The 124,687-nt window shown below is 53.3% G+C and overlaps 6 protein-coding genes across 19 annotated transcripts in view; 2 read left to right on the top strand and 4 right to left on the bottom strand.

The window, feature by feature from the left end:
• Window positions 1-3,689: 3,689 nt before the first annotated feature.
• LOC135298270 (techylectin-5B-like) lies at window positions 3,690-15,002 on the top strand. The gene is made up of 7 exons (XM_064415877.1): window positions 3,690-3,698; window positions 4,260-4,652; window positions 7,581-7,803; window positions 10,022-10,159; window positions 11,111-11,327; window positions 13,211-13,406; window positions 14,856-15,002. Exons 1-7 carry the CDS (start codon window positions 3,690-3,692, stop codon window positions 15,000-15,002), a joined length of 1,323 nt encoding a protein of 440 aa, XP_064271947.1.
• A 3,808-nt stretch (window positions 15,003-18,810) lies between these two features.
• STMN4 (stathmin 4) lies at window positions 18,811-29,773 on the bottom strand. 3 transcript variants are annotated; one of them, XM_064411521.1, is made up of 6 exons: window positions 29,284-29,359; window positions 25,560-25,616; window positions 23,815-23,910; window positions 22,482-22,687; window positions 21,323-21,514; window positions 18,811-20,206 (listed from the first exon to the last, which is right to left on the bottom strand). In XM_064411521.1, exons 1-6 carry the CDS (start codon window positions 29,348-29,350, stop codon window positions 20,147-20,149), a joined length of 678 nt encoding a protein of 225 aa, XP_064267591.1. In that variant the 5' UTR covers window positions 29,351-29,359; the 3' UTR covers window positions 18,811-20,146. The 3 variants fall into 3 exon arrangements, with proteins under 3 accessions (XP_064267591.1, XP_064267590.1, XP_064267589.1); XM_064411520.1 differs by lacking the exons at window positions 18,811-20,206; window positions 29,284-29,359 and adding exons at window positions 20,213-20,644; window positions 29,651-29,773; XM_064411519.1 differs by lacking the exon at window positions 18,811-20,206 and adding an exon at window positions 20,213-20,644 and having other exon boundaries at window positions 29,284-29,360.
• A 6,230-nt stretch (window positions 29,774-36,003) lies between these two features.
• TRIM35 (tripartite motif containing 35) lies at window positions 36,004-45,355 on the bottom strand. Its single transcript, XM_064411518.1, has 7 exons — window positions 44,932-45,355; window positions 42,910-43,351; window positions 41,066-41,161; window positions 39,407-39,637; window positions 39,241-39,263; window positions 38,831-38,952; window positions 36,004-36,715 (listed from the first exon to the last, which is right to left on the bottom strand). Exons 1-7 carry the CDS (start codon window positions 45,009-45,011, stop codon window positions 36,156-36,158), a joined length of 1,554 nt encoding a protein of 517 aa, XP_064267588.1. The 5' UTR covers window positions 45,012-45,355; the 3' UTR covers window positions 36,004-36,155.
• Window positions 45,356-47,151: 1,796 nt separating this feature from the next.
• Window positions 47,152-64,717, bottom strand: DRC1 (dynein regulatory complex subunit 1). Its single transcript, XM_064411517.1, has 16 exons — window positions 64,292-64,717; window positions 61,234-61,327; window positions 59,914-60,026; window positions 57,787-57,970; window positions 56,773-56,910; window positions 56,471-56,557; window positions 53,969-54,091; window positions 51,818-51,957; window positions 51,593-51,727; window positions 51,276-51,505; window positions 50,868-51,040; window positions 50,655-50,744; window positions 49,542-49,628; window positions 49,229-49,401; window positions 47,512-47,652; window positions 47,152-47,415 (listed from the first exon to the last, which is right to left on the bottom strand). The coding sequence occupies exons 1-16, from the start codon at window positions 64,675-64,677 to the stop codon at window positions 47,301-47,303; spliced, it is 2,409 nt and encodes an 802-aa protein (XP_064267587.1). The 5' UTR covers window positions 64,678-64,717; the 3' UTR covers window positions 47,152-47,300.
• Window positions 64,718-66,788: 2,071 nt separating this feature from the next.
• PTK2B (protein tyrosine kinase 2 beta) overlaps window positions 66,789-124,687 on the top strand; it is a 58,270-nt gene continuing 371 nt past the window's right edge. The window contains exons 1-31 of one of the 6 annotated variants that reach the window (XM_064411507.1): window positions 66,789-66,922; window positions 86,052-86,329; window positions 87,239-87,417; window positions 89,263-89,350; window positions 90,638-90,717; window positions 91,767-91,829; window positions 92,795-92,849; window positions 95,625-95,765; window positions 98,134-98,208; window positions 98,304-98,405; window positions 98,835-98,952; window positions 99,494-99,533; window positions 99,607-99,653; window positions 99,879-99,932; window positions 101,241-101,338; window positions 101,439-101,523; window positions 102,634-102,734; window positions 102,818-102,933; window positions 104,592-104,692; window positions 104,788-104,877; window positions 106,519-106,723; window positions 109,166-109,274; window positions 109,369-109,434; window positions 111,291-111,416; window positions 118,484-118,630; window positions 120,602-120,637; window positions 120,910-120,937; window positions 121,201-121,247; window positions 122,487-122,630; window positions 123,947-124,027; window positions 124,143-124,687. The exon at window positions 124,143-124,687 is cut by the window's right edge and continues 371 nt beyond it. In XM_064411507.1, the coding sequence (XP_064267577.1) occupies window positions 86,093-86,329; window positions 87,239-87,417; window positions 89,263-89,350; window positions 90,638-90,717; window positions 91,767-91,829; window positions 92,795-92,849; window positions 95,625-95,765; window positions 98,134-98,208; window positions 98,304-98,405; window positions 98,835-98,952; window positions 99,494-99,533; window positions 99,607-99,653; window positions 99,879-99,932; window positions 101,241-101,338; window positions 101,439-101,523; window positions 102,634-102,734; window positions 102,818-102,933; window positions 104,592-104,692; window positions 104,788-104,877; window positions 106,519-106,723; window positions 109,166-109,274; window positions 109,369-109,434; window positions 111,291-111,416; window positions 118,484-118,630; window positions 120,602-120,637; window positions 120,910-120,937; window positions 121,201-121,247; window positions 122,487-122,630; window positions 123,947-124,027; window positions 124,143-124,358 (3,075 nt within the window). In that variant the 5' untranslated portion in view covers window positions 66,789-66,922; window positions 86,052-86,092 and the 3' untranslated portion in view covers window positions 124,359-124,687. Of the gene's footprint in view, window positions 66,923-67,094; window positions 67,242-78,952; window positions 79,365-86,051; window positions 86,330-87,238; window positions 87,418-89,262; window positions 89,351-90,637; window positions 90,718-90,832; window positions 90,858-90,968; window positions 90,989-91,766; window positions 91,830-92,794; window positions 92,850-95,624; window positions 95,766-98,133; window positions 98,209-98,303; window positions 98,406-98,834; window positions 98,953-99,493; window positions 99,534-99,606; window positions 99,654-99,878; window positions 99,933-101,240; window positions 101,339-101,438; window positions 101,524-102,633; window positions 102,735-102,817; window positions 102,934-104,591; window positions 104,693-104,787; window positions 104,878-106,518; window positions 106,724-109,165; window positions 109,275-109,368; window positions 109,435-111,290; window positions 111,417-118,483; window positions 118,631-120,601; window positions 120,638-120,909; window positions 120,938-121,200; window positions 121,248-122,486; window positions 122,631-123,946; window positions 124,028-124,142 lie in introns of those variants that run through there. The other 5 variants (XM_064411506.1, XM_064411504.1, XM_064411505.1 and 2 more) reach the window with 5 other exon arrangements.
• The window catches only part of EFR3B (EFR3 homolog B), a 316,353-nt gene continuing 260,431 nt past the window's right edge, over window positions 68,766-124,687 (bottom strand). For all 7 annotated transcript variants that reach the window (XM_064411514.1, XM_064411510.1, XM_064411515.1 and 4 more), the window contains one exon: window positions 68,766-68,867. In XM_064411514.1, the coding sequence (XP_064267584.1) occupies window positions 68,781-68,867 (87 nt within the window). In that variant the 3' untranslated portion in view covers window positions 68,766-68,780. The remainder of the gene's footprint in view (window positions 68,868-124,687) is intronic.

The following is a 124,687-nucleotide window of genomic DNA, read 5'->3' as shown; positions in this document are numbered from 1 at the left end:
TGCCGAAGGAATCCGGCAGCGGCTCCCGAGGGTTTCGTTAAAATCCGGGGAGCTGAAGAGATTCCATCAGAGTTACCCTGGAAAACCCCATGGAATCATGGAATTGTTTAGGTGGGAGAAGAGCTCCGAGAGCACCGAGTGCACCAGGAGTTTGTTCCTCTCCCCTTTTCCCGGGAATGTGGATCCTCGAGAGGACAACTCCATCCTGGAGGGCCAAAAGCTGGGAACAGAGCTGGGATTTGAAAATTTCAGGGAATCCTGGAATGGGTTGGGTGGGAAGGGACCTTCAACCACATCCCAATGTGACCCCGATGTTTCCACCATCCCCGGGTGCTCCAACTTTTCCATGGACACTCGTCGGGATTCCCTGGGAATTCCGGCCCAGCCCCTCCCCGCCCTCCCAGCCAGGAATTCCCTTCCCCAAATCCCAAATTTCCCTTTAAAAACGCTTCCTTCCCATGATTTCCCCCCACAATCCCGGCTTCCATCCCGGCATTCCAGCCTCGCCCTTTTCCCGGGATCCCAAATCCCAGCCGGGCAGGGAATCCTGGAATGCCGGGACACCGGGAATGGCCCCCCCGTGCCAGCGGGCGGGATTTGGGGCAGGAATTCCTCCCTCGGGAGCTCCCGGGGATGCGATTCCCGAGCTCTTGGTGCCCTCTAAAGGACGGCATTGGGAGGAGCTGCGATCCCGGGAGCGGGAAAAATCCATGGAAAAGGCGGAAAATTCCTCCCTTGGAGCCTCGGGTTTGAACTGGGAGCGGGTCCGGACCCAAAGGAGGATTTGGGATCGCCCATTCCAGGTGGGAACATCCCTGAAGCCGGAGAGGAACTCCGGGATCAGACCCTGGTCCAGGGGGGCCCCGAGATTCCACCCTTCCCACTAAAGATCCCAAAGAATTCTCGGATCCATCCTGGGTTTTCCGTCATTTTCCTCCTCTTCCCTGGATTTCCCCCAGTTTTTCTTCTTATTTTTAATTTTTTGTGGGGTTTTTTTGTTTTGTTTTTTTTGGGGTTTTTTGTTTGTTTGTTTGTTTCTTGGGGGTTTTTTGGTGTTTATTTTGGTTTTGGTTTTGGGATTTTTTTGGTTTTGGGTTTTTTTTTAGTTGTTTGTTTTTCCGATTTTGTTGCCTTCGTTTCCACCTTTCCATTTTTTCCCTCCTTTTCCTGCTTTCTTCCTTTTCTTTCCTTCCTTTTCTTCCTCGGTTCTTCCGCGACATTTCTGGGATTTTTTTGGGAAGGGCGGAGCCTGCGGATCCCGTGGAGCTCTGCCTCAGTTTCCCCACTTCCAAATTCCTGCAGCTGGGAAGGGAAAAGGGGAAAAAGGAAAAAAAGGGAAAAAGGGGGAAGGGGGAAAAGGGGGGAAAGGGGGGAAAATGGGAAAAAAGATGGAAAAATGAAAAGGGGGAAAGGGGAAAAAGGGGAAAAGGGAAAATGGGAAAAGAAGAGGAAAAAGGGTAAAAGGAGAAAAGGGGGAAAAAGGAAAAGGGGAAAAAGAGGGGAAAATGAAAGGGGGGGAAAGGGGGAAGGGGGGGAAAAATGGGAAAGGAGCAAAGGGGGGAAAGGGGAAAAGGGGGGAAAAGGGGGAAAAGAGGAAAAGGTGAAGAGGAGAAAAAGGGAAAAGGGGGGAAAGAGTAAAAGGGAAAAAAAGGGGAAAAGGGAAAAAAGGGAAAAAAAGGGGGAAAAGGGAAAAAGGGGAAAAGGGAAAAAAGGGAGACAAAATGGGGGAAGGGTGGAAAAGGGGAAAAAAGGGGGGAAGGGAGGAAAAAGGGGGAGAAAAGGGAGAGGAAGGGAGAAAAAGGGAGAAGGAAGGAAAGGAAAGGGAGAGGAAAGGAAAGGAAAGGAAAGGAAAGGAAAGGAAAGGAAAGGAAAGGAAAGGAAAGGAAAGGAAAGGAAAGGAAAGGAAAGGAAAGGAAAGGAAAGGAAAGGAAAGGAAAGGAAAGGAAAGGAAGGAAAGGAAAGGAAAGGAAAGGAAAGGAAAGGAAAGGAAAGGAAAGGAAAGGAAAGGAAAGGAAAGGAAAGGAAAGGAAAGGAAAAGGAAAGGAGAAAGGAAAGAAAGGAAAGGAAAGGAAAGGAAAGGAAAGGAAGGAAAGGAAAGGAAAGGAAAGGAAAGGAAAGGAAAGGAAAGGAAAGGAAAGGAAAGGAAAGGAAAGGAAAGGAAAGGAAAGGAAAGGAAAGGAAAGGAAGGAAAGGAAAGGAAAGGAAAGGAAAGGAAAGGAAAGGAAAGGAAAGGAAAGGAAAGGAAAAGGAAAGGAAAGGAAAGGAAAGGAAAGGAAAGAAGGAAAGGAAAGAAAGGAAAGGAAAGGAAAGGAAAGGAAAGGAAAGGAAAGGAAAGGAAAGGAAAGGAAAGGAAAGGAAAGGAAAGGAAAGGAAAGGGGAGAGGGAGCGGAGAGGGAAAAGAGGAGGAGGAGGGAAGGAAGGGGAGGAAGGAGGGCTGAATAATTCAGCGCCGGGAGCGGGGCCAGCTCCCGCACCGGCTCGAGCGGAGCCCGCGGCTCTCCCGCTATCCCGGAATAATCCCGGGCGGGCTGAGAAGGTCAGGCCGGGGCTCCCGGGGATCCTCCTTCCCGCCGGCGGATCACCCCTCCCTATTTTTAGAGCCCTGAGAGGATCAGCGGGAATCAAGGGTCGGGCGGCCGGACGGAGCCGGCGCCGGCCGCTCCCGGAGGGTCCGGCCTGGACGCTCCCAGGTGAGCCGGGAATTTCGGGGGGATCTGGGGGGTCCCCCGGAGCTTCTTACCAAGAAAAGTTGGGAAGAGACGCAGGGAATTGTTTCGGGGGGTGGAACACGTTAGGGTTTTTTGCTGGGAGTGGCTGGAGTGGGATAGGGAATTTTGGGTGTGTGGGGGGGTTAATCCATTTTTTTTTCTTCCTGGGAATGGCTGGAGTGGGATAAGGAATTTTGGGTGTGTGTGGGGGTTAATCCATGGGTTTTTTCCTTCCTGGGAATGGCTGGAATGGGACAGGGAATTTTGAGGGAGGGAGGGGGGTTGTCTAATCCGTGGATGTCCTTGGGAAGGGCTGGAACGGGATAGGGAATGTTGGAGGGGTCGAATCACTGTCCTGAATCCTTGGGAATAGGAGGAATGGGTTTGGGAATTTGCAGGGGTCTGATCCATTAATCCTGAATCCTTGGGAATGGATGGAGTGGGATTGGGAATGTTGGGAGTCCTAATCTATGTCCTTTTTTTTCTGGGAATGGCTGGAGTGGGATAGGGAATGTTGGGAGGGGTCTGATCCATGTCCTGAATCCTTGGGAATGGCTGGAACGGGATTGGGAATTTTGAGTGGGGGGGGATTGAGTCTAATCCATGTCCTAAACCTTGGGAATGTCTGGAATGGGATAAGGAATGTTGGGAGGGGTCTGATCCATGAATCCTGAATCCTTGGGAATGTCTGGAATGGGACAGGGAACGTTGGGATGAGTCTAATCATGGTTTTTTTTTTTTTTCTGGGAAGGGCTGGAGTGGGATAAGGAATTTTGAGGGGGGGGTCTAGTCCAGGGATTGCACTGGGAATGGGAAAGGGAATTTTGGAGGGGTCTAATCCATGGGATGAATCCTTGGGAATGGCTGGAATGAGACAGGGAATGTTGGGAGGGGTCTAATCCATGAATTCCAAATCCTTGGGAATGGCTGGAACGGGATTGGGAATGTTGGGAGGGCTCTGATCCATGAATGTCCTTGGGAATGGCTGGAGTGGGATTGGGAATTTTGAAGGGAGGGGCTAATCCATGTCCTTTTTTTTTCTGGGAATGGCTGGAATGGGACAGGGAATGTTGGGAGGGGTCTGATCCCATATCCTGAATCCTTGGGAATGGCTGGAATGGATAGGGAAGTTTAGTGGGATCTAATCCATGCCACGTTTCCTTGGAATTCCTGGAAGGATCCTGGAATTTGGCAGCACCTCTGGATGCTGCTCCCAAAAAATTTTCCATCATCCATCTCCTTGCTCTGATTCCCATTCCCAGGAAGCTCCAGAATACCGGGATACCCAGTCTGGGGGAGCCATCTCTTTCCCACGCCTGATCCCAAGCAGCCAGAATTCCAAAATTCCGGAATTCCCAAGAATTTGGTCACTTCATCCCGACTTCCACGCCCTCCAACCCGTTCCGGAGGGAGGGAATTGCAGACCAAGGAGTTGGAAGAGAGCGGAGGATCCCAGCTGATCCCAGCTTGGAATTTCACGGGATTAGATCCTCAACGGAGCTCCGTGATCCCAAAAATTTCCCAGGATAGTGGGAATTATTCCCGGTTCAGCGCCGACGCCTTCCCTCATGGAACTCCACCCGGGGAAAAGCGGGATTGCTCTCCCTCCTCCTCGTGGCCGCGCTGAGCCGCCAGTCCCTGGAGAAATCCCTTCCCGCCGGCTACCGGGAGCACGAGGATCCCCGGGAATCTCCGGGGCTGATCCGGTGCGGCGAGTACAGCAACCAGGTGCTGCCGGACGGGCGGTGCCGGATCGTGGCCACGCTGCCGCAGGGCGACGAGCAGCGCTGCCCGGACCTGTTCCGCTGCACCGACGAGGTCTCCTACTGGCTGCACGAGAACGAGGAGCGCAAGCAGCAGATCCTGGAGCTCCGCGAGCTCATCGCCGAGCTCCAGGAGGAGCTGCGCAACCACCGGCACCGCCTCAAGGCCCTGGAGATACAGGTGAGGGGTGCCCGTGGGGGTTATTCCGTAGGCGCTTCTGGCTTCTGGAATGTGGTAGGGTTGGAACTTAGATACCAGGGTTAATTTCCTCAAAATCAGTCCCAAATCCTTCAGTTTTATCCATGGCATCTCCTCCACCTTTGGAAGGGTTTCAGATCCATCCCATTCCCAAAGCGCTGGAGATACAGGTGAAGGTGTCCGTGGAATGTTTTCCATTGGTGATTCCAGCTCCTGGAATTTGGTTGGGTTGGAACTTGCACTCCAGGGTTAATTTCCTCAAAAACAATCTCAAATCCTTGAGTTTTACCCATTGAATCTCCTCCACTTTTAGAAGGGCTGTGGCTCCCTCCCACTCCCAAAGCCCTGCAGATACAGGTGAAGGGGTGCCAGTGGGATTTTTTTCCATTGGCGCTTCCAGCTTCTGGAATTTGGTAGGGTTGGAACTTAGACACTGGAGTTAATTTCCTCAAAATCAAACCCAAATCCTTGAGTTTTATCTGTGGCATCTCCTCCACCTTTGGAAGGGTTTCAGATCCATCCCATTCCCAAAGCCCTGCAGATACAGGTGAAGGGGTGCCAGTGGAATTTTTTCTGTTGGCGCTTCCACCTCCTGGAATTTGGCAGGGTCAGAATTAGGATCAGGAACAATCCAGGGATGATTTCCTAAAAATCAATCCAAAATCTTTGAGTTTTATCCATGGAATCTCCTCCTCCTTTGGTAGGGTTTCAGATCCATCCCATTCCCAAAGCCCTGGAGATACAGGTGAAAGGGTGTCCATGGGATTTTTTCCATTGGTGATTCCAGCTCCTGGAATTTGGTTGGGTTGGAACTTAGATACCAGGGTTAATTTCCTCAAATTCAGTCCCAAATCCTTGAGTTTTATCCATGGAACCTCCTCCTTTAATCCTTCTCAGCTGTGGATCCATCCCATTCCCCAAACCCTGAAGATCCATGTAAAAGTGTCCATGGGATATATTCCATGGGCACTTCCAGCTCCTGGAATTTGGCAGGGTTGGAACTTGCATTCCAGGGATAATTTCCTCAAAACCAACCCTTGAGTTTTATCCATGGAATCTCCTCCACCTTTTGGTGGGTTGCGGATCTATCCCATTCCCAAAACCTTGGAGATCCCAAGAAAAAGTGTTAATGGAGTTTTTTCCATTGGTACTTCCAGCTCCTGGAATTTGGCAGGGTTGGAACTGGGAACAGGAGCATTCCAGGGATAACATCCCCAACATGAATCCTAAATCCTTGAGTTTTATCCACGGAATCTCCTCCAACTTTGGAAGGGTTGCAGATCCACCCCATTCCCAAAGCCCTGGATATCCCAATTAAAAGTGTCCATGGGATTTATTCCATGGGTGCTTCCAGTTCCTGGAATTTGGCAGGATTGGAACTTGGATCAGGAGCATTCCAGGGATAATTTCCCCAACATAAACCCCAAATTCTTGAGTTTCACCCATGGAATCTCCTCCACCTTTTGGAGGGTTGCAGATCCATCCCATTCCCAAAGCCCTGGAGATCCCAAGAAAAAGTGTCCACAGAATTTTTTCCGTGGGCACTTCCAGCTCCTGGAATTTGGCCAGTTGAGAACTGGAATCAGGAGATTTCCAGGGATAATTTCGTCAGCATCAACCCCAAATCCTTGAGTTTTATCCATGGAATCTCCTTCACCTTTGGAAGGGCTGTGGATCCATTGCCAGACCCACGGCAGGAATTGGGAAGTGGAAGGGAATTCCCAGGCTGCTGCAAGATTTGGGAATTTCTGGATAGAGCCTGATCTGCCAACTATTGGGAACAAGGAGAGAGCGGCTCATTCCAGGTGGGATCGGGGTGTTCATCCCCCGGAATCCGCTCTGGGAATCTCCTGCCAGCCTCACCCTGGATTTTACACGGGATCAGAGTCTGATTTTCCTGGAAAAAAGGAGGGAAAGGAATGTGAATGTTCCTTTAGGGGCATCCAGGGCTGGAATTCTCTGGATGAGGAGAGGGTGGAGAGCTGGGAATGGGCAGCTGGATCAGGGAAGGATCCAGGGAATCCCTCAAGGGGCTCCAGGAGAGCTGGGATTTGGGCAAGGGCTGGAGGGCCAGGAGGCAGGGAATGGCTTCCAGTGGGAAAGGGGAGCTTGGGATGGTGGGATCTTGGGAAGGAATTCCCGGCTGGGCTGGAATTCCCAGAGAATCCCTGGCAGTGTCCAAGGAAAGGCTGGAGCACCTCAGGATCATGGGATTGAAGGTCCATGGATCCCGTCCAAACCATTCCGGGATTCTGGGATCAAGGACATTCAGGATCCATCCCAAGGGATTTTTATGGAATTCAGGGATGGAAAAGGGAAGGGAGACCCTTCCAGGAGACCCCAATTCCCAGTGAAGCCCCTGGATCCCAAAATTCCTTCTCAAGGAGGAGTCGGGATGGGGCTGGATCCAGTGCCAGGCTGGGAGAGCTGGGAATGTGCAGCTGGATCAGGGAAGGATCCAGGGAATGCTTGGAGCCTTTTCCAGAGGCTCCAGGAGAGCTGGGATTTGGGCAAGGGCTGGAGGGCCAGGAGGCAGGGAATGGCTTCCAGTGGGAAAGGGGAGCTTGGGATGGTGGGATCTTGGGAAGGAATTCCCGGCTGGGCTGGAATTCCCAGAGAATCCCTGGATCCCTGGCAGTGCCCAAGGAAAGGTTGGATTACCTTGGGACAGTGGGAGTTTCCCTGCCCAGGGAATGGGACAAACTGGAATATCCCGATGAAAAAAATGTTTGGACAGCATTCCCACATTCCCAACCTGCTCTTCCCTCCCCTCACAGAATCCTGGAAACACCAATCTGAGTGGGAACCATGGGAATTCCAACCCCACTCCTTGGGATCTTTGATCCACGAACCCACCAGCTTGCCGTCATTCCCAATCCCATTTTTCCCCTTTTTTTTTCCTCCCCGCAGCAGGAGGAGGCGGCGGGGCGGAACCAGAGCCTGATCCAGAGGCTGCATGACCTGGAGCAGCATTCCCGGGAATCCAGCACGCTGCAGCACATCCAGGCCACGCTGCTCTACGACATCCAGGCGCAGATCAACAACATCTCCGCCCTGGCCGACTGGGCCTGGCGCAACCCCAGCTGCCTCAGCCCCGCCGACCTCCGCCTCCAGGAGGAGATGCGGCACCCAGGTGGCGGGAATGGGGCCGGGAATGGGGCCGGGAATGGGGCCGGGAATGGGGCCGGGAATGGGGCCGGGAATGGGATCAAGAACGGCGGTGGGATCCCGCTCCATCCCACTTCCATGGGGGCTTCTGTAACTTTTCCAGCTACGTGGGTGTGGGATGTTCTCAGGATCACACCTGGAGTTTGCGCAAATTCTGGGAATGTTTTCCATCCAGAAAAACCCCACCAAAAATTCCCAGAAATTTGGAGTTTTTATCATAAATATTCCTTTTTTTTTTTATTCGAAAACCCAACAATTTTTTTGAAATTTCTCTGGTTTTAGTGCATTTTTTTGTTTGTTTGTTTTTTGGGCAAGTTTTTGATTCTTTTCCAGAAGGAGATGCAGCATCCAGGTGGTGGGAATGGGATCAGGAATGGGATCAGGAATGGGATCAGGAATGGGGCCGGGAATAGGACCAGGAACAGGGCCAGGAATGGGATCCGGAATGCGGCTGGGAATGGGATTGGGAATAGGACTGAGATCCTGCTCCATCCCACTTCCATGGGGGATTCCGTAGCTTTTCCAGCTCCATGGGTGTGGGATGTGCTCAGGATCACACCTGGAGTTTGCACAATTCCAGGGAATCTTGCCATCCAAAAAAACCACCAAAAAATTCCTGGAAATTTGGAGTTTTTACCATCAAAAATTCATTTTTTCCATTTGAAACTCCAACAAATTTTTGTAATTTCTCTGGCTTTAGTGAATTTGTTTTGTTTTGTTTTTTGGGTAGGTTTTTGCTTCTTTTCCAGGAGATGCAGCATCCAGGTGTCAGGAATGGGATTGGGAATGGGATCTGGAAATGGAATCAGGAATGGGATCAGCAATGGGGCTGGGAAAGGGGTCAGGAATGGGATCAGGAATGGGGTGAGGAATTGGATTGGGAATGAGATTGGGAATGGCAGTGGGATCCTGCTCCATCCCACTTCCATGGGGGCTTCCGTAACTTTTCCAGCTCCGTGGGTGTAGGATGTTCTCAGGATCACACCTGGAGTTTGCACAGATTCTGGGAATGTTTTCCATCCAAAAAAACCCCACCAAAAATTCCTGGAAATCTGGAGCTTTTCCCATGAAACATTCTTTTTTTTCCACTCAAAAACCCAACAAATTTTGGAAATTTCTCTGTTTTTTTAGTGACTTTTTTTTTTTTGTGGTGGGGGGGCAGGTTTTTGGTTCTTTTCCAGGAGGAGATGTGGCATCCAGGTGGTGGGAATGGGGCCGGGAATGGGATTGGGAATGGTGTCGGGAATGGGATCAGGAATGGTGGCGGGATCCAGCTCCATCCCAGTTCTGTAGCTTTTCCAGCTCCGTGGGCGTGGGATGCACTCAGGATCACACCTGGAGTTTGCACAAGTCCAAGGAGTGTTTTCCATCCAAAAACCCACAAAAATTCCTGGAAATTTGGAGGTTTTACCATCAAAAGTTCATTTTTTCCACTTAAAAACCCAACAAATTTTTGTAATTTCTTTGGGTTTAGTGATTTTTTTTTTCCCTGGGTATTTGGTTCTTTTCCCTGGAATAATTTGGGATTTTCCCTGGAATAATTTGTGATTCTCACTGGAATAATTTCAACTTTTCCCTGGAATAATTTGTGATTCTCACTGGAACAATTCCAAATTTTCGCTGGAATAATTTGAGATTCTCCCCAGAATAATTTCATATTTTCCCTAGATTAATTTGTGATTCTCCCTGGAATAATTTGGGATTCTCCCTGGAATAATTTGGGATTTTCCCTGGAATAATTTGTGATTCTCCCTGGAATAATTTGGGATTTTCCCTGGAACAATTCCAAATTTTTCCTGGAATAATTTGGGATTCTCTCTGGAACAATTCCAAATTTTCCTTGGAATAACTTGGTATTCTCTCTGGAACAATTCCAAATTTTCCCCGGAATAATTTAGGATTCTCCCTGGAACAATTTGTGATTCTTCCCAGAATAATTTTGGATTTTCCCTGGAATAATTTGTGATTCTCCCTGGAATAATTTCAGATTTCCCATGTAATAATCCCCTTTAGGCTCTGTAAAACCCTTGAAAAATCCCCAGCGGCCACTGGAACCTGGACCCTCACTCCTAAAACTTCACCCCTGAACCTCCAAATCCAGGATTTTTTTTTTTTCCCCAGCTCTTTCAGATTTATGGGAAAAGCTGTAAAAACCGCGTGTTTCTCCCCGTTCCCATTCCCAGAAATCAAACACGGCCGGAATTGTCCCATCGACTGCGCTTCCGTCTACTACAACGGGCTCCGGAGATCCGGGATTTACAGCATCCTGCCCTCGGTCCGCGGAATTCCCATCGAGGTCCTCTGCGAGATGGACACGGAAGGTCCGGAATTCCTGAGGGATCTGTTGGATCCCGGCCATTCCAAGGCTGGGGTGGTTCCCAAGGGAATGGGGGCATTCACAAAGCTGCCGGAGATCCCGGAGGGTTTGGGAAATGCTCGGGTGGGAATTTTGGGGTGTGCAGGTGTTGGAGGGGTGATCCTGGTGGGTCTCATCCGGATATTCCGTGGTTTGGGTTCAAAGCAGGCATAGGGAAGGAGAAATCCTGGAATGGTTTGGGTGGGAAAGGGCCTCAAATCCCATCCCGTCCCAACCCCGACACCTCCCACCATCCCAGGGTGATCCAACCTTTCCTTGGACACTGCCAGGGATCCAGAGATTCTCTGGGAATTCCAGCCCAGCCAAAAATTCCTTCCCAAGATCCCAAAATTCCAAAATCTGACCCTCTGGCCATGGTGGGAGCCATTCCCTGTCCTGCCATTCCAGGCCCTTTTCCCAAATCCCTCTCCAGCTCTCCTGGGTTGGATCCATCCCCATCCTGATTCCTCCTTGAGAAGGAATTTTGGGATCCAGGGGCTTCAGTGGGAATTGAGGACTCCAGGAAGGGTCTCCCTTCCCTTTTCCATCCCTGAATCCCATAAAAATCCCTCAGGACGGATCCTTGATCCCAGAATCCTGGAATGGTTTGGGATGGGATCCATGGACCTTCAATCCCATGATCCTGAGGTGCTCCAGCCTTTCCTTGGACACTGCCAGAGATTCTCTGGGAATTCCAGCCCAGCCGGGAATTCCTTCCCAAGATCCCACCATCCCAAGCTCCCCTTTCCCACTGGAAGCCATTCCCTGCCTCCTGGCCCTCCATCCTTTATCCCAAATCCCTCTCCAGCTCTCCTGAACAATCCCTGGAATTCGAATTCTGCTTTTTCCAATGGATCTCTCTGGGACTCTCCGGATTTTCCCTGGATTTTTCCCGTTTCACGTCCTCTCCCGGCAGGGGGTGGCTGGACCGTCATCCAGAGGCGCCAGGACGGATCCGTGGATTTCAACCGGACCTGGAACGAGTACAAAGAAGGATTTGGGGACCTCAATGGGGAATTCTGGCTGGGCAACGACAACATCCACAGGATGACCAGCCAGGGGGATTATTCCCTACGGATCGACCTGGAAGACTGGAATAACAAACACAAACACGCCTTCTACCAGGTCTTCAGGTAAAATCTGGGATAATTCCCGGGATTTCAAACCCCGGGAGACCCTCAGGCAACGGGAATTCTGTCCAGGGAGGTTTCGGGGCTGAGCCCGGTCTCTCCTTCCCTTCCCACCTGGATTTCATCACAAATTTGGGATGAAAGTTGGGATAAAGTTGGATGTGAGTTAGGGAATGTGTGATGTCATCCAGCCATGCCAGAATTCCAAATCCAAGGGAGAAAGGAGGTGTAGGATCCCATGGATAATCCCTGGCTTCTCCCGGTTGTTTTTTGACCCCAATTATTGGGCTCTGTGTCCAAAATCTGAGGATTTTGAGGAATTTGCCCCAAAATTCCGCAAATGGACTCAAATTTTTTCCTAGTTTGGAATTTTGTCATCTCCACTCATTTATTTCCTGGAATCCTTTGGAATCTCCAGCCCTTCCCCTCTTCCTGTGTTTTATTTTTCCAACCTCATCAGCCACGTCCTGGATTATTCTGGACTGACCCGGAGTGACTGGATTGCCCTAGAGGATCCCATTCCCTGTTTTGCCTGGAAATGCGCGTGGCTCCTAAAATTCTCGAATGTTTTGAGTAGGAAGGGACATTTCCAACCTCATCCCATTCCATGGGCAAGGACACCTACCACGATCCAGTGGTTCTCCAGCCTTTCCTTGGACACTGCCAGGGATCCAGGGATTCTCTGGGAATTCCAGCCCAGCCGGGAATTCCTTCCCAAGATCCCACCATCCCAAGCTCCCCTTTCCCACTGGAAGCCATTCCCTGCCTCCTGCCCCTCCAGCCCTTGCCCAAATCCCAGCTCTCCTGGAGCCTCTGCAAAAGGCTCCAAGCATTCCCTGGATCCTTCCCTGATCCAGCTGCACATTCCCAGCTCTCCCAGCCTGGCACTGGATCCATCCCCATCGCGACTCCTGCTTGAGAAGGAATTTCAGGATCCGGGGGCTTCACTGGGGATCTCAGGAGTCCAGGAAGGGTCTCCCTTCCCTTTTCTATCCCCATATTCCATAAAAATTCCCCTAAATAGATTTGGAATGTCTGTGATCCCAGAATCCCAGAATGGTTTGGGTGGGAAGGGGCCTCAAATCCCATCCCATGGACACCTCCCACTAACCCAGGCTGCTCCAAAACTTCTTGGGACACTCGCAGGGATCCTCTGGGAATTCCAGCCCAGCCGGGAATTCCTTCCCAAGATCCCACCATCCCAAGCTCCCCTTTCCCACTGGAAGCCATTCCCTGCCTCCTGGCCCTCCAGCCCTTGCCCAAATTCCAGCTCTCCAGGAGCCCCTTGAGGCTCGGAAAGCAGCTCCAAGGATTCCCTGGATCCTTTTTTTTCCCCCTTGGAGCTGCATCCCAAATTATTTCTCTTCTGGGACAGAATTCCAGCCTGGAGCCACCCTGGCAGCTCCAGAGGATCCTGGAATGGTTTGGGTGGGAAGGGACCTCCAATCCATCCCATTCCATGCCCTGCCATATTTTTGGAGCAGCCTGGGATAGCGGGAAGTGTCAGGGTTGGAATGGGATGGGCTTTAATGTCCCTTCCCACCCAAACCATTCCATAATTCCATTATTCCAGTAATTAATAATTTCAGGGATGCTGCTTAAGTGTAGAGTGGTGGATAAATAAAGGGAATTTTCCCAAGGCTCCCACATTCCTTTGTCATGGTTTCCCAGTCTCGCTCCGCCCGTTTCATCCTGAAATTCCCAAATTCCCGACCATGCCCATCCCACAGAAGGGAAAATCCCTCCTCATCCTTGACTTTTTGAGGAGATAAATCCCAACAGGGATTCAGCCAGAGCCGCCACACCTCAAGAATGCCAAATCCCAGCCGGAAAATGAAAATTCCAACAATCCCAAGGAAAAAATTCCTTTTCTCCCCACCCCTCAGCATCGAGGACGAGGAAAACTTCTACCGGCTGCACGTGGACGGGTTCAGCGGCACCGTGGAGGATTCCTTCGCCTGGTACCACGACAAGAGGAGCTTCAGCACTCCGGATTCCGGGAATATCTGTGCCGAGATTTCCCACGGGGGCTGGTGGTACCACCAGTGCTTCTTCTCCAACCTCAACGGCGTCTACTACAAGGTGAAGGCTGGGAGGGATTTGGGAATTTTTGGACATTAATTTTCCTCCTCAAAATCAGCGGGATGGACGTGAAGGAAAGGCGGGGTGGAGAGGGTGGGATGTGAAGAGCGAGGGTGGAACAATTCCTCTTGGATTTGTGGAATTGTTGAGGTTGGAGAAGTTCTCCGGGGCTGAACCCAAACATTCCCAACATTTCTGATCCTGCCACTGATCCGTGTCCTCCCAAATCCATCCAGGAATGGGAAATCAGCCCCAGCTCAGGCCTGGAAAACCCTTTCCAGGCAGGAATTATTCCCAATATCCCATAAACCTTCTCTGGCACAGCTGGATCCCATCCCTCATTTTCTGGGAGATCATTCTGGAATAGTTGAGGTTGGAGAAGTTTTCCAGGGATGAATTCAAGCATTCCCACATTTCCAATCCTGCCACTGATCCGTGTCCTCCCAAATCCATCCAGGAATGGGAAATCTGCCCCAGCCCAGGCCTGGAAAACCCTTTCCAGGCAGGAATTATTCCCAAAATCCAAATAAACCTCCCCTGGCACAGCTGGATCCCATTCCTCATTCGCTGAGAGATCATTCTGGAATTGTTGAGGTTGGAAAAGTTCTCCGGGGCTCAATCCAAACATTCCCAGCATTCCCAATCCTGCTCCCGTATTTCCAAGAGGTCGTTTTTTCCATGATCCCATCCCAAAGGCGCTTCCAAGCATTTCCCACTTGTAGTGGGTTTGGTTCATTAATTTAATTAACTTTAATTCATTTAATTTTGTTAAGAATTTTGTTAATTTAATTTCGTAATTTTGTTTAGTAACAGTAATTTAATTAATTCATTTAAATATTTAATTTTTTTTTTAATTTTGAGATTTCTTATTTAATGTGTTGATGTGTATGGTGGGTTTGGTTTTGGTTAATTATTATAATTATTATTGCTGCATTATTAATATAAGTGTTTATTATAACAATATTATTATAATAACATTAATATAATCATATTAATAATATTATAAATCAAAATATACTACGAATAATATACTAATAATAGTATATTTATAATATTAAAATACTAACATTCTATATTGTAATAATAAAGTATTATACTGTAATATTATATATTATTATATATTATTGCAGTGTACAACAATTATGAGGAATATTATCTTTAGTGTATTTATTATTATTATTATTATTATCATCATCATCATCATCGTTATTAATGTATTTAATTTTTGTTGTGAGGTTGGAATAGTAGAAAGGTAAAGTCAATTTCAAACTTTAAAAGTGTATAAAGAACATTTTATTAAAAGCAATTAAAATTTTAAAAAGTAGTAACAATCAAAAGAAATTAATTTATTTTTTACTGATTTTGATGTTTTTATGGGGTTTTAAAAAATGTTTTTGCTGTATTTTTGTTGTTTTTTGCCACTCCTGAGCTCCTTCCTCTGCTCCCCAGGGCGGCCGATATTCCATCAAGAACCGGAAGATGCTGGGCCCGGACGGGATCGTGTGGTATTCCTGGAAGGACACGGACTACTATTCCCTGCGGAAGGTGGTGATGATGATCCGGCCGCGCGCCTTCCGGCCCCACCTCTCCCCGTGACCGTCCCGGGCCCTTCCCCGCTGCGCATCCCACGGAACGCCGGGAATGGCGGGCGGGAATGGCGCCGGGAAACGGATTCTGCATGGACCAAAGAGGAGCTCTTGGGGTTTGTGGGAATGATCTGGATCCAACCGGGATCCAATGGGGAATTGATCTGAGTGCTCCAATGCAGGAGATCTCCTGGGAATGTGGAAGTGATTCCTGGGAAGGGAATGGATCCAACTGGGAATCGATAAAAGTCCTCCACTGTGGGAGACCTCCTGGGAATGTGGAAGGGAATGGATCCAACCAGGATCCAGATCTCCTGGGAATTTGGTGGAGGTGATTCCTGGGAAGGGAATGGATCCAACGGGGATTTGATCCACATGCTCCAACGTGGGAGATCTCCTGGGAATGTAGAGGGGATTTCTGGGAAGGGAATGGATCCAACCGGGATCCAACACGAGATCAATCAGAGTGCTCCAATGTGGGAGATCTCCTGGGAGTGTGGACAGGAATGGATCCAACCAGGATCCAAATCTCCTGGGAATGTGGAGTTGATTCCTGGGAAGGGAATGGATCCAGCCAGGATCCAACAGGGAATCGATCCAAGTGCTCCAATGTGGGAGATCTCCTGGGAGTGTGGAAGGGAATGGATCCAACTGGGATCCAAATCTCCTGGGAATGTGGAAGTGATTCCTGGGAAAGGAATGGATCCAGCTGGGATCCAATGAGGAATTGATCCAAGTGCTCCAATGCAGGAGATCTCCTGGGAACGTGGAGGGGAATGGATCCAACCGGAATCCAAATCTCCTGGGAATGTGGAGGCGATTCCTGGGAAGGGAATGGATCCAACTGGGAATCGATCCCCGTCCTCCAATGTAGATCTCCTGGGAATGTCGAGGTGATTCCAGGGAAGGGAATGGATCCAACCGGGATCCAACATGGAATTGATCCGAGTGCTCCAATGTGGGAGATCTCCTGGTAGTGTGGAAAGGAATGGATCCAACCAGGATCCAAATCTCCTGGGAATGTGGAGGTTATTCCTGGGAAAGGAATTGATCCAACGGGGAATTGATCCCAGTCCTCCAATGTAGGAGATCTCCTGGGAATGTGGAGGTGATTCCTGGGAAGAGAATGGATCCAATGGGGATCCAACATGGAATTGATCAGAGTGCTCCAACGTGGGAGATCTCCTAGGAATGTGGAGGTGATTCCTGGGAAGGGAATGGATCCAACCAGGATCCAGATCTCCTGGGAATTTGGTGGAGGTGATTCCTGGGAAGAGAATGGATCCAGCCAGGATCCAAATCTCCTGGGAATGTGGATGTGATTCCTGGAAAGAGAATGGATCCAGCTTGGATTCGATCTGGGTGCTCCAACGTGGGAGATCTCCTGGGAATTCCTGGGAAGGGAATGGATCCAACTGGGATCCAAATCTCCTGGGGACGTGGAGGTGATTCCTGGGAAGGGCATTCCCAAGACTGAATCCAGATGTTCGAGGGTGGGAATCAACTCCAGGCTGATCCATGTGGAGTTCCATGACCGCCAACCCACTGGAATTTCCCAAGGGAAGCAATGAAGGCATTCCTGGGGGAATTTTCCACCTGGGATTTGATGGAGCAGATTTTATTCCCGAGGATTTGCATCCTGTTTCCAAAGATCCCGAAGATCCACAACCATATGGATGCAGGGAATCGGCTCTGAGGGAAGCCAGGAGATCCAGTGTGCATTCCCAGGGATGGAATCGCAGGAAAACGAGACAGGATTGTGTTCCACAGCCTTGGGAATAAAAATATTCCAAACAAAAGGATTCCAAAGGAAAAAAAATGGGGAAGATTTTCCATTTTTCCATTTCTCCTTCCTTTTTCACCTCCCCACCCTTTCTCTGGCAAAGAATTCCACATGAATTTTCCATCCATCCTAAAAGGATCAGGAACGATCAGGTGGGATTTAAAACACACTTTTTTCACTGCCTTACTCTGGATAATTAGAATTGATTTAGCTAATTTGAATAATTCATTTGGATAATTAATTTTAATTTTCCATGGGTAGTTTCAGCCGGAAACCCTCTTTTTCCCTGGCTTTGCCTTTTACCTGGATCTGGATTTGGAAGCTGGGACTTGGCTCCACCCTCCCTATGTTTGGTGATGAATATTTAATTTAATTTAATTTAATTTAATTTAATTTAATTTAATTTAATTTAATTAATATTTAATTAACTAACCTTTTTTCCTATTCCATGTTTTCTGAAGAGGGAAAATCAGATTTTTCCCTTCCAACCACTCCACTCTTGGTGCTCTCCTGGTGGATTATTTCTGATATTCCAGACTCTCTTTTTCCCTGGAATGTCGGTTTTTTTAATGGATAAATCCATGGACAAGTTGCCTTCCAAGAATCCCAGAAATAAATATTTCCAAGAGAATGAACCATTGTTTTTTGGCTCTTGATTTTCCTTGGAAGTTTTCCAAGGGCGCGAGGTATTCCCAAGACTCTCCCAGATGTGTCTTGGATCTGACATTCCTGTTGGATCATGGGCCAAAATACCATGATCCTTCCTGGATAATCAATACACTGCTAAGGGATTAATTAATCACTTAATAAGCAGCAGATTAATTGATTAAATAATTATCCTCTTACTGTTATTAATCTACCATCTGATTTCCCACATTATTAAACTCGGCAATTCCCAAAATTGGGAATCCCACACGGCTGATCCAGAGTGAATCCTTCCATCCTTCCTTTCCCACAGCGTTTATCCCTGGTGCAAATTCCTCCCTTTTATCCAAGTCTGGGATTCCAGAAGATTCCAGGAAATCCTTGGAGCTGCTTCCCAAGCCTCAAGGGGCTCCTGGAGAGCTGGAATTTGGGCAAGGGCTGGAGGGCCAGGAGGCAGGGAATGGCTTCCAGTGGGAAAGGGGAGCTTGGGATGGTGGGATCTTGGGAAGGAATTCCTGGTTGAGCTGGATTTCCCAGAGAATCCCTGGATCCCTGGGAATGTTCCCTGGGATAGGGGAAGGCATGAAGGGAGAAAAATGATTCCTCAAATCCTCATTCCTCAGGATTCCTCGGGCCATGGAGCGGAGTGATCCTGGAATCCTGGAATGGTTGGGTGGGATGGGAACTCAAAGCTCTTCCCATTCCATGGGCGGGGACACCTCCCACCACCCCAGTTTTTTCAGGAAGTGTGTATGGATCCATGCCTTCTTTTCCTGGCCCCTTCCTGTCCCACCTGGACACCATGGGAATCCCAGCTGCATCCACAGGGAAGCCCAAACCCCTTTCCCTGGGTTTGTCTGATCCCACACCTGTGGGAATCACCCATCCTCAAAAATTCCCAGGATCTGGGATCTCTTTATCCCAGAGGATTGGATCTGGAGGAACGGACACTTTGGACCCTCTGGAATGCTGCTCCCAAATTTTGGTTCCATTTTCCGGTGGAACAAAGATGGGAGAGGAACCTTCCTATTCCTTCCTCCTTGGAGACGGAGCAGGAATTCCCAGGATTTCCTCCTGGCCCTGAGGAATGGATGGTTTCTCCCTGTTTCATGGATATTCCATCATGATCCCACCTCACCCAGCTCCTTCCCAGTTTCCTCCTCTCCCAGCACACGGAGGGAATTGGGATCCAACTCCCAGCTCCAGGTCTGGGATGGGAAAACTTCAAGGGATGAGTTTGGAACTCCCAAATCTTCCAATCCCACCAGCTTTTTGAGGAATGGGGTGGAAAACAACCCAGACTCCCACCCTAATTCCCTCCTTTCTTTCTTTTCCCAACTCCGGGATGCCCCAATCCTGGAAAAAAACCACACGGGAAGCACCGCAGGGATCATGGAAACCAAAGGAAAGGCCAAGGCAGTTTTATTTACATCCGTTGTGTACAAAAAAAAAAGGACAGCTCGTGCCACAATCTGTCCCCAATCCCTTTTTTCCCCTTTCCCAGGATTCTCCCCGGGGCTCCGGGATCAGGGTGGGCTTCTCCCGGCACCGGGAAAGAGCCGTGATTCCCTCCGGAGCTTGGAATGCCTTATCCACACATAGCGGAGACCCAAACCCTTCGTTCACATCCGGGTTGGAATTTTGGGGTGCCGCAGCACTGGGAACGCTTCCAGCTGGCAGCTGGGAATGCAGGGAATTCCCACCCCCCTGGAAAATCCAATCTTCCTTCTCCCCGCCCTTCCTGGAGGCGAAGATCCCCCAGGAATGGCATGGCAGCTCCCAAAAAAGCATCTCCTGGAATATTGGGAGGGTTTTCCACCCTCCCTGGTGTCACCAGGGGTTCCCACGGATATTTTTCCCTGCTCGCCACAGGGCTCCATCCCACCTCCACCTTTTTCCTGAATTTTCCCTCATTCCCTTCCATCATGGTCTCCACAGCCCCGCCCTGGCTTCTCCTGCTGCTCCATCTCTGGGAGCCGATGGTTTTTCCAGCTGGAAAGGGGGATTTCATCCAAGAATTCCCGCCGGGATTGTTTTTTGGGAGGTTCTTACAAAAAGCTTCTTTGGGAATTCATGGGGCTTTGCAATGTCACCCTTGGGAAGGATCATGGGCGTCTCCAACAGCAGGGAAAAGACCTTTGGAGCAAGGGAATTTCACTCCCAGACCACCTCCAACAGTGGTAGTGGGCAAAAAAACTTCTCCCCCTTCCCAAAACAGTGCTGGAAGGGCAAAAAAACCCGCCAGATCTGGGAAGAGATCCCAAATCCAGGCGGGAACAAGGGAGGGAGGGACACCAAGAGATTCCGCAGCCCACGGATGGGATGGGATTGGATGCAGAAGACTCCGGAGGGATTCCCGCCCGCCCCGCCTGCCCAGCACCAAATTAAAGTCACACACGACGCACATTTCCCACAATTCCCTCCCCACCCGCTCCGGATTCCCGGGATTTCTCCCGGGGATCACCTCCTCAGCCCTGGGCTGTCCCCTCCGGACCTGGCTGGCGGGCGGGACCCACCCGGGTGGGCATCCCAAAATCCCGCCCTCATCCCTTCCCTCCCCACCCTCCCCGGAACGACGACGACGACTCCGATGGCTTCACCCCTCAACTCGTCACATCCACGAACAAAGAAAGCAGAGGAACGTCCACCATTCCCACACCATTCCGACCTGGAGCTGCGGAAGCCTCCGGCACCTCCCCGGAGCTGTCAGTCCGAGCAGAGCCTCTTTACCTGGAGGCTTCTTCCTTGAGCTCCTTGTTTTTCCTCACTTCTTCCGCGTGTTTGTCCTGTGGGATCGGGAAGGAGGAGGGGAAGGAGGAGGAGGAGGAGGAGGAGGAGGAGGAGGGGAACACGCGTTAGCCGGGTTCCAGGATTCCGGGATCCCCACGGACAGCGGCTCCGGAGGGGTTGAAGGCACGAGGTTCATCCCGAGGGACGCCACGGATGGGTCACCAGCGTCCTCTCCTCCCCTGGGGTCACTTTAAGGGCTGCTGGTGGCACTTGGGGACACTTTGTCCTCGCCCTCTGGCTACGAGGGAGACGTCAACCGTCCCGGGAAGCCCCATGGAGCTGGGATTAGCTGGGATTTTCCGGCATTATCTGGCGCTCTCCGCCTCTGCCCCAGCGGAGGCGTTCGGAGAAGGGCCCTGGGCGGGCTCCGGATGTTTTGGAGGGAGCTGGAGGTGGTGAGGGTGGGATTTTCCGTGCGGAGGTTGGGAACAGACCTGATTCGGGAGAGAGAAGAGGGCTGGAAGGGTGGGAATGGCTCCCAGCACGGAGCTGGGGAGCTGCCGGATCCGTGGGAAGGGACCAGGGGGAGATCCGCTAGCCCGGAGGTGGGAAAAGTGCAAGGGGAGCGGCAGGGATGGAATTCCCAGAGAAGCTGTGGCTGCCCCTGGATCTCTGGAGGTGTCCAAGGAAAGGTTGGACGGGGCTTGGAGAAACATGGGATAGTCCAAGGAAAGGCTGGACAGGGTTTGGAGAAATCTGGGATAATCCAAGGAAAGGCTGGACAGGGTTTGGAGAAATCTGGGATAATCCAAGGAAAGCTTGGACGGGGCTTGGAGAAATCTTGGATAGTGGAAGGTGCCAGGGGTGGAACTGGATGATCCTAAATGTCCCTTCCAACCCAACCATCCCAAGATTCTACAATTCCTGGGATTCTGAGTCCCACCTTGGTGGGACACGGGGAAAGGAAGGGCTTTGCTTGTCCATGGACAAGATCCCAACTCTCCGACCTCTCCCAAGCCTATGGATCCACCCGGGCAGGATCCCCCAATCCCAGTGGGACGCTGCGCTTGGGTGGGAAGGGAAGCGGGACCCCCTCTTTGGTGGTGCCACCCCAAGATCCGCCAGTATCCCGAATATCGCGACTCATCCCAATCCCTTTTCCAGGTGCCCACCTTCTCCTGGAGGCGCTCCAACATGGCGGCCAGGTGGGCCTCGCGATTCTCCTTGTTGGATTCCATCTTCTGCGCCAGCTTCTCCTTGGCCATCTTGATGAAGTTGTTGTTCTCCTCGATGGCCTTCTGCATCACCTCCCGCTCGTGCTCCCGCTTCTCCGCCAGGTGCTTCAGCAGCTCCGCCTCCTGGTACTGGGGACACCACGGGGACATTCCCGGGATAAAGCCACCTCTTCCCAACCCAAAAACGGGGGGGAATTCCCAACCCAAAAATGGGGGAGGAATTCCCAACCCAAAAACGGGGAACCCAAAACCTGGGGGAGAATTCCCAACCCAAAAGTGGGGAACCCAAAACTGGGGGGGAATTCCCAACCCAAAAATAGGGAACCCAAAACCTGGGGGAGAATTCCCATCCCAAAAATGGGGAACCCAAAAACGAGTGGGGGGAATTCCCAGTGCAATAACAGGGAACTCAAAAATGGCGGGGGGAGAATTCCCAACTCAAAAATGTGGAACCCAAAAACGGAAGGGGAATTCCCAACCCAAAACCAGGGAACCCAAAAATGGGGGCGGTGTGGGGAATTCCCAACCCAAAAATAGGGAACACAAAACCAGCGGGAGAATTCCCAACCCAAAAATGGGGAACCCAAAAACGGGATTGGGGGGATGGGAATTCCCAACCCAAAAATAGGGAACCCAAAAACGGCGGGGGGGGGGAATTCCCAACCCAAAAACAGGGAAACCAAAAATGGGGGCAGGGGAATTTCCAACCCAAAACCAGAAAACCCAAAAATATGGGTAGGAATTCCCAACCCAAAAATGGGGAACTCAAAAATGGGGGGGAATTCCCAACTCAAAAATGTGGAACCCAAAACCAGGGGGAGAATTCCCAACCCAAAAATGGGGAACCCAAAAACGGGGGGGGAATTCCCAACCCAAAACCAGGGAACCCAAAACCTGGGGGAGAATTCCCATCCCAAAAATGGGGAACCCAAAAACGGGGGTTGGGGGGAGAATTCCCAGTGCAACAGCAGGGAACCCAAAAATGGCGGGGGGAGAATTCCCAGCTCAAAAATGTGGAACCCAAAAGCAAAAAGGGAATTCCCAACCCAAAAGTGGGGAACCCAAAAACGGGGGGGGGGGGGGGGAATTCACCCACCTTTCTCCTCTCCTCCGCCGCTTCCAGCTTCTTCTGGATCTCCTCCAGGGAAGGGTCGCGGCGCCGGGGCAGGGAGGCGTTGAATTCCGGAATTCCGTCGAAGGATGGCGGCTTCAGGATGACCTCGAAGGATTGGCCCGAGGTACGCTTGTTGAGCTCGATCACTTCCATGTCGGAGATGACGCACCAGGTCAGATCCACCGTGTCTGGGTGGGGAAAAAGGGCGTGGAATGAGCGCCAGGAATTCCCATTCCGGGATTTCCGCACCCCTGGAAGCTGATTCTGCCATCCCTGGTATCCATGAGTTTCATCCAGATTTAGCCCAAAAAGCATCCCTGGGGTTCAGGGATGTGGGAAGTGGAGTACAAATTCCAGGATTCACACGGATGGGGCTGAGCTGGGGATATTTGGGAAAGCTGAGGTTTGGGAATGTCCCTGTCTCTCCATCTCTCCCTGATTTGGGAATTGGGATCATGATCCCATTCCCTGGATAACCTGGAGGAGCCCCCCAAGGCTCTTCCATGGCCTCTGGACATGGATTGGGATGAATCACCTGGAGATGAAAAATATGGATCTTATGTTCTGGGATGAAGGAAAGAAGCCCTGCTGGATCCCAACCAATCCATGGGGTTGGGTTGGGGACATCTGGGAGAACTGAGGGTTAGGAATGTCCCTGCCTCTCCATCTCTCCCTGATTTGGGAATTGGGAATGGGATCATGATCCCATTCCCTGGATAACCTGGAGAAGTCCCCCAAGGCTCTTCCATGGCCTATGGACGTGGATTGGGATGAATCACTCAGAGCTGAAAAATATAGATACAGGATGAGTGAATGAGGAGCTCTCAGAGCTCCTCTGGATCCCAATCCATCCATGGGGTTGGGTTGGGGATATTTGGGAGAGCTGAGGGTTGGGAATGTCCCTGTCTCTCCATCTCTCCCTGCTTTGGCAAGTGGGAATGGGATCATGATCCCTTTTCCAGTGTGGATCCCCCTGGATAACCTGGAGGAGCCCCCCAAGGGTCTTCCAGGGCCTCTGGACATGGATTGGAGATGAAAAATAGGGATACGGGATGAGGGAACGAGGAGCTCCCAGAGCTCCTCTGGATCCCAATCCATCCATGGGATCTGGTTTGGAATACCTGTGAGAGCCGAGGGAGATGGGTCAGCCCAAATCCCTCCAGATCCCAACCCAGCCTTGTGCTGAATTCCGAGAAAATTCCAGAGCCACCATGCTCAGTTCAAGGGTGACCCCGCTCATGCCGAGGAGGGGTTGAAGCCCCCCAGAGATCCCGGAATTCCGGGGGCTGCGGTGGGATTGGGAAGGGGGTCCCACCTTCGTAGGCGTAGGTCGGCTTGTTGAGGGGATCCGACAGGAAACAGGAGCAGAAGAGGGAGACGAGCGGCAGCTCCTTCATCTTCTCCTTGTAGGCTGGGAAGAGACATCGGGATCGGGATCAGAGGGGCTCCGTGGGCCAGGGATGGGATTGGGATGGGGGAAAAGTGATGGAGGGAATTCACAGGGTTGGGGAAGGGGTGGGATTGGGATCAGAAGGGCTCTGTGGGCCAGGGATGGGGGAAAAGGGATGGAGGGAATTCCAAGTGAGATCAGAGGGATGGAAGGGCTCCATGGGCCAGGGAAAAGGTTGGGATGGGGGAAAAAAGAGATAGAGAGAATCCCAAGGGTCAGGGAAGGGGCGGGATTGGGATCAGAGGGGCTCCGTGGGCCAGAGAAGGTTTGGGATGGGGGAAAAAGGGATGGAGGGAATTCCAAGTGAGATCAGAGGGATGGAAGGGCTCCATGGGCCTGGGAAAGGTTGGGATGGGGGAAAAAGGGATGGAGGGAATTCCAAGGGTCAGGGAAGGGGTGGGATCGGGATCAGAGGGATGAGCAAGCTCCATGGGCCAGGGAAGGGTTGGGATGGGGGAAAAAAGGGATGGAGGGAATTCCAAGTGAGGTCAGAGGGATGGAAGGGCTCCATGGGCCTGGGAAAGGGTTGGGATGGGGAGGAAAAGGGATGGAGGGAATTCCAATGGTCAGGGAAGGGGTGGGATCGGATCAGAGGGGTTGGGGGACTTCCATGTGCCAGGAGAAGGGCGGGATTGGGATCAGAGGGGTGGAGGAGCTGCCACATATCAGGAAAGGTTTGGGATTGGGGTCAGAGGGATGAGGGGGCTCCACGTGCCAGGCAAGGTTTGGGATTGGGGTCAGAGGGATGAGGGGGCTCCTTGTGCCAGGAAAAGATGGGGATTGGGGAAAAAGGGATGGAGGGAATTCCAAGGGTCAGGGAAGGGATGGGATTGGGATCAGAGGGGCTGGGGGATGTCCATGTGCCAGGAGAGGGGTGGGATTGGGATCAGAGGGATGGGGAATTTCCAAATTCCAGAAAAGGGATGGGCTTGGGATCAGAGGGATTGGGGAATTCCCAGGGAAGGGATGGGATTGGGATCAGAGAGATGGGGGGGAAATTCCACATTTCAGGAAAGGGATGGAATCAGGATCAGAGGGATGGGGAAATTCCATGTCCCAGGGAAAGGGAGGGGATCGGGATCAGAGGGACCCTGGGATGGGATTGGGATCAGAGGGATGGGAGGAATCCCACACCCCAGGGAAGGGATGGGATCAGGATCAGAGGGATTGGGAATTCCCAGGGAAGGGATGGGATTGGGATCAGAGGGATGGGGGGAATTCCAAATTCCAGAAAAGGGATGGAATTGGGATCAGAGGGAAGGGGGAATCCCACACCCCGGGGAAGGGATGGGATCAGGATCAGAGGGAAGGGGGAATTCCACATTTCAGGAAAGGGATGGGATTGGGATCAGAGGGATTGGGAATTCCACATCCCTGGGAAAGGATGGGATCGGGATGGTGGCCAGCCCCAGATGTTCCAAGCAGGATGAGCTGAGGATCCAAACATGCAAAGGGAAAACTTGGGAAGGACTCAGGATTGTTTCGGGCTGTCGATCCCGGTTTGTCACCACCGGGATGCCGGGAGCATTCCAGGGCCGGGATGAGCCCGGGACACCCCGGGATGGGTTTGGGGTGCCGGGGAGGGGGTGGGAGGGGTTGGGGTGGCGTACCGGCCAGAGTCATGGCGAGGAAATCCTTGGAATTCTGTAGGAAGAGCGATCCTGGGCCTGCGGAGAGAAGGAAGGGATGGGGTCAGTGGTGGGGTCCTGGGAATGGGATGATGGGAACTCAGTGGGATGGACCGATGGGATAATGGGATATTGGGATAATGGGATGGGATGGGATCAATGGGATGGGATAATGGGATGGGATAATGGGATGGGATGGGATAAAGGGATGGGATGGGATGGGATGGGATGGGATGGGATGGGATGGGATGGGATGGGATGGGATGGGATGGGATGGGATGGGATGATGGGACAGGAACACCCTGGAGTGATGGGATGGGCACACACCAGGATGATGAACACATCCCGTGGGATGTTCCTGGCACATGCAGCCATTCCCAGCTCCACATTCCCAAATCACACGTGTGAGGACATGTGCCAGGAGCCACACCTGAACACACCCGGACACACCTGGACACACCTGGACCTCTCCCAAATTCCCCCTCGAATTTCCCCCGCTCGTGTCCTGACATTCCCCATCCTCAGCTCCCCCCTTCCCAATGCTCCAGGATCCTCTCCTGAATCTTCTGGGATCATTCCCGGGGTCTCCAAGACCCCCACCCACCCCCAGGACTTGGGATGGGAACTGGGAATCGTGAAAACCGGGATAATCCGGGCTGTTCCCCATTCCCACGTTTTTTTGGGTGTGGAAATGCAGAAATGCTCTTCCCAGCTGCACCAAAGCATGGAACGAGGTGGGATTTGGGGATTTTCCCGGATTTTGATCCCCAAATCCCTCCTGTAAAACAGGGATCCTTAAATCCCTGCAGCTCCCGGGGGAATGAGCATTCCAGGGCTGCGCCACGCCCCACCCATCCCGACAAATCCCAGCCCTCATTCCCCAAATCCTGCTGGGATCTGCCCTGGGAATCCCAAAAATAACCCGGCCGCAGCTTCCAGAGGCTGCTGGGGGGTGGGAACAGGGATAAAATCTGGGAATTCCAACTGGGATCGCCGTCCACTTTTCCAGGTGGGGCTGGTGGGGATGGGGTGGGGATGCTCCGATGGATTCCTGGATTCCGGTTATCCATGGATAACCCGGCTGCCGGAATTCCCATCCCAAATCTGGCTTTTCCCTGGGATCCGCTGGCATTCCGTGCCCGCTCCCTCACGTGGCGTTCCCACGGGATGAAACGTGGGGATCGCCCACCAGAGCCGGAACGGGAGGAAAACGGGATCCATCCCTATGGATACGGCTGGATGGGAGGGAGGGGAGTGGTCCAGCCCCGCTCCTGCCTGGACGGAGGCGATTTTCCAGGGGTTTGGAGGAGGGAATTCCTTCCCGGCCCCATTCCCAGTGGGAGTGGGATGTGGTAGGGGACCTGCTGCTGTCACCCCAAAATCCCAGCGAGGGTGGGATGATCCCAATCCCGACCAGGAGATCCCAATCCCAACCAGGCGATCCCATTCCTGAACATGTGATCCCATTCCTGACCATGTGATCCCATTCCCAGAGAGGTGATCCTATTCCTGACCATGCCATCCTATTCCTGGCTGCACAATCCCATTCCCGACCATGCGACCCCATTCCCAACCACGTAATCCCATCCCTGACCACATGATCCCATTCCTGGCCACGCGATCCCATTCCCAACCACTCAATTCCATTCCCGACCACGTGATCCCCTTCCAAACTACGCCATCCTATTCCTGGCTGCACAATCCCATTCCCAGCCCGGTGTTCCCATTCCTGACTACTCGACCCTATTCCCACCCACAGAATCCCATTCCTGACCACATGATCCCATTCCCGACCACGCCATCCTATTCCTGGCTGCACAATCCCATTCCCAGCCTGGTGATCCCATTCCCAACCACTTGACCCCATTCCCAACCATGGGATCCCATTCCTGATCACAGGATCCCATTCCCAGCCACTCAATCCCATTCCCAGCCTGCTGTTCCCATTCCTGACTACTCGACCCCATTCCCAACCACATGATCCCATTCCCGACCACGCCATCCTATTCCTGGCTGCACAGTCCCATTCCCAGGCAGGAGATCCCATTCCCAGCCTGGTGATCCCATTCCTGACCACTGGATCCCATTCCCAACCATGTGATCCCATTCCCGACCACGCCATCCTATTCCCAACCATGTAATCCCACTCCCAGCCACACAATCCCATTCCCAAGCATGTGATCCCATTCCTGACCAGTCGATCCTATTCCTGGCCACGCAATCCCATTCCCAACCACTCAATTCCATTCCCGACCACGTGATCCCATTCCAAACCACGCCATCCTATTCCTGGCTGCACAATCCCATTCCCAGCCTGGTGATCCCATTCCCAACCATGTGATCCTATTCCCGGCCAGGTGATCCCATTCCTGACCACACGATCCCATTCCAAACCACACCATCCTATTCCCGGCCACCCAATCCCATTCCCAACCACGCCACCCCATTCCCAGCCACGCAATCCCATTCCCAGCCTGGTGATCCCATTCCCAACCACACCACCCCATTCCCAACCACACGATCCCATTCCCAGCCAAGCCATCCCATTCCCAGCCAGGTGACCCCATTCCCAGCCAGCCGCACGTGGCAGGGCGAGGAATCCCGCGGGATCCACCCCCTGCAGGGCTGCAATCCCTTTTCCCACCCTGAATTCCAAGGGAAGGACCCTCCCATCTCCCATCTTTTTCCCTGGAAAAAGCATCCAGCCATGGATGGAGGAATGGGAAGGGATTTGGGGGGCGGGGGGGCTCCTCATTCCCTGCCTGGAAGCTTGGGAATCTCCAGAGGGGGAAAAATGGGATGGCAGCGCTTTCTTTTCCCTCCCTCCCCATCCCTTTTTCCATTCCCCCGGAATAAAAATTCCACCGGCAGGAATTCCAATTTTGGGGGGCTCTGGGTGGGGCCGGCGCAGCCCCCGAGGGGTCCCTGGGGGGCGCGGGGGGGACACAAAATCCCGGGAATGCTGAAGAGGATTCTCCCAGGGTAACAGGGTGAGGGTCTCCCAAAAAATTCAGGGCGGGGATCCCAGGAATGGGGAGGGAGCGGGGTCCGCCCCGGGAATTTGGGACTCTGAGGGTGCTGGAGGGGCGAAATCCCGGGATTTTGAGGGGGGGTCGGGGTCCCCCAGGATTTTGAGGGTGCAGAATCCCGGGATTTTGGGGGGTTCGGGTCCCCCAGGAATGCTGGAATGGGGGTCCCCCCTCAGAAATGGGGGTCCCCGAGGATCCCGGGAAAGCGGGGGGTGGGTTATGGATTCTGGGGGTGGGGGGATTCTGCGGATCCTCGGAAAATTCTGGGAATTCTGGGAATGCTGGGGGTGCAGAATCCCTCGGGAATTCTGGGGGTGCGGAGCCCCAAAACCCAAATTAGGGGCGGCAGCCGAGGATGAGGATGAGGATGAAGATGAGGATGAGGGGGAAATCACCAAAAGGAACGGGATAAGGAATTCCAGACGGCTGGAAAACGCCCCGGGAAGAGCGGGACCAGCACCCCAAAAGGGATGGGGACACCAGGGGAGACAAAATGGGGACCCCACCGCGACAGCCAGAGCCAAACCCCCCCAAAAAACCTGCTGTACATCAACGCCCCCCCACACACCCCCAAATCCATCCGAACTCTCGCGCCCTGAATGGAACCGGCCAAAATTCCCTAAAAATGCCCCAAAAATTCCCCAAAAAATTCCCCTAAAAATTCCTAAAATTTTTACCCCACGGCGGTGGTCGCGCTGCTCCTCTCCTCAAATCCTTTACGCCCCCCCAAAAAATGCCGTACATCAACGCCCCCCCACACACCCCCAAATCCATCCGAACCCTCCTGCCCTGAACGGAACCGACCAAAATTCCAAAAAAAAATTCCCAAAAAATTCCCAAAAATTCCGCGGGAGGCGGCCGGACTCACCCCACGGCGGTGGTCGCGCTGATCCTCTCCCCAAATCCTTTACGCCCCCCCCAAAAAAATGCCATACATCAACCCCCCCACGCCCCCAAATCCATCCGAACCCTCCCGCCCTGAACGGAACCGGCCAAAATTCCCAAAAAATTCCCAAAAATTCCGCGGGAGGCTGCCGGACTCACCCCACGGCGGTGGTCGCGCTGCTCCCGGCGCTCTCCCGGCTCCTTTAACGCGGCTTTGGAGGATCCCGGGCGGGGGGTCCCCAGCGCCCCCCATGACATCATCGCCCGGCCCTCTGATTGGTCGGGAGCCCGCGCGAATGAGGGCCCCGCCCGGTGACGTCACAGCCCGCAGCTATTTTGGGGAAGGGAAGAAAAAAAAATGGGGAAAAAAAAGGGATGGATGGGAAAATTAAGGGATAAAAAAAAAAGGGATTTGGGGTGAAAAAAGGGGATTTTGGGGGGTTTGGGTTGGAGGGAGGGGTGCGGAGAGGGGAGGGGCTCGGGGACAAAGTGACAAAGGGACGCGGAGGGGTTCGGGGCGCCGCAAGGGGGGCGAAGTGTCCCCGGTCCCCTCTTGTCACAGCGCGGGGACATTGGGGTGTCCCCCGAATTTGGGGGACAATGGGGTGACATCGATATGGGGACAATGGGGTGACATCGATATGGGGGGACAATGGGGTGACATCGATATGGGGGGGCAATGGGGTGACATCGATATGGGGACAATGGGGTGACATCGATATGGGGGACAATGGGGTGACATCGATATGGGGGGGACAGTGGGGGGACATCGATATGGGGACAATGGGGTGACATCGATATGGGGGACAATGAGGGGACATCAATATGGAGGGGGACAAGGAGGTGACATCAATATGGGGACAACGGGGTGACACCGATATCGGGGGGGAACAGTGGGGTGACATAAATATGGGGAGACAATGAGGTTTCCTTTCCATCCTGGGGGACAATGGGGTGATATCTGCAAGATTTGGGGACAATGGGATGTCCCCTCCATCCCGGGGGACATTGGGGTGTCCCCTCCAATACAATGGGGTGACTTTTCCAAGATTTGGGGACAATGGGATGACCTCTCCAAGATTTGAGGACAATGGGGTGATATCTGCAAGATTTGGGGACAATGGGATGTCCCCTCCATCCCGGGGGACATTGGGGTGTCCCCTCCAATACAATGGGGTGACTTTTCCAAGATTTGGGGACAATGGGATGACCTCTCCAAGATTTGAGGACAATGGGGTGACATTCCCAAGATCTGGAGACAGTGGGGTGTCCCCTCCATCCCAGGGGACATTGGGGTGTCCCCTCCAAGAAAATGGGGTGACTTTTCCAAGATTTGAGGACAACGGGGTGACATCTCCCAGATTTGGGGACAATGGGGTCTCCTGTCCATCCCAGGGGACATTGGGGTGTCACCGCCAAGATAATGGGGTGACTTTCCAAGATTTGGGGACAATGGGGTGATATCACCAAGGTTTGAGGACAATGGGGTGACATCCCCACGATCTGGGGACAGTGGGGTGTCCCCTCCATGCCAGGGGACAATGTGGTATCACCGCCAAGATAATGGGGAGACTTTTCCAAAATTTGGGGACAATGGTGTGTCCTGTCCACCCCGGGGGACACTGGGGTGTCCCCTCCACCCTCCCACCCCCAGGACATGTCCCATTCCCATTCCCATTCCCAATCCCAATCCCACCCTGACCCATCATTCCCAGCCCCAAATTCCCGCCCGGACTCGTCCTCCTCCGTCCCCAATCCGGGCCACGGGAACCCCGAGAGGCCGAGTCCCAGATCCCAAAACTATTTTGGGGCGAGCGGAGGCTCCAGGGAATCCCTGCGGAACAAGGGCACCTCCGGAGTGCCGAGTCCTTCCCAAATTCCGGCTCTCCTTCCCCGAATCCGCCCGATCCCGGCCTATTTTCCGCCGGCCGTGTGCCCGGCACCCCTGGGAATCATCCCGGTATTTTTAGGTTCTGGATTTCTCTGTCACGCACGGAGCGCCGGGAGGGTTTTGGGAACGCGGATGGTTCTGGAAAAGGGATTTAGGGTGGCTTTGGGGGGCAGGATGTCGGGAAGGACGGGATGGCCCCGTTGGAATTTGGGGGTGAATTGGGAATTCCGGCTCTGGAACGTTCGATTCCAGGTTGGAGAAATCTGGGATAGGGGAAGGCGTCCTTGGGGTGGGATTGAAGGACCATTCCCATCCAAAACGTTCCATGATCTAATAATTCCCGGCAAGGACATCCCACTGAAATTCCTGAACTTCCAGTTGTTTACTATGAGGGAAGGATTTGGGATTCCCGTGGGAATTGGACTGGAGCACATTCCAGAGGGACAAAGGCCGGGAAAGGGTCAAATCCCGGTGGCCAAGCTGGGGACAAAGAGCCCTTCAGTGGCTCCGGGGACGTCCCGGCTGTGCCTGGCACCGGCGGCTCCTTTGAGATTCCCGGGATCCAGGCCCTTCCCAGGATCCCAGCTCCGGGCACCACCCCCTCCCTGGTGGCCTTGGTGGCCTTGGATCACCTGGAGCCTGGAATGGCTCTGGGAGCACTGGGAGGGCCACACCTGGAGGTGGCTCCAGGATTTCAGGAATGGCTTTTTTTAGGGATGTAGTTTGGGATCAAATCCTGGAACTGGGAATGGCTTTTTAAGGGATGGAATTGGGGATCAAATCCCAGAGCTGGGAATGGCGCTGGGAGCACTGGGAGGGGCACACCTGGAGGTGGCTCCAGGATTTCAGGAGTGACTTTTTCCTGGATGGATTTTGGGATCAAATCCTGGAGCCTGGAATGGCTCTGGGAGGGTCACACCTGGAGGTGGCTCCAGGATTTCAGGAGCGGCTTTTTTAGGGATGCAGTTTGGGATCAAATCCTGGAGCTGGGAATGGCTTTTTAAGGGATGGAATTGGGGATCAAATCCTGGAGCGGGGAATGGTGCTGGGTGCACTGGGAGGGGCACACCAGGAGGTGGCTTCCTGATTTCAGGAGTGGCTTTTTAGGGATGGATTTTGGGATTGAATCCCAGAGCTGGAAATGATGCTGGGAGCACTGGGAGGGTCACATGTCCCCAATTTCAGGAGTGGCTTTTTTAGGGATGGAGTTTGGGATCAAATCCTGGAGCCGGGAATGGCTCTGGGAGGGTCACACCTGGAGGTGGCTCCTCTCCCCCATTTCAGAGTGGCCTTTTTGGGCTGGGCTGGAATTCCCAGAGAATCCCTGGGAATGTCCAAGGAAAGGCTGGATGAGGCTTGGATCTGCCTGGGATGGTGGGAGGTGTTGGGGATTCTGGGATCAAGGACACTCAGGATCCATCCCGAGGGATTTTTATGGAATTGGGGGATGGAAAAGGGAAAGGAGACCCTCCCTGGAGTCCCAAATTCCCAGAGAAGACCCTGGATCCCGAAATTCCTCCTCAAGGAGGAGTCGGGATGGGGATGGATCCAGTGCCAGGCTGGGAGAGCTGGGAATGTGCAGCTGGATCAGGGAAGGATCCAGGGAATCCCTCAAGGGGCTCCAGGAGAGCTGGGATTTGGGCAAGGGCTGGAGGGCCAGGAGGCAGGGAATGGCTTCCAGTGGGAAAGGGGAGCTTGGGATGGTGGGATCTTGGGAAGGAATTCCCGGCTGGGCTGGAATTCCCAGAGGATCCCTGGGAGTGTCCCAGGAAAGGTGGGATCACCCTGGGATGCGGGAGGTGCCGGGGTTGGAATGGGGCGGGATTTGAGCTCCTTCCCACCCAAACCATTCCCTTTCCATGATTCCCTTCCCTGGGAATGCCGGCGGCTCCCAGGATTCCCGGAGAACCTCCCCGGGAGGCTCCCGCAGCCTCCAAAAATCCCCCAAATCCCCCAAATCCCCCCAAAATCCCCCAAATCCTCGGGATGCTCCGGGTACCAGGAGGGAGGGGCGGGGCGGGGCAAAGGCGCGGTGTCGGGCGTTGATTGGTCAGAAATGACATCATCGATTTGACACAACCAATGGGAACCCGCCGGCTGTGGAGGCCACGCCCCGAATCCTGGGAGGGTCCAGGGGGTATCCCGGGAGTGGGGCGGGAATTGTGGGAAAAATGGGAAAAAAGGTGATGGGATTTCTGTTGGAAATTGGGATAAAAATGGGAAAATGGGATGGGGGAAATGTGGGGAAAATACGGGGAAAAATAGTGAAAATAAATGTGAATTAAATTTTTGAATAAATGCCAAAAATAGAAAATAAATTGCAAAATAATACAAAAATAAATATAGAATAAATTTTAAATAAATGAAAAAATATATATGAAATAAATTTAAAATATATAGAATGATTATAAAATAAATATAAATATAAATCCCAAAAAATATTATATAAAACAAATATAAAAATAAATACAACACCCCCAAAATACAAAATAAATTCAAAATAAATAAAAAATATGAGAAATATATAGTTATGATTGAATAGATATAAAATATTTATACAAAATATAAAATGCCCAGTCATATATAAAATAAATATAAAACCAGAAGTAAATAATTTATTTAAAAACAATTAATTAAAATTTTTAAATTAAGGTAAACCCCAAAAAAATAATGAAGGTAAATGTAAAAATAGGAATAAACAACAATAAACTAAAAGCTGAAATGAAAGCTTAAAAATAAAAAATAAAAAGGGAAAAACAGTTTAAAAAATGAAAAGAACAGTTAATAAAGATAGAAATTAATTTTACTACTTTAGAAATATAATAGTTTTATTGTTAAAGTTGAAATAAAAGCCTAGAGAAGAAAAATAAAAATTAATTAATTTTTTTAAACAACCCACTATCAGACAAAATTAATTTAAAAATTAGAAATGAAAACCTAAAACCAAAATAAATTAAAACCTATAAAATAAAAACAAATTTTAAAAAAGAAAATAAAAATAAAAATAAAAATAAAAATAAAAATAAAAATAAAAATAAAAATAAAAATAATAAAAATAAAAATAAAAATAAAAATAAAAATAAAAATAAAAATAAAAATAATTGAGACCCTTCCAAGCAAGAATCCACATTTCTCCTGGTGCAATTCCAGGTTTTGGGATGGAAAGGTGCAGAGGAACCCCTTGATCCCCTCCAGTGTTTCCCCCACCTTTATCCTCCAAAATTCCCAGAAAAAAAAAGGGAAAAATCCCAGGCCTCACATTCCCAAACCTGAATTGCTGTTGGGATAGTCAGAATTCTGGGAAGTGCTGGGATTTTGGGGTGATGGGAAATGTTGGGATATGGGACAGGGAAGGGGATCGGGATGGGCCGGAGGGAGGGGATAATGGGATAGTGGGATAATGGGATAAAGGGATAATGGGATTGGGATTGGGATTGGGATTGCGGTTGGGGTGGGATGGAATTTGGATTGGGGTTGGGGTGGGATTGGAATTGGGATGGGAGAGGATTGAGATTGGGACTGGGATTTGGATTGGGATGGGATGCAATTGGGATAGGATTGGGATTGGGATGGGATGAGATTCGGATTGGGATTGGGATCAGAATTGGAATTGGGATGGGATAGGGATAGGATTGGAATTGGGATGAGATTGGGATTGGAATTGGAATTGGGATGGGGTTTGAATTGGGATTTGGATTGGGATTGGAGATGGGATGGGAATTGGGATAGGACTGGCATTGGGAAGGGATTGAGGTGGGATGAGATTGGGATTAGGATTGAAATTTGAAATAGGATGGGATTGGGATGGGATGGGATGGGATGGGATGGGATGGGATGGGATGGGATGGGATGGGATGGGATGGGATGGAGGAACGGATGTAGATGGGATGCAGGGATTTGGGATGCTGCAAATCCCTTTTTTCCTGCTTTGCCGTATCCAGGGATACGCTGTGGGAGGATCCCGGGGTCGCCCCCAGCTCCAGCGTCTCCCTTTTGTCTTCCCTCCTCCGGCTCCTGTTCCCGAGGAGCTTCCCGAGCAAATGGTGGGAAACCATGGAAACCACCCCCTCCCGTCAGAATCCGGGCAGGAAAAAAGCAGGAAAAAGGCAGGAAAAGGTCGGGAAGGGCCACCCAGACCCCTTCCCTTTCCCCATGGAATCACCTGAAATCCCAAGGACTCACCTGGATTTGGGAAAAAAAAGTTTAATTCCGGGTAAAAACTCTGAACTTCCTCATTTTCCCAACACCAAAGATGCATCTTCACTGGATTCCCAGAGCTGGGAATTCCGGGGAAAACCCCTTGGAGGGATAAAGCCGTGGGGAAAAGGGTGGAGGAGGTGGGATCCTGCTCCCAGGGATGTTCCCATGGATGGTTTTCCATGTGTCAAATCCCGTGGGATTTTCCCATTCCAAGAGCCGGGATCAGGACCACCGTTCACAGCAGGGATTCCTGGATCCCTGAAAACTCCGGGAAAAGCCCCTAAATCCTTTAATTCCTTATTTGATCCTCATTTGTCAGGGAAATCCCTTCCAACCAAAGCATTCCCAGCTTGGATCCACGACAGAGAGTGCCAGGAAAATTCGGGATTTGGGCACAGAACCACACAGGGAGATACGTCGATAATATTTCTAATATTTATTAAAGTTTATTAACGATAAAAACCTGAGGCGTTACAAACAAAAATTCTTTTTGTCCCTGCTTATTCTCGTTTTTTTCCACCCGGAAAAGCTGGAAAAGCACCCGGAGAACCCGGCCAGGAGGCGGGAGACGCCCTAGGTGGGGACATCCTCAAGGACACGGACCCGGAGCGGGCAAATCCGGAGCGTGTTGGTGTTGGCGTCCCCCTGGGAGCTGCCCACGTAGAAATAGGGGTAGACCACGCCGCCGAACTTCTCGTGGAAGGTGTAGATGTGGCTCTGGAGGTCGGCGTCGTAGAAGGACAATTCCCCCTCGGTGCAGTCCAGCTCCACCCGGACCCGCCGGATGTTCCCCAGCGCCGTCTGCGAGCGCACGGCGTTGGACGCCCGGCACTCGTCCTTGCTGTGGAGGTGGTAGATGTACCAGAAGCCCGAGCGGGAATCGTGGTGGAAACTCCAGTGGGATCCTTTGTGGGGCCGGGAGACGCCCACCCTCCAGTTGGTCAGCCCGCCCAGGTCCACCTCCCAGGTGTGGAAGCCTTCGGAGAAGCCGCGGGATCCCAGGATGCAGGGGGCGGAGGTGAAGCGCTCCGGGTTTTCCACGGAGCCTTTGTAGCCGCAGCTGGAGACGCTGGAGAGGTCCTCGGACACGGAGAGCCAGCAGGCGGCGGAGTTGGGATCCAGGCTGAAGGGGTCTGGCCGGGAAGGGAATGTTTAATGGGAAGTTTGCAGCTCGGTAGGGATCCATCTGTCCCTCCGTGGAGCCCTCCAGGGATCCACCCATGGGTTCATCCCTCCATCCATCCATGGATCTTTCCATGGATTCATCCATGGATCCCTCCATCCCTCCATCCATGGATCCTTCCATGGATTCATCCATCCCTCCATGGATCCTTCCATGGATTCATTCATCCCTCCATCCCTCCATCCATCCATGGATCCATCCATCCATTCATCTATCCATCCCTATCCATGATTCCATCCATCGATGGATGCTTCCATGGATCCATCCATGGATCCTTCCATATATTCATCTGTCCATCCATTCATGGATCCATCCATGGATCCATTCATCCATCCATCCATCATCCATCCATCCATCCATCCATCCATCCATCCATCATCCATCCATCCATCCATCCATCCATCCATCATCCATCCATCCATCCATCCATCATCCATCCATCCATCCATCCATCCATCATCCATCCATCCATCCATCCATCCATCCATCATCCATCCATCCATCCATCATCCATCCATCCATCCATCCATCATCCATCCATCATCCATCCATCCATCCATCCATCCATCCATCCATCCATCCATCATCCATCCATCCATCCATCATTCATCCATCCATCCATCCATCCATCCATCATCCATCCATCCATCCATCCATCCATCCATCCATCATCCATCCATCATCCATCCATCCATCCATCCATCCATCCATCATCCATCCATCCATCATCCATCCATCCATCCATCCATCCATCATCCATCCATCCATCCATCCATCCATCATCCATCCATCCATCCATCCATCATTCATCCATCCATCCATCCATCCATCCATCCATCATCCATCCATCCATCCATCCATCCATCCATCCATCCATCATCCATCCATCCATCCATCCATCCATCCATCATTCATCCATCCATCCATCCATATATCCATCATCCATCCATCCATCCATCCATCCATCCATCATCCATCCATCATCCATCCATCATCCATCCATCCATCCATCATTCATCCATCCATCCATCCATCCATCCATCCATCCATCCATCATCCATCATCCATCCATCCATCCATCCATCCATCCATCATCCATCCATCCATCCATCCATCCATCATCCATCCATCCATCCATCCATCCATCCATCCATCCATCATCCATCCATCCATCATCCATCCATCCATCCATCATCCATCCATCCATCCATCCATCATTCATCCATCCATCCATCCATCCAGCCATCATCCATCCATCCATCCATCCATCCATCCATCCATCATCCATCCATCCATCATCCATCCATCCATCCATCCATCCATCCATCATCCATCCATCATCCATCCATCCATCCATCCATCCATCCATCCATCCATCCATCATCCATCCATCCATCCATCCATCCATCCATCCATCCATCCATCCATCATCCATCCATCCATCATCCATCCATCATCCATCCATCCATCCATCATCCATCCATCCATCCATCCATCCATCCATCCATCCATCCATCATCCATCCATCATCCATCCATCATCCATCCATCCATCCATCCATCATCCATCCATCCATCATCCATCCATCCATCCATCCATCCATCATCCATCCATCCATCCATCCATCATCCATCCATCCATCCATCATTCATCCATCCATCCATCCATCCATCATCCATCCATCCATCCATCCATCCATCCATCATCCATCCATCCATCCATCCATCCATCCATCCATCCATCATCCATCCATCCATCCATCCATCCATCATCCATCCATCCATCCATCCATCCATCCATCCATCATCCATCCATCCATCCATCCATGGATCCATCCATCCATCCATCCCTCTCCATGGATTTGTCCCCGTCAAACGCACATTCCCGAGTTCCCTTTTTGAGGAAAAAGCCCCTCCCTTCACTTCCCCAATCCCCAATCCCAGCTCCACGTTTCCCATCTTTCCCGACCCCACAACCCCAATTTTTAGGGAAGAATCCATCTCCACATTTCCCATCTTCCCAGACCCCCCGGAAAACCCCGTTCCCGACATTCCCGGCTCCTCACAGGCGCTGATGGTGTCCAGCATCTTCTTCCACACGTTGTACTGGAGCGATCCCAGGTACTTGGCCACGTCCAGGAGCATTCCCGAGGGAACAGCTTCCGGCTCCTCGGCCGTGCAGGCGATCCTAGGGCAGGGATTGACCGCGGAGAAAGGATTGGGATGAGGCACCCGGCATCTCCCAAGCTTGTTCTCCCTCAATTCCCACAAAATCTGGGATTTAACGCTTCCCGCAAACCCTGAAATTCCGCTTTGTGTCCCCACCATCCCGCCCGGAGCACCCAGGGGATATCCAGCACCTCGGAGGGGACGCTGGAATTTTCTTGGAGCAGGGACCTCAGGAGACCCCATCCAGCCACCGGGAAGGGCTCAGACATTCCCAAATTCCCATGGACACGACGGGATCAGGACATACCTCCGCTTGCGGTTCTTGTGGGTCTGGAAAACAAAAGAGGGAGACATTGGGAATCAGATCCCGCCGCCACCGGAATTCCAACAGCTGATGGATGACACAGGGGAGGCGGGATCTGGGCCGGGAGCGGGATCCCGCTGGGAATGAGCATCGGGAATGTGGGAATTACCATCAGGAATGTGTAGTCGTCCTGCTTGAGATCGGCGTGGAGCCGCGCGGCCTCGTTGAGCAGGGCCTGGCTGGCCTCGGCCAGCTGCTCCATCTTTCCCTGGATCAGATCCTGCTTCCGCCCCGTCTCCTCCCGGAGCTGCGCCAGCACCGCCTGCTCCTCGTCCCACAGGAACTTGTGCAGCTTCTCGAATTCCCACTTCACCTGCCGCTCCAGACGCTCCGATTCCGCCTGGGAATGTCAGCACCTTGCTCCAGGAGGGGACGGCAGCAGCGCCCCGATTCCCTGGGATCCCCTTCCAGGCAGCTCCAGAACTCAGGGACTCCCTGGGATCACGCTGCGCTTCCCAATTTCCATCCCCACTTCCCAAATCCCCACTGCTCTCCTTTTCCAGAATGGGATCAGGGCTTCATTCCAGCTGGATTCTCAATCAGGAAAGGGATCAATCCCACCTCTGGAGCATCCAAATTCCCTGGTTTCTCCCTTCCAGAGCTCAGGGATTCCCTGGGATTCCCTGGGATCACGCTGTCCTCCCTGAATTCCCATCCCCACTTCCCAAATCCCTACCACTTTCCTTTACCAGAATGGGATCAGGGCTTTACTCCACCTGCATTCCCAATCAGGATCAGGATCAATCCCATCTCTGGAGCACCCAAATTCCCTGGTTTCTCCCTTCCCAGAGCTCAGGGATTCCCTGGGATTCAATAGGATCAGGCTGCCCCTCCCAAATTCCTTTCCCTGCTTCCCAAATCGCCACTGCTCTCATTTCCCAGATGGGACCAGTGCTCCACCCCTGGCTGCATGTTCAGGACTGGGATCAGGATCGGGATCAATCCCACCTTTAGAGCACCCAAATTCCCTGGATTCCCACTTCACAGAGCTCAGGGATTCCCTGGGATCACTGAGATCACGCTGCTCTTCCCAAATTCCCTTCCCTGCTTCCCAAATCCCCACCGCTCTCCTTTTCCCAGATGGAATCAGTGCTCCAACCCCGGCTGCATATGTAGGATTGGGATTGGGATCAATCCCACCTCCGGAGCACCTGAATTTCCTGGATTCCCCCTTCCCAGAGCTCAGGGTTCCCCTGGGATCTTTGGGATCATGCTGCCCATCCCAAATTCCCCTCTCCACTTCCCAAATCCTCACCACTCTCCTCTCTCAGGATGGAATCAATGCTCCACTCCAGTGCATGTGCAGGATCGGGATTGGGATCAATCCCACCACTGGAGTACCCGAATTCCCTGGATTCTCCTTTCCCAAAGATCAGGAATTAACTGGATCATGCTGCCCTACCTAAATTCCCTTCCCGGCTACCCAAATCCCCACCGCTCTTCTCTCCCAGATGGAATCAGTGCTCTCCCTCAGATGCATCTGCAGGATTGGGATTGGGATTAATCCCACCTCTGGAGCACCCAAATTCCCTGGATTCCCCCTTCCCAGAGCTCAGGGAGTCCCTGGGATTTAACAGGATCACACTACCCATCCCAAATTCCCTTCCCTGCTTCCGAAATCCCCATCACTCTCCTTTCCTGGATGGGACCGGTGCTCCACCCCAGTGAACATGCAGGATTGGGATCAGGATCGGGGTCGGGATCAGGATTGGGATCGGGATCAGGATCGGGATTGGGATCGATCCCAGCTCCGGGAGGGAACACGCACCTCGTTGTGCCGGGAGATGGATTCGTAGGATCGCCGCACGGCCCCAAAATCCTTGGCTTTATCCCGCAGAGAAGACTCCATGTTCGCCAGCTTGGCCTGTGGGGAGGAGACGCCCTCAGGACTCCCCCATTCCCGGGATTTTCCGGGATTTTTCCAGGATAAACACCCCTGGAGACGGATCCTTGCTCCATCCAACCTTTCACCTCAGGCAGGCAGGAGGAAGAGGAGCTTTGCTCCATAGGAAATAATCCTCCCTGTTTTTGGGGATATCCCATCCCAGTGCTGCGGCAGCCCCATTCCCATTTCCATTCCCATTCCCATTCCCATTCCCATTCCCACTCCCACTCCCACTCCCATTCCTATTCCCGTTCCCATTCCCAGGAACACAGGCCAAGCTTTTCCCGCCACGTTTGAAATCCAGCGGGATGAGTCAGGGCGGCGCCGGCTGTTTTCCAGCGTGTCCTGGCAGCATTCCCAGCTCCTGGCTGCATCCCATCCTCCTCCTCCTGCCCCTCAGGCAGCCACAGCCCGCGCCTCCTCTCTGCTGGAATTGTGCAACTCCCAAATCCCAGCCCCGCTCCCAAACCCTGGAATAACCAGCGAGGCCGGATCCAGGCTGGGATCAAGGGAATCACCAAACCTCCGGGAATAATCACCCCGCTCCCCTTTCCCGCAGGATTATTATCCGGGATGGCGCCGGATAATTAAACGGCAGGAGAGCATCCAGCAGCCGCCACATGCCCGCGGGTAAGCGTGGCTGCCTCATCCCAAATCCTGGCAAATTTGGGGCACCGCCAGGTTTTAGGGATGCCTCTTGCATCCATGGATCCATCCCTCCATCCATCTGTGTTCATCCATGGATCTATCCATCCATGGATCCATTGATCCCTGTTCATCCATGGATCCATCGCTCCCTCCCTCCATCCTTCCATGGATCCATCCCTCCATCCACGGATCCATCTATGGATCCATCCCTCCATCCATCCATCCATAGATCCATCCATGGATCCATCTCTCCATCCATCCATAGATGCATACCTCCATCCATCCATGGATCCATCCATCCCTCCACCCATGCACGGATCCATGAATCCATCCATCCATGAATCCATCCATCTATGGATCCATCTATGGACTTATCTATGCATCCATCAATGGATCCATCATCCATCCATCCATTCATGGATCCATCCATCCATCCATCATCCATCCATCCATTCATGGATCCATCCATCCATCCATGGATCCATCATCCATCCATCCATCCATTCATGGATCCATCCATCCATCCATCCATCATCCATCCATTCATGGATCCATCCATTCATGGATCCATCCATCATCCATCCATCCATCATCCATCCATCCATCCATCCATCCATCCATCCATCCATCATCCATCCATCCATCCATCATCCATCCATCCATCATCCATCCATCCATCCATCCATCCATCCATCCATCCATCCATCCATCATCCATCCATCATCCATCATCCATCCATCATCCATCCATCATCCATCATCCATCCATCCACCATCCATCCATCCATCCATCATCCATCCATCCATCCATCCATCCATCCATCCATCCATCCATCCATCCATCATCCATCATCCATCCATCATCCATCCATCCATCATCCATCCATCATCCATCCATCATCCATCCATCCATCCATCCATCCATCCATCCATCATCCATCCATCATCCATCCATCCATCCATCCATCCATCCATTCATCCATCCATCCATCATCCATCCATCCATCATCCATCCATCCATCCATCATCCATCCATCCATCATCCATCATCCATCCATCCATCCACCCCCATTCCCTCACCCTAAAATCCGCCGCCGCCTCCTGCACCGGCCTCATCTTGTGCCCCTGGTGCTGCTCGGAGCTCTGGCAGGCGAAGCACGCCAGCTCCTTGTCCTCCAGGCAGAAGAACTTGCGCTCCTCCTGGTGCAGCGGGCAGAGCGCCGCGCCGCGCCCCTGCCGCTGCCCTTCCTCCCTCATCACCAGCTCCACCAGGTTCTTGAGCGTGTGGTTGACGCGGAGATCGCCCAGCGAGGAGCTCTCCTTGCACAGCGGGCACGCGTGACGCTGGTTCTCCCACGAGCGGCTGATGCAGCCCCGGCAGAAGTTGTGGCCGCACGGCAGGGTCACGGCCTCGCGGAACGGCTCGTAGCAGATGGGGCACTGCAGCTCCTCCTTCAAGCCCGGCGCGCTGCTCGATGGAGCTGCCGAGCCGCTGGAGCAGGGCTCGTCTCTTTTCTCCATGCTGCGGGGAGGGATTTTGGGGCAATGGGGTTTTTTTTACCAACTGCCCCGACCGGACGGACGGCTCCGCTTCTGATGCAACCGCTGGGTTTCCTGCCGGTGACTCAGCCGCGCTCGCTCCCGCACGCTGACACCGCCCCGGGGCCGCTGCCGGGGGGGTTCCGGCCCGCGGGGACGGCGGCGGGAGCGGCCGGGACCCCCCCCCGATGCGGGGTCGGACCGAGACCCGAGACCCGGACACGCCCGGGGCAGCCCCGGTGCCGGTTCTGGGTGCCCAGGTCCCGGTTCTCCCCCAAACTCGGGGCAGCCCCAGTGCCCGGTTCTGGGTCCCCAGGTCCCGGTTCTCCCCCAAAATCGGGGCTCCCCCGGTGCCCGGATCCGGCTTCCCCGCCCTCTCCCGGGGCAGCTCCGGTGCCCGGTTCCCCCCTTTTTCTCCGCCGGGACAGCCCCGGTGACCGGAGCTGGTTTCTCTCTCCCGGACCCGTATTTGGACCCTCACCCCGGGGCAGCCCCGGTTCCCCAAACTCGGCACCGGACCGGTGTCCCCGCAACCCGGGGCAGCCCCGGGTGTCCAGACCTCCAATCCCGGGGCTGCTCCTGTGCCGGGACCCCCTCCTTTCCCGGGACCCCCAATCCCGGGGCCGCTCCGGTGCCGGGTCCCGCTCCCCCACCCCCGGAACACCCCCTGTCCCCCATCCCGGGACCACTCCGGTGCCCCGTACCCCAATCCCGGTGCCCGGTCCCGCTCCCCCACTCCCTGTGCCCCACCCCGGGACCGCTCCGGTGCCGGGTCCCGGTTCCCAACCCCCGGTCCAGCCCCGGTCCCCCACCCCGGGGCCACTCCGGTGTCCCGTACCCCAATCCCGGGGCCGGTCCCGGTCCCCTAACCCCGGAACACCCCCTGTCCCCCTTCCCGGGGCCATTCCGGTGCCCCGTACCCCAATCCCGGTGCCGGGTCCCGGTTCCCCCACCCCCGGTCCCCCGCCCCGGTGCAGTTCCGATGCCCCGTACCCCAATCCCGGTGCCCGGTCCCGCTCCCCCACTCCCTGTGCCCCACCCCGGGACCGCTCCGGTGCCGGGTTCCGCTCCCCCACCCCCGGTTCCCCACCCCGGGGCCGCTCCGGTGCCCGGGTCCCGGTTCCCAACCCCCGGTCCAGCCCCGGTCCCCCTTCCCGGGACCACTCCGGTGCCCCGTACCCCAATCCCGGCGCCCGGTCCCGCTCCCCACTCCCTGTGCCCCACCCCGGGACCGCTCCGGTGCCGGGTCCCGGTTCCCAACCCCCGGTCCAGCCCCGGTCCCCCACCCCGGGTTCACTCCGGTGCCCCGTACCCCAATCCCGGTGCCCGGTCCCGGTTCCCAACCCCCTGTCCCCCACCCCGGGGCCACTCCGGTGTCCCGTACCACAATCCCGGTGCCCGGTCCTGCTCCCCCACCCCCGGTCCCCCACCCCGGGACCATTCCGGTGCCCGGTCCCGGTTCCCAACCCCCGCTCCCGCTCCACGTGGCATCCCGGTCCCTCCGGGCCCTTCCCGGTGCCGGTGCCGGTTCCGGGGCGGCGTGCCCGGTACCGGGGGTCTCACCTGGCCGAGCGGCACCGTTTGCACCGCGACCTCCTCCGCTGCAGGCGGCGCGGGGGGCCCCGTTCGGCCTCCTGCGACATCCCGGTGTTCCTGATATTCCCGGTGCCCCCGGAGGGCGGAGCGGGATGGGAGGACAGGGATGTGGCTCCGGGGGCGGCTCCCGGTGCTGGCCCGGCCTCTCCCGGCTCGGAGCCGCCCCCCGGTCGGACCGAGACCCCCCCCCCCCCCCAACACCGGGAATTTTGGGATCTCAGAAATCCCGGTTTCCAGTTCTGCCTCTGACCCCGTTTCCCTCGGGAATGGGGGGCCGAGGAATCCCGCCGGGATTTTCCAGGCGCGGCGCCCGCCTGGGCGTTGTGCCCGTTCCTGGTTTTCCCTTTTCCCTGTTTTCCACCCGCTCCAGAATTTCCTGGGGTTTTTTTGTTTGTTTTTTTTGTTTTAGTTTTTTTTCCCCCACGTTTCTAAGCCGGGAGTCGCGTGGTGCTCCCCAAAATCCTCCCATTTCACTCAAAAAATTTTTTTAAAAATAAATCCTGCAGTGGGAAGCGGGAGGAATCCAAAAATTATCCAAGGAAAGCCAAACAACAGAGGTAAAAAAGGGGGGGGGAAAAAAGAAAAAAAAAAGAAAAAAAAAGTGGGGGAAAATAAAAAAAAGGGGAAAAACAATAAAAAATGAAAAAAGAAAAAAGAAAAAGAAAGAAAGAAAAAAGAAAAAAGAAAAAGTGAGGGAAAAAAGAAAAAAGGGGGGAAAAAAGAAAAAAAGAAAAAATAAGAAGGAAGAAGAAAAAAGAAAAAAGGGGGGGGAAACAATTAAAAAAAGAGAGAGAGAAAAAAAAGAGAAAAAAAGAGAAAAAATAGGAAAAAAAAAGAAAAATAATTTTTTTTTTTTTCCCAGACCTTCAGAGCAGTGTTTTCCAAAGGCTCGGAGTCCAAGGTCAAAGATAAAACCGGCTGGGAATCCACACCGGGAATGTGGGAACGAGATTTGGCTGGTGGGAAGAGGGGGGTGGAGGTTGGCAGGGACGGGAAAAATCCCTGCTGGAAAAATCCCTGCTGGAAAAATCCCGGCCCCTGGAGCCATCCCAGCCTGGAATTTGTGGGAATTAGGGACAGGGAAAGGTGACTGGGGTGGGTTTTTGGGATCATGGAATTATTTAGGGTGGAAAACCCACAGGAGTCAGCGAATTCCAGGATTCCTGTCGCCCCCCAAATCCACAGGGATTTGAAATCCCGCCAGGAATAGGGACTGGAGACCCTTTCCAGGCTGGAATTCTTTCCAGGTCCTTTTCCCCACCAGGCAGAATTCCAGCCTTGGGCATTCCATGGAGTTCTCAGGACTTGGGGATCCTTGGAGCTGTCAGGGATATTTGGGATTTTTGGGAAGGAATTCTTTTCGGGGAGGGGCTGGGCTGGAATTCCTAGAGAATTCCCAGATGGAAGTGCCCAAGGAAAGGTTGGAGCATCCTGGGATTGTGGAATTCCCAGAATTGGATGATTCCGTGCCCCAGATCCCACAGTTTTGTGGCACTTCCCAAAATTCTAGGAATTCCCTGGATTGTGGAAGGTGTCAGGCTTGGATTTGGGATGGGATTTAAGCTTCCATCCCAGAATTCCACGCCTCAGATCCCACAGTTTTGTGGCACTTTCCACAATTCCAAGAATTTTCTGGATCCAGGAATTCCCTGGGTATTGGAAGGTGTCGGGGTTGGAATGGGATGGGATTTACGCTTCCATCCTGGAATTTGATGATTCCACACCTCAGATCTGACAGTTTTGTGGCACTTCCCACAATTCCAGGAATTCCCTGGATTGTGGAAGATGTCAGGCTTGGATTTGGGATGGGATTTAAGCTTCCATCCTGGAATTTCGCAATTCCATGCCCCAGATCCCATGGTTTTGTGGCACTTCCCACAATTCCAGGAATTCCCTGGATATTAGAAGGTGTCGGGCTTGGAATGGGATGGGATTTAAGCTTCCATCCTGGAATTCGAGGATTCCACGTCTCAGATCCCACAGCTTTGTGGCACTTCCCAAAATTCCAGGAATTCCCTGGATATTGGAAGGTGTCGGGCTTGGAATGGGATGGGATTTAAGCTTCCATCCTGGAATTCCAGGCCACAGATCCCATGGTTTTGTGGCACTTCCCACAATTCCAAGAATTCCCTGGATATTAAGGGACACGTGGATGTACTCCCATTCCCGAGCTGCTCCACAGACAGATCCAGGTTTGGGAATGATTTATTAACCCCTGCCAGGAATTCCTGGCTCAGATCCAGGGAAATCCGCACCCGGCACCGGCGATTCCCGGCTTTAGCTCGATCCCGGTGGGATCTGTGCCCGGAATATCCCCGGGAATGGGAAGGCTGAGCTCACTGGCCTTGCGTGGATCCCAAATATTCCTCCAGCAGCATTCCCAGCTCCGAGTTCTGCCGCTGCAGGGTGGTGGCCTCGGAAAAGAGCTCGGATCTCCGGGTCAGCACTTTGCTGGGAAAGGGACACCGGGATAACGTGGAAAATCCATGGGAATGCATGGAAAATCCCTGGAATTGTCCCAGTCCTGCCACCCCCCCAGGCACTCACTGATATTCCAAGAGTGCGGCTCCAAGCGCGTCCCAAAGTTTGAGTTTCCGCTCGGGAATGACGTGGGTCAGGGCTTCCCAGTATTCCCCGTCCTTGGAATTGTCCCGGAGGTCCTGGATTTCCCTGGGGGGTCCTTCGTCCCTGCGGGTGGAAAACGAAGCTTTGGGATGGAGATGGGAAGATTGGGATGGAGAAGAAACCCTTGGGATGGAGAATGAATCCTTAGGAATAGTGAACAAATCTTTGGGATGGAGAGCAAATCCTTGGGATGGAGAACAAATCTTTGGGATGGAGAGCAAATCCATGGCAACTGGGAATTCAAAATTGGGAAAAAAATCCTTGGGAAGGAGAACAAACCTTTGGGATGGAGAACAAATCCATGGCAACTGGGAATTCAAAATTGGGAAAAAAATCCTTGGGAAGGAGAACAAATCTTTGGGATGGAGAACAAATCCTTGGGATGGAGAACAAACCGTTGGGATGGAGGACAAATCCTTGGGAAGGAAAACAAAACTTTGGGATGGAGGACAAATCCTTGGGATAGAGGAAAAACCCTTGGGAGAGAGAACAAATCTTTGGGATGAAGAACAAGTCTTTGGGATAGAGAAAAAATCTGTGGCGATTGGGAATTCAAAATTGGGAAACAAATCCTTGGGAAGGAGAGCAAATCTTAGGGATAGAGAAAAAAAAAACAACTTGGGAATAGAGAACAAATTTTTGGGATGGAGAACAAATCCTTGGGAAGGAAAATAAAACTTTAGGATGGAGAAGACATTTTTGGCGTGGAATAGAAACTCTTGGAATGGACAACAAATTCCTGGGATGGAGAACAAATCTTAGGGATAGAGAAAAAAAGCCTTGGGATGGAAAACAAATCCTTGGGATAGAGAAAAAATTTTTGGGATGAAGAACAAGTCTTTGGCATGGAACAAATCCATGGCAATTGGGAATTCAGAACTGGGAAACATAACCTTGGGAAGGAAAAGAAAACTTTGGGATGGAGAGCAAATATTTGGGATGGAGAGAAAACTCTTGGAATGGACAACAAGTTCCTGGGATGGAGAAAAAATCTTTGGGATGAAGAGCAAGTCTTTGGGATAGAGAACAAAATTTTGACATGGAAAAAAACCTCTTGGAATGGACAACAAATCCTTGGTGTGCAGAACAAATCCTTGGGATGGAGAGCAAATCTTTGGGATGGAGAAGAAACTCTTGGAATGGACAACAAATTCCTGGGATGGAGAACAAATCTTAGGGATAGAGAAAAAAAACTTGGAATGGAGGAAAAAAACCTTGGAATGGAGAAAAAAAACTTTGGGATGGACAGAAAATCCTTGGGATGGACAAAAAATTCCTGGGATGGAGAACAAATTTTTGGCATGGAGAACAAATTCTTGGGATAGAGAATAAATCTTTGGGATGGAGAAAAAGTCCTTGCGACAGAGACCAAATCCTTGGGATGGAGAGCAAGTACTTGGGAATAGGAAAAAACCCTTGGGGTGGAGAACAAATTTTTAGGAAGAAGAACAAACTCTGCCTTTCCCTCCCTTCCCAAATCCTGGATCATCTCCTGCCTGGTTACTCCCAGCCTTGGGAATCTCCTGATCCCTTAGGGAAGGTTGGGAATCTCTTTCTCCAAGCAGAACAACCCAGGAAATCCCAGGACATTCCCTGGATCCCAGTTTGGCTCCAATCCGGGTGCCGTCCCTATTCCCACCTGAGCTTGACAAATTCCTGCAGGAATTCCCTCAGGATTTTCAGGACATGGTCCACTTGGATGGACGGGATGTGAGGGGCGGTCCCGGGGGACTGGCGCTGATCCTGCTGGGAATGGGATCCGCTCTTCCCTCGCTCCTCAGCCGGATCCGCGGGACCTTCTACCTGGCTGACCTGGAGGGAGAAAAGCCGGGTGTGGAATTTTTTGGAATGAACACACCCATCCTTCTTCCTGGAATTCTTGGGAAGCTGGGATCTGCTGGGGAATCTGCTGGAATCCTGGGATCTGCTGGGCTCTCCCGTGGTGATCCCACCTGGATCTTGGGCGCGTGGTGGGATTCGTAGTCCAGGAAGAAATCCACGAGGTCGCGCAGTTCATCCTCGTCCTCGATCCGGAGGGCCTGGAAAAGCGGGAATTCCGTCAGGGATGGGCAGGGGAAGGGACGGGAATTTTCCAGGAGCAGAGGGAATGCCGGAATTCCAGCAAACGCCAGCTGAGGAAGGAATGGTGGGAAGAGGTTGATGTGGGATAGCCAGGAATATCCGTGGATGGGAAAGTGTGGGAACAGGCTGGAGGAGCCATGGAGGTGTTTAAATCATCGGGATGGGCTGGAGCTGGGAATCTGGGAATCTTGGAATGTTTCGGGTGGGAAGGGATCTCACAGCTCATCGCATTCCATGAGTGAGCACTTCTATGATCCCAAACCTTGGACATTCCCAGGGGTCCAGGAGCAACCACGGCTTCTCTGGGAATTCCAGCCCAGCCGGGAATTCCTTCCCAAGATCCCACCATCCCAAGCTCCCCTTTCCCACTGGAAGCCATTCCCTGCCTCCTGGCCCTCCAGCCCTTGCCCAAATCCCAGCTCTCCTGGAGCCTCTGCAAAAGGCTCCAAGCATTCCCTGGATCCTTCCCTGATCCAGCTGCACATTCCCAGCTCTCCCAGCCTGGCACTGGATCCAGCCCCATCCCGACTCCTCCTTGAGAAGGAATTTTGGGATTGAGGGGCTTCACTGGGAACTGGGGACTCCAGGAAGGGTCTCCCTTCCCTTTTCCATCCCCGAATTCCATAAAAATCCCTGGGGATGGATCCTGAGTGTCCTTGATCCCAGAATCCCCAACACCTCCCACTACCCCAGGCTGTTCCAAGCCCATCCAGCCTTTCCTTGGACACTGCCAGGGATTCTCTGGGAATTCCAGCCCAGCCGGGAATTCCTTCCCAAGATCCCACAATCCCAAGCTCCCCTTTCCCACTGGAAGCCATTCCCTGCCTCCTGGCCCTCCAGCCCTTGCCCAAATTCCAGCTCTCCTGGAGCCCCTTGAGGGATTCCCTGGATCCTTCCCTGATCCAGGTGAGCATTCCCAGCTCCACATCCTCCTGGTGCTGAGCATTCCAAGCCCAATCCCGGGAGATCCCATCCCAGCTCACCTCGAAGATGGATCGGATATGCTGGACGTCATTCCTGGGTCCCACCACCTCCCGCAGCGGCTTTAGGAGTTTGTTTTCCAGCAGGAATTCCTTGGGAAAAAGGCCGGGAAAGAGACACGGTGAGCGTTCCCAGCCCTCATTCCAAAGGGATCCACCAAAAAAATCCCCTGGATCTCGGGCTGCTCCCGGATCCCGAGCTCCAGCACCGCTCACCGACTCCTCGCTCACGACCTCCAGGATTTTCCGGAGGGTTTTCCTGGGAATGCCTGGCCGGGATGTGATTCTTTCCTCGATCCTTTCCTGGTTTTCTTTCCCTCCCTCTGCGCTCCGGGATCCTTTCTTCTTACTCCTCCTCCCTTCCTGCTCCGGTTTTCCAGACTTCATCCCTGAAAATCAGAGAGGGAAGTGGGAGCGAGATCCCAAAATGTGGGAATCCCTGGAAAACAAAGCTCCTGGGATGACAGCTGCTTCTTGGAATTGGGAAAAAAACCAAAACCCAGTGGGAATATCCCTCGGAATGAGCCAGCTCAGGGTTGGCGCCTCCCGGAAAATCCCATCTGGAAACTCCAAGGATCAGCGGGACACGGGAGCAAGATTCCCAAGGAATTTTACGGATCCCACCTTCCAGAAGCTTCGTGGCCAGCTGCATGGCATCCCCCTTTTCCTGGGAGCGTCCCAGGGGCCCCACGTTATCCATGAACCAGAAGTGAGGCTCTTCCCACGGCATTCCCAGCTGTTGGACGTGGATGATCCGATCGGCGTCCAGCGCTTCCCGGATCAACGCTTTGGCCTCTTCCTCGTTCACGATCCAAACCTGACGGAATTTCTCGGCGCTGCTGCGCATCAGCTGCCTGCGGGAAAGGATCCCAAAGGGATCGGATACCGCTGCGGTGTTCCCGAGGCTCCCCAGTTGGGGTGGAATTCCAAGCGCTTCCCACCTCATGCGGTTCCGCGTCTCCTGGTACTGCCCCGTGACCCGCTCCAGCTCCGACTCCAGGCTCTGCTTTTCCTCTTGGAATTTCAGCTCCTGCTGGGCCATTTTGGCCTGCAGCAGTTCCAGGGATGTCCGGAATCTGGGAAGGGACGAAGAGGGCGGGTTTGGGAATGCTCCAGACGTGGGAAAAGCTTTGGAATGCGAGGGGGTTTCTTGGGATGGAATTTACTGGTTGATTTTCCTTTTCTGCAGGGATCGGAGGGTGGAATTTTCCACATCCAGCTGCCGGAGCACGTCCAGGTTGTATTCCAGCTTCACCTGGTTCAGGTGGTAAATCCCCTTCATCTGCCGGAGCTTCCTCTCCAGGTGCTGGGATTCCATGTGGGAAGAAAAAAAGAAAATCACAAAGAATTCCATGGAAATTCCATGGAATTCCATGGGGGGGGGGGGGGGAAAACCCATAAAGAATTCAATGGAAATTGCACGGAATTCCATGGGGAAAAAAAAAAACCCCACAAAGAATTCCATGGAAATTGCGTGGAATTCCATGGGAAAAAAACAAAAAAAACCCCAAAACTACAAAGAATTAAACGGAAATTGCGTGGAATTCCATGGGAAAAAAACCCCAAAAAACAAAACCACAAATAATTCCATGGAAATTGCATGGAATTCCATGGGGGAAAAAAAAATTCACAAAGAATTCCATGGAAATTGTGTGGAATTCCATGTGAAAAAACCCACAAAGACAAGACTCAGGCAAAACCCAGGGAAACTCCCAGAAAGGTTTGGATTCCCCAGGAATAAAAAAAAAAGCTGGAATTAAATCCCAGCAGGGCCAAGAGTTTTTTCCCTGTCCAGAGGAAAGCCATGATCCAGGGGTTAATTCCCAAAAATCCCACATCCAAAGGCAAACCCTAAACAACCATCAGGGAAGTTCTTCCCAATCCCACACTCTCCCAGCTTGGAATTCCCTCCCTAAATCCCAGTCCCAGCTTCAATTTTTGCGTCCAGGTTTTTTTTTTCCACTTGCAGTGTGCACAGAGAATTCCCGCTCCTCCTCCTTAGGCAATTCTGCGTTTTTAGGGATTAATAATTGGATATTTTACACCTATTTGAGGAAGAAAATATTCCTAATACCCTGCGTAAAACTTCCCCTGGAACAGCCTGAGGGATTTCTCTGTTATTTTCCCTGTTCCCAAGGCTGCTCCCAAACCAGGAAAAGGCCTTGGAACACAAGGAGGGAAAATTATCTCCGGAGCCTCCCCCAGCCACAGCTCAAGGTCGTTTTTCCAACGTTTTTTCCCGTCTTTCCAACGGCCCCACGGCATTATCTGGGAATGCTGAGCTCCGGCACGGAGCTGTTTCCATCCCAAAACACCTGGGAACATCCCACACTTCCAAGTTATCGGGAGCTGAGGGCGAGGAGATGCTGGAGCCAGGCCAGGGAATGCCGAGGAGCTGCTCCAGGGCTGGGAGAGCTGGGAATGTGCAGCAGGATCAGGGAAGGATCCAGGGAATCCTTGGAGCCTTTTGCAGAGGGAATTTCCAGAGAGAGCTGGAATTTGGGCAAGGGCTGGAGGGCCAGGAGGCAGGGAATGGCTTCCAGTGGGAAAGGGGAGCTTGGGATGGTGGGATCTTGGGAAGGAATTCCCGGCTGGGCTGGAATTCCCAGAGAATCCCTGGATCCCTGGCAGTGTCCAAGGGTGGATTTGGATCATCCTGGGATCGTGGGAAGTGTCCCTGGGATGGGATTGAAGGTCCCTGGATCCCATCCCAAACCATTCCAGGATTCTGGGATCAAGGACACTCAGGATCCATCCTGAGGGATTTTTACAGAATTTAGGAATGGAAAAGGAAGGGAGCCCATTCCTGGAGTCTCCAATTCCCAGGGAAGCCCCTGGATCCCAAAATTCCTTCTCAGGGATGAGTTGGGATGGATCCAGTGCCAGTCTGGGAGAGCTGGGAATGTTCACTGGGATCAGGGAAGGATCCAGGGAATGATTGGAGCCTTTTCCAGAGGCTCCAGCAGAGCTGGGAATGTGCAGCTGGATCAGGGAAGGATCCAGGGAATCCTTGGAGCCTTTTCCAGAGGCTGCAGGAGAGCTGGGATTTGGGCAAGGGCTGGAGGGCTAGGAGGCAGGGAATGGCTTCCAGTGGGAAAGCGGAGCTTGGGATTGTAGCATCTTGGGAAGGAATTCTTGGATAGCCTGGAATTCCCAGAAAATCCCTGGATCCCTGGCACTGTCCAAGGCCAGGTTGGATCACCTTGGGATCGTGGAGGTGTTGGGGTTGGAATGGGAATGGATTTGAGGTCCCTTCCCACCGAAACCATTCCAGGATTCCCAGAGGTGATTCCGTGATCCAGGGCCTTTCCCAGTACCTGCACGTCCTGTTCCAGCTGGAATTTCATGCTGCTGTAGGTTTCCAGGCTCTCATCCTGCAGCTCGTTCAGCTGCTGCTCGAAATCCCGCGCCTTGTCCATCTGCTTCCGCAGGAATTCCAGCTGTGGGAACAAGGAGAACCTCATCCCACCTCATCCAACCTCATCCCACCCCATCCAACCTCATCCCACCTCATCCAACCTTATCCCATGTCATCCCACCTCATACAATGTCATCCAACCTCATCCAACACTCTCCAACCTCCTCCCACTTCATCCATCCTCCTCCAAACTCTTCCAAACTCCTCAAACCTCATCCAACCCTATCCATCCCAATCCATTCTCATCCAATCTCATCTCATCCAGCCTCACCCAACCCTTTCCCACCTCATCCAACCTCATCATCCAATCTCCTCAAATCTCATCCAACCTCATCCCACCTCATCCAACATCCCCCAACCTCCTCCAACCTCTTCCAACCTCATCCAACCTCATCCAAACCCATCCAAGCCCATCCAACCTTATCTAACCTCCTCCAACCTCATCCCACCTCATGCAACCCCATCCAGTCTCATCCAACCTCATCCAATCTCATCTAACCCCATCCACCACAATCCATTCTCATCCCACCTCCTCCCACCTTATCCCACGTCATCCAACTTCATCCCACCTCATCCCTCCTCTTCCAACCCCATCACACCTCATCCCACCTCATCCAATCCCATCCCACCTCATCCAGCTTCATCCAACCTCACCCAACCTCCTCAAACCTCATCCAACCCCATCCATCCAAAGCCATTCTCATCCAACCTCATCTGATCCAGGCTCATACAATCCCATCCCAGCTCATCCAACCCCATCCCACCTTATCCCACTTCATCCAACCCCATCCTACCTCATCCAATCCCATCCCACCCCATCCAACCCCATCCCACCTTATCCCACTTCATCCAACCTCCTCAAACCTCATCCCACCTGATCCCACTTCATCCAACCTCATCCAACACCATTCAATCTCATCCAGCCCCATTCAATCTCATCCAAGCCCATCCATCCCAATCCATTCTCATCCCACCTCCTCCCATCTTACCCTATGTCATCCAACTTCGTCCAACCCCATCCAAGCCCATCCAACCTTATCCAACCTCCTCCAATCTCCTTCTGCCTCCTCCTACCTCCTCCAACCTCATCCATCCCAATCCATTCTCATCCAATCTCATCTCATCCAGCCTCATCCAACCCCACCCCACCTCATCCAACCTCATCATCCAATCTCATCCACTCTCATCCAACCTCATTCCAGGTCATACGGGCTCATCCAACCTCCTCCTACTCCTCCCATCTCAACCAATCTCCTCTAACTCCATCCAGCCTCATCCAATATCATCCAAACCCACCCATCCCAATACATTCTCATCCCACCTTACTCCACCTCATCCCACCCCATCCAACCTCCTCCCACCTCCTCTAATCTCCTCCAACCTCATCCAACCTTATCCCATGTCATCCCACCTCATCCAATGTTCTCCAGCCTCATCCAACATCCTCCAACCTCATTCCACCTCACCCAACTTCATCCAACCTCATCCAATCCCATCCAACCTAATCCAACCCCATCCAACCTCCTCCAACCTCATCCAACCTCCTCCAATCCCATCCAACCTAATCCAACATCCTTCAACCCCATCCAACCTCATCCAATCCCATCCAACCCCATCCAAAGTCATCCAATCCCATCCAACATCCTCCAACCCCATCCAACATCCTCCAACCTCATCCAACCTCATCCAATCCCATCCAACCTAATCCAACATCCTCCAACCTCATCCAACCCTGTCCAGCCTCATCCAACATCCTCCAACCCATCCAACGTCCTCCAACCCCATCCAACGTCCTCCAACCCCATCCAAACTCATCCAATCCCATCCAACGTCATCCAACCCCATCCAACGTCCTCCAATCCCATCCAACCTCCTCCATCCCGATCCCAGCCTGTTCCCACCCCAATCCCAATCCCAAAAAACCCAGCTCCTCCACGCTGCCTTCCAGGGCAGAGCTGATCCCGGCATTCCAAGCAGGACCTGGAGCGTGTCCAGGGAAGGGAATTCATTGGGAATGGGGCTGGAGCACCGGGAGCAGCTGAGGGAGCTGGGAAAAAATGTCTGGAGAAAAGGAGGCTCCAGAGGGAACTTTCCCACTCTGGAATTCCCAGAAAGCCTGGAGCCAGGTGGGATCAGCCTCCACTCCCACAGGATAAGAGGGGAAGTGCCAGGGGAGGTTTAGCTGGATATTGGGAACAATTCCCACCTGGAAAGGGTTTTCCAGCCCTGGAAGAGCTGCCCAGGGCAGGGTGGAGTCCCCATTCCCGGTGGGATTGAAATCCATGTGGATTTGGCCCTTTTGGGGCCTGGATCAGCACTGGGAATGGTTGGGTTCAGTGATCCCAGAGGACTTTTCCACCCTCAGCGATTCCCATGATCCCAAATCTCCCACGGGATTCACCTCCTGCTCGTTGTGGGCCTGGATGGCCTCATTCCACCTCTTCCGGTTGCTGACCAGCATTTCCTGACGCTCCTCCTCGAACATTTTCTGCGGAAAAAACGGGAATTCCACACCAGGATCTCAGGAAATGGCAACAGCTGGGCAGCAACACTTCGGGATCGCTCCCAAAATCATTCCCAATCCCTCAGAGCTCCGGATTCCGGCCTCACCCTCCCAGATTTCATCATCAAATCCGAGGGATTTTTTCCCAAAATATACGGAGAAGCAAAGCGTTTTTCCCGCTTTTCCCGGGATTTGGGTACCTCGATCTGCCGGAGGTGGTGCCGGTAGGCTTTGAGCATATTCCTGGTTTGTTCTTCCATCCTTTCCAGGAGCACCCGGATCGCATCCGCCTGCTCCTTCAGGGCCTGCTCGTACTGCTCATCCCTGGCCTTCAGCTCCTGGAAAAACCAGGGAAGGGAGGCCGGAATCAGCAGGAATCCAGCGGGAATCCTCAGGGAAAGGGCAGGACACGGAATTATTGTGGACTGGGTGAGAAGGGACTTTAAGGATCATCCAATTCCAACCCAACAATCCCAAGGTGCTCCAGCCTTTCCTTGGATACTCCCAGGGATTCTCTGGGAATTCCAGCCCAGCCGGGAATTCCTTCCCAAGACCCCACAATCCCAAGCTCCCGTTTCCACTGGAAGCCATTCCCTGCCTCCTGCCCCTCCAGCCCTTGCCCAAATCCCAGCTCTCCTGGAGCCTCTGCAAAAGGCTCCAAGCATTCCCTGGATCCTTCCCTGATCCAGCTGCACATTCCCAGCTCTCCCAGCCTGGCACTGGATCCAGCCCCATCCCGATTACTCCTTGAGAAGGAATTTCGGGATCCAGGGGCTTCACTGGGAATTGGGGACTCCAGGAAGGGTCTCCCTTCCCTTTTTCCATCCCTGAATCCCATAAAAATCCCTCAGGATGGATCCTGAGTGTCCTTGATCCCAGAATCCCAGAATGGTTTGGGTGGGATCCATGCTCCATGCACCTTCAATCCCATCCCAGGGACACTTCCCACGATCCCAGGGTGCTCCAACCTTTCCTTGGACACTCCCAGGGATTCTCTGGGAATTCCAGCCCAGCCAGGAATTCCTTCCCAAGATCCCACCATCCCAAGCTCCCCTTTCCCACTGGAAGCCATTCCCTGCCTCCTGGTCCTCCAGCCCTTTCCCAAATTCCAGCTCTCTTGGAACCCCTTTGGGATCAGGAAGTGGCTCAAAGGATTCCCTGGATCATTCCCAGCTCTCCCAGTCCTGGGAGCAGCTCCGAGAATTCCCAAATACCTCCTGGAGCTCTCGGATGAGCCGGTTCTTCCCGGCCAGGAGCTCCTCGCACTGCTCCCGCTGCTGCTCCAGCAGCTCCCACAATTCCTGCGGGATCCTCACGTCCCCCACCAGGGCCCACTTGGAGTTGATCTCCTCCAACTTTTCCGTGCCGTGCCTGGCTTCTGCCTCCAGCTTTTCCAGCCTGCGGGAAGACGGGGAAGCAGGGAGCTGGGATGGGGCTGGAGTTGCTCCAGACCTGGGGTTCTTCCCATTCCCTAAAACTCTTCCCTGAATTACTTTCCTTCCCTAAATCCCTTCCCTAAATCTGTTTCCTAAATCCCTTTCCTTCCCTAAATGTCTTTCCTGAATCCCTTTTCTAAATCCCTTCCATGAATCCCTTTCCTTCCCCAAATCCCTTCCCTAAATCCCTAAATCCCTTCCATAAAATCCCTTTCCTTCCATAAAATCCCTTTCCTACCCTAAATCCCTTTCCTTCCCTGAATTCCTTTCCTTCCCTGAATCCCTTCCTACATCCCTTCCATGAGTCCCTTCCATGAATCCATTTCCTTCCCTAAATCCCTAAATCCCTTCCGTAAATCCCTTTCCTTCCCTAAATCCCTTCCCTAAATCCCTTCCATTAATCCCTTCCCTAAATTCCTTCCCTAATTCCATTCTCTAAATCCCTTTCCTGAATCCCTTTCCTTCCCTAAATTCCTTTCCTAAACCCCTTTCCTAAATCCCTGTCCTAAATCCCATCCATGAATTCATTCCCTAAATCCATTCCCTGAATTCCTTCCTTAAATCCCTTCCCTGAATCCCTTTCCTTCCCTAAATCCTTTCCCTGAATCCCTTCTCTAAATCCTTTCCCTAAATCCCTTCCCTAAATCATTCCCTGAATCCCTTCCCTAAATCTCTTTCCTTCCCTAAATCCCTTCTCTAAATATCTTTCCTAAAATCCCTTTCCTTCCCTAAATCATTTCCCTGAATCTCTTTCCTAAATCCCTTCCCTAAATTCCCTCCATGAATCCCTTCCCTAAATCCCTTCCAGGAATCCATTCCCTAAATCCCTTCCCTAAACCCATTCCCTGAATCCCTTTCCTTCCCTAAATCCCTTCCATCAATCCCTTCCCAAAATCCCGCGAGCACGGGTTTGGTGTTTCCTGGAATTTCTGGGAATGGGGCTGATGGAAAAGCAGGATAGGACCAGCCAGGAATGCTCCTGGTGGGGGGATCAGGGAATGCCAGAGGCTGGAAAAACCTTTGGAAAATCCTGGTAGGAAAAATTCCACTGCCAGAGCAGGATGGGCAGGGCCTTCCCGGGAATGTGCTGAGGAATTCCAAGCGGGAATTCCAAGATGGTTTGGATGGGATTTGTGGACCTTCAATCCCATCCCACCATCCCAGGGTGATCCAGCCTTTCCTTGGATACTCCCAGGGATTCTCTGGGAATTCCTTCCCAAGATCCCACCATCCCAAGCTCCCCTTTCCCACTGGAAGCCATTCCCTGCCTCCTGGCCCTCCAGCCCTTGCCCAAATCCCAGCTCTCCTGCAGCCTCTGGAAAAGGCTCCAAGGATTCCCTGGATCCTTCCCTGATCCCAGTGAACATTCCCAGCTCTCCCAGCCTGGCACTGGATCCAGCCCCATCCCGACTCCTCCTTGAGAAGGAATTTTGAGATCCTGGGAATTGGGGACTCCAGGAAGGGTCTCACTTCCCTTTTCCATCCCCAAATTCCATAAAAATCCCTCGGGATGGATCCTAAGTGTCCTTGATCCCAGAATCCCAGAATGATTTGGGATGGGATCCATGGACCTTCAATCCCATCCCATTCCTACCCCACAATCCCAGGGTGCTCCAAGCCCCATCCAACCTTTCCTTGGACACTGCCAGGGATCCAGGGATTCTCTGGGAATTCCAGCCCAGCTGGGAATTCCTGCCACCCTCCCGCAATCCCAAGCTCCCCTTTCCCACTGGGAAGCCATTCCTTGTCTCCCATCCCTCCAGCCCATTCCCAAATCCATCTCCATCCCTCCTGAAAACCTCTGGAAAACTCCCTCAAACCACCTGGGCCAGGTGGGATTTGGGACCTCATCGCGGGCTGGAATATTCCGTCGGAATCCAGCGGCATTCCCAAATCCCCGCTCACCTCCTCAGCTTCTCCTGCCCCTCCTTTTCCCGCCGCCGCGATTCCCGCAGGTCGGATTCCACCTGGACATTCGTCAGCAGCTGCGTCCCGTGGAAGAGCAGCTTGGCCAGGGCCTGCCGGGGAAGGGACACGCCGGGAATTCCGGCTTGGAATGCGCCGATCTCGGATCCTTCCCTCCCGTGTGCTGGTTGGGAATCCAGTTCCAAGGATCCCGGTCAAGTTCCAGTTCCTAAAGGATCCTGAAATCCCTTTCTATCCCTAAATCCCTTCCCTGAATCCCATCCCATCCCATAATCCCATCCCATAATCTCATCCTGGAATCCCATCCCATAATCCCATCCCATGATCCCATCCCATAATCCCATCCCATAATCTCATCCTGGAATCCCATCCCATAATCCCATCCCATGATCCCATCCCATAATCCCATCCTGGAATCCCGTTCCATAATCCCATCCCATGATCCCATCCTGAAATCCCATCCAATTCCAGAATCCCCATTTATGGTTGGAAAAGCCCGCGGAATCCAACCATTCCCAGCACCAAGGATCCCACTCAAATCCCGGTGCCAGGGAGTTTCTTTCACGGTTTTTGGCCCAAAACGGAGGAAAACAAGGGATAAGAAGGGATCCAAGAGGAGATTCCTATCGGATCCCAAATACCACTCCTGGGGAATTTCTCTCCCAATTTTTTGTCCCACGAAGGGAACATCAAGGAGGAAAACATGGGATAAGGAGGGATCCAAGAGGAAATTCCCATTGGATCTTGATGATCCAGCCCAAATCCCAGTCCTGGGGAGTTTCTCTGGGTTTTTAGTCCAAAAAGGAGGAAAACCAGGGATAAGAAAGGATCCAAGAGGAGATTCCCATTGGATCCCAAATCCTGGACCTGGGGAATTTCTTTCCTGGATTTTTGTCCCACCAAAGGGACACCAAGGATCAAAACAAGGGATAAGGGTGGATCCACAAGATTCCCATTGGATCCCAAGGATCTAGCCCCAATCCCAGTCCTGTGGAGTTTCTTTCCCATTTTTTGGCCCAAAAAGGAGGAAAATAAGGGATAAGGATGGATCCAAGAGGAGATTTCCATTGGATTTCAAGGATCTGGCCCAAATTCCCACTCTGGCGTTTCTCTCACGGTTTTTGGTCCATAAAAGATCAAAACCAGGGATGAGGATGGATCCAAGAGGAGATTTCCATTGGATTTCAAGGATCTGGCTCAAATTTCCACTCTGGCGTTTCTCCCATGGTTTTTGGTCCATAAAAGATCAAAACCAGGGATAAGGATGGATCCAGGAGGAGATTCCCAATCCTTCCTCACCCTCTCGGTCTCCTCGACCAGCTTCAGGCTCTTCCTCTTCTCTTCCTCCTCTTCCTCCTCCTCTTCCTGCTCCACCTTCTCTCCAAGGGCTTCCCTGGGAGGAAAACAGGGAAAAAACGGGGAAAAGTTGGGAATATTTAATAATATTAATAATAACATTATTATTATTATTATTATTATAGATACCAATATAAATTCAATCTTTATATAAATTTTAATATATAATATATAAATATAATATATTATATATATTATATAAATATTAATATAAATTAAATAATAACAATATAAATTTAATTTAACTAATATAAATGTATTTCTAAATTTACATATAATATAATATAATATTATAAAATATATAATATTATATATTATAATATATAATAATTATTCTATAATATATAATATATATTATATTCTATAATATATAATATAATATATTATAATATATTACAATATAATATAATATAATGTAATATTATATTATATTATATTAATTATATTATATTACATTAATTATATTATATTATATTATATTATATTATATTATATTATATTATGTAGTATTAGTACGGATTTGATTAATATACATTTTTATGTATTTATATATAAATTTATAATATTTATTAATATAATATCCACCCCAACCTCTTCCCGATGTTTGGAAATTTGGAAAGGGCCGGGATCCAGTCCCAGCATGGCACATGGGAATCAGGAACCTGGGAACAGCATTCCCAAGGGAAAAGGGGATCCAGGGTTCCCCCTCTGGAGCTGGGAATGTGCCCAGGAATGCGGGATCAGTTCCGTGGGATTGGGAAAGGATTTGGGATGATCCCAGTGGGATCCATTTCCCTCTCGGGATATTCCAGAGGGATCAATCCCAGGTGGTTCCTTGGATTGGGAAAGGATTTGGGATGATCCCAGTGGGATCCTTCCCCTTTTGGGATATTCCAGTGGGATCAATCCCAGGTGGTTCCTTGGGATCGGGAAAGGATTTGGGATTATCCCAATGGGATCCTTCCAATAGGATGAATCTGAGGTGGGATCGGGAAAGGATTTGGGATGATCCAGGCGGGATCACTCCTCCCCTCTCAAGATATTCCATTGGGATCAATCCCAGGTGGGATTGGGACAGGATTTGGGATGATCCCATTGGGATCCTTCCCACTCGGGATATTCCAGCTGGATCTATTCCAGGTGGGATCAGAAAAGGATTTGGGATGGTCCTGGTGGGATCCATCCCTCTCGGGCTATTCCAGAGGGATCAATCCCAGGTGGTTCCTTGGGATCGGGAAAGGATTTGGGATCGGGAAGGAGGAGCCTGGCGGGCTGGCAAATGAAATTCCCTGGATTCGGAATTCCCATTAGGAATAGGATCCACAGGCACCTCGCTGCGGGGAAAATGGTGCTTTCCATCCCGATTTTCCCTAAAAACTGTGGGAAAAGCAGGATCCTGACCCAGCCCCAGCTCAGGAGTGGATCCCGCTGCTGGATCCATCACAGCGGGATCCGATCCGGACGGGGAATCCATGGGATCCCGTTCGATCCCAGGGAAAATCCTTTGGGAAAAGGATCCAAGGATGGATCCGGGATGGGAATGGGGATTTCTCCTGGGAATGGGGTCATCCCGGAACAGGAGAAAGGACGGGGATGTCCTCAACTTCGGGATCCGCTGGGATTGGGAATGGTGATCCCTGGGATTGGGAATCTCCCCCCAGGGGCATCCCTGAGCTCCTGCGTCCGCCTGGGAATTGTTTGGGAATGTTTGTTTGGGAATGTTTGGGATGGAGGAGAGGCCCCGGCCTGGGGCCACTCTGGGGACACTCCTAGGTCCCTGTCCCCTCCCAGCCCCCACTGTGGGAATGTTATGGGATTTGGGAATGGTCCTGAGCTCTGGGATTGGGATTGGGATGGATCCTGAGCCTTTGGGATGGATTCTGATCCTGGAATTTGGTTTGGGATGGATTCTGAGGCAGGGATTGGGAGGGGTCCTGAGCCTGGGATTGGGATTGGGATAAGGATTGGGATGGATCCTGAGCCTGCGATTTGGATGGATCCTGATCCTTTGGGATGGATCCTCAGCTTGGCATTGGGTTTGGGATGGATCCTGAGCCTGGGATTGAGTTTAGAACGGATCCTGAACTCTGGGATTGAGATGGATCCTGAGCCTTTGGGATGGATCCTGAACCTGGGATTGGGATTACGAAAAGGATTGGGATGGATCCTGAGCTTGGATTGGGATTGGGATGGATCCTGAGCTCTGGGACTGGGTTTGAGATGGATCCTGAGATTGGGATTTGGTTTGGGACAGATCCTGAGCCTGAGATTGGGTTTGGGATGGATCCTGAGCCTTTGGGACTGGGATTGGGATGGTTCCTGAGCCTGGATTGGAATTTGGATGGATCCTGAGCCTGGGATTGGGATGGATCCTGAACTCTGGGATTGGGATTAGGATAAGGATTGTGATGGATCCTGAGCCTATGATTAGGATTGGGATGGATCCTGAGCCTTTGGGATGGATCCTGAGCCTGGGATCAGGTTTGGGATGGATGCTGAGCCTTTGGGATTTGGTTGGGGTTTAGATTGGACCCTGAGACTTTGGGACGGATCCTGGGCCCTGAGAATGGATTTGGGATGGGTTTGGAGCCCTCGGAATGGTTCTGAGCCCTGGGATTGGATCCTGAGCCTGGGATTGGATTTGGGAGGGACCCTGAGTTCTAGGAATGGATTTGGGATGGATTCTGAATTCTGGGAACGTCCCTGAGCCCCCGGGATGGGTTTGGGGTGGATCCTGATTTTTGGGATTGGATTTGGGATCGATTCTGAGTTCTGGGAATATCCCTGAGCCCTGGGATGGGTTTGGGACGGATCCTGAGCCCCCGGGATGGGTTTGGGGCGGATCCCGAGTCCCGGACCCGGTTCCGAGCCCCGGTTCCGATTGCGAGCCCCGGCTTTGGGTTCGGCTCCTGATCCCGGGCCCAGTTTGGGGTGGGGACCCCCCGGCACCCCCCGCCCGCCTCTGGAAAACCGGGAATGGGGCCGGGTCCCCGTTCCTCACCGGCGCCGGACATCGATGCGGTTCCGGCGGGCGGCGATCCGCTGCTGGCGCTCCCAGTCCGCGCCGGACCCGGCACCGGCACCGGGATCGGCACCGGGACTGGAATCGGCACCGGGACCGGTACCAGGATCGGGAATGGGATCGGTACCGGGACTTTTACCGGGACCGGGAATGGGATCTTTACCGGCACCGAGATCGGGACCGGGATCGGTACCGGGATCTTTACCGGGACCGGGATCTTTACCGGGACGGGGATCGGTACCGGTACCGGGTTCGGTACCGGGATCCGGCTTGATTTGGGGTTTAGGACCGAGTTTAGGCTCGGGCTCGAGCTCGGCGAGCTCCAGGCTCGGGCCTGGGCCCGCCCCGCCCTCCTCCGCCTCCATGAGCACACCTGGGCGCAGGTGCGCGCCCGTTACTGCGCATGCGCGGCGCCGGTTACCCCGGCAACAACCGATGCGCTGTGCTCGTTGCGCATGCGTGCTTCACTGAGCGTCCTCCGTTGCCGAGCAACGCGCGTGTCATCATCGGGACGTTGCTGCGCATGCGCGGTGGCTCCTCCCGTTGCTTGGCAACGGCGGGAGCATCATGCCCCCCCCCCACCCCCCCGCCCAAATTTTCCAAATTTTCCCGGCTCGTTTTCCGCGGGAAGCAGCGGGAAAAACGGCACCGGGAGAGCTCCTCCCGCTCCTTCCCGCTGGGATCCGGGAGATGGGGACGGGGCTGGGATGGAATTCCCAGAGAATTCCTGAGAATCCCGGGGAGTGTCTCAGGAAAGTTTGGAGCACCCCGGGATCGGGATGGGATTTTAAATCCGTGGATCCCATCCAAGCCATACCGGGATTCTGAGGTTGAGGATGCTCAGGATCCATCCCGAGGGATTTTTATGGAATTCTGGGATGGAAAAGGGAAGGGAGACCCTTCCTGGAGTCCCCAATTCCCAGGGAATTCCCAAAATTCCTTCTCAAGGAGGAGTCGGGATGGGGATGGATCCAGTGCCAGGCTGGGAGAGCTGGGAATGGAGGGAATTCCCTGGAAAACTGGAGCTTGGGATTGTGGGGTCTTGGGAAGGAATTCCCAGCTGGGCTGGAATTCCCAGACAATCCCTGGATCCCTGGCAGTGTCCAAGGAAAGGCTGGACCACCATGGGATGTTGGGAAGTGTGCCTGGGATGGGATTGAAGGTCCATGGATCCCATCCCAAACCATTCTGGGATTCTGGGATCCAGGACACTCAGGATCCATCCCGAGGGATTTTTATGGAATTGGGGGTGGAAAAGGGAAGGGAGACCCTTCCTGGAGTCTCCAATTCCCAGTGAAGCTCCTGGATCCCAAAATTCCTACTCAAGGAGGAATCGGGATGGGGATGGATCCAGTGCCAGGCTGGGAGAGCTGGGAATGTGCAGCTGGATCAGGGAAGGATCCAGGGAATCCTTGGAGCCTTTTGCAGAGGCTCCAGGAGAGCTGGGATTTGGGCAAGGGCTGGAGGGCCAGGAGGCAGGGAATGGCTTCCAGTGGGAAAGGGGAGCTTGGGATGGTGGGATCTTGGGAAGGAATTCCCGGCTGGGCTGGAATTCCCAGAGAATCCCTGGATCCCTGGCAGTGTCCCAGGACAGGGATCCCACCCGCTCCCAAATTTTGGGATTTTGCTTCTCCAGCCTCCCTGGCGCAGAGCTCCGGGGTTTTTTGGGAATTCCACGGATTCCGTGGAAGGCAGGCAGGGAACAGAACTCCCCGGGCTCAGCATTCCCGGGCCTCTCCCTCCTCCTCCTCCTCCTCCTCCGGGATGTGGGAGCGCCCGTTGCCATGGGGGTTGCCATGGAATTCCGATCCGCAGTTTCCATGGAAATCGCGGGAGCTTGGGAATGGGATGGGGGGGAGGGGGGCGAGGCCCTGCCGGGGCTCCCGGGATGGGAAAAAAAAAAAAATTCCAGGCCTTCCCGAGCTCTTCTTTCCCGAATCCTGCTGTTTTCCCTTTCTGAGATCCCAGGGAATTTCCTTTTCCAGGGAATTTCGCAGCCCCGGTGGGGCTGGGCTGGGGTCAAGGAGCGGGTTTATTCCAGGGGATCATTTATGGGAGATCCCAATGGATTTTGGGGTTTCCCAATCTTTTTGGGATCGCTCTGGGATCCAAGTGATTCCCTCCAGGAATGCGGAGATGGGAAAAGAAGGGAAAATACGGGAATTTCGACCTGATCCATCCCCCCCTCAATCCCTTTCCCAACCCCGATCCCAAAGGATGAGGGAAAATGGGATGATCCCGTGACCTGACCCCATCCACCCACCCTCATCCCAGGATTTTCCTTGGGAAAAGCGATAAAACTCATCCCAAGTTGGAATTATCCAAGTAAATCCTGGAATTGCGGCCTCGCCGCAGGTTTTGAGGGCCGGGAAGCCCCGAATTCCTTGGAATGCTGGAAAACTGGGAGTGGGGGGTTGGGGGAAAGGGTTGGAATTTTTTCCGGCTCCAGCTTTTTCCAGCCTGAAGATGGCAGCAAGCACCCGCGGCATTCCCGGCAGTGGGAACAGCTCCTTCCAACCCTCTGGAAGCGGCTCCAACTTCTCCCGCTCCCAAATCCCGGCCGGATCCTCCGGAGCTCGTCCCCCGCTCCAACATTCCCCTTGGAAAAAAGTGAGTAGATCCCTATTATTTATTTTTTTAAATTTAATTTTTTATTTTTGTTTTTTTTTTTTTCTGGGATTCCGGGAGCCGCGATTCCCAACGATGGGAGGAGGAGGAGGTGGGGGGAAGGAGAGGAAAAAAAAAAAAAATAAATAAATAAATCCCGGCGGATTTTGATTCCCAGCTCTCCGTGCCAATGGAAAAAGGGGAAAATTGGGAAGTGGAAGGGGAGGGAGGGGAGGGAGTAGCGGTTTCCCGGGAGCCGTTCCCGGAGCGACGGGAGAAGGGAGCATGGGATGGCTCAGCCGCCTCCTGAGCCAGCTCTCCTGTGAGTCCCCGGGAACCCGCCGGGAATGGGGATCGGGCTGGGAATTCGGGAATTCCAACCGGGAATTTGAGCAGCGTTTTCCCACCCCACGGAGCGAGGGATGATCCCGAAGTTGCGCGTGGGCGAGGCTGGGATTGGGATGAGGGGGTGGGAAGGGGGGAAAGGAGGAGCGGGGTGGCTCCGCGAGGGTTCCCGGGGGGAATCTTTGGGGGATCCGGTGCCGGGGGGGGATTCCCGGCCCGGAGGATGCAGGATTCCAGCCGGAGCCGCCGCCGGAGCGTGGGAATTGCGCATCTCCGCGTGCGCCGCGCGTGGGAGAGCTCGGGAACAGCCGGGGATGGGAATCTCGGGGGATCCGCGGGGACAGGGGTTCGCCGTGGACCCCGAGATTCGTACAGGATTCCGGGGTTTGCACAGGATCCCGGGATTTGCCCGGGATTCACCCAGGATCCCGGGACTTGCTCAGGATCCCGGGATTCACACAGGAGCCCAGGATTTGGGGATTCACTCAGGACCTCAGGATTCACCCAGGATCCCGGGATTTGCACAGGATTCTGGGATTCCCTCAGGATCCCGGGATTCACCCAAGACCCTGGGATTCACTCAGGACCCCAGGATTCACCCAGGACCCCAGGATTCACCTGACATCCTGGAATTCGCCCAGGATCTCTGGATTTGCCCAGGATCCTGGGATTTGCCCAGAATTCCTGGATTCACCCAGGATTCTGGGATTTACCCAGGACCTCAGAATTCACCCAGGATCCCGGGACTTGCTCAGAACCCCAGGATTCACCCAGGATCCCAGGATTTGTCCAGGATCCCGGGATTCACTCAGGATCCTGGGATTCACCTGACATCCTGGAATTTGCCCAGGATCTCAGGATTTGCCCAGGATCCTGGAATTCGCCCAGAATTCCGGGATTCACTCAGGATCCCGGGATTTGCCCAGAATTCCGGGATTCACCCAGGATCCTGGGATTCACTCAGGATCCCGGGATTCACTCAGGATCCTGGGGTTTGCCCAGGATCTCGGGATTCCTGCGCCTCATCCTCTTGGGGAAAAAGGATTTGGCGTCCCTAGAAATGAAATCGAGATGGATTATCCGGGATCTGGAATTCCAAAGAAGGGAATGACGGGATTCCCTGTGGGTTTTGGGGGGAGTGGGGGAGCCCCACATTCCTTGGGGATCATTCCCAGGGGCCGTGGCCAGGTGATCCCACCTGGAAAATTTGGGGGCAGCGGGGAAGGAGAGGGAGCTGAGGGAATGGGAATGGGATTGGGATTTGGAATGGGAATGGGATTGGGATTGGGATTGGGAATGAGATTGGGATTGGGATTGGGATTGGGATTGGGAATGGGAATGGGAATGGGATTGGGAATGGGATTGGGAATGGGAATGAGCCAGGTGTCCCTGGACACCATTCTGGGCTGCAGCTCCACAAGAATTCCCATTTGGAATTTCGGGAAGCGCTCACCCCCCCCCTCACTTCCCCATTCCCACTGGGAATTCCCCATTCCCACATCCCCAAACTGTGGGATCAGGGGCACCCCATTGCTCCTCTTCTCCCTTTTCCTCCTGCATTCCCAGTGTTCCCTAAATCACTCTGGGATTGGGATTGGGATTGGGATCGGGATTTGGATCGGGATTGGGATTCCTCCTCGGTGCAGGATCCTCGGGGCAGAATTCCCAGGATCCTGGGGAATTCCAAGAGTGGGAAGGATCCTCTGGGCCAGGGATGGGCTGGGAGAAGAATCCCGGCAGGGGCTGCAGCTCCACAGGAATTGCCACCTAGAATTTTGGGAATTCCCCCCTCGCTTCCCCGTTCCTACTGGGAATTCCCAGCTCATCCCAGGACTGCAGCCACCCCCAAACTGTGGGATCAGGGGCATTCCATTGTTCCCCTGCTCTTCTTGCTTTCCCTCCTGGCATTCCCAGCGATCCCAAAACCTCTCTGGGATTAGGATCGGGATCAGGACCGGAATTGGGATTGGGATTCCTCCTTGGTGCAGAATCCTCGGGGCAGAATTCCCAGGATCCCGGGGATCCCAGGAGTGGGAAGGATCCTCTGGGCCAGCAAAGGGGCTGCAGTCCCACAGGAATTCCCGCCTGGAATTTCGGGAAGCGCTCACCCCCCTTCTCTTCCCCATTCCCACTGCGAATTCCCAGCGCATCCCGGGATGGGAGCTGTGGGATCAGGGGCATCCCATTGCTCCCATTCCCATTTTTCCTCCTGGCATTCCCGTAATTCCAAGCCCCTCTGCGGGATCGGGGGCCGGGGCTGGTCCTGCGGGCGGAATTCCCGGGATCGCGGGGATCCCGGGATCGGGAAGGTGCCGCCGCTTCCCGGGGGTGTGGCGGCCCCGGGACCGCCTCCCGCTCCTTCCCCCTTCCTGCCCCGGCTCCTTCCGCGCCCCGGGAGCGGCTCCGGCTTTTCCCGGGATCCGGGGCGGGCTGGGGGGGATCACCCCGCGCCGGGAGAGGAGCGGGAAGGATTCCCGGGAATCCGCGCCGGAGTTCCCGGAGGATTCCCAAAGCTCTGCCGGGACCCCGCCGTGCAGGTGAGGGGGATCCCGGAGTTTTCCTGCTTTCCCGACTTTTCCATCCCGGCTTCTTGGGAAGCGATTCCAGCGCTTCCCGCGGGATCTGATCCCACCGGGAGCCGGGATCCGGGATCCGATCCCACCGGGAGCCACCTGGACACGGGGATCCCGCGGGAAGGTGAGAGCCGCTTCCCAAATTCGGGAAACACCGGGAAGAGCCGAGGGGATGGGAGCAGGAGTTGGGAAAGGCGCTCGCCGTCCTCTTCCCAACATTCCGGGAAAACCGGGATGAAGTTTGGAAGGTGGAAGCTCGGGAATTTGGGAATGTGAGAGACGAGGATCGGGAGTTCCATGGGATTTGCTGGAATCAAGGTTTTCCCGGCGCTGGGGCGGTTCTGGAAGCGGGAATTGGGAATGTTGTGGATTTGTTGGGATTTGGTGCGTCCAGGGATTCCGTGATTCCCTCGGGAATGATCCCGCTGCCGGATCACTGGGATTGGGATCCCAGTCGGGGATCTCCTGGGGGTGTTGGAAGTGGCTGGGAATGTCCCAGGGAAAGGGAACATCCAGGGAATGTCTGAGCAGGAATCGGGAAGGATTTGGGAATCTCGGAGGTGAGAAATCCTGGGAGCAGGATGCAAATCCCGGCTTCCAGAAAAATCCATATCCAGCCCCGAGCTTTTCCAAGGGCTGGGAATGCAGCGTCAAAATCCTTTGGCTTTTTCCTGGTGGATGGAGCTGAAAATCTGGGAATTTTCTGGGTGGGATATCCACGGTTCCTCCAGCGAGGAAGGGGTAAAACCTGGGATAACCAGCGGGAAAATCCCCACAGGGATGAAAGGAGGTTTTCCCGTGGAAAATCCCACGGGTTTGGCTGCGTTTGCCCTTGGGATGGATCCTGGGAAGGGCAGGGATGGATCCCAGGAAGGATCCCTGGAAAGATCCCAGGAAGGACAGGGATGGATCCTGGGATGTATCCCAGGAAGGATCCCGGGAGGGAGGGGGACGGATCCTGGGAAAGATCCTGGGAAGGATCCTGGAAAAGATGGGAATGGATCCTGGGAATGATTGAGATGGATCCTGGGAATGATTGAGATGGATCCTGGGAAGGATCCTGGAAAAGATGGGAATGGATCCTGGGAATGATTGAGATGGATCCTGGGAAGGATCCTGGAAAAGATGGGAATGGATCCTGGGAATGATTGAGATGGATCCTGGGAAGAATCCCAGGAAGGATCTTGGAAAGGGCAGGAATGGGTCCTGGGAAGAGCAGGGATGGATCCTGGGAAGGATCCCAGGAAGGACAGGGATGGATCCTGGGAAGGATCCTGGGGAAGATCCCGGGAAAGGCAAGGATGGATCCTGGGAAGTATCCTGGGAAGGATCCCAGGAAGGACAGGAATGGATCCTGGGAAGAGCTGGGATGGATCCCAGAAAGAGTGGGGATGGATCCTGGAAAGGACAGGGATGGATTCTGGGAAGGATCCTGGGAAAGATCCTGGGAAGGGCAGGGTTGGATCCTGGGAAAGATCATGGAAAACATCCAGGAAGGGACGGGGATGGATCCTGGGAAGGAGGGGGGTGGATCCCAGGAAATATGGGGATGGATCCCAGGAAGGATCCCAAGAAAGATCCCAGGAAGGATGGAAATGGATCCTGAGTGGGGCGGGGATTGATCCCAGGAAGGATCCCAGGAATGATCCCAGAAATGATAGAATGGATCCTTGGAATTATCCTGGAAAGGATGGGAATGGATCCCGGGAAGGATCCCTGGAAGGCCAGGAATGGATCCTGGGAAGAGCTGGGATGGATCCCAGAAAGAGTGGGGATGGATCCTGGAAAGGACAGGGATGGATTCTGGGAAGGATCCTGGGGAAGATCCTGGGAAGGGCAGGGTTGGATCCTGGGAAAGATCGTGGAAAACATCCAGGAAGGGACAGGGATGGATCCTGGGAAGGAGGGGGGTGGATCCCAGGAAATATGGGGATGGATCCCAGGAAGGATCCCAAGAAAGATCCCAGGAAGTATGGAAATGGATCCTGAGTGGGGCGGGGATTGATCCCAAGAAGGATCCCAGAAAGGATCCCAGAAATTATAGAATGGATCCTTGGAATTATCCTGGAAAGGATGGGAATGGATCCCGGGAAGGATCCCTGGAAGGCCAGGGCTGGATCCTGGGAAGGATCCTGGGAAGGATCCCGGGAAGGACAGGGATGGATGCCAGGAATTATGGGGAAGGATCCCAGGAAGGATACCAGAAAGGATCCCAGGAAGGATCCCAGGAAGGACTTGGATGGATCCTGGGAAGGACTGGGACAGATCCCAGGAAGAGCAGGGATGGATCCCAGGAATTATGGGGTTGGATCCCAGGAAGAATCTTGGGAAGGATCCCAGGAAGGATCCCAGGAAGGATCCCGGCAAGGACGGGAACGCTGGGATCACGGGGAGGCCGTTTGAGGAAGCGGCAGAGAAAAGGGAACAGGAAGAGGCCGAGGCTCCCGACAGCCCCCGGGAAACCTCGGGAAGCTCCGGAGCTGGGGCCAAAAACGGCCCCAAAATCCCTTCCGTCAGAATCCCGGGATCCGACGGGGAAATCTCGGGATCTGACAGGAAAATCCCTGGATCTGAGGGGAAAATGCCAGGATCTGACAGGAAGATTCTGGAATCTGATGGGAACTCCCAGGATCTGAGAGGAAAATGCTGGGATCTGACAGGAAAATCCTGGGATTTGATGGGAAAATCCTGGGATCTCATGGGGAAATCCCAGGATCTGATAGAAAAATCCCAGGATCTGATGGGGAAATCCTGGGATCTGACAGGAAAATCCCAGGATCTGACAGGAAAATCTCGTCATCTGACAGGAAAATCCTGGGATTTGATGGGAAAATCTTGGGATCTCATGGGGAAATCCCAGGATCTGATAGAAAAATCCCGGGATCTCATGGGGAAATCCTGGGATCTGACAGGAAAATCCCAGGATCTGACAGGAAAATCTTGGAATCTGATGGGAAAATAATGGAATCTGACAGGAAAATCCCAGGATATGATGGGAAAATCCTGGGATCTGGCAGGAAAAACCTGGGATGTAAAGAGGAAAATCCTGGGATCTGACAGGAAAATCCCAGGATCTGACAGGAAAATCTCGTCGTCTGACAGGAAAATCCTGAGATTTGATGGGAAAATCCTGGGATCTAATGGGAAAATGCTGAGATCTGATGGGAAAATCCCGGGATCTGACAGGGAAAATCCTGGGATCTGATGGGGAAATCCTGGGATCTGATAGAAAAATCCCGGGATCCGGTGGGAAAATCTCAGCATCTGACAGGAAAATCCCAGGATCTGACAGGAAAATCCCGGGATCTGATGGGAAAATACTGAGATCTGATGGGAAAATCCTGGGATCTGACAGGGAAATCTTGGAATCTGATGAGAAAATCGTGGAATCTGACAGGAAAACCCCAGGATATGACAGGAAAATCCTGGGATCTGGCAGGAGAATCCCGGCTGCCGCTTCCCGGGAAGGGCGGGAAGCACCAGAAAGGAGCCGTGGATGGGTCTGGGATGGCTCCAGAGGGAAGGAAGTGTTGGAATTCCAGGATTCCTGGGAAAACCGGGATATTTGGAGGGGTGGTGTTGTTACATCCCAGGAAAACAAAGGCTGGGAAGTGATTCCCAGGGCTGTGGATTCCATAGGAGATTCCTGGGATCCAGTTTATCCTGGCAGGATCCCGATCCCATCTTTGGGGTCTCCAGGATTATCCAGGTGCAATCCGACCTTTTCCAGCTGGGAACTGAGGCTGGAAAAGCGGGAATGTCGGTGTAAATGCAGGGAGTTGTTTGAGTGGGGATTGTTCCCAGCGGGAATGGGCTGGGAAAGGTTCCCGGGAAAAAGTGGGAATGGAAGAGGGGATTTTGGGGGTAAGGGATTGACGTGAGACACGTGGGAATGATGGGAATGATGGGAAAATGGGAATAATAGGATTATGGGAATGATGGGAATGATGGGAAAATGGGAATGATGAACAGGTGAGAATGATAGACAGGTGGGGATGAGGGAGATCTGGGAATGATGGATACCTGGGAATGATGAGAATATCGGAATGATGGATCCATGGGAATGATGGGAATATGGGAATAATGGGAAATTGGGAAATATGGATATCTGGGAATGAGGGATATCTCGGAATGGTGGATATGTGGGAATGATGGGAATATGGGAGTGATGAGAAAATGGGAATGATGGGAAAATGAGAATGATGGATATGTGGGAATGAGGGATCCATGGGAATGATGGGAATGATGGATCCATGGGAATGGTGGGAATATGGATGTGTGGGAGTGAGGGATGTCTGGGAATTATGGGAATAATAGGAATGATGGATATTTCTGAATGAGGGATCCATGGGAATGATGGATCATTGGACATGGAAAAGAGGGATAGGTGGGAATGAGGGATAGACGGGAATGATGGGAATATGGGAATGATGGGAATGATTGATACCTGGGAATGATGGGAAAATAGGAATGATGGGAATATGGGAATGATGGATATGTGGCAGTGATGGATCCATGGGAATGATGGGAATGATGGGAAAATGGGAATGATGGATATTTCAGAATGAGGGATATCTGGGAATGATGGGAATATGGGAAGGAATGACAGGTGGGAATGATGGGAATGCTGGGAATGATGGAAATGTGGGAATGATGGGAAAATGGGAATGATGGGAATGATTGATACCTGGGAATGATGGGAATATGGGAATGATGGATACGTGGCAGTGATGGATCCATGGGAATGATGGGAATATGGGAACGAGTGATGGACACATGGGAATTCATGGATCATCCATGATTTGGGAATTTGGCAGAGCTATGGAATCTCAATCCCGGGTCAGCACAGACTGGAAAATGAATTCCCAAATTTTTCTGGGATCATTTTTGGGCAGGCAACAGGCGGAGTGGGGGCAGGTGGGAATTCCTTCTTTTCTTGCCTGGAAAAATTCGGGATTTAGGATTTTCCAAAGCCTGGGAATGCGTTGGGATGTCTTTTCCTGGGATTATTTCCCAGCTGGAGCAGCCGGAACGGCCAAAATATCCATTGGGATGGGGATTAGAAGGAATAATTTGGAAAATTGGGAAAAATTCCCTGAAACTTGGGAATTTTCCCTGAGGGGGGGATGCGGTGAGCCTCCCCCCTCAATCCCGTGGAATTCCTGGGATCCCATGGAATTCCTGGGATTGGCTGCAGGGCTGGGAATGACGAGGCTGGGATCAGACAGCCAGAGCTCCAGAGGTTTTCTGGATCGGGAATCACGATCCCAACAGGCAAAAAAAAAAGAAAAATAAAAAGTGGAATTGAGGATCCTCCTGGAAGCTTTCATCCCGAAATTCCAGGACATCTGGGCAGCTTTTCCTTCCCGGGTGGTTGGGTTTGATCCAATCCCGGCTCGGGAACACCGGGAATATCGGGAACGCAGAGTTCCTTCCCTGTTCTCCCTGATCCTGAGTCATTCCCGTGCGTGGGATTCCGGCAGCGCTCCCGGCCGGGGGCGGATTCCCGGGAAAAGGTCGGGTACCCGGGAAGGGGTTGGATTCCCTGGAAAAGGTCGGATACCCGGGAAAATGTCGGATTCCCGGGAAGCAGCTGCCGAGGGGATGCAGGGAAAGAAGGGAAAAGGGGAAAATGGGAAAATGGGATGCAGGGAAAAGTGGGGAGCTGGAGGAGGTGGGAAACTGGGAAAATGGGAATTTGGGAAAATGGGAAATGTGATACGAGAGAGATGGGATGCAGGGAAAATGGGATACAGGTGGAAATGGGAAGGAGAGGAGGTGGGAAACTGGAAAAATGGGAATTTGGGAAAATGGGAAGTGTGGGGAAATGGGTTACAAGTGAGATGGGAAACAGGGAAAATGAGAATTTGGGAAAATGGGAAGCAGGGAATATGGGATACAAGAGAAATGGGATGCAGGGAAAATGGGATACAAGAAAAATGGGATGCAGGGAAAATGGGAAACAGGGAAAAACAGAGAGCAAAAGTAGACGGGAAGCAGGGAAAATGGGAAGTGTGGGGAAATGGGATACAAGAGAGATGGGGAACAGGGAAAATTGGATACAGGTGATGACAGGATGCAGGGAAAATGGGATGCAGGTGGAAATGGGAAGGAGAGGAGGTGGGAAACTGGGAAAATGGGATGAAAGAGGAGATGGAGAGCACAGGCAAATGGGAAGCAGGGAAAATGGGATACAAGAGAAATGGGATGCAAGGAAAATGGGATACAGGGGGAAATGGGATGCAGGGAAAAATGGGAAGTATGGGGAAATGGGATGCAGGGAAAAATGGGAAGTATGGGGAAATGGGATGCAGGAGGAGACGGGAGCACAGGAAAATGTGATGCAGGGGGAGGTGGAAAATAGGGAAAATGGGATACAAGAGAGACGGGATGCATGGAAAAAGGGGAAGCAGAAGAGATGGGATGCAGGAAAATGGAATGCAGGAGGAAATGGGAAACATGGGAAAATGGGATACAGGTGGAAATGGGAAACAGGGAAAATGGGAAGCAGGGAAAATGGGATGCATGGAAAAGTGGGGAGCAGGAGGAGATGGGATACAGGGGAAGGTGGGAAACTGGGAGAGTGGGAAGCAGAGGAGATGGGATCCAGGGAAAATGGGATAAGGGTGGAAATGGGAAGCAGGGAAAATGGGATGGAGAAAAAATGGGATACAAGAGAGATGGGATGGAGGGAAAAATGGGAAACAGAGGAGATGGGATACAGGGAAATTGGGATAAGGGAGGAGATGGGAGACATGGGAAAATGGGATGCAGGGAAATTGGGATGCAGGAGGAAATGGGAAACATGGGAAAATGGGATACAGGGAAATTGGGATACTGGGAAAAATGGGATGCAGGAGGAGATGGAATATGGGAAGGGGTGGGAAATGGGAAGGGGTGGGATACAAGAAAGTTGGGATTTGGGGATATGGGATGTGGGAAGCGATGGGATGAAGGGAAAATGGGATATTGGGAAGCAATGGGATGTAGGGGTGGTGGCATGCATAGAAGTTGGGATTTGTGAAGTTGGGATTTGGGAATTTGGGATGTAGGAATTTGGGATGGGGTCTCTGCTCAGCCTTGCTCCCAACCCCACCCATTCCAATGTTTTCCCACTCTGGAAAAGTTGGAATAAAAGCTGTGAGCTGGGAACAACCCCAGAGCTCGATGGGGGTTGGATGGGCAGGAACTCAACGGGATCCGGGAAATCCTGGGAATGTTTTTGGCCGCCTTGAGGATTTCCTTGGAATGGGGAGGAAATTTGGGATCCCTTAAGAGAGGAATCGGGATGGGGCTGGATCCAGTGCCAGGCTGGGAGAGCTGGGAATGTTCACTGGGATCAGGGAAGGATCCAGGGAATGCTTGGAGCCTTTTGCAGAGGCTCCAGGAGAGCTGGGATTTGGGCAAGGGCTGGAGGGGCAGGAGGCAGGGAATGGCTTCCAGTGGGAAAGGGGAGCTTGGGATGGTGGGATCTTGGGAAGGAATTCCCGGCTGGGCTGGAATTCCCAGAGAACCCCTGGATCCCTGGCAGTGCCCAAGGCTGGTTCTGGGTCCCTGTTCCGGTCCCGGTGCCAGTGTTGGGTGTTGAGTGTTGGGTCCCGGTTCTTGGTCCCGGTTCTGGTCCCAATGCCGGTGTTGGGTGCTGGGTGCCGGTGCCGGTTCCAGTGCCAGTGTTGGGTCCTGGTCCCGGTGCCATTTCTGGTTCTGGTGCCTCTGTCAGGTGCCAGTTCCGGTTCCAGTGCCGGTGTTGGGTGCTGGGTCCTGGTGCCGGTTCCACTTCTGTGCACCATTGCCACTGTCCCGTGCCAGTTCCAGATCCCGGTGCCGGTGTGAGGTGCTGGGTCCCGGTATCGTGCTGGGCGCTGGTTCCGGTGCTAGTGCCGCTGTCAAGTGCTGGCTCCCGGTGCTGGTCTTGGTTCCGGTGCTGCTGTCGGGTACTGGGTTCTGGGTCCCGGTGCCAGTCCCAGTGCCACTGTTGGGTGTCAGGTGCTGTGTTCTGGGTCCCAGTGCTGGTTCTGGTTCCAGTACCCGGTACCAGTCCTGGTGCCGGTCCTGGTGTCAGGTGCCAGGTCCTGCCCCCGGTCCCGGTGCCAGGTTCTGGGTCCCAGTCCTGGGTCCCGGTGCCTGTCCCGGTTCCAGTGCCGCCGTTGGGTACTTGGTTGTGGGTCCTGGTGCTGATTCTGGTGCCAGGTGCCGGTTCCAGTGCTGCTGTTGGGTATCAAGTGCCGGCTCCTGGTGCCAATCTCGGTGTCAGTTCCGGTGCCTCTGTTGGGTGCTGGGTTCTGGGTCCCAGTCCCAGTTCCCGGTCCCAGTGCTGGTTCTGGTGCTACTGTCGGGTGCTGCGTTCTGAGTCCCGGTGCCGGTTCCGTGTCCCGGTGCTGGTCTCAGTCCCGATGCCGCTGTCGGGTGCTGGGTTCTGAATCCCAGTGCCGGTTCTGTGTCCCGGTGCTGGTTCCGTGTCCTGGTTCTGGTCCCGGTGCTGCTGTCGGGTGCTGCGTTCTGAATCCTGGTGCCGATTCCGTGTCCCGGTGCCGGTTCGAGTCCTGGTGCTGTGTTCTGTGTCCCGGTGCCGGTTCTGGTCCCAGTCCCACTGTCTGGTGCTGTGTTCTGGGTCCCGGTGCCGGGTTCTGTGTCCCGGTTCCGAGTCCTGGTACTGGTTTCCGTGTCCTGGTGCCGGTGCCGGTGCTGTGTCCCTGTTCGGTGTCCTGGTGCCGGTCCCGTGTGCCGGTTGGGTGTCCCGGTGCCGGTTCCGTGTCCCGCTGTCAAGTGCCGGTTCCATGTCTCGGTGCCGGTTCTGTGTGCCAGTTCCGAGTCCCGCTCCGGCTTCGGTGTCCCGGTGCCGGTTCTGAGTCCCAGTGCCAGTCCCGTGTCCCGGTTTGGTGTCCCGGTTTGGTGTCCCGGTTCAGTGTGCCGGTGCCGGTTCGGTGTCCCGGTTCAGTGTGCCGGTGCCGGTTCGGTGTCCCGGCGCCGGTGCCGTGTCCCGGTTCCGTGTCCCGGTCGGGTCTCCCGGTGCCGGTTCGGTGTCCCGGTGCCGGTCCAATGTCCCGGTCGGGTCTCCCGGTGCCGGTTCGGTGTGCCGGTGCCGGTCCAATGTCCCGGTCGGGTGTCCCGGTGCCGGTTCCGAGTCCCGATGCCGGTTCCGAGTCCCGGTGCCGGTCCGGTGTCCCGGTTCGGTGTCCCGGTGCCGGTTCCGAGTCCCGGTGCCGGTCCGGTGTCCCGGTTCGGTGTCCCGGTGCCGGTTCCGAGTCCCGGTGCCGGTTCGGTGTCCCGGTGCCGGTTCCGAGTCCCGGTGCTGGTTCGGTGTCCCAGTGCCGGTTCCGAGTCCCGGTGCCGGTCCGGTGTCCCGGTCGGGTGTCCCGGTGCCGGTTCCGGTGTCGGTCCCTCTGCGCACCCGACTCAGTCACAGCAGGAAGCGCCGCCGGCCGCGCGCTCGCCGCGGGCGACAGCGGCGACAGCGGCGACACCGCGGGGGCGACAGCGGCGACACCCCGGGGGCGACAGCGGCGACACCGCGGGGCCACCACTCTGTAAGTGCCGCCGGCATCCCGGGAATCCCGCCGGGAATTCGGGAATTCCGCGCGCCGGGAATGCCGCGCACCTGGAGCGCCGCTCACCTGGCGGAGGGGCGGATCCCGGGAAAACTCGTCCCGGAGAATTCCCCGGCGGAATTCCGGAGCCGGGGGTGGCGGGGGGGGACACCTCAGAGTTGTCACCGAGCTGCCACCACCCCCCCCACCCCCACACCCCGGGGCTGGGCTTGGCGACAGCGCCCGGGGAGGCGACACCGGGCGGGGACACCGAGCCACCGGGGCGACTTCCTGGTGCGGGCAGGTGGCCCCCGGGCCACCGGGGCTGTGCCGGTGTCACCGGCGGGGGCAGGCGACACCGGGGGACACCGGGGGACACGGGGTGGCGGTGGGGGGCAGGGAGGGGACAGTTGGTGGCAGCGCCGGGCTCGGTTTCGTTTCCTCCGTGTCCCCGCGGTTGCGTCACGGGGAGCGCTGCGATGTGTCCCCGAGGCGCGGGGGGGAGGTGACACGGCTTGGGGACGGCGACAAGGGGGGTGGCGATGGCACCGGGGGCGCTTTTGGGGGGCTGGGAGGGGGAAAATTTGGGACGGGAAGGTTTGGGATGGGGCGGGGGGTGGTGAGAAGGATGGGATTGTCCCTCGTGTCGTTGTGGGCTTTGAGGGGACATTGGTGTCCCTGGTGTCCCTCGATGTCCCTCGATGTCACTCGATGTCCCCAGCCCTGGCCATAGGGGTGCTGCTGGGAATTCTCCTTGGGATATTCCATGGGGTTTTCCGTGGGATGCTCCCTGTGTCCCGTTGCCAGCCTGGGGGAAAGGGATGGGGACACCTTGGGGACATCCAGCCCCGCTGTCCCCGTGCCACCCCCCTGGGAATGAGGGAAAATGTGGGGGAAAAACCCCCATAAATGGAATATTTCTGTCCCACATTCCCTAAAATTCAGCTCATCCCGGGGCTGGATTTGGGGTCGTTCCCATCTGGAATCCCCTCGGACCCCAAACCAAATTTTTGGGGTTTTTTTGGGATGGGGGTGGCCTCGGCTTTTGGGGGACAGGAAAGGGACGGGGTGGGGGAGGCGGCCTGGCTGTCCCCAGGCTGCTCTTGCGGCCACCTGGGGAGGGGACAGCCCCCGAGTGTCACCGGGGGTTGTGCAAAGGATGTGGCTTCCTGCGGGGCCGGCCCCGCGAGGCCCCGGGGTGGAAAGAGCAAAAAACCCAACCCCCCCACCGCAAAAAAAGAAAAAAAAACAAAAAAAAACCAACCCAAATCACCCCAAAAAAACCCCCAACCCCCCCAAAAAACCCAAATCACCCCAATAAACCCCCCAAACCCCCCCAAAAAACACCAAAAAAACCCAAAACAAAACAAACCCCCAAACCCCCCAAACCCAAAAAAAACCCCCAAAAATCAACCCCCCCAAGAAAACCCACCCCCCCCAGAAACCCCCAAAAAAACCCCCAAAACCCCCCCAAAAAACCCAAAGCCCCCCAAAAAGCCCAACCCCCCCAAAAAATTCCAAAAAATCCCCCAAACCTCCCCACCCCCCCAAAAAAACAAAAAAAAAAGCCCAAAACCCCAAAACCCCCTCAAAAAAAAAAAAACACCCTCCAAAAAAAAAACCCCAAAAAACCCCAAAACCCCCCAAAATAATTAAAAAAACCCCAACTTCCCCCCAAAAAAACCCTAAAAAACCCCCCAAAAACCCTCCAAAAAAAACCAAAAAAACCCCAAAAACTAAAAAAAAACCCCCCAAACCCCCAAAATCCGGAGCTGGATAAAACGAGAGCGAAAAGATCCCAGAACGGGTTGGGGTGAGGGGGACCTGAAATCTCATCCCGGTCCAATCCCGATATTTCCACGATCCCAGGGTGATCCAAGCTTTCCTGGGACACCCCTAGGGATCCAGGGATTCTCTGGGAATTCCAGCCCAGCTGGGAATTCCTTCCCAAGATCCCAAAATCCCCAAATCCCAAAATCCCGACCTCTGGCCATGGTGGGAGCCGTTCCCTGTGCTGCCATTCCAGGCCCTTTTCCCAAATCCCTCTCCAGCTCTCCTGGGTTGGATCCATCCCCATCCCGACTCCTCGTTGAGAAAGAATTTTGGGATCTAGTGAATTGCCTGGGAACTGGGGACTCCAGGAAGGGTCTCCCTTCCCTTTTCCATCCCCGAATTCCATAAAAATCCCTGGGGATGGATCCTGAGTGTCCTTGATCCCAGAATCCCAGAATGGTTTGGGATGGGATCCATGGACCTTCAATCCCATCCAAGGGACACTTCCCACCATCCCAGGGTGATCCAAATCCACCCTTGGGCACTGCCAAGGATCCAGGGATTCTCTGGGAATTCCAGCCCAGCCAGGAATTCCTTCCCAAGATCCCAAAATCCCCAAATCCCCAAATCCCAACCCTCTGGTCATGGTGGGAGCCATTCCCTGTCCTGCCATTCCAGGCCCTTTTCCCAAATCCCTCTCCAGCTCTCCTGGGTAGGATCCAGCTCCTCTCTGGGATGGAATTTTGGGATCCAGGGGCTTCCCTGGGAATTGGGGACTCCAGGAAGGGTCTCCCTTCCCTTTTCCATCCCCCAATTCCATAAAAATCCCTCAGGATGGATCCTGAGTGTCCTTGATCCCAGAATCCCAGAATGGTTGGGATGGGATCCATGGACCTTCAATCCCATCCCATTCCAATCTCACCATCCCAGGGTGCTCCAACCTTTCCTGGGACACTGCCAGGGATTCTCTGGGAATTCCAGCCCAGCCGGGAATTCCTTCCCAAGATCCCACCATCCCAAGCTCCCCTTTCCCACTGGAAGCCATTCCCTGCCTCCTGCCCCTCCAGCCCTTGCCCAAATCCCAGCTCTCCTGGAGCCTCTGCAAAAGGCTCCAAGGATTCCCTGGATCCTTCCCTGATCCCAGTGAACATTCCCAGCTCTCCCAACCTGGCACTGGATCCATCCCCATCCCGACTCCTCCTTGAGAAGGAATTTTGGGATCCAGGGGCTTCACTGGGAATTGGGGACTCCAGGAAGGGTCTCCCTTCCCTTTTCCACCCCGAATTCCATGAAAATCCCTTCCCGCATTCCCGGCTCTCCCGGCCTTTCCCGGAGGTTTAATCGTTAACCCGAGCTCCGCCGGGCGGGCCCCGCGAACAGCCGGATGCAGAATTCCACATTCCAGAGGCTCCGGATGCGGAATTCCTCATTCCAGAGGCTCCGGCTCACCTTGGATCCCGGGCCTGAGAGCGCCTGGGGCTCCCAAATCCCTCCCAGGGCTCCCAAATCCCAAATCTGGGGCTCCCAAATCCTACCTGGGGCTCCCAAAACCCATTCAGGAATCCCAAATCTCAAATCTGAGGTTCCCAAATCCCTCCCAGGGCTCCCAAATCCCTCCCAGGGCTCCTAAATCCCAAATCTGGAGCTCCCAAATCCCTTGCGGGGCTCCCAAATCTATCCTGGAATGCCCAAATCCCTCCCAGGGCTCCCAAATCCCTTTCAGGGATCCCAAATCCCAGACTGGGGCTCCCAAATCCCATTCAGGGATCCCAAATTCCAGTTCCGGGGCTCCCAAATCCCTTCCTGGAGCTCCCAAATCCCAAATCCGGAGTTCCCAAATCCCTTCCAAGGCTCACAAATCCCTTTCAGGGATCCCAAATCCCAAATCTGGGGCTTCAAAATCCAATCCTGGGGCTCCCAAATCCCTCCTGTGGCTCCCAAATCCCTCCTGGAGCACCCAAATACCAAATCTGGGGCTCCCAAATCCCTCCTTGAGTTCCCAAATCCCACCTGGGGCTCCCAAATCCTTTTTGGAGCTCCCAAATCCATCCCAGAGTTCCTAAATCCCTCCTGGGGCTCCCAGATCTGGAGTTCCTAAATCCCTCCTGGAAGTCCCAAATCCCTTCCAGGGCTCCCAAATCCCTTTCAGGGATCCCAAATCCCAAATCTGGGGCTCCCAAATCCCTTCTGGAGTTCCTAAATCCCACCAAGGGCTCCCAAATCCCCTGGCCCCAAAATCCTTGGGAATCGCAGCATTTGGGATCCCTTTGGATCCCGAAATTTGGGATCATCCCAGATCCTCATCCCGGTTTTTTTTTGGGAAGGGGTTGGGGCTGTGTCACCTTCGGGCGAGGTGACATTTTTGGGCGGATTTGGGATTTTTTTGGGGGTTTTTGTCGGCTCTGAAAATGAAAGGGGAAAATGGGTCTGGGTGGGGGTGGGGTCACACTGGGGGTGACAGGGACAGGGAGGTGACACTGTGGGGGTGACAGGGACATGGGGGTGTGACCATGGAGGTGACAAGAGCATGGAGGTGTCACTGTGGTGGTGACAGGGACAGGGAGGTGACGCTGCGGAGGTGACATGGAGACAGTGGTGTCACTGTGGAGGTGACAGGGATGTGGAGGTGGCACTGGTGAGGTGACATGGAGACAGTAATGTCACTGTGGAGGTGACAAGGGCATGGAGGTGACACCATGGAGGTGACAGGGACAGGGAGGTGACACTTGGGAAAGGGACAGGGACATGGAGGTGTCACTCTGGAGGTGACAGGGACAGGGAGGTGACACTTGGGAAAGGGACAGGGACATGGAGGTGACACCATGGAGGTGACAGGGACAGGGAGGTGACACTGTGGGGGTGACAGGGACAGGGAGGTGGCACTGTGGGGGTGACAGGGACTTGAGGGTGTCACTGTGGAGGTGACAGGGATGTAGAGATGTCACTCTGGAGGTGACAGGGACGTGGAGATATCAATGTGGAGGTGACAGGGACATGGAGGTGACAGGGACACAGAGGTGTCACCATGGAGGTGACAGGGACATGGAGATGGCACTGTGGGGGTCACAGGGACATGGAGATGGCACTGTGGGGGTGACAGGGACAAGGAGGTGTTGATTTAGAGGTGACAGGCACACAGAGGTGTCACTCTGGAGATGACAGGGACATGTAGGTGTCACTGTGGGGGTGACAAGGACATGGGGGTGTCAATGTGGAGGTGACAGGGACATGGAGGTGCCACTGTGGAGGTGACAGGGACATGCAGGTGCCACTGTGGAGGTGACAGGGACATGGAGGTGTCACTGGTGAGGTGACAAGGACAGGGATGTGTTGGTTTGGAGGTGACAGGGACGTGGAGGTTGCACTGTGAGGGTGACAGGGACCTGGGGGTGTCACTGTGGAGGTGACAAGAGCATGGAGGTGACACTGTGGAGGTGACAGGGACAGGTATGTGTTGGTTTGGAGGTGACAGGGACATGGAGGTGTCACTGTGGAGGTGACAGGGACAGGTATGTGTTGGTTTGGAGGTGACAGGGACGTGGAAGTGTTACTCAGGAGGTGACAAGGAGACAGAGATGTCACTTTGGACATAAGGGCATGCAGGTGTCACTGTGTTGGTGACAGGGACATGGAGGTGTCACTCTGGAGGTGACTGGGACGTGGGGGTGTCACCATGGAGGTGACAAGGACATGGAGATGTTTCCATGGAGGTGACAAGGACACAGGTGTTTCTCTGGGGATGATGGGGACACAGATGTGTTGGTCTGGATGTGACAAGGACACAGGCATTGGTCTGGAGATGACAAAGACACGGAGATTCCGTGAGGATGTGTTGGGGACACGCAGATGGCTCTGGAGGTGACAGGGACACAGACATTGGTCTGGGCGTGGTGGGGACATCTTTTGTCACTTTTCCTTTTTCTCACTTCCCCTTTTTCCCTTTCCCCCCTTTTCCCCCGTTTCTCCTTTTCCCTTTTCCCTTTTTCCCTTTCCCAATTTACCCCTTCCCCTTTCCCCATTTTTACTTTTTGCATTTCCCCTTCCCCCTTTCCCCCTTCCCTTTTCCCCCTTTTCCCATTTCCCCCATTTCCCTTTTCCCCCCTTTCCCCCCTTTCCCCCCTTTCCCCCCTTTCCCCCCTTTCCCCCCTTTCCCCATTTCCTTTTCCTTTTCCTTTTCCTTTTCCTTTTCCTTTTCCTTTTCCTTTTCCTTTTCCTTTTCCTTTTCCCCATTTCACTTTTCCCCATTTCACTTTTTCCATTCCCTTTCTCTTTTCCCCTTTTCCCCATTTCCCTTCCCCCTTTTCCCTTTTCCCATTTCCTGGTTTTTCCCCATTTCCCATTTTTCCCCATTTCCCCATTTCCCCTTTCCCCATTTCCCTTTCCCCATTTCCCTTTCCCTTTCCCTTTCCCATTCCCTTTTCCCTTTTCCCTTTCCCCATTTCCCTTTCCCTTTCCCTTTCCCTTTCCCTTTCCCTTTCCCTTTCCCTTTCCCTTTCCCTTTCCCTTTCCCATTTCCCTTTCCCCATTTCCCTTTTCCTATTTACCTTTTCCCCTTTTCCCTTTCCCCGTTTCCCTTTCCCCCTTTTCCCCCTTTTCCCCCTTTCCTCATTTCCCTTTTCCCTTTCCCCTTTTCACCTTTTCCTGTTTTTTCCCCATTTCCCCTTTCCCTTTCTCTTTTCCCTTTCCCTCTTTCCTGGTTTTTCCCCTTTTCCCCTTTTCCCTTCCACCTTCTCCCCTTTTTCCCCTTTCCCCATTTCCCTCATTTCCCCTTTTCCCTTTCCCCATTTCCCTGTGTCCCTTTCCCCTTTCCCGTTTTCCCCCTTTCCCGTTTTCCTGTTTTCCCCCTTTCCCGTTTTCCCCGTTTTCCCCCTTTCCCTTTTCCCTCCCGGCCCCGCCCGCGGGCCGTTCCCGCAGGGAAGGGATGCTCCTCTCCTAACGCCCCGGGCGTCCCGAGGATGAGCGCCGTTCCCGAGCCCCTGGCCCGGCCCCGCAGCAGCTCCTCCCGCAGCCTCTCCGGGACCCTGGAGGCCATGGGGACCCCGGAGGCGGATCGGGACCAGCGGGATTGGGATCACCGGGAAGACTGGGATCCGGACGAGACGCAGATCCTCAAGGTTTGCTTCTACAGCAACAGCTTCAACCTGGGCCAGAACTTCAAGCTGGTCAAGTGCTCCATGGCCACGGAGATACGGGTAGGTGGGAAGGGGATTGGGAATTCGGGGCTGGGATTGGGAATTCGGGGCTGGGATTGGGAATTTGGAGCTGGGAATGGGAATTCTCGGTTGGATTTCTTGGATCTGTCTGCTTCCAGCTGCATTTCCCATGTGTTTGAGGAGCACCCAAGGATCCAGGGAATCCTTGGAGCTGCTTCTCGATCCCAAAGGGGCTCCAGGAGAGCTGGGATTTGGGCAACAGCTGGAGGGCCAGGAGGCAGGGAATGGCTTCCAGTGGGAAAGGGGAGCTTGGGATGGTGGGATCTTGGGAAGGAATTCCCAGCTGGGCTGGAATTCCCAGAGAATCCCTGGGAGCATTCAAGGAAGGCTTGGATCACCCCGGGATTGTGCGATTGAAGGTCCGTGGATCCCATCCCACCCATTGCGGGATTCTGGGATCAAGGACATTCAGGATCCATCCCGAGGCATTTTTATGGAATTCAGAGATGGAAAAGGGAAGGGAGACCCTTCCTGGAGTCCCCAATTCCCAGGGAAGCCCCCAGATCCCAAAATTCCTTCTCCAGGAGGAATCGGGATGGGGCTGGATCCAATGCCAGGCTGGGAGAGCTGGGAATGTGCAGCTGGATCAGGGAAGGATCCAGGGAATGCTTGGAGCCTTTTCCAGAGGCTCCAGGAGAGCTGGGATTTGGGCAAGGGCTGGAGGGGCAGGAGGCAGGGAATGGCTTCCAGTGGGAAAGGGGAGCTTGGGATGGTGGGATCTTGGGAAGGAATTCCCGGCTGGGCTGGAATTCCCAGAGAATCCCTGGCAGCATCCAAGCACGGCTTGGATCACGGGATACAATTTAATCCCCTTTCCCTCCCACACCGTTCCGCAATCCCGCGCAATCCCCGCGCTCGCCTGATCCCGGTTTTTCCCCTTTTTCCCAGGAGGTGATCCGCTCCATCCTGGTGAGCGGGCGGATCGGGCCGGACATCCGGCTGTCCCAGTGCTACGGGCTGCGCCTCAAGCACGTCAAATCCAACGAGATCCACTGGCTCCACCCGCATCTGACCGTGGGAGAGGTCCACAAGAAGTACGAGCGCCTCCACCTGCAAGCCGAGTGGAGGTGGGACATTGTCCCCTTCTCCGTGTCCCCTCGGAATTCCCGGGAGTGGGAATGGCGGCCTCACGGATCAGCATTTGCCATGCTGATCCCATTTCCTCATGCTTGCGCTCAAAATAGAAACTTCCGAGAGTTGGTTGATTATTGGTTACGTATCAATGGAAAATGGCATTTTGACCAAAGATGCATTTGGCTTTTTGGCTATGAGGGCGTGTTTATGGTAATGAGGTTAATTGCCTTAAAAATTTTTTTAAAATGGGGCAGAAGAGATAATTTTCAGATACATGTCTTCAAAATGGAAACTTCAGAGAGCTGGTTGATTATTGGTTATGTATTAATGGAAAATGGCATTTTAACAGAAGATGATTTTGGCTTATTTGGTTACGAGGGCGTGTTTATGGTAATGAGGTTAATTGCCTTAAAAACTTGGAAAACAATTGGGCAGTAGAGATATTTTCCAGGTATTTGTCTTCAAAATGAAAACTTCAGAGAGTTGGTCGATTATTGGTTACGTATCAATGGAAAATGGCATTTTGGCAGAAGATGCATTCAGCTTTTTGGCTATGAGGGAGTGTTTATGGTAATGAGGGTAATTGCTTCAAATTTTTAAGGCAATTAACCTCATTACCATAAACACGCCCTTATAGACAGTAGAGATAATTTCCAGATATTTGTCTTCAAAATGAAAACTTCAGAGAGTTGATCAATTATTGGTTACGTATCAATGGAAAATGGCATTTTGCAGAAGATTAATTTGGCTTTTTGGCTGTAAGGGAGTGTTTATGGTAATGAGGTTAATTGCCTTAAAAATTTGAGGCAATTAACCTCATTAGCATAAACACATCCTTATAGACAGTAGAGATAATTTCCAGATACTTGTCTTCAAATTGAAAACTTCAGAGAGTTGGTTGATTATTGATTACATATCAATGGAAAATGGCATTTTGACAGAAGATTAATTTTGGCTTTTTGGCTATAAGGGCGTGTTTATGGTAATGAGGTTAATTGCCTTAAAAAATTTGAGGCAATTAACCTCATTACCATAAACACGCCCTTATAGACAGTAGAGATAATTTCCAGATACTTGTCTTCAAAATGGAAACTTCAAAGAGTTGATTATTGGTTACGTATCAATGGAAAATGGCATTTTGACAGAAGATGCATTTGGCATTTTGATTAGAAGGGCAGGTTTATGGTAATGAGGTTAATTGCCTTAAAAATTGGAAAAGAATGGGACACTAGAGATAATTTCCAGATATTTGTCTTCAAAATGAAAACTTCAGAGAGTTGATCAATTATTGGTTACGTATCAATGGAAAATGGCATTTTGCAGAAGATTAATTTGGCTTTTTGGCTGTAAGGGAGTGTTTATGGTAATGAGGCTAATTGCCTTAAAAATTTGAGGCAATTAACCTCATTACCATAAACACGCCCTTATAGACAGTAGAGATAATTTCCAGATACTTGTCTTCAAATTGAAAACTTTAGATAGTTGGTTGATTTTTGGTTACATATCAATGGAAAATGGTATTTTGACAGAAGATGCATTTGGCTTTTTGGCTATAAGGGCATGTTTATGGTAATGAGGCTAATTGCCTCAAATTTTTAAGGCAATTAATCTTATTACCGTAAACACGCCCTTATAGACAATCGAGATAATTTCCAGATACTTGTCTTCTAAATTAAAGCTTCAGAGAGTTGGTCAATTATTGGTTATGTATTAATGGAAAATGGCATTTTAACAGAAGATGATTTTGGCTTATTTGGCTGTGAGGGCGTGTTTATGGTAATGAGGTTAATTGCCTTAAAAACTTGGCAAACCCGTGGGTGTTCGCTGGGTGTCTCCAGGTACGACCTGCAGATCCGCTACCTGCCGGAGGATTTCATGGAGAGCTTCCAGGAGGACAGGACCACGCTGCTCTACTTCTACCAGCAGGTCTGGACCCCCCGAATTCCCGGAATTCCCAGAATTCCCAAGGTTCCAAGGTTTTGTCACCTTGGGGTGGCGGTGGTGGCGCCATCCCGCTGCTGGGAATGGGCAGTGGGGACATGCAGGGACTTCCAAGGACATTTGGGGATGTCCAGGGATATCCAGGGACATCCAGGGATGCCCAGGGACATCCAGGGATATCCAGGGACGTCAAGGGACATCCAGGGACATCCAGGGATGGGGGAGGGTGTGGGCAGTGCCACCATCCCCTGTGACCGTCCCTGTCACTGTCCCCTGCCACTGTGCCCTGTCACCATTCGCTGTCACCATCCCCTGCTGCCCCCTGCTGTCTCTGGTGTCCCCGCGGTGACACCCTGCCCCCGCTGTCCCCGGGTGTCCCTGCTGTCTCTGGTGTCCCCGCGGTGACACGCTGTCCCCGGGTGTCCCCATTGTCCCCTGCGCTGTCCCTGGGTGTTCTGGGTGTCCCCGGGTGTCCCGGGTGTCCCCATTGTCCCCCCGCTGTCCCTGTGGTGACACGCTGTCCCTGGATGTCCCCTCCTGTTCCCAGTGTCCCCGCCATGTCCCCGCTGTCCCCGGGTGTCCCTGCTGTCCCCACTGTCCCCACGGTGACTCCCTGTCCCTGGGTGTCCCCACTGTCCCCGCCATGTCCCCGCTGTCCCTGGGTGTCCCCACTGTCCCCGCTGTCCCCGCAGTGACATGCTGTCCCTGGGTGTCCCTCGGTGTCCCTGGGTGTCCCCACTGTCCGTGTTGTCCCCCGTTGTCCCTGTTGTCCCCGTGGTGATGCGCTGTTCCTGGGTGTCCCCACTGTCCCCGCTGTCCCCCACTGTCCCCGCTGTCCCTGCTGTCCCTGCGGTGACGCGCTGTCCCTGGGTGTCCCCATTGTCCCTGCTGTCCCCCGTTGTCCCTGTTGTCCCCATGGTGACGCGCTGTCCCTGGGTGTCCCCATTGTCCCTGCTGTCCCCGGGTGTCCCCGCTGTCCCTGCGGTGACGCACTGTCCCTGGGTGTCCCCCGGTGTCCCCGCTGTCCCTGCTGTCCCCACGGTGACACACTGTCCCTGGGTGTCCTGGGTGTCCCCACTGTCCCCGCGGTGACGCGCTGTCCCTGGGTGTCCCCGGGTGTCCCCGCTGTCCCCGGGTGTCCCCGCTGTCCCCCCGCTGTCCCCGTGGTGATGCGCTGTCCCTGGGTGTCCCTATTGTCCCCACTGTCCCTGGGTGTCCCCGGGTGTCCCCGCTGTCCCCGGGTGTCCTCATTGTCCCCCCGCTGTCCCCCAGCTCCGCAGCGAGTACATGCAGAGCTACGCCAGCAAGGTCAGCGAGGGCATGGCGCTGCAGCTGGGCTGCCTCGAGCTCAGGTACGGCTGTCCCCTGTGTCCCCTGTGTCCCCTGCTGTCACCCGTGTCCCCTGGTGTCCCCTGGCCCTTGTGTCCTTGTGTCTTTTTGTCCCTGTGTCCCTCGTGTCCGTGGCGCTGCAGCTGGGCTGCCTCGAGCTCAGGTACGGCTGTCCCCGGTGTCCCCTCCTGTCCCCTGTGTCCCCCGGTGTCCCCTGGCCCTTGTGTCTTTGTGTCTTTTTGTCCCTGTGTCCCTCGTGTCCGTGGCACTGCAGCTGGGCTGCCTCGAGCTCAGGTACGGCTGTCCCCTGTGTCCCCATGTGTCCCTTTGTCCCCATGCGTCCCACTGTCCCTGTGTCTTTGTGTCCCCTGTGTCCCGTGTCCCTGTGTCCCTTGTCCCCAAGTCTCCTTGTGAACATGTGTCCTTCTGTCCCTGTGTCCCCTGTCCCTGTGTCCCTTGTCCCCTTGTTCCTCATGTCCCCCTGTTCCCCATGTCCCCGCGTCTCCCTGAGAACCTGTGTCCTTCTGTCCTTGTGTCCCTGTGTCCCGTGTCCCTGTGTCCCTTGTCCCCAAGTCTCCCCATGAACCTGTGTCCTTCTGTCCTTGTGGGGATGGGGAGGGAAGTTCCAGATCTTTTGGAGGTGACAGGAGGACCTGGGGGACATGGGGGACATGGAGGGACTTGGGGAACATGGAGGGACATGGAGGGGCATGGGGACATGGAGGGGCATGGGGGATGTGAGGACATGGAAGGACATGGGGACATGGAGGGACATGGGGACATGGGGTCATGGGGCTCATGGGGACATGGGGGACATGGAGGGACTTGGAGGGGCATTGGGACGTGGGGGATGTGGGGACATGGGGACATGGAGGGGCATGGTGGGACATGGAGGGACACGGGGACATGGAGGGATGGGGAATATGGAGACAAGGGGGACATGGAGGGATATGGGGGTGTGGGGACATGGAGGGACATGGGGGACGTGGAGGGACATGGGGACATGAGGGATGCGGGGCCATGATGCCATGGTGGTGTGTGACAAGCTGGTGTCCCTGTCCCTGTCCCGCAGGAGGTTCTACAAGGACATGCCCCAGAACGCGCTGGACAAGAAATCCAACTTCGAGTTCCTGGAGTGAGTGCAGCCCCGGGGGCTGGGGGCATGCTGAGGGCCTTCCTCATCCTCATCATCATCCTCATCCTCCTCGTCTTCATAATCTTCATCATCCTCCTCATTTCATCATCCTCCTGCAGCTCCTCATCCTCCTCACCTTCCTCATCCTCCTTATCTTCCTCATCCTCCTCATCTTCATCATCTTCATCATCCTCCTCATTTCATCATCCTCCTGCAGCTCTTCATACTCCTCATCTTCATCATCTTCCTTATCTTGCTCATCCTCCTTCAGCTCCTCATCCTCCTCACCTTCCTCATCCTCCTTATCTTCATCATCCTTCTACAACTCCTCATCCTCCTCATCTTCCCTCATCTTCCTCCCTCATCTCCTCATCCTCCTCATCCTCCTCATCTTCCCACATCTCCACGTTCTCCAGTATCTCCTCATCCTCCTGTAGCTCCTCATCCTCCTCATCCTCCCTCATCTTCCTCCTCATCTCCTCATCCTCCCTCATCTCCTCATCCTCCTCATCTTCCCACATCTCCACGTTCTCCAGTATCTCCTCATCCTCCTGTAGCTCCTCATCCTCCCTCATCTTCCTCCTCATCCTCCTCATCCTCCCTCATCTCCTCATCCTCCTCATCTTCCCACATCTCCATGTCCACCCAGAGCTCCTCTTCCTCCTCTTCCTCCTCATCCTCCTCATCCTCCCTCATCTCCTCATCCTCCTCATCCTCCTCATCTTCCCACATCTCCATGTTCTCCCAGAGCTCCTCTTCCTCCTCTTCCTCCTCATCCTCCCTCATCTTCCTCCTCATCCTCCCTCATCTCCTCATCCTCCCTCATCTCCTCATCCTCCTCATCCCTGAAGAGGAAGACAGGAGCCATCCTTTCTCCGGAATTCCCGGTCACCCTCAGCCCCCGTCCCCTCCTGCCTGGGGTGGGAATTCCCACTGACATTCCCGGGATTCTCTGCTCCTTGCAGGAAGGAGGTGGGGCTGGACCTGTTCTTCCCCAGCCAGATGCAGGAGAACTTGAAGGTGAGGGACACCTGGGTGTGGCACAGGTGTGGCACCTGCGGGCACGTGTGACCACCCCTGTGTGTGCCCATGTGTCCCTCTGTGTGTCTGTGTCCATGTGTCCATGTATGTCCGTGTGTCCATGTGTGTCCATGTATGTTCATGTGTCCCCGTGCGTCCGTGTGTCCGTGTATCCCTGTGTGTCCCTGTGTGTCCCTGTGTCCTTGTGCGTCCATGTGTGTTCATGTGTCCCCGTGTCCCTGTGTGTCCGTGTGTCCGGTGTCCGTGTGTGTCCCTGTGTGTCCCTGTGCATCCCAATATCCCTGTGTCCCTATCCCCACCCTGGCTCCTACGTCCATGTGTCCAACCCCATCCCAGTGTTCCCATACCCAACACCGTGTCCATCCCGCCGTTCCTGTATCCAGTGCCACATCTATCCCACTGTTCCTATATCCCATACCATCCCCATCCCACTGTTCCCATATCTGACACTGCCCCCATCCCGGTGTTCCCATATCCCACACCATGTCCATCCCGGTATTCCCATATCCAACACCACCCCATCCCACTGCTCTCATACTCTACACTGCCCTCATCCCGGTGTTCCTGAATCCAACACTGCGTCCATCCCGCTGTTTCCATATCCAGTGTCCTATTCCTGTATCCAACACCGTGTCCATCCCGCTATTCCCGTATCCAACACTGTCCCCATCCCACTGTTCTCATATCCCAGACCATCCCATCCCACTGTTCCCATATCCAATGTCCCGTTTCCATATCCAATACTGTCCTCTTCCTGCTGTTCCCGTACCCCACACCTCCCCGATTCCGGTGTTCCCATACCCCACACCGCCCCCATCCCGGTGTTCCCGTATCCCACACCGCTCGCATCCCAGTGTTCCCATATCCCATACCGTCCCCATACTGGTGTTCCCATACCAACACAATCCCCATCCCACTGTTCCCGTAACCAGCACCGCATCCATCCCGCCGTTCCCATATCCAATGCCCTGTTCCCGTATCCAACACCACGTCCATCCCACTGTTCCCATATCCAATGCCACATTCCCATACCCCACCCTGCCCTGATCCCGGTGTTCCGGTACCCAATGCAACGTCCATCCCACTGTTCCCATATACAGTGCCCCGTTCCCACACCACCCCAATCCCAGCGTTCCCGTACCCCACCCGGCCCCAGTCCTGGCATTCCCATACCCGATGCCACGTCCATCCCACTGTTCCCATATCAAATGCCATGTTCCCATATCCAATATCGCCTCCATCCCGGTGTTCCCATACCCCACACCACTCCCATCCCACTGTCCCATATCCAATGCCCCATTCCCGTACCCAGTGCCGCCCCAATCCCACTGTTCCTGTACCTCATGCCATCCTGATCCCAGCATTCCCATCCCGATGCCGCCCTGATCCTGGTGTTCCTGTACCCCACCCCGCCCCGATCCAGGCATTCTTGTACCCCACACCACTCCAATCCTGGCATGCCCGTACCCAATGCCGCCCTGATCCCGGCATTCCCGTACCCCACACCACCCCAATCCCAGCATTCCCGTATCCCACACCACCCCAATCGGGGCATTTCTGTATCCCACACCACCCCGATCCCGGCATTCCCGTACCCCACACCACCCCGATCCCAGCATTCCCGTACCCCACACCACCCCAATTGGGGCATTTCTGTATCCCACACCACCCCTATCCCAGCATTCCCCTACCCCACACCACCCCTATCCCGGCATTCCCGTACCCCACACCACCCCAATCCCGGCGTTCCCGTACCCCACCTGGCCCCGATCCTGGTGTTCCTGTGCCCGACGCAGCCCCGATTCTGGCATTCCCGTACCCAATGCCACCCCAATCCCGGCGTTCCCATACCCCGACACCACCCCAATCCCGGTGTTCCCATACCCCACACCACCCCAACACCGGTGTTCCCATACCCCACCCTGCCCCGATCCCGGCGTTCCCGTACCCCACACCACCCTGATCCCAGCATTCCCATACCCCAACACCACCCTGATCCCGGCGTTCCCGTACCCCGACACCACCCCTATCCCGGCATTCCCGCACCCCACACCACCCCAATCCCCGTGTTCCCGTACCCCACCTGGCCCCGATCCTGGCATTCCCATACCCAATGCCGCCCCGATCCCAGCATTCCCATACCCCAATGCCACCCTGATCCCAGCATTCCCATACCCCACACCACCCTGATCCCGGCATTCCCATACCCCACACCACCCTGATCCCGGCATTCCCATACCCGATGCCGCCCCGATCCCGGCATTCCCATACCCCACCCCACCCCAATCCCGGCATTCCCATACCCCACCCCACCCCAATCCCGGCATTCCCATACCCCGACACCACCCCAATCCCAGCATTCCCGTACCCCACACCACCCCGATCCCGGTGTTCCCGTACCCCACACCACCCCCATCAGGGCATTCCTGTACCCCACACCACCCCAATCCCAGCATTCCTGTATCCCACACCACCCCCATCAGGGCATTCCCATACCCCACACGACCCCGATCCCGGTGTTCCCGTACCCCACACCACCCCGATCCCAGCGTTCCCGTACCCCACACCACCCCGATCCCAGCGTTCCCGTACCCCACACGACCCCGATCCCAGTGTTCCCATACCCCACACCACCCCGATCCCGGTGTTCCCGTATCCCACACCACCCCAATCCCAGCATTCCCGTACCCCACACGACCCCGATCCCGGCGTTCCCGTACCCCACCCCGACCCCGATCCCTGCTGTCCCGGCAGCCGCGGCAGCTGCGGAAGATGATCCAGCAGACGTTCCAGCAGTACGCGCTGCTGCGGGAGGAGGAGTGCATCCTGAAATTCCTGCACACCCTGGCCTCCTTCGCCCCCATCGACCAGGAGAGCTTCCGCTGCCAGCTCGCTGTGCGTCACCGGGATCAGGGAGACGGGGACACGGGATTCGGGGTCGGGGTGCAGGGTGTGGGATGTGGGATGTGGGATAGGGGATACAGGAATGGGGGATGCGGGATTTGGGATGGGGGATAGGGGATGTGGGATATGGGATTTGTGATACAGGATATGGGATATGGGATATGGGATATGGGATGTGGGATATGGGATAGGGGATGTGGGATGGGGGATATGGGATATGGGATTCCAGATGGCAGATACAGGATATGGGATATGTGATATAGGATATGAGATATGGGATATGGGATATGGGATATGGGATATGGCATATGGGATATGGCATATGGGATATGGGATATGGCATATGGGATACGGGATACAGGATGTGGGATATGGGATACGGGATACAGGATGTGGGATATGGGATACAGGATGTGGGATAGGGGATATGGGAGATGGGATATGGGATAGGGGATGCGGGATAGGGGATTCGGGGTCGGGGTACTGGGTATGGGATGTGGGATAGGGGATACGGGAAAGGGGGATACAGGATTTGGGATGGGGGATAGGGGATACGGGTTATGGGATGTGGGATATGGGATTTGTGATACAGGATATGGGATATGGGATAGGGGATGTGGGATGGGGGATTGGAGATATGAGATATGGGATGTGGGATACGGGATATGGGATTCAAGATGGGGATACAGGAAATGGAATAGGGGTTTCGGACAGGGGATAGGGGATATGGGATATGGGATATGGGATGTGGGATGTGGGATATGGGACAGGGGATGTGGTATTTGGGATATGGGATATGGGATATGGGAGAGGGGATACGGGAATGGGGGATGTGGGATTTGGGATGGGGGATAGGGGATATGGGATATGGGATGTGGGATACGTGTTATGGGATGTGGGATTTGGGATACAGGATACGGGATATGGGATTTGGGATGGGGGGTTGGAGATATGAGATATGGGATGTGGGATACGGGATATGGGATATGGGATTCAAGATGGGGATACAGGACATGCAATAGGGGTTTGGGACAGGGGATAGGGGATATGGGATATGGGATATGGGATATAGGATATGGGATATGGGATATGGGATGTGGTATGTGGGATATGGGAGAGGGGATACGGAAATGGGGGATACGGGATTTGGGATGGGGGATAGGGGATACGGGTTATGGGATGTGGGATATGGGATTTGTGATACAGGATATGGGATATGGGATAGGGGATGTGGGATGGGGGATTGGAGATATGAGATATGGGATGTGGGATACGGGATATGGGATTCAAGATGGGGATACAGGAAATGGAATAGGGGTTTCGGACAGGGGATAGGGGATATGGGATATGGGATATGGGATGTGGGATGTGGGATATGGGACAGGGGATGTGGTATTTGGGATATGGGATATGGGATATGGGAGAGGGGATACGGGAATGGGGGATGTGGGATTTGGGATGGGGGATAGGGGATATGGGATATGGGATGTGGGATACGTGTTATGGGATGTGGGATTTGGGATACAGGATACGGGATATGGGATTTGGGATGGGGGGTTGGAGATATGAGATATGGGATGTGGGATACGGGATATGGGATATGGGATTCAAGATGGGGATACAGGACATGCAATAGGGGTTTGGGACAGGGGATAGGGGATATGGGATATGGGATATGGGATATAGGATATGGGATATGGGATATGGGATGTGGTATGTGGGATATGGGAGAGGGGATACGGAAATGGGGGATACGGGATTTGGGATGGGGGATAGGGGATATGGGATGTGGGATGTGGGATACGGGATATAGGATATGGGATTCAAGATGGGGGATACAGGGTATGGGATAGGGGATATGGGATACGGGAATTGGGATAGGGGATATGGGATAGGGGATGTGGGATATGGAATGTAGGATTCAGGATGGGGCATACAGGAGAGGGGATAGGGGATATAGGATTCGGGATATGGGATACGGGATTTGGGATGGGGGATTGGAGATACGAGATATGGGATGTGGGATAGGGGATATGGGAGAGGGGATAAGGGATGTGGGATACGGGACATGGGATATGCAACATGGGATATGGAATACAGGGTATGGGATACAGGATAGGGGATATGGGATGAGGTGGGGTGGAGTTAGGTGGGAATGGGATGGGAGGGGATGGGATACAAGATGGGATGGGATGGGATGCGCTTGGAACGGACATGGGGGACGGCGACATAATGGAGCGGAGCAAGGTGGAGATGGGATGAGGATGACATTGGGATTTTATGGCGATGGGATGGGATGGGAACCTGACCCTTGGCATACCCCTCATCCCAAATCCCCGGCTGCTCCTGCTGCCCCCAGCAAGGATGGAACATCACCGTGGACCTGGTCATCGGCCCCAAGGGCATCCGCCAGGTGACCAGCAAGGACACCAAGGTGGGAATTGTGGGCCGGGAACTGGGAACTCCCGCTTCGGGGTTGGTGGTGAAGCCTACCACGGATGGAATTCCCGATGGATTCCCCCTTCCCAGCCCACCTGCCTGGCGGAATTCCGGGATATCAAATCCATCCGGTGCTCCGCAACGGAGGACGGCCAGGCTCTGCTGCAGCTGGGGCTCAGCGGGACCCCCCAGGTGAGGAGCTGGGAGAGAATTCCTGGGAATGCCATATCCCATATCCCCTATCCCCTATCCCATATCCCATAACCCCTATCCCATATCCCATATTCCCTATCCCATATCCCATATCCCATATTCCCTATCCCATATCCCATATCCCCTATCCCACATCCCACATCCCACATCCCATATCCCATATCCCATATCCCATATCCCCTATGCCACATCCCATATCCCATATCCCATTCCCATATCCCATATCCAATATCCCACATCCCATATCCCATATCCCACATCCCATATCCCACATCCATGTTCCCACCTTTTCCCGCTTTGGCGTTGTCCCGGCTGTGTGGGAATTCTGGGAAGGAGGGTTTTGGGATCGCGGGCGGAGCGGGCAGAAGGGGGCGCCCCGATCCCACCCCGCATCCCGGCATTCCCAAGTCGCTGGCCATCAAGACGCCGTCGCTGGCCGAGGCGGAGAACATGGCCGACCTCATCGACGGATACTGCCGGCTGCAGGGCGGCTCCGAGGCCTCGCTGATCGCCTTCCCCGGGAAAGGTGGGAACGCCGCCGGCCGGCTGGGATAATGGGATTGTGGGATAGTGGGGTCCGTGGGATGGGATGGGATGGGATGGGATGGGATGGGATGGGATGGGATGGGATGATATGGGATGGGATGAATAGGATGGGCTCATGGGATAATGGGATCCATGGGATGGGATAATGGGATAATGGGATGGGATGGGACAATGGGATCCATGGGATGGGATCCAGGGGATGGAATCCAGGGGATTGCATCCAGGGGATGGGATCCAGGGGATGGAATGGGATAATGGGATGGGATGGGATTTGGGGGATGGGATGGGATGGGATGGGATGGGATGGGATGGGATGGGATGGGATCAGTAGATTGGGATTAATAGGGTGGGGTAGGATGGGATGTGATAATGGAATCCATGGGATGGGATCCAGGGAATGGGATCCATGGGATGGGATGGGATGGGATGGGATCGGATTGGGATGGGAATGAGATTGAGATGGGAACGGGAATGGGAATGGGATTGGGATGGGATGGGACCTTTTCCCGTCCTCCCTGCAGATCGCGAGAAGAGGATCAGCCTCCCGCAGATCCCGGCCCCGTGAGTGATCCCGACCCTTTTCCCAGCATTCCCTGTCCCCCATCCCGCTCCCTGACCCTCTTCCCACCCTCAGGAATCTCGGGGAGAGGCATTCCACGCTTTCCCACAGCGTCAGCGGCGGTGAGTTCGGCCTCGTCCCTCTTCCCACCATCCCGGGGGCGCGGGCAGGGATTTGGGACACATTCCATGCGGGATTCGGAAATGCTGGACACCCCCAGCTCTTCTCCAGAGGGCTGGGATGCATCCAGGCTTCCTGGAGGAGCGCCAGACCCTCTGGAGGCGCTGGAAGATCTCCCACACCCACCGAGCTTCCTGATCCCGTTCCCGCGTCCCGTTTTTCCCTAGATTCCGAAATTTACGCGGAAATCCTGGATGAATCCTCAAGGCCGAGATCCGGAAGTAGGTGCTTCCCGTGGGAATTCTCCAGCTGAGGTGTCCCAGATCCTCCTTGCCCATCCCAAATTCCCGTCCCAGCCTCACCAAAGCTCCGAGAAGGTCCTGGAGGAGCTGGGATGAGGCGTGGGGCAGGATCCATGGAAAAATCATGGATGGAGAGGGCAGGATCCATGGAAAGTCATGGATGGAGAGGGCAGGATGGATCCATGGATCCTTGTGGGAATGATGAAGGATCCTCATGGATGGAGACAGCAGGATCCATGGATCCTCACAGATCCTGATGGATCTTCATGGTTGGAGATGGGAGGATCCATGGATCCATCTGGGAATGTTGGAGAGGGCAGGATCCATGGATCCTTGGGGTGATGGAGAGAGCAGGATCCATGTAGGAATTTTGGAGAGGGCAGGATCCATGGAAAATCATGGATGGAGAAGGCAGGATCCATGGATCCTTGTGGGAATGTTGGAGAGAGCAGGATCCACGGATCCTCATGGATCCTCATGGATGGAGATGGGAAGATTCATGGATCGTTGTGGTTGGAGATGGGAGGATCCTTGGATCCATCTGGGAATTTTGGAGAGAGCAGGATCCATGGATCCTTGTGGGAATGATGGCGATAGAAGGATCCATGGATCCTCATGGATGGAGAGAGCAGGATCCATGGAAAATCATGAATGGAGAGGGCAGCATCTATGGATCCTTGTGGGAACGTTGGAGAGAGCAGGATCCATGGATCCTTGTGGGAATGATGGCGATAGAAGGATCCATGGATCCTCATGGATAGAGAGAGCAGGATCCACGGATCCTTGCGGTGATGGAGAGAGCAGGATCCATGTAGGAATTTTGGAGAGGGCAGGATCCATGGAAAATCATGGATGGAGAGGGCAGGATCCATGGATCCTTGTGGGAATGTTGGAGAGGGCAGGATCCACGGATCCTCACAGATCCTCATGGATCCTCATGGATGGAGATGGGAGCATCCATGGATCCTCAGGGATCCTCATGGATCCTCATGGACAGAGACAGCAGGATCCATGGATTGTCATGGTTGGAGATGGGAGGATCCATGGATCCATGTGGGAATTTTGGAGAGGTCTGGATCCATGGATCCTCACAGATCTTCATGGATCTTCATGGATGGAGATGGGAGGATCCATGGATCCTCATGGACAGAGAGGGCAGGATCCATGGGATCCTCACTGGCGGGGAGGTTCGGTAGCCACGGGCATCTCCCGGTTATTCCGGGTGGATCTTCCCGCGGAACCACCCGCGATCACGGAATCTCCTCCCCCTTCCCGTCCCCCGTCAAGTCCAGCACTTCGGAATCTCCCGGGACGACGTCACGCTGGGCCGGATCCTCGGCGAAGGATTCTTCGGAGAGGTCTACGAGGGAATCTACACCACGCCGGTGAGACCCCCCCGCCCTGGCCTTCTCCACCCCCCTCATCCCAGATCCGGGGATCCCAAATCCGGGATGTCCCATTCCCGCTTTTCCCTTCTGCGGGCAGAACGGGGAGCGCATCAACGTGGCCGTGAAGACCTGCAAGAAGGACTGCAGCCCGGAAAACCGGGAGAAATTCCTGAGCGAAGCCGGTATCCCCGGGCTCCTCGTGGGGTTTTTTGGGATCTTGAGGGTTCTTTTGGGGTTTCTTGGGATCTTGAGGTTCCTGCTGGGGTTTTTTGGGGATCTTGAGGCTCCTTTTGGGTTTTTTGGGATCTTGAGGTTCCTGCTGGGGTTTTTTGGGGATCTTGAGGCTCCTTTTGGGTTTTTTTGGGATCTTGAGGTTCCTGCTGGGGTTTTTTGGGATCCTGAGGCTCCGTTTGGGTTTTTTAGGGATCTTGAGGCTCCTGCTGGGGTTTTTTTGGGATCCTGAGGCTCCTTTTGCATTTTTTGGGGATTCCGAAGGTCCCGATGGGGTTTTTTTTGGATCCTTAGGGTCCTGATGGCATTTTTTGGGGATCCCAGGGGTGCTGGTGGACTTTTTTGGGATTCCAAGGGTTCTGCTGAGGTTTTCTGGGATGCTGAAGGTTCTGCTAAGGTTTTTTGGTATCTTGATGGTTCTGATGAGGTTTTTTGGGATCCTGAGGCTCCTTTTGCATTTTTTTTGGGATCTTGAGGCTCCTGCCAGGGTTTTTTGGGATGCTGAAGGTCCAGCTGGGGTTTTTTGGGATTCTGAGGGTCCTGCCATCATTTTTTTGGGATCCTGATGGTCCTGCCATAGTTTATTTGGGGGTTTCTGATGGGGTTTTTTGGGATACTGAGGGTCCTGCTAAGGTTTTTTGGGATCTCAAGGGTTCTGCCATGGTTTTTTTTGGGATCCTGGGGGTCCTGATGGTTTTTTTGGGATCCTGAGAGTGCTGACATGGATTTTTTGGCATCCTGAGGGTTCTGATGGGGGTTTTTGGGATCCCGAAGAAACAAGGAGCCCTTGGAATTCAGTATGGTGGAAAAAGGAGTTGATCCATGCCCGGAAACCCGGGATCCCAAAACCCCTCAGATTATAGGAAGGGTTTATTGGAGGTGGGGAATCTGCTGGAATCCCTGGCCAAGGATGCCGATCCCTAAAAAAACCAGGACCTCCAACCCCTTTGGGAAATACCGGACAATTCCTGCTGCTCCCGCCTCCAGGGGTCGGGATTCCCCGGAATGCCGGGGGGGGGGGGATCCTGCATCCCAAGGCGGGCATTCCACCATCCCCGCAGTGCTGATGAAGAAGCTGGACCACCCCCACATCGTGAAGCTCATCGGCATCGCCGAGGAGGAGCCCACCTGGATCATCATGGAGCTCTATCCCTACGGAGAGGTGCGACCCCATTCCCCGCCCCATTCCCCACCCCGTTCCCGGCATTCCCGCGGCTGATCCCGGCGGGAACGTGCCGTTTGCAGCTGGGCCAGTACCTGGAGCAGAACCGGCTGGTCCTGGCCGTGCCCACCCTGGTGCTGTACGCGCTGCAGGTCAGCAAGGCCCTGGCCTACCTGGAGGCCATCAACTGCGTCCACAGGTGAGGGGACGGGATTCGGGATGGGGCCGGAGCCCCCTGGAATTCCGGGATGGGCGGGGGGGAGCTGGGGTGGTGGGGAGGGTGGGAGATGGGAGTGGCTGCAGGGATGGGGCGGGGGGTGGAGTCTCTGGAGCTGGGTTGGATGGGTGAGGGTTCTTCTTCTCCATCCCATACGCATCCATCCCATCCCATTATCCCACCTCGTCCCATTATCCCATCCCATTCCATCCCATCTCCACCCCTTCTCTCCATCCCAATCCCAATCCCAATCCCAATCCCAATCCCAGTCCCAGTCCCAATCCCGTCCCATTCCAACCCAGTATCCCATTCCGTCAATCCCATCCCCATCTCCATCCCTTCCCTCTATCCCATCCCTTTATCCCATCCTACTATTGCATCCCACATCCCAAATCCCACATCCCAAATCCCATCCTATTCCATTATCCCATCCCGTCCCATGGATCCTATCCCATTATTCCACTATCCCGATATCCCATATCCCATATCTCAAATCCCAAATCCCATTATCCTCATATCCACTCATCTCCCACCCCACGGATTCCCATCCCCGCAGGGACGTTGCCGTCAGGAACATCCTGGTGGCCTCTCCTCTCCATTATCCCATATCCCACATCCCAAATCACATATCCCATATCCCCTGTCCCAAATCCCATATCCCATTATCCCAAATCCCATTATGCCGATATCCCAAATCCCATATCCCAAATCCCATTATGCCGATATCCCAAATCCCATATCCCAAATCCCATTATGCCGATATCCCAAATCCCATATCCCAAATCCCCCTATTTGAATATCCCGTCTCCCATCCCCACAGGGACATAGCCATCAGGAACATCCTGGTGGCCTCTCCTCTCCATTATCATATCCCATATCCCAAATCCCAAATCCATTATCCTATATCCCAAATCCCGATATCCCAATATCCCATCTCCCATCCCCACAGGGACATCGCTGTCAGGAACATCCTGGTGGCCTCTCCTCTCCTCTCCTCTCCTCTCCTCTCCTCTCCTCTCCTCTCCTCTCCTCTCCTCTCCTCTCCTCATTATCCCATATTCCAAATCCCCTATCCCACATCCCCTTATCCCAAATCCCAAATCCCGTTATCCCGATGTCCCGTCTCCCATCCCCGCAGGGACATCGCCGTCAGGAACATCCTGTTGGCCTCTCCTCTCCATTATCCCATATCCCATATCCCAAATCCCAGTATCCCAATATCCCAAATCCCATATCCCAAATCCCATTATCCCATATTCCAATCCCAAATCCTGTTATCCCGATATCCCGTCTCCCATCCCCTCAGGGACATCGCCGTCAGGAACATCCTGGTGGCCTCGCCTCTCCATTATCCCATATCCCAAATCCCAGTATCCCGTATCCCAAATCCCCTATCCCCTATCCCATATCCCAAATCCCGTATCCTGATATCCCGTTATCCCTATATCCCGTCTCCCGTCCCCACAGGGACATTGCCGTCAGGAACACCCTGGTGGCCTCTCCTTTCCATTTTCATATCCCATATCCCAAATCCCAGTATCCCAAATCCCAAATCCCATTATCCCGTATTCCAATCCCAAATCCCATTATCCCAAATCCCAAATCCCGTTATCCCGATATCCCGTCTCCCGTCCCCGCAGGGACATCGCCGTCAGGAACATCCTGGTGGCCTCCCCGGAATGCGTCAAGCTGGGAGACTTCGGCCTCTCCCGCTACATCGAGGACGAGGAATACTACAAAGGTGGGATCCCGTGGGATCGGGGATCCCGCGGATCCCTCGGGGTGGCGCGGGGGGCAAAGGGGGCGGATCTCGGGATCATTCCGGGGTCATTCCAGCTTCCGTCACCCGCCTGCCCATCAAGTGGATGTCGCCGGAATCCATCAACTTCCGGCGCTTCACCACGGCCAGCGACGTCTGGATGTTCGGTGCGTGCCGGGATCTTCGGGGTCGGGGCGGAGCGGGATCCTGGGATTCACGGGGGGATCCTGGGATTCAGCATCGTGGGGTGGGATCCCGGGATTGATCCACTTCCCGTGGTGTGGGATCCTGGGATTCAGAATGGGATCCCAGAATTCATCATGGAATGGGATCCTGGGATTCACCTAATTCCCAAGATGTGGAGTGGGATCCTGGGATTCACCTGATTCCTGTGGAGTGGGATGGGATCCTGGGATTCAGAACAGGATCCTGGAGTTCATCATCATGGGGTGGGATCCTGGGATTGATCCGCTTCCCATGGCATGGAATGGGATCCCAGGATTGATCTGTTTCCTATGGCATGGAGCGGGATCCTGGGATTCAGAATGGGATCCTGGGATTCAGCATCGTGGAATGGGATCCTGGGATTGATCTGCTTCCCGTGGAATGGAATGGGATCCTGTGATTGATCCTCTTCCCATGGCATGGAGCGGGATCCCAGGATTGATCTGTTTCCCATGGCATGGAGTGGGATCCTGGGATTCCCAATCGTGGGGTGGGATCCCAGGATTGATCTGCTTCCCATGGTGTGGAATAGGATCCTGGGATTCAGAATGGGATCCCAGAATTCATCATGGAATGGGATCCTGGGATTCACCTAATTCCCAAGATGTGGAATGGGATCCTGGGATTCACCTGATTCCCATGGTGTGGGATGGGATCCTGGGATTCAGAACAGGATCCTGGAATTCATCATCATGGGGTGGGATCCTGGGATTGATCCACTTCCCATGGCATGGAGCGGGATCCCAGGATTGATCTGTTTCCCATGGCATGGAGTGGGATCCTGGGATTCAGAATGGGATCCTGGGATTCAGCATCGTGGAATGGGATCCTGGGATTGATCCGCTTCCCGTGGAATGGAATGGGATCCTGGGATTGATCCAGTTCCCATGGCATGGAGCGGGATCCCAGGATTGATCTGTTTCCCATGGCATGGAGCGGGATCCTGGGATTGAGAATGGGATCCCAGAATTCATCATCATGGGGTGGGATCCCAGGATTGATCCGCTTCCCATGGCATGGTGCAGGATTCTGGGATTCACCTGATTCCCATGGCATGGAATGGGATCTTGGGATTCAGAGTGGGATCCCGGAGTTCATCATCGTGGAGTGGGATCCTGGGATTCACCTGATTCCCGTGGTGTGGGATGGGATCCTGGGGTTGATCCGCTTCCTGTGGTGTGGGGTGGGATCCTGGGATTTTTCCATTTCCCATGTCATGGAGCAGAGTCCCAGGACTGATCCCATTCCCATGGCACGCCCAAGGACAAATCCCACTCCGGAATTTCACAACTTTTTTCCCAACTTTAGATTATCCCAATTTTTTCCCTGGGAGAAGCCATCCTAGGGAAGGGCTTCCATTCACCCATCCAGATTCCAGGTGCTTCCTCCTCCTCATCCAGGGATTTCAGGGAAGTTTTGGGATGAGCTAAACTCTCCCCACTCCAAAAAATCCCAATCTCCAGCCCCTCTGGAATCAGGAATTCCACCACAAAGCGCTACCAGATCCCAAAAAAAAAAACCCCGGGAAGGGGCAGATTCCCGGGAATTCCGGTGGCCTGAGGTTGTCCGGGTCGCTCCCGCAGCCGTGTGCATGTGGGAGATCCTGAGCTACGGGAAGCAGCCGTTCTTCTGGCTGGAAAACAAGGACGTGATCGGAGTCCTGGAAAGGGGGGATCGGCTTCCCAAACCCGACCTGTGCCCGCCCGTGCTCTACACGCTCATGACGCGCTGCTGGGACTACGATCCCGGGGAAAGGCCCAAATTCCAGGAGCTGGTCTGCAGCCTGAGGTGAGCCCGGAATGCTGGAGGAACCATGGAAGGGGTGGGAATGTTGAGGGGGAAAAGTTAGGAAAAGCTTGGGAATTGGGAGGTTTCATGGAAAAGTTTGGGTTCAGAGCCTTTCCCAGAAAGCAAAACACTCCAACTCCAAAAGGTCTCCAAGTCTGGGAATTCTGGAGTGGGATGGAAAGATGGGAATGTGGATGAAAAATCTGGGAAAAACTTTGGAATCAGGAGCTTTTGTGGAAAAGTTTGGGCTTGGAGGAGCTTTGGAGACCCTTTGGAAAGGGATGGGATTGGAAGGTCTTTGGTTCCTGAGAAAGGGTGTCCAGAGGGTCTCCAAGGCTCCTCCAAGCCCAAATTCCAGGAGCTGCTCTGCAGCCTGAGGTGAGCCCGGAATGCTGGAGGAACCCTTGGAGGGGTGGGAATGTTGAGGGAGAAAATCTTGGAAAAGTTTGGGATTGAGAGTTTTTATGGAAAAGTTTGGGTTTTGCTGGGGAGTGATCACTCCCATTCCAAAGGGTCTCCAGGGCTCCTCCAATCCCAAATTCCAGGAGCTGGTCGACAACCTGAGGTGAGCCCGGAATGCTGGAGGAACCCTGGGAGGGGTGGGAATCTTGGGGGGGAAAATCTTGGAAAAGGTTGGCAGTTTTTATGGAAAAGTTTGGGTTCAGAGCCTTTCCCAGGAAGTGAAACCCTCCAAAGGGTCTCCAAGGCTGGGAATTCTGGAGGATCCATGGAGAGATGGAGGGTTGGGAATGTGGATGAAAAATCAGGAAAAAGCTTTGAATCAGAAGATTTTATGGAAGAGTTTGGGCTTGGAGGAGCCTTGGAGACCCTTTGGAAGGGGATGGGATTGGAAGGGCTTTGGTTCCCGGGAAAGGGTCTCCAGAGGGTCTCCAAGGCTCCTCCAAGCCCAAATTCCAGGAGCTGGTCTGCAGCCTGAGGCGAGCCTGGAATGCTGGAGGAATCCTGGGAGGGGTGGGAATGTTGGGGGGGAAAAGTTGGGAAAAGCTTGGGAATTGGGAGGTTTTATGGAAAAGTTTGGGTTCAGAGCCTTTCCCTTGAAGTGAAACATTCCAACTCCAAAGGGAATTCTGGAGGATCCATGGAGAGATGGATTGCTGGGAATCTGGAAGAAAAATCTGGGAAATGTGTGGAATTGAGTGTTTTTATGGAAAAGTTTGGGTTCAGAGCTTTTCCCAGAAAGCAAAACACTCCAACTCCAAAAGGTCTCCAAGTCTGGGAATTCTGGAGTGGGATGGAGAGGTGGGAATGAGAAGGAACAATCTGGGAAAAGCTTTGAATCGGGAGCTTTTGTGGAAAAGTTTGGGCTTGGAGGAGCTTTGGAGACCCTTTGGAAGGGGATGGGATTGGAAGGGCTTTGATTCCCGGGAAAGGGTCTCCAGAGGGTCTCCAAGGCTCCTCCAAGCCCAAATTCCAGGAGCTGGTCTGCAGCCTGAGGTGAGCCTGGAATGCTGGAGGAATCCTGGGAGGGGTGGGAATGTTGGGGGGGAAAAGTTGGGAAAAGCTTGGGAATTGGGAGGTTTTATGGAAAAGTTTGGGTTCAGAGCCTTTCCCTTGAAGTGAAACATTCCAACTCCAAAGGGAATTCTGGAGGATCCATGGAGAGATGGATTGCTGGGAATCTGGAAGAAAAATCTGGGAAATGTGTGGAATTGAGTGTTTTTATGGAAAAGTTTGGGTTCAGAGCTTTTCCCAGAAAGCAAAACACTCCAACTCCAAAAGGTCTCCAAGTCTGGGAATTCTGGAGTGGGATGGAGAGGTGGGAATGAGAAGGAACAATCTGGGAAAAGCTTTGAATCGGGAGCTTTTGTGGAAAAGTTTGGGCTTGGAGGAGCTTTGGAGACCCTTTGGAAGGGGATGGGATTGGAAGGGCTTTGATTCCCAGGAAAGGGTCTCCAGAGGGTCTCCAAGGCTCCTCCAGTCCCAAATTCCAGGAGCTGCTCTGCAGCCTGAGGTGAGCCCGGAATGCTGGAGGAACCATGGAAGGGGTGGGAATATTGGCGGGGAGAAGTTGGAAAAGCTTGGGAATTGGGAGGTTTTATGGAAAAGTTTGGGTTTAGAGCCTTTCCCGTGAAGTGAAACATTCCAACTCCAAAAGGAATTCTGGAGGTTCTGTGGGGGGATGGAGGGTTGAAATGTGAGACAAAAATCTGGGAAAAGTGTAGGATTGGGAGTTTTTATGGAAAAGTTTGGGATTCAGGGCCTTTCCTGGAAATCAAAACACTCCAAAGAGACTCCAAGGCTGGGAATTCTGGAGAGGGATGGAGAGGTGGGAATGTGGAGGAAGAAGCTGGGAAAAGCTTGGGATAGGGAATTTTTACGGAAAAGTTTGGGTTCAGAGCCTTTGTGGGGAAGTGGAACCCTCCAAAGGGTCTCCAAGGCGGGAATTCCCGGGATCGTCACCGCCGTGTCCCCTCCCCGCAGTGACATTTACCTGATGGAGAAGGAGCTGGCCAAGGAGCAGGAGAGGAACAACCGGCACCGCCCTCCCAAAATCCTGGAGCCCACGGCATTCCAGGAGCCGCCTCCCAAGGTTGGGAAGGGGCGGGGCCTCGGCGGCGCGCAAATTCGGGATTTCCCGGACGGGATCTGGAGGAATTCCCGCCTTTTTTTCCCCATTCCCGCAGCCCAGCAGGCCCATGTACAAGCCGCCATCCCAGAATAACCTCCTGGCTCCCAAGCTGCAATTCCAGGTGAGGAATTCCAGGATTTGGGCGCCGGCGTGTGGGGGTGAGGATGGGAGATCCCGGGAATCCTGTGGATTTTGGGATCGGAGGTGCTTCCGGCTCCGGCTTGTGTCCGTCAGGGAATCCCGGAATTGTTGAGGTTGGAAAAGCTCTTGGAGACTTCGGAGTCCATCCAGTCCCACCCCGGATCCGTGTCCCCCCACCAGAATCCACGTGGATTTGAATCCATCCAGGAATTCCGGGGATTCGCCCACCGCTGTCCAGGGCTGGAGGGGTTTTCCATGCAGGAGTTATTCCAAATGTCCCAAAATGTCCCAAAATATTCCAAGCCCACTTTTAGGATGAGCCCAATCCCGGGGACGGCTCCTGGTGCAATTCCCGCTCTTCGGAGGCCAGAATATTCCAGAATATCCCAAAATATCCCAAAAAAACTCAATATGTTCCAAGCCCACTTTTAGGATGAGGCCAATCCCAATCCGGGGGTGGCTCCTGGCACAATTCCCACTCTTTGGAGGCCAGAATATCCCAAAATATCAAAAAATATGCCAAGCCCACTTTTAGGACAGGGCCAATCCTGCTCCAGAACTGCTCCCGGCGCAATTCCCACTCTTCAGAGGCCAGATTATACCAGAATATCCCAAAATATTCCAAAATATCCCAAAATATCCTAAAATATCCCAAAATATCCTGAGCGGCACAATTCTGCTGCTCTGAGGGCAGAATATTCCAAAAAGATCCCAAAATATCCCCAAACATTCCAAAATATCCCAAAAAAACTCAATATGTTCCAAGCCCACTTTTAGGACGAGGCCGATCCCAATCCGGGGATGGCTCCCAGCACAATTCCCGCTCTTTGGAGGCCAGAATATCCCAAAATGTTACAAAATATTCCAGAATATTCCAAAATATTCCAGAATATCCCAAACATCCCAAAATCTTCCAAGCCCACTTTTAGGACAAGGCAAATCCTGATCCAGGATGGCTCCTGGCGCAATTCCCGCTCTTTGGAGGCAGAATATTCAAAAATATCCCAAAATATCCTAAAATACCCCAAAATATTCCAAAATATCCCAAATATCCCAAAATATCCCAAGCCCACTTCTAGGACGAGGCTTGTCCAGATCCCAGGATGGCTCTGGGCACAATTCCTGATCTTCAGAGGCCAGAATATCCCAAAATACCCCAAAATATTCCAAAATATCCAAAAATATTCCAACATATCCCAAAATATCCCAGAATATTCCAAGTCCACTTTTAGGGTGAGGGTGATCCCAATCCCAGAACAGCTTCCAGAGCAATTCCTGCTCTTTGGAGGCCAGAATGTCCCAAAATATCCTAAAATATCCCAAAATATCCCAACATATCCCAAAATATCCCAAGATATTCTGAAATAGCCCAGAATATCCCAAGCCCACTTTTAGGATGAGGCCAATCCCGATCCTGGGACAATTCCCACTCTTTGGAGGCCAGAATATCCCAAAATATCCTAAAATACTCCAAAATATACCAAAATAGCCCAAAATATTCCAAGCCCACTTTTAGGACGAGGCCAATCCCAATTCTGGGACAGCTCGTGGCACAATTCCCACTCTTTGGAGGCCAGAATATTCAAAAATACCCCAAAATATCCTAAAATACCCCCAAATATTCCAACATATCCCAAAATACCCCAAATATCCCAAAATACCCCAGACTCACTTTTAGGATGAGGCCGATCCCAATCCCGGGACACCTCCTGATGCAATTCCCGCTCTTCCCGCGCTCCCGCTCCGTCCGTGTGTCCGCACTAACCCCTTCCCGCGGGCTTCTCTCGCTCCTGCGCCGCTCCCGCCGCCGCTCCCGCGCAATTCCCGAATTCCCAGGTTCCGGAGGGGCTCTGTGCCAGCTCTCCCACCCTCGCCAGTCCCGCCGAGTACCAGACTCCGGCAAATTCCCGGCGCACTCCGCCTCCCAGCCGGCACAACGTCTTCAAGCGCCACAGCATGAGGGTAAGCCCGGAATTCCCGCTGGGATTCGGCGTCCGGAGGAATTCCCGATCCTCAAAAATCGTGCCATTGTTGGGATCCGCTTCTCGCTGGGATTCGGCATCCGGAGGCCTTCCCAATCCTCAAAAATCATCTTGTTGTTGGGATGCACTTCCCATTGGGATTTGGGATCCGAAGGCCTTCCCAATCCTCAAAAATTGTCCCATTTTGAGATTCTGCTGCCTGTTGGGATTCAGCATCTGGAGGAATTCCCAATCCCCCAAAATCCTCCCATTTTTGGGATGCTCTTCCCATTGGGATTTGTCATCCACAGGCGTTACCAATCCCCAAAAATCATCCTGGTTTTGGGATGCACTTCCTGTTGGGATTCACCATCTGGAGACCTTCCCAATCCTCAAAAATTGTCCTGTTTTTGGGATCTGCTTTGCATTTGTATTCAGCATCCAGAGTTCTTCCCAGACCCCAAAAATTGTCCCGTTTGGATCGGCTTCCTGTTGGGATTCAGCATCTGGAGGCCTTCCCAATCCCCAAAAATCCTCCCATTTTTGGGATGCTCTTCCCATTGGGATTCACCATCCAGAGGCGTTCCCAATCCTCAAAAATCATCCTGGTTTTGGGATCTGCTTTCCATTGGGATTCAGCATCCAGAGGTTTTCCCAGTCCTCAAAAATTATCCCATTGTTGGGATCTGCTTCCCGTTGGGATTCAGCATCTGGAGGCCTTCCCAATCCTCAAAAATCTTCCCATTTTTAGAATGCTCTTCCCATTGGAAATCGTCATCCAGAGGCCTTCCCAATCCTTAGAAATTGTCCCGTTGTTTGGATTCTCTTCCCCTTGGGATTTGGCAGCTGGAGGCCTCCCCAGTCCTCAAAAACTGTCCTGTTTTTGGGATGCACTTCCTGTTGAGATTCACCATATGGATGTCTACCCAATCCTCAAAAATTGTCCCACTGGGATTTGGCGTCCAGAGGAATTCCCAATCCTCAAAAACTCTTCCCGTTTTGGGATCCTCTTCCCGCTGGGATTCAGCATCCAGAGATCTTCCCAATCCTCAAAAATCCTCCCATTGTTGGGATCCACTTCCTGCTAGAATTCACAATCTGGGGGGTCTACCCAATCCTCAAAAATTTTCCCATTAGGATCCGCTTCCCATTGGGATTCGGCATCCGGAGGCCTTCCCAATCCTCAAAAGCCTCAAAATCCATCCTGTTTTTGGGACTCATCATCCGGAGGTCTTCCCAATCCTCAAAAATCATCCTGTTGTTGGGATTCTCTTCCCATTGGGAATTGGGATCTGGAGGCCTTCCCAATCCTCAAAAATTGTCCCATTTTGAGATTCTGCTGCCTGTTGGGATTCAGCATCTGGAGGAATTCCCAATCCCCCAAAATCCTCCCATTTTTGGGATGCCCTTCCCATTGGGATTCATCATCCAGAGGCGTTCCCAATCCTCAAAAACCATCCTGGTTTTGGGATCTGCATTCCATTGGGATTCAGCATCCAGAGGTCTTCCCAGACCCCAAAAATTGTCCCGTTTGGATCCACTTCCCATTGGGATTTTGCATCTGGAGACCTTCCAATCCTCAAAAATTGTCCTGTTTTTGGGATGTGCTTCCCACTGGGATTTGGTATCCGGAGGCCTTCCCAATCCTCGAAAACCATCTCGGTTTTTGGATCTTTTTCCCATTGGGATTCAGCATCCAGTGGTCATCCAAATCCTCAAAAATTCTCCCATTGTTGAGGTCCATTGGGATCCACTTCCCATTGGGATTTGGCATCTGGAAGCCTTCCCAATCCTCGAAAATCATCCCGTTGTGGTTCAGCATCCAGAGGTCTTCCTAATCCTCAAAAATCGTCCCATTGGGATTCGGCATCCAGAGGTCTTCCCAATCCTCAAAAATTGTCCCATTGTTGAGATCCATTGGGATCCACTTTCCATTGGGATTCGGCATCTGGAGGAATTCCCAATGCGCAAAAATTGTTCCGTTGGGATTCGGCATCCAGAGGTCTTCCCAATCCTCAAAAATTGTCTTGTTTGGATCCACTTCCCATTGGGATTTGGCATCTGGTGGCCTTCCCAATCCTCAAAAATTGTCCTGTTTTTGGGATGTGCTTCCCACTGGGATTTGGCATCTGGAGGCCTTCCCAATCCTCAAAAACCATCTCGTTTTGGGGATCTTCTTCCCATTGGGCTTCAGCATCCAGAGGTCTTCCAGATCCTCAAAAATCCTCCCGTTGTTGAGATCCACTGGGATCCACTTCCCATTGGGATTCGGCATCCGGAGGAATTACCAATGTGCAAAAATTGTCCCGTTGGGATTCAGCATCCAGAGGTCTTCCCAATCCTCAAAAATTGTCTCGTTTGGATCCACTTCCCATTGGGATTTGGCATCTGGAGACCTTCCCAATCCTCAAAAATTGTCCTGTTTTTGGGATGTGCTTCCCACTGGCATTTGGCATCCGGAGGCCTTCCCAATCCTCAAAAATTGTCTCGTTTGGATCCATTTCCCGTTGGGATTTGGCATCTGGAGACCTTCCCAATCCTCAAAAATTGTCCTGTTGGGATCCATTGGGATCCGCGTCCCATTGGGATTCGGCATCCGGAGGCCTTCCCAATCCTCAAAAATCCATCCCATTTTTGGGATGCGCTTCCCGCCGCTGCTTCCCGCTGCTTCCCGCTGCTCCCTGCTCCATGTTGGATCCGTTGGATGCTGTGGGATGGTCAAATCCCGTTCCCAACGGAATCCCATCCCGATCTTCGGGGTGTCTCCATGTTTTCCCTCCCGGTATCCTGGATTTTTTTGGGATGGTATTCCCAAAAAACGAGCATGGAATGGGTTTTCGGGCAGCTCCTTGCGTTCCGCCTTGGGATCCCGCCTGAAATTCCAGAGGGGGATTTTCCAGCTGGTTGTGATCCCAAAGTTTCTCCTGGGAGTTGGGATGTTCCGAGCTGGTGTGCCGGGAATGCCGTGGTTGCCTCTCCTTGCTGGAAATGCAATTTCCCTATTTTTCCCATTTTCCCACCAATTTTACCCTCCTTTCCGCCATTTTCTTCCATTTTCCCCTCCACTTTTTCCCTCTTTTTCTCCCACCTTTTCCCCCTTTCACGTTCTTTTCCCAATTTCTCCCTTTCTCCCCCTTTTGTCCCCATTTCCCCCTTTTTCTCCTAACTTTCCCCTGTTTCCCCCCTCTTCCCTTTTTGCTTGTTCTTCCCTTTTCTACACTTTTGCCCCCTTTATCCTGTTTTTCCCCCCTTTTTCTCCCTTTTTTCTGCTTTATCCCCCTTTTTCCCTTTTCACCTTTTCCCCCTTTCCCATTTTCTTTGCTATTCTCCCCTTTTCTCCCCTTTTTCCCCATTTCCCCCTTTTCCCCCCTTTATCCCCATTTTCTTCTTGTTCCCCATTTTCCCCCTTTTCCCGTTTTCCCATTTTTCTCCCTATTCTCCCTTTTCTGCCCAGTTTCCCCTTTTTTCTTCTTTTCCCCCCTTTATGTCTCTTTCTCCCTTTTCCCCCCTTTTTCCCCATTTCCCCTTTCCCCATCCTTTCCCTTTTCCCCCCTTTTCCCCCTTATTCTCCTCATTTTCCCCTGTTTCCCCCTTTCCCTTTTTTCTTGTTCTTCCCTTTTCTCCCCTTTTGCCCCCTTTATCCTGTTTTCCCCCTTTTTCTCCTTTTTTTCTCCTTTATCCCCCTTTTTCCCCCTTTACCCATTTTCTTCGTTACTCTCTCCTTTTCTCCCCTTTCTCCCCATTTCCCTCATTTTTTCTCCTTTTTTCTCTTTTTTCCCCCTTTCACCTCCTCTTCCCCTTTTTTCCTGCCATTCTCCCTTTTCTTCCCTTTTCTCCACTTTATTCCCATTTTTCATCCTTTTTCTCCTTTTATCTCTTCTTCCCCTTCCTTTTATCTCTTTTTCCCCCTTTTTCTCCATTTCCCCCCCTTTTCCTCTTTTCCCCTTTCTTCCCATTTTTCTCCTTTCCCCCTTTCCCCCCCATTTTTCCCCTTTTCCCCTTTTTCTCCCTATTCTCCCTTTTCTCCCCAGTTTCCCTTTTTTTCCCTTATTTCCCCTTTTCCCCCTTTATCCCCACTTTCCCCCCTGTTCCCCCTTTTCTCCTTTATCCCCATTCCCCCCATTTTCTCCTTTTCCCCCTTTTCTTCCTGTTCTCCCTTTTCTCCTTTTTTCTGATTTTCGCCCTTTTCCCCCTTTCCACCTTTCCCCCCCTTTTTCCCCCTTCTCCCCTTTTTCCCCTTTTCCCCCCATTTCCCCTTTCCCCCACCCTTTCCCCTTTTTCCCCATTTTTCCCCATTTTTCCCCTTTTCCTCCTTTATCCCCCCTTTCCCCATTTTTCTCCCTATTCTCCCTTTTCTCCCCACTTACCCCTATTTTCCCCTTTCCCCCCTTTTCCCCTCTATTTTTCCCCCTTCCCCCTTTTCCCCATTTCCCCTTTTCCCCCCTTTCCCGCCTTTTTCCCTTTATCCCCATTTCCCCCCAATTTTCTCCTTCCCCCCTTTTCTTCCTATTCTCCCTTTTCTCCTTTTCCCCCCTATTTTCCCCCCTTTTCCCCCTCTTTCCCCCACTTTTCCCCCTTTCCCCCTCTTTCCCCCACTTTTCCCCATTTCCCCTTTTTTCTCTTTCCCCCTTTATCCCCATTTTTTCCTTTTCCCCCTTTTCTTCCTATTCTCCCTTTTCTCCTTTTTACTAATTTTCCCTATTTTCCCCTTTCCCCCTTTTTCTCCTTTTATCCCCATTTTCTCCCCATTTCCCCCCTTTTCCGCTTCCCCCTTTCCCCCATTTCTCCTTTCCCCCACTTTTCCCCCATTTCCTCTTTCCCCCCTTTTTTCCCCTTTTCCCCTTTATCCCCATTTCCCCCATTTTCTCCTTTTCTCCCTTTTCTTCCTATTCTCCCTTTTCTTGTTTTTACCATTTTCCCCATTTTCCCTCTTTTCCCCCCTATTTTTCCCCCTTTATCCCCATTTCCCCTTTTCCCCCTTTTCCCCTTTATCCCCATTCCCCCCATTTTCTCCTTTTCCCCCTTTTCTTCCTATTCTCCCTTTTCTCCTTTTTTCCCATTTTTCCCCATTTCCCCTTTTCCCCCTTTCCCTCTTTATCCTCATTTTCCCCCCATTTTCTCCTTTTCCCCCTTCTCTTCATATTCTCCCTTTTCTCCTTTTTTCTCATTTTCCCCCATTTTTCCCCATTTTCCCCCTTCCCCCCCATTTTTCTCCCTTTCCTCCTTTTTCCCCATTTTCCCTTTTCCCCTTTATCCCCATTTTCCCCCAATTTTCTCCTTTTCCCACTTTTCTTCCTATTCTCCCTTTTCTCCTTTTTTTCTCATTTTCCCCCATTTCCCCCCTTTTTCTCCTTTTCCCTTTTTATCCCCATTTTTCCCCCCTTCCCCCCATTTCCCCTTTCCCCCACCCTTTCCCTTTTTCCCCTTTTTCCCCTTTTTCCCCTTTCCCCCCATTTCTCCTTTCCCCCACTTTTTCCCCATTTCCCCTTTTCCCCCTTTCCCCTTTTCCCATTTCCCCCATTTTCTCCTTTTCCCTCTTTTCTTCCTATTCTCCCTTTTCTCCTTTTTTTCTCATTTTTTCCCTATTTTTCCCCTTTCCCCCTTTTTCTCATTTTTTCCCCTTTTTTCCCCTTTCCCCCCCTTTATCTCTATTTCCCCCCATTCTCTTCTTTTCCCCCTATTTTTCCTATTCTCCCTTTTCTTTTTTTTCTCATTTTCCCCCTTTTCTGCCTTTCCCCACTTTTTCCCTTTTTTCTCCCCTTGTTTCCCCCATTTCCCCTTTCCCCTTTTTTCCCCATTTCCCCCTTTCCCCCACTTTTCCCATTTTCTCCCTATTCTCCCGTTTCTCCCCAGTTTTCCCTTTTTTCCCTTCTTTTCCCCTTTCCCCCTTTATCCCCATTTTCCTCCATTTCTCCTTTCCCCCTTTTCTTCTGATTCTCCCTTTTCTCCTTTTTTTCTCATTTTTTCCCTATTTTCCCCCTTTCCCCCTTTTTCTAATTTTTCCCCTTTTTTCCCCTTTTCCCCCACCCTTTCCCCTTTTCCCCCCTTTATCTCTATTTCCCCCCATTCTCTTCTTTTCCCCCTATTTTTCCTATTCTCCCTTTTCTCCTTTTTTTTCTCATTTTTCCCCCTTTTCTGCCTTTCCCCACTTTTTCCCTTTTTTCTCCCCTTTTTTCCCCCATTTCCCCTTTCCCCTTTTTTCCCCATTTTCCCCCTTTCCCCCACTTTTCCCATTTTCTCCCTATTCTCCCGTTTCTCCCCAGTTTTCCCTTTTTTCCCTTCTTTTCCCCTTTTCCCCCTTTATCCCCATTTTCCCCCATTTCTCCTTTCCCCCTTTTCTTCCGATTCTCCCTTTTCTCCTTTTTTTCTCATTTTTCCCTATTTTCCCCCTTTTTCTCCTTTTTTCCCCTTTTTCCCCTTTTCCTCTCCCTTTCCCCTTTTCCCCCCTTAATCTCTATTTTCCCCCTTTGCTCCCTTTCCCCCTTTTCCCCCTTTTTCCTCCTTTATCCCCATTTTCTCCTTTCCCCCCTTTTCTTCCTATTCTCCCTTTTCTCCTTTTTACTCATTTTTCCCTATTTTCCCCCTTTCCCCCTTTTTCTCCTTTTTCCCATTTTCCCCCTTTTCCCCCTTTTCCCCCTTTCCCCCCCTTTTTCCCCATTTCTCCTTTCCCCCACTTTTTCCCCATTTCCCCTTTTCCTCCCTTCCCCCTTTTCCCCCTTTATCCCCATTTTCCCCCATTTTCTCCTTTTCCCCCTTTTCTTCCTATTCTCCCTTTTCTCCTTTTTTCCCCTTTTCCCTCCTTTTCCCCCCTATTTTTCCCCCTTTTCCCCCATTTTCTCCTTTCCCCCTATTTTTCCCACTTTTCCCCCATTTCTCCTTTTCCCCACTTTTCCCCCATTTTCCCCTTTTCCCCCTTCCCCCCATTTCCTCCCTCCCCTCCCCTCCACCCCACCCAATTCCTCAGTAACAATCCCCCGTCGTGGAACCCCCCCCCGCATCCCCGACCCTGACGGATCCCGACGGATCCCGACGGATCCCGCTGTTTGTTTTTTCCGGGAATTCCGGCAGGAGGAGGATTTCCAGCGGCCGGGCAGCCGCGAGGAGGCGCAGCAGCTGCTGGAGCTGGAGCGGCTCCGCGTGGAGCAGGCCATGGAGCGCCAGCAGAAGGAGATGCTGGAGGACCACCGCTGGCTCCGCCAGGAGGTCCAGAGCCTGGTGAGCCGCCCCGCCATCCCAAAATATTCCTCGGGAATCTCGTTGGGTGGGAAAGGAGTGGGAATCCCATCAGGGATCCACTCCCGGGGTGTTCTGGGCTTTCCTTGGGGTTTCCACAACAATTCTGGGATGGGTTGGGTGGGGAGGGAGCTTCAATCCCATCCCATTCCAATCCTGCAATCCCAGGGTGCTCCAACTTTTCCTTGGATATTCCCAGGGATTCTCTGGGAATTCCAACCAGGAGTTCCTTCCCAAACCCACCCCAAGCTCCCCTTTCCCACGAATTCCCTCCATTCCCAGCTCTCCCAGCCTGGCATTGGATCCATCCCCATCCCGACTCCTCCTTGAACAGGAATTTTGGGATCCAGGGGGTCACTGGGAATTCTGGACTCCAGGAAGGGTCTCCCTTCCCTTTTCCATCCCCGAATTCCATAAAAATTCCCCTGAATGGATTTTGAATGTCCGTGATCCCAGAATCCCGGAATGGTTTGGGTGGGAAGAGAGCCTCAATCCCATCCCATTCCAATCCCACTGTCCCAGGGTGCTCCAGCCTTTCCTTGGATATTCCCAGGGATTCTCTGGGAATTCCAGCCCAGCTGGGAATTCCTTCCCAAATTCCCACAATCCAAATTTCCCAGGGAATTTCCTCCATTCCCAACCTGGCATTGGATCCATCCCCATCCCGACTCTGATCTGGGAAGAAATTTTGGGAATTCACTGGGAACTGGGGACTCCAGGAAGGGTCTCCCTTCCCTTTTTTATTCCCCAAATTCCATAAAAATCCCTGGGGATGGATCCTGAGTGTCCTTGATCCCAGAATCCCGGAATGGTTTGGGATGGGATCCATGGACCTTCAATCCCATCCCATTCCCACCCCACCATCCCAGGCTGCTCCAACCTTTCCTGGGACACTGCCAGGGATTATCTGGGAATTCCAGCCCAGCCGGGAATTCCTTCCCAAGATCCCTCCTTTTCCTCCCGTTCTCACCTCATTCTCCCCCCTTTTTTCCCCTTTTCCCCCCTTTTTCCCTTTCCCCCCCTTTTCCACTTTCCCCCCATTTATTCTCCCCTTTTTCTCATTATTTCCCTTTTTCTCCCTTTCCCCTTCTTTTCCCCCCCTTTTCCCCATTTCCCCCCACATTTCTCCCTTTTTCCTTTTTCCCCATTTTCCCCTGCTTTCCCCCTTTTTTTCCCTTTTCCTCTTTTTTCTCCCTTTATTCTTCCCTTTTTTCCCTTTTCCATATTTTTCCCTTCCTTTTACCCCCTCTTTTCATTTCCCTCCCCTTTCTCCTCATTTTCCACCTTTTTTCCTCCCATTTCCCTTTTTCTCCTTTTTTCCTCTTTTGCCCTCTTTTTCTTTTCCTTTTCCCTCCCTTTATTCTTCCATTTTCCCCTTTTTCCCGCTTTCCCTTCCTTTTCTCCCTTTTTCCTCCCATCTTCCCCCTTTTTTTCCTCATTCTCCCTTTTTCCTTTTCCCCCTTTCGCTTTCATTTCCCTTTTTTCTCCTTTTTTCCTCCTTTCCCTCCCCTTTCCTCCCTTTTTCCTCCTTTTTTACCAATTTTTCCCCTTTTTCCTCCCCTTTTTCTGCACTTTATTCTTCTCTTTCTCCCTTTTCCTCCTTTTTCCCCATTTTCCTCTTTCCCCTCCCTTTATTCTTCTCATTCTCACTTTTTCCTCCTTTTCCCCATTTTTTCCCTTTACCCCCTTTTTCTTCCATTTTTCCTCCTTTTTTCTCATTTTCCTTCCCTTTTTTCCTTTTTCTCCCTTTTTCCCTCCTTTATTCCCCTCCTCTTTTCCCCATTTTTCCCCTTTTCCCCCCTCTTTTTCCCCATTTCCCCCCCTTTTTTCACATTTTCCCTCCTTTTTTCCCCATTTTCTCACTTTTCCCCCCTTTTTCCCCATTTCCCCCCCCTTTTTCCCCCTTTTTCCCCTTTTTCCCCCACCTCACGCCATCTTTCCCCCCTTTTCCAGGATCCCAAGGTGTTCCTGAACAACAACATTCCCCCGGTGAGTGATCCCAGACTTTTTTGGGAATATCCAGCACCTCCTCCTTCCCTTTCTGATCAACATTTATTCCTTTATTTGGGAAAATTAGCCGGAAAACGGGAAATCCCGAGGTGGGGGGTTGCATCCCAGGATCCTTCCCAACATTCCAGCAGGGAATGGTGACGCCTCCTCCCTCTTCCCTCCCTCCATCCCAAATTTTGGGGCTCCTCCTCCCTCTTCCCTCCATCCCGAATTTTGGAGCCTCTAATTCCTGTTTTTTCTCCCCTCCTCAGCTTCTCCCGGAGAAGGAGACGGATTACAGTGAGTTCCCACCAATTCCCACCCCGGAATTCCCACCTGGAAACCTCGGGAATGTTTCCCCCCCCTGGATGCTCCACGAGTGAAATCCCATTTTTCCCGAGCTGTTTATCCCGGGAAATTCGGGATCCCGGGGGGAAGCTGGGATGGGGCAGGGAAGGTTGGGGAGGGGACGTGGCCGAGATCCCGGGATTCCGCGGCATTCCCACGTTTCCCCGGGATCCTCGGGAATGATTTCCCTCCCTTTTCCCTCCTTCCCGGCGCAGCGCAATTCACGGGGCCCCCCCAGAAGCCTCCGAGACTCGGGGCTCAGGTAAGACCTGGGATGGATCCCAATCCTGCTTTTCCGCCTCTGGAATCCACGGGGTGGGAATTTTCCGGCCATTCCCAGCTCCAGAGGGGTCAGATGGGATCAGGATCATGGATGGGATCAGGATTTTGAGTGGGGCCGACCAGGATTTCCCAAAGAATTCCAGGATGGTTTGGGTAGGAAGGGACCTTCAAGATCATTCCAGGGAATCACCTCCCATGATCCCAGGGTGATCCAGCCTTTCCTTGGACATTCCCAGGGATTCTCTGAGAATTCCAGCTCAGCCCCTCCCCCCACCCTCCCAGCTGGGAATTCCTTCCCAAGATCCCAAAATCCCAAATCCCGACCCTCTGGTCATGGTGGGACCCTTGCCTGTCCTGCCATTCCAGGCCCTTTTCCCAAATCCTTCTCCAGCTCTTCTGGATTGGATCCATCCCCATCCCGACTCCTTGTTGAGGAGGAATTTTGGGATCTAGTGAATTCCCTGGGAATTGGGGACTCCAGGAAGGGTCTCCATTCCCTTTTCCAGCCCCAGATTAAAAAAAAAAAATCCCTCGGGATGGATCCTGAGTGTCCTGGATCCCAGAATCCCGGAATGGTTTGGGATGGGATCCATGGATCAATCCCATCCCAGGGACACTTCCCATGATCCTAGGGTGATCCAAATCCATCCTTGGGCACTGCCAGGGATCCAGGGATTCTCTGGGAATTCCAGCCCAGCCGGGAATTCCTTCCCAAGATCCCACCATCCCAAGCTCCCCTTTCCCACTGGAAGCCATTCCCTGCCTCCTGGCCCTCCAGCCCTTGCCCAAATCCCAGCTCTCCTGGAGCCTCTGGAAAAGGCTCCAAGCATTCCCTGGATCCTTCCCTGATCCCAGTGAACATTCCCAGCTCTCCCAGCCTGGCACTGGATCCAGCCCCATCCTGACTCCTCCTTGAGAAGGAATTTTGGGATCCAGGAGCTTCATTGGGAATCTCCAGGAAGTGTCTCCCTTCCCTTTTCCATCCCTGAATCCCATAAAAATCTCTCGGGATGGATCCTGAGTGTCCTTGATCCCAGAATCCTGGAATCATTTGGGATGGGATCCACAGACCTCCAATCCCACCCCATTCCATGGGCATGGAATTATTCCCCTCTCCCAGGTCGCCCCAAGCCCCATCCCACCTTCCACCAGGGGAAGACGTCGATCTTCCCCCGCTTTTCCCGGGATTTCTGATCCCATTGTCGCGGTTTCCCCTCAGTCCATCCAGCCGGCACCCACGGCCAACCTGGACCGCACGGACGATCCGGTCTACGGGAATGTCATGGATCTGGTGCGGGCCGTGCTGCAGCTGAAGAACCAGATCAGCCAGGTGCCACCCGAGGGGTACATCCTGGTGGTCAAGGTAGGCGGGAATTCCCTGGAATTCCCTGGATGGCGGGAGAGGGAGGTGGGAATCAGCCTCCTGAGCGGCTCCTGCCATCTTGGGAAGGGGGTGTGTCCGTGAGAGGGAGCGATTCCCGAATTTCCAGCTGCTCCTCCGTTGGGTCCTTGGATCAATGGTGGAATCTCCAATGTCCCTGTTCCTCTGTTGGATCCATGGTGGGAGCAATCCCAGCATTCCCTGTTGCTTCCATGATCCTTGGATCAATGGTGGAATCTCCAACATTCCCTGTTGCTCCCTTGGATCTTGGGATCCATGATGGGAGCAATTCCCAGCATTCCCAGGTGATCCATTGGATCCTTGGATCAATGGTGGGACCCAATTCCCACATTCCCAGCTCCTCCCATGATCCTTGGATCAACGGTGGAATCTCCAACAATCCCTGTTGCTCTCTTGGATCCTTGGATCAATGGTGGGACGCAATTCCCACATTCCCAGCTCCTCCATTGGATCCTTGGCTCAATGGTGGGACCAACTCCAGCATTCCCAGCTCCTCCCTGGGATCCTTGAACCAATTCCCTGTTGCTCCCTTGGATCCTTGGATCCATGGTGGGAGCAATCCCAGCATTCCCAGCTGCTCCATTGGATCCTTGGATCAATGGTGGAGTCTCCAGCATTCCCAGCTCCTCTCTTGGATCTTGGGATCAATGGTGGGAGCGATTCCCATGGTCCTTGCTCCTCCTTGGGGTCCTTGAACCAATTCCCTGTTCTTCCCTTGGATCTTGGGATCCATGGTGGGAGCAATCCCAGCATTCCCAGCTCCTCCCTGGGATCCTTGAACCAATTCCCTGTTGCTTCCTTGGATCAATGGTGGGACCAATCCCAGCATTCCCAGCTCCTCCACTGGATCCTTGGATCCATGGTGGGACCCAATTCCCACATTCCCAGCTCCTCCCTTGGATCCATGGTGGGAGTGATTCCCACATTCCCAACTCCTCCCTTGGATCCTGGGATCCATGTTGGGAGCGATTCCCACATTCCCAGCTCCTCCCTTGGATCCATGTTGGGAGCGATTCCCACATTCCCAGCTCCTCCCTTGGATCCTGGGATCCATGTTGGGAGCGATTCCCACATTCCCAACTCCTCCTTGGATCCTTGGATCCATGGTTGGGAGCGATTCCCACATTCCCACCTTCACCTTGGCTCAATTCCTGGAAGATTCTCCCACCACTCCCCTCTCCTGGACGGAACCCTCCCCTCCGCCACCCAAACTATTCCCACCGGGAATCCATGCCTGGATCCATGCCTGGATCCATCCCAACCCTTCCTTCCCGCAGAACATCGGCCTTTCCCTACGGAAGCTCATCGGGAGCGTCGACGACATCCTTCCCAACCTTCCGTCCTCTTCCCGCACCGAGGTAGGAACGCCGGCAACGGGGTGGGTGGGGGGATGACATTCCCGAAAATCCCGCCCTGAGAATTCCAGGAATTTTCCCGAAAAATACCTGGAATTTCCTGAAAAATCCCTCCCAGATCGAGGGCACCCAGAAGCTCCTCAACAAGGACCTGGCCAACCTCATCAGCAAGATGCGCCTGGCGCAGCAGAATTCCGGCACTTCCCTGAGCGCGGAATTCCAGCGGCAGATGCTGACGGCCTCCCACGCCCTGGCCGTGGACGCCAAGAACCTTCTGGACGCCGTGGACCAGGCCAAGCTCCAGGCCGAGCTGGTCAAGCCGTGCTCGGAATGAGGCGGAAAACTCCGGATCCGGGAGGAGTCGGCTTGGCGTGGCGTCTCCCGTGGTTTTTTCCCGCTCTCCCTCTTCCCGCTCCTCCTGCAGCCGCCTCGTGTCTGTCAGTGTCGCGTCGCTCTTCGGAAGACGGGAGGCATCCGGTGGGGTTTTCCTTGGAAAAAAAAATGGGGGTTTGGGGGTTTTTTTCCTTGGAAAAAAAGGGGGGTTTTGGTGGGGGGGAGGATCCGGCGGGATCCATCTCGGCGCATCCATGGATCCATGCTCTGAGCGCGGATGGCCGCGGGCGGCACGGCGGGACGGGGACCTGGAGCGTGCCGGGAGCCGAG

Source organism: Passer domesticus, chromosome 3, assembly GCF_036417665.1.
Source record: "Passer domesticus isolate bPasDom1 chromosome 3, bPasDom1.hap1, whole genome shotgun sequence".
NCBI lineage: Eukaryota > Metazoa > Chordata > Aves > Passeriformes > Passeridae > Passer > Passer domesticus.
This window is presented reverse-complemented; position numbering and strand designations above follow the sequence as displayed.

What these genes read in the sequence shown, in the direction of transcription:
- DRC1 (XM_064411517.1), bottom strand. Translation starts at nt 64,677, where the DNA reads ATGGAGGCGGAGGAGGGCGGGGCGGGCCCAGGCCCGAGCCTGGAGCTC. An exon ending in AGGCCCACAACGAGCAGGAG is followed by an intron (nt 54,092 to 56,470) that starts GTGAATCCCGTG and finishes TTGTTCCCACAG; the next exon opens with CTGGAATTCCTGCGGAAGCA. An exon ending in CAGAAAAGGAAAATCAACCA is followed by an intron (nt 51,728 to 51,817) that starts GTAAATTCCATC and finishes GTCCCTTCCCAG; the next exon opens with ATTCCGGACATCCCTGGAAC.
- TRIM35 (XM_064411518.1), bottom strand. Translation starts at nt 45,011, where the DNA reads ATGTCGCAGGAGGCCGAACGGGGCCCCCCGCGCCGCCTGCAGCGGAGG. An exon ending in AGGCGGCGGCGGATTTTAGG is followed by an intron (nt 41,162 to 42,909) that starts GTGAGGGAATGG and finishes TCCTCCCCACAG; the next exon opens with GCCAAGCTGGCGAACATGGA. An exon ending in GCTGGACACCATCAGCGCCT is followed by an intron (nt 36,716 to 38,830) that starts GTGAGGAGCCGG and finishes CTTCCCGGCCAG; the next exon opens with ACCCCTTCAGCCTGGATCCC.
- LOC135298270 (XM_064415877.1), top strand. An exon ending in GCCTTCTACCAGGTCTTCAG is followed by an intron (nt 11,328 to 13,210) that starts GTAAAATCTGGG and finishes CCCACCCCTCAG; the next exon opens with CATCGAGGACGAGGAAAACT. An exon ending in TCAACGGCGTCTACTACAAG is followed by an intron (nt 13,407 to 14,855) that starts GTGAAGGCTGGG and finishes TCTGCTCCCCAG; the next exon opens with GGCGGCCGATATTCCATCAA.
- STMN4 (XM_064411520.1), bottom strand. Translation starts at nt 29,744, where the DNA reads ATGGGGGGCGCTGGGGACCCCCCGCCCGGGATCCTCCAAAGCCGCGTT. An exon ending in CCTCGCCATGACTCTGGCCG is followed by an intron (nt 23,911 to 25,559) that starts GTACGCCACCCC and finishes GTCTCTTCCCAG; the next exon opens with CCTACAAGGAGAAGATGAAG. An exon ending in GCCGACCTACGCCTACGAAG is followed by an intron (nt 22,688 to 23,814) that starts GTGGGACCCCCT and finishes TTCCCCACCCAG; the next exon opens with ACACGGTGGATCTGACCTGG.